This window comes from Prionailurus viverrinus, chromosome D3 (assembly GCF_022837055.1).
Source record: "Prionailurus viverrinus isolate Anna chromosome D3, UM_Priviv_1.0, whole genome shotgun sequence".
Lineage (NCBI taxonomy): Eukaryota > Metazoa > Chordata > Mammalia > Carnivora > Felidae > Prionailurus > Prionailurus viverrinus.
The window spans coordinates 7,698,419-7,810,713 of NC_062572.1; the positions used below are offsets into that span (position 1 = coordinate 7,698,419).

Genomic DNA, 112,295 nt, shown 5'->3' on the forward strand with positions numbered 1-112,295 from the left:
AGGCAAAGGGCCTCCTGGTGCTGAAAGGCGCACAGGTCCTCTCCGTGTGGGTCAAACGGGTTGAGAGACACCCAAACAAAAGCACTTGCAGAAAGGGGCCCTGACGGTGAGAAGGGCGCCCCCTGGCCAAGCTGGGCTGGGAGCGGTTGGGAACACTATTGACATGAATGCTGCTGTCCCCTGGGGTTCTGGCCTTCCTGGGTGAACGTCAGAGCCAGGGCCTCACCCCCACCCCCACCCCGCCCCCCGTACTGACCTGGAGACGCAGGAAGCCGGATCGACACAGCGTGACGGTGGTTCCAGCTCACGGGTCCAGCCACAGTGGGTCCTCCTGGTCACTGGCCAGTTGTGGTCCAGACAGTGATTCCAGTACATGTAGTCGATCAGAACGAAATCAGTGTGCCGGATTTAATGAAAGAAGCCCTGGCTGGTGTCCGGACAGCATCCCATTCTGAGTAATTTTTTTGAAGAGAACAGTCATCTGAGAGTTTCCTGTTTCCTAAAATGTCCCCAGGAACTTTTTAACTGGCTTGGTAATATGTCTCCTAAGCCCTTAGCAGCTGCAAAATTGATTCATAAAGCATGTTTGGTTTTTTCTTCTGTCTTGTTTTATTTCGCCTTTTTTTTTTTTTTTTTTTTTTTTAAAAAGAACAAAATGTAAACCAGGTTGCAAAGCCCTGGCCACACAACCTGACGAGAAGGCGCCTGTGGGACCCTGGCCCACGCTGCCCGTCCCAAGGTCACGGTGACGCAGCCGGGTTTGGGGTAGATGGTTCTGTTCTATGTTCCCAGGCGTTCCAAAGACTCACTGAGGCCACGTCTCCAAGAGGACCCCACGCAGCAGGGAGGGCCCAGTGCATGAAGGACGAAGCTACTGCCATTTACTTCTCTTGCATACACTGTGGTCCTTAGCAAGAAGGGCCTTTAGGGGGTCAGAGATGTTATCTCACGTGCCAGCGCCTCTGGGGAAGGGCCCGGTTTGGGTGGGAGGGTGCGATGGGCTCAGCGTGCGTACAGAATAACACCTGGCACTTGTGTCTGAATGAGAACTCATAGCTGATAACAAATCTCTAAAATCAGACCATAACTTTCATCTGTTTGCACAATGATGATACTCTAGTCTCAAGGTCAGAACACTGCTGAAAACTTAGCAGCGTGTCCTAAATGTCCCCCGAGCTGGGGAGCTGGGCCCCGTTTGTGCCCACTACGTGCTTGGGAGCCCTGTGGAGGGGGCGTAAGGCGGCGGCCGATCACCCAGGCCTGTGGGAGGGGTGCGGGGGGGAGGGGAGGCTCACAGACTCCAGGTGGCGAGTTCTGCCCCCACCCCGCAGGCCTGGCCGGTGGTTTCTGGTCCAGGTGCTGCACACACACCGGGCCCCAGGGGTGCTTTTTTGCATTCTCTCTGGCAGTTGCCACCGGGGTTAGGCATGGCCGGTGAAGCTCTCCATAACGGCCGCACACAACTGCCTAGTTGTTTTGCTGATGAGAAGGCACGAGTGGGGACTCTCAGGAGCCCAGGACGCCCAGCAACCCCCCGCCGGTCAAACAGCAGGCAGGGGCGATCCCCATTAGACCGTATGATGCCAAGGGTCTGGGGAGGGGGAGGGAATAAGGCCGCACGTGTCCCTAGGAAGGCCTACGGCAGCTGGAACCCTTCTCTGCCCCCCAGGGACCAGCCACCTGCCTGTCCTGTTCAACCCCGCTCAGGCAGCACTGCCTTGGACAGAGCAGAGAGCCATCATTCTCCAGCCACCATTCACATCCAGCTGCCAGTGTGTTTTTTGCCTCCACCCACTCTTCTGTTTGAGAAACAGTGGAATGTCCAACTTCGTGAATTCCATTGCTTAACCGAAATTTCCTTTTAATGTCTAAATGTTCCAAAGATTAGGGTGGGGGCAGGGAAATACAGGGAAGCAGTGCCTCTGGGGGGGGGGGGGGACCCGCACACACAAAGTCCTTTGTGCCTCAAACATTCCTCACAACTTCACTGACCAGAGGATCTTGTGTGAAATCTTGTGAAATGGTTAGGCCAAGAATGTCAGTCGTGAATATTTCTGCAGTGATTTCGTCTGGAAGTTGTTCTTCAAAGCAGATTTCTGAACCTGGCCAAACAAGAAAACAAAACAAATGCCTTCATAATGATGAGGTTTCTAACTCAGAAGCACGTTCCAAAAATACAAGGAACCGATACTGAACAAAAGTGAGAGGCGCTTTGTGCCCCGGTTTGTCTGGGAGTCCTTCAAAAGCCCCGGGTCGGTTTGGAGCACTCTCACCGAATCTCTGCAAACTTCATGGGAAAGCCTTAAACCACACGGTGTGGTTGATTTACTGTTTGGAGACACCGAGGAACACAGCGAAAGTTACAGTCTGATGTCCTGAGAACACAGGGAATGGGGGAGGGGAGCTTGGAGGCTCGAAATGACCCCCTGGATACTGGAGTCTAGACCTGTCTGAGATCAGGAACTCTGTTTAATGTGACACTGGAATGGGCAATAACAGGAGAGGGAGAAGGAAGCCTGGGAGGGGGGGGTCTTTGCTCGTGACCCCAGTCTCGGTACCGGTGACGGGCTTTGACCACCGAGGGGCTTCGGGCAGCATCCTGGGCCTGGCAGTGGAGACACCCCCGCGGGCCCGGGAGAGCTGTTTAGACTGGTTCCTCCAGAGCTTAAATTCCCAGCCTAACTTCGGGTCCATTTTCCTCCCTCCGGGGGACTAGAGAAGGAGGTGAGCAATCCTTAGGCAGGAAAGGAGGACGAGCTTTAAAAACTTCCAAGCACTAGCAGCTCGAAGCCGGGCTCGTGCCTGTTTGTAGCCCTGTCCTTCTCCAAGTCTCTGACAACACGTCTCCTGAAACACCTTCCTAGCTGTATCTTCTCCCAGCGGCCAGTAGGCACGCACCCAAGCCGAAAAGATGCAGACCGGTCGGGGGAATAAAGGGCGGAAATAAGGCCAGAAGACACAGGATGGACAGCGCACGGCAAACAAACGTGACCGCGCTCACTGGTCTTTCCTTGCTCACGCTGGGGCCCCGGCAGACTTGCTTCGTTGTGGGCACGGTATGAAGGAGGATGGTTTGCACCAGTCAGGAGAGAGAAATACACTTAAGTCTACGACAAATTAGTGAGCTCCGGCTGCAAGCCCGGGCAGGGTCAGGAACGGTACCTTTGATGGAGGAGGCTGCGGGCTCGGATTTCCACCCCTCGGGATTCAGTCCAAACAGCGTAGCAAAGCAGTCACACATCTCCTCCTCAGTCATGTGCTCACCTGAGTATCGTAAAACGAAAGAGCGTCCGCTCCCACCCTTGGGGCTCCGCATAATGTCAGAGCTTAGCATCGTCATTCTGAGGTCTTAAAAGAGAATTATTCCACGATTTCCTTTCCTTGAGACACAAAAACAATCTACAGAGTCCCGTGTTAGACATATCCTTCCTTACACGGTGTTAAGACTGGTGTTGCTCATACAGAGAATAAGACAACTCTCTTTTTATTTTTAAGTTTATTTATTTATTTTGAGAGAGACAAGACAGCATGAGTGGGGGAGGGGCAGAGAGAGAGAGAGAGAGAGAGAGAGAGAGAGAGAGATTCCTAAGCAGGCTCCACATTGCCAACACAGAGCCCAATGCAGGACTCGAACTCATGAAACCACAAGATCATGACCTGAGCCGAAACCAAGAGTCAGACACTTAACCGAAACCGACTGAGCCACCCAGGCGCCCCAAAGACAACTTTATGATCAAGACTGTGCTCTGCTTCGTTCCATGTTCCCTCACACTAGAACCACCAGTTTGATGAAGAGGAAACTGTCACCCGAAGAGAAAGCCTACTTGACTTCCTCACATGAAATATTGAGGAAAACAGCAGGTAACGAGGAAAAATCTTACACTGGTGTGGTTTTTATCTCACGATCACATCCCAGTGTCATAATAGCCCTGTGACATTGGTGGCTAGCACTTTCATTCATAAGTGAGGACACCGACTCAAGAGGTTCAGCAAGTTGGAACACAAATCAGAGTCTTAGGGGACCCAGGATGGCGCCCTTCCCATCACCCCGCGTTTGCCAGCTCTGTGGGTCAGCAGGTGGCATCCCTCATGGTTGAAGCCCCCGTCCGATTAAAGATGCCAGAGGGTCCAGGCACCTGGGTGGCTCAGACAGTTAAGCATCGGACTTCAGCTCAGGTCATGATCTCACGGCCCGTGGGTTCGAGCCCCACGTGGGGCTCTGTGCTGACAGCTCAGAGCCTGGAGCCTGCTTCAGATTCCATGTCTCCCTCACTCTCTACACCTCCCCCACTCACACACTGTCTCTCTCTCTCTCTTAAAAATAAATAAACATTAAAAAAAAAAAAAAAGAGGGGCACCTGGGTGGCGCAGTCAGTTAAGCATCTGACTTCAGCTCAGGTCATGATCTCACAGTTCATGGGTGCGAGCCCCGCATCGGGCTCTGTGTTGACAGCTCAGAGCCTGGAGCCTGCTTCAGATTCTGTGTATCCCTCTCTCTCTGCCCCTCCCCAACTAGTGCTCTGTCTCTGTCTCTAAAAATAAACAAACAAATAAATAAATAAACGTTAAAAAAAAAAAAAAAAAAAGATGCCAGGGGTCTGCCTCCCCAAATACAGTTCTCTCCAGTGGAAATGGCCCAAGAATGTGACAAGATATTCCCTATTTATGGATTTACCTTTCGTTAGAAGCAGTTTTAGGAAATCTTCTCTTCGTATAACCTTCTCTCCTTTTGAATTGGTAAAACCAAGGATGTCAAAGCTATGCTGAATGCCACGCATGGTGTTCCCAAAAGGTGGTCTGTGATTAAGGTAAACTTTGAAGAAATCTGGTAAGTTGATTTTGTCAATTAGCTTTCCAGTGTCCACATACTCACTAAATCTGATTTCGTTAAACATATCTTCAATCTAGGGAAGAGATTGGAAAAAAAAAAAAAAAGACCATGGTTAGCAGAAAAGACACTTTGACATACTTCTAAAAATTGAACAGTAACAGACAAATGTTTACAGTTAGCTGAAAACATATCTGTTAAGGGTTGATTATACCCCCAAGAAAGAGATGTTGAAGTCCTAACTCCCAGGACCTCAGACTGTGACCTCATTTAGAAAAAGGGCCGTGGCAGATGCAGTTAGTTAAGATGAGATCATACTGGAGTGGGACGGGTCTTTAGTCCATTGTGAATGGTGTCCTTATAAGAAGAGGAGAGAGACACACAGGGAGGGGATGGCCATGTGATGATGGAAACAGAGAGTGGAAAGATGTGGTTCAAGCCCAGGGCTGCTGGTAACCACCAGAAGCCAGAAGAAGTGAGGGAGGAAGGGTTCTCCCCTAAAGGTTTCACAGAGAATGTGGCCCTGCTGACAGCTGGCTTTATTCTGTGGGAGAATAAATTTCTGTTGGTTTAAGCCACCCAGTTGGTGATGTTTTGTTGCAGCAACACTAATACAGTGGTCAGTTTTTCAATACTATTAGCACGGCTACATTATTATCACCTCTTTCTCGCTTTGTGAGACAGATGTTAGTTTCGTTTAGAAGGTAGAATCCTCACGGATTTGGAAATTAGCTCATAAGAATAAACAGGGGCGCCTGGGTGGCTCAGTTAGTTAAGCGTACGACTCTTGATTTTGGCTCAGGTCATGATCTCAGTTTGCGGGATTGAGCCCAGCCTGGGGCTCCACACTGACAGCACACAGCCTGCTTGGGATTTTCGGTCTCTCTCTCTCTCTGCCCCTCCCCAGCTTTCTCTCTCTCTCTCTCTCTCTCTCTCTCTCAAAATACATAAACCTTAAAAAAAGGAATAAGCAAATAATTCAACATGAAACTCAAATATAGGACCAATGGCCCTAATAAATTTCTTAAGACAAGTAGCTGCACCATGATTTCAGTTTTTCACCATGTTTTTCCTTTTTCTCTTTTCCATTTTTATATATACAAAAGACTGTGTGTAACTTATGGGGTATAATTAAAAAGTGAATACCTAACAAGCAACCATTCATTGAAAAGATCAACAAAACTGATCAATCTTTAGCTAGAATAACCAAGAAAAAAAGAGAAAAGACTCAAGTTACTAATATCAGAACTGAGAGAACACTAGTACCAACCTCTCAGAAATAAAAAGTATGAACAGCATGTTCAAGTATAGCTCATTTCTATATATCTGTAACTGATGATGTTATAATGAGATAACTTAGATGAAATGAACACATTTGTAGAAAGACACAAATGACCAAAACTGACTCAAGAGGAAATAGAAACTCTGAAACAGACCTATAACAAGTAAAGAGATTTAAAACTTCCACAAAGAAAAATCAAGGACCAGAAGGCTTCCCTGGTGAATTCTACCAAATATTTTTTTTTAAATACCAATTTTCCACAAACTCTCCCCCCCCCCAAAAAAAAACAGGAGAAAAGGGAACACGTCCCAATTCATTCCATGAGGACTGCTTTCTGATTTGGAAATTCATTGTGTTTTTTCCAAATTTTCTAGGATGACAAAGAGTGCTGTCATGTCTGTGGATTCAAACAGAAATGTGGTGACCATTAATGTGGTCTCCACATGGGTCTCCTTATGTAACTGCCAGAACAAAAGACAGGGAGAAATATAAAAACAAATAAAACCACTCCTCACTGCCATCCATCTCTCTCTGTGCAGTATTTTTGTACCATGCACATTGCAGGTGGCTGAAATTCAGAAACCCAAATTATACCTGGCAAAGGGCTAGAAATGAGTAATTTATTTTAATATCTACATTAAAAAAATTTTTAACGTTTATTTATTTTTGAGAGAGACAGAGACAGAGCACGAGCAGAGGAGGGGCAGAGAGAAAGAGGGAGACACAGAATCCAAAGCAGGCTCCAGGCTCTGAGTTGTCAGCACAGAGCGTGACTTGGGGCTTGAGCCCATGGACTTCGAGATCATGACCTGAGCTGAAGTTGGATGCTTAACCAACTGAGCCACACAGGTGCCCCTTTAATATCTACATTTTATTAAAAAAAATTTTTTTTAACGTTTATTTATTTTTGAGACAGAGACAGACAGAGCATGAACAGGGGAGGGGCAGAGAGAGAGGGAGACACAGAATCTGAAATGGGCACCAGGCTCCGAGCTGTCAGCACAGAGCCCGACGCGGGACTCGAATTCACAGACTGTGAGATCATGACCTGAGCCAAAGTCGGACGCTTAACCCACTGAGCCACCCAGGTGCCCCTATCTACATTTTAAACTAATATGTATCCTAACAAGTTGTAGGGCTTGGGATTTTACAAAGAGAGAGAATAAGAGCCACAGAAAAGTAGGAAATAATTTTTTTTTTCCAGAACATGAACTCTGCTTTCGTCTGTAGGAATGAATCAGGAATTAAATCTATACTTGTACACAATATTTATCAATAGGTAACCAATTTCTCCCTGTCCAATAAATTACATAGAAAAAAATCAGAAGAGCACCAGTTTGAAGAAACACCAAATATCAGACTGTCTGGGGCACCCTCATGTCTTGGTCTGGCCCCAACTATCAATAAGAAAATAAAAATCTTTTGCAGTCCAACCATCCAACCATAATTTCTGTGAAAGATCTGAGGCACTTTCCATTTTTCCCCCATGGGTATAAAATATATATGTATATGTTTTGCAAAATTCTTATCATATATGTATATAATTTTGTATCCTGCTTTTTCCCCCCCTTTAACACTGTATCTGAGTAATCACCTAGTATTTCCAAAGAAGCCATGTATTTTCAATGCAACATTCCAGGAATGATCCTTAGACATAATATCATTGGTTACAGATACACATGAATTACAATCGATACTATGTAAGTAGCTTTAAATTGTAACATCTTTCTATGGAATATTTATTGAGTTTATATTACGTACAGTTGCAAGTTAAATTATGTATAATTTTAGTTATAAATAAAACATTATCCACTATCATATTATTTATACTTTGTACTATGTAATTTTAGTAGTATTATTATAAACATGTGCTACTATTTACTATGAGTCTCTACTATGAGTAGAGACTAGGGCTAGAAGTATGACCTTTGATGATAGACCTAGGTTCCTAAATTCTGGTGCTCCCATTTTCTATGTGACCTTCTCAACTTCCTTATCTTGGAAAAGGGGGTAATGGAGTTTTGAAGTTTATTGCAACAATATATTTAAGGTGCTAAACATAATGCCTAATACACAGTAAGCTCTCAACAGGCAGTAACTATTCTTATGATTATTATACTTTCTATGCCTTTGCTAATTACAATACATATAATTATAATATAAATTATAATTTATAGCTATAAATTATAAATTATATGTATACTTTATAATCACATAAATAATATAAACGATATATACAAATTATAAACGTAACATAATGATTTAACTCAATTCAGAACTATAAGGCTAACCCAAAGATACCAAAAAGGAACTCAAAAGTGGGAGTTACTCATACCCAGAGCGTTCCAAAGATCTCAGGGAACATTCTCAGCACAAACCATTGAGTAGGTGATTCACTTCTTACTCTCTTTTCCCATATGACTGATCAAGAATCATAGCTCGATGGGGCGCCTGGGTGGCTCAGTTGGGCACCTGACTGTGGCTCAGGTCATGGTCTTACAGTTCGTGGGTTCAAACCCCCCGTCGGGCTCTGTGCTGCCAGCTCAGAGCCTGGAGCCTGCTTCGGATTCTGTGTCTCCCTCTCTCTCTGCCCCTCCCGCACTCTCTCTCTCTCCCTCTCAAAAATAAACATTGAAAAGAAGAAGAAGAAAGAAAGAATCACAACTCGAAAAACAAAGTTGGCAGCTTCGGCATCATTGACATTTCTTTCCTGAGCCTCCTTTGCAAGTGTTGGTTGAAAAGGCATGTCTAAACGAAGTTCACGCTTGGGAGAGGAGCCTTGGAGATGGACTAGAACGCCGAGAGCCTTCCCTACGCTCCAGTGTGAAGCCGACCCCGCTGCCCTGCCTCTGCTTGGCTTCAGCCAGCCCTTTGTTGGCATTCTCACGCCGGCCCTCCCTCCACTGAGGCAGTGTTTCATTTGGGTCACTCGGGGACCTTTAAACATTCTGAGCCCCAGGCCCTGTTCCCAGAGATCCTAAATGAATTCGTCTGGGGTAGAGTATGAGCAGTCATATTTTATAAAAGCTCCTCAGGGGATCTGAATGTATGGCCAGGGTTGAGAAGCATGGCTTTAAGGCAGGGGTTCTCAACTTTGTCAGGGGTCAAAATGACCAGGAGGGCTTATTAAAACAGATGGCTGGTCCCGCCCCCAGACTGATTCAGTGGGTCTGGGATGGAGGGGGAGGGGGGCAGCTGAGAACGTGCATTTCTTATAGGTCTCCAGGTGATGCCAATGCCCCTGGTCTGGGGGCCACATCATGGAGAACCACTGCTCTTAGACCACATCGCTTCTGCAGAGGTGATACTCGTGCCAAAAAGCCTTGTGATTTTCACTGGAGAGGAGTGGTGGCGGGTAGCTGTGAACTTGTTCTTGCTTTGGGCCCACACCTGTCTCCTCCATTAAGCTGTAGCGATCACTTTCGTGTCTATTTCCTCAGCAGCTTCAGAGCCTGGCAGTTGTAGGGACCAGAGAAATAAGAAAGAAAACAAAACAAAACAAACAAAACAAACAATGCAGGCACAAGTGAGATCATGGGAAAATTTTTCTTAAAATATACCAAAGGCTGGGGCGCCTGGGTGGCTCAGTCGGTTCAGCGTCTTGACTTCAACTCAGGTCATGATCTCTTGCGGTTTGTAAGTTCGAGCCCCACGCTGGGCTCTGTGCTGACAGCTCAGAGCCTGGAGCCTGCTTCGGATTCCGTCTCCCTCTCTCTCTCTCTCTGCCCTTCCCCTGCTTGCATGCTTGCTCTCCCTCTCTCTGTCTCTCTCAAAAATAAACATTAAAAAAATTAAAATATACAAAAGGCTTATTTAGAATAACCACTTTTACTGCTCTTGTTAGTGCAATTTACTAGAAGTTACCGAGCATTTGGTTTAGTGCTAGGTGAATGAAAGCAAGACACTTAGTGATTCCAGGATAGCCCTACACTCTAGGACTTTATGGTCAGCAAATATCTATTAAGCACCTGCTAGGTGCCAAGCACCGGTCTGGGCCCTGTGAAGAGACACGCAAGAGATCTTAGAATCTTGTTTCAGCATCGTGCTTTATAAATTATGCTTTCTAACCTCCCTGTTAGGCGGTGAGGAACGTAAGATATTAGAACCGAGGCCTTCCTCACTGTACAAGCGGGCTCCCGGTGTGGGTCAGTGTCTTTTGTGCTGGTTTTATAGGCTCGCAGGCTGGGAGGACTCTCCCTGCTCCACGCGCCTGCCTCCCGACGCAGGGTGCTCTCTAGAACCTCCTCTGCAGGTGAGGAGCCTGTCTCATCACAGCGCACGTCTTCTCCTCTCCCGGGACCCCTTCGAGTGCTTCCACACTGCCCTGGGCAGGGAAGGAGGGGCGCAGAGGAGTAGGGTTCAGGGCTGGGCAGCCTCACTGCACAGTCACATCTGGAGACACTCCTGCTATTTATGAATTGCTCCGTGACTCACAGCTGCCCCCCGCTTCCTCCAGGAACTATATTTGGACGACAGCTGCCTTTCTCCAGGAGTAGGACATGCCACACCCACTGGATGCAGTCCCAGGCCAGCCCTTGGTGCGCGGCCACCACGCTTTCTCCCTGCTGTCTGGGGTGAGGTGACCCAGAAATGAGAACACCACCCATTCCAGGGCCCTTTATGGTGGTGACCTTCACTCAGCCCCTCATCGGAGCCCAGGTGTCAAACACTTCCAGGCACTGACTCCAGGAAATGGTTTTAAAGGCTTTCCAATCTACATGACACTTTCTCCAGCTCATCCCAAACCTACAGTGAGGGCTTGTCAGTTAAGCGCTCACAGCTCTTCAAAGTCCTGCGTCCTTGTAGCTGTGCCCAGAAACAGGGGATAGGTCCTGGTTCCAGTCAAGAAATAGCATAGATGGAAACCAACCTGGCAGTCCTCAAACATAGGGTTATTGGCACAGCAATTCTACTCCTAGGGACGTACGCGAGAGAAAATAAAACATAGCTCTACACAAAACCTTGTGCACAAATATTCACAGCAGTATTATGCGTAACAGCCAAAATGTGGAAACAACCAAATGCCCATCATTTGATGAGTGCAAAAATAAAATGTGGCACATCCATACGAACGAACAGAATATTAATCAGTTATAAAAAGGAGTGAAATGCGGACACCTGTTACCACATGGGTGAACCCTGAAAACATGATGCTCGGTGAAAGAAGCCAGTCACAGAAGACCACATAGTATGATTCCACTGATATGAAACATCCAGAACAGACAAACCCATAGAGACAGGAAGGAGATTGGTGGGTGCCAGGAGCTGAGGATGGGGGGGGGGGTGGGGGTGGGGGCGGAGTGACTATTCACGGGTCACTGCATTAAGTGTGCTGATGGGTATGAGGTTTCTTTCTAGGGTGATAACCATGCTGTGGGATTAGATGGTGGTGATGGTTGCACAACTCTGTGAACAAACGAAAAGCCCCTGAACTGTACACTTTAAATGCATGAATTGTATGGTATGTGACATATCTCAATAAAGTTGTTAAAAGGAAAGAAAAATACGGGCGCCTAGGTGGCTCAGTTGGTTGGGTGTCTGACTCTTGATTTCAGCTCGGACCATGATCTCACAGTCTGTGGGACCGAGCCCCATGTTGGGCTCTGAGCTGATGGCGCGGAGCCTGCTTGGGATTCCTCTTCTCCTCTCTCTGCCCCTCCCCTACTCTCTCTCTCTCTCTCTCTCTCAAAATAAATAAACATTTTTAAAAATCTTAAAAAAAAAGAAAGAAAAATAATACGAGGTGAAGCCATGGCAAAGGCAAGTAACAAAGTAAGTATTTTTTTTTAATATATTTTCTACCATCACTATGTTCTAACCTGTTCTAATCAGAAAACCAGTAAAGATAGAATATGCTTGTTATAAAAAATTTAAGCAATGGAGATAGGGAAACGAAGTGCCCTATAATTCCCCATCTCTCAGCAATAGCCAGTGTTTGATGTCCCAGCTTTTAGGGTTTCTTCCTTGTTTGCACTACAGCACATGTGTAGAAACAGAACATGGGGTCTGGGCCCAGCCAGCTGGGGCGCAGACGCAGCTCCACCCTCAGGGGCTGTGACTGGGAAAGCTTCCTCACCTCCCTAAGCCTCACTTCCCCATCTGTGACACTGAGACAATAAAAGCATCTCCCTGCTGTGGGAGGGAGGACTGAAGGAGGATGGGGTTAGCCCAGAACCTGGCACAGGGTGAGAGCCCCAGAGAGAAGAGCCTGGTTGGTGCTGTTGCTGGTGTTATTACGGTATTATGGTCACCTTCATTCTTTCTTGGTGGCTGCGTGGCATTTCAGGATGTCTTTCTTTAAATGCATTAAAGTGTGAACAATAGAAATCATTTTGTCTCGCCCTCATCTCTCTGAAGGGGAGACACCCTGCTCACTGGTGTAGGGACTCAGCTGACCGGGAAGGCCTCCCCACAACAGTGGGCCACGGGAAACAGCTCCTGACATTCCGGCTTCAGAGCAAATCCAACACAGTGACGGCTTCTTTTCAAAGTGCAAATCACCAAATTCCCACTGGGGTCTTTATCAGAGCAGAAATTGTGCCTATGACCACTGGCTCAGATTTCTCCTCCTTGTATGGGGAAGGCTGTGCTGCTTGGCCACAGTCCCTCCATCCCAGCTGGGACCATGGTTTAGCCACAAGATTAGCACAAACGGCTTTGGGAGGATTTGTTTGTTTATCTTTCTGGGTTTTGTTCTAGATACAAAAGCAACACAAGCTACATGCTTGCAGCTAAGAAAAATTAGAATAAATTAGAATACTACAGAAGTGTATGTATGAGTCCCCGCCCCCACCCCATATATAACCACAACTGTCTTCTGAGGAGGATACAAGCCACTAAATGGGAAGTTTCTTCATTTATAGACCCTTGAGATGGGCTTATATTGCAGGTTTGGAAACCAGCTAAGAGCCCAACTGCCACGGCTGGCAGAGGGAGAACGTGGAGTTCCTGGGGGCGCACCAGGAAAGAGGGGGAACAGAGCACGGAATTCAGCATGGGGTAAAGGCCAGCAAGGAAGCCCCTGTCCGGGTCCTCGTCAGGACTGGGAAGAAGGTCTCAAAGCAGTTTCAGGTAAATTGCTGTGAAATGTGCTTACGTGTGACTCTTTCTGACGATGCCCAAATTTTCAAGAAAGTTGTCTTGTGTGTGTGGGCTTTGTGTTTTTGTGGAAACCAAGGAAAGAGCTGAGAGTATCAGGTCTGGAATGATGTGGGCTATACAGAGTCCGCACACACACACGTGGACGCCCCCCCACCCCCAGGGTAGCCCCAAAACTCTGGAACCAGAGCCAGGTTCCAGCTGGTACCAGGGGCCTCTGTGGACATGGGGTTACGTGTACAGAGTGGAAAGTAAAAGTTCTCCCAGATCCCAGCCCTCAGAAATCAATGTCATTGAGCGTTTGGAGCATGTTCTTTCAGAGTTTTGCTAGGAGTGTACGAATATATAAATTATCATTAATGAGATGAGATTATGCTTTACATACTGTTTTGCCCTTTTCCGTTTAAAATTTTTTAATGTTTATTTATTTTTGAGAGAGAGAGACAGAGAGAGAGAGAAAGTGTGTGTACATGAGCGGGGGAGGGGCAGAGAGAGAGGGAGACACAGACTCAGAAGCAGGCTCCAGGCCCTGAAACGTCAGCACAGATCCCGACGCGGGGCTCGAACCCACAGACCATGAGATCATGACCTGAGCCAAAGTCAGACGCTTAATGCTTAACAAGGCCACCCCAGTGCCGCTGCCCTTTTCCATTTAAATAACAAAACCTGAACATTCTTTGAGTCAAGAAATGTAGGTCAGTTTCACTTTTTAAGGACTGCTAAGCGTAGGTCTGCCTAGTTTATTTATCCCATCTCTTATCAAGGGACATTAGGGTTGTTTTAACATTTCATCGTCAGGAAAATAAACGACAATTGTCCTTTCATATGCACATCACTCACATTTGTGTGAGTTTTTCTGGAGGACACGCTCGTAAGAGTAGATTAGGTGGGTCCAAAGACACGTAAAAAGTTAAACAATTGTCGGGGCGCCTGGATGGCTCAGTCGGTTAAGCGTCCGACTCTTGGTTTCGGCTCAGGTCATGGTCTCGCGGTTCGTGGGTTCGGGCTCCACATCGGGCTCTGTGCTGACAGTGTGGAGCCTGCTTGGGGTTCTCTCTCTTTCCTTCTCTCTCTGCCCCTCCCCTACTCATACTATCTCTGTCTCTCTCAAAATAAATAAATTAAACCTTTAAAAAAGGAAATAAAAAATCAAAAGTTAAACGATTATTTATTTCTTCTCTAGACACTCCTAAACAACACTTAAGTGCTGTTGTTGAATATACCGAATACTTCAGGGCTACTATTAACTACTCTGAGATCAAATAATAATGGCCAGGATTCTATTTTCCTTGTTGTCTTTGCAGCCACATATGACCAAAGAGCGTCCGTCACTCATTCATTCATTCACTCACTCATCTGACCAATATTCTCTGAGTGTCTATTTATCATGTCAGCACTTGCCAGTCACAAACAGACGTCTCTGCCAGGGTTGGCCTTACATTTATCGAACTAAGTGGTTACACTACTGTTAATTCACTGCGAAAACCCACCAGGGTTAAACACCGCTCTGCAAGCTAAATAGAAACGTAGCCACCAGTAACCAGGGAACACATGTGACAGGTGAGCCCTGCCCCAACATGATACTCCAAAGTCCTGGAGGAAAAGAAAACTTCTACAGATAGAAGATGAAACTCTGTCTTATGTGAGCTCAACTATAGGAAACAATGACACATAAGTTTTGGTTCCGTCTGTAACACTATGAACAGTGTAAATCTTTCATTTAAAAAATGAAGATGTGTGGGGCTCCTGGGCGGCTCAGTCGGTTGGGTGTCCGACTTCGGCTCAGATCACGATCTCACGGTTTGTGGGTTCGAGCCCCGGAGCTTGCTTCAGATTCTGTGTCTCCCTCTCTGTCTGCCCCTCCCCCACTTGTGCTCTGTCTGTCTCTCTCTGTCTCTCTCAAAAAAAAAAAAAAAAAATCTGTAAGAGCAGCCCAGCCCAATGACTTTGGCTGTGTTATGCCCAGGTACAGTGATCTGCAAAGGATGGGAGTGGTTAGGGATTCTTTGGGGAGGGTTATATTCTTGTGTAATTTGGCTTCAATTTACCACACTGACTAGAGTGAAATCCCCAAGCCAGTTAAAATGACGTAAGAAAAATATAAATAATGTATAGCTTTGGTTGGGTCGGGAAGGCTGAATCTCTGTGACTGAGTCTTTTATGTAACCAAGTTTAGCCGGGCAGACTTCTTCTTCGTGCAACTTCTCGGGGGAGGGGGAGCAGCTGCATCTCAATAGGAAATGTTTCATTAACCACGACAAAGCCTGGATTTAAAAGTTTCAAAGCCCTGAAAACATTTTTATTAAAACCGCTATAAATCCAATGTGAAAACAAGAGACCAAAAAGCTCTCCCTGTGCAGCTTCAGACATGAACTGACTCATCAGCTAGCAAAGTTTGCACACTCATATGGCCACATCTGGATCGGGGGTCTTCAGAGAACATCGCCAAAGAGTGAGTGTATTTTTCTTTTAGGTGGATTAAAAACCCTGGAGTCCAAGGGATTAATGAAGGCATTCGAGCAGGGCACTGAAAGCCTCCTTTTTAACAGCGGGAGAGATGTATACAACAGCCATTGAAAACCTTGCAATCACCATTTTTATTTCTATTTATGTTTGTAACTAATGCTCGATGTCACTTTATGACATTTGTTGAAGACTGACATTTTTTTTCTGGGTACCTTTTGCTCATCAACGAGACATGGAGAGGCTGTTAGGCTCTATTACATCTTGCCAATGACCGGGTAACTGAGTATGCCTTAGTGACTGCCCGTCCTTGCTTCTGCAGGAAGCAGGGAGAGGCTGGTCACTCTGTGTCCACCCTCCGTCTGTAGCAGTTCATGTGGCCGGTGAGTGATGGTCACTAAGGCTAAACGCCCAGAATTCCCTCACTAACCAGGCACGACTGCAGAGGAGGAGGACACGCTTATATAAGCTCAGGGCTGAAAATGGAGAATCCTGAAAGGAGTGCCTGGCTGGTTCAGTCGGTAGAGCCTGCAACTCTTGATCTCCGGGTCGTGAGTTCAAGCCCCACAGTGGGTGAAGAGGAAAGCAAGAAAGCAAGAAAGAAAGAAAGCAAGGAGGGAGGGAGGGAGGGAGGGAGGGAGGAAGGAAGGAAAGAAAGAAAGAAAGAAAGAAAGAAAGAAAGAAAGAAAGAAAGAGAAGGAAAGAAAAGAAAAAGAAAGCCCTTAAAAAAAAAAAAAGAAAAGAAAAAGAAAGTCCTGAATGAGAAGCCTGCCATCAGTTTGATGACTTTCAGTCACTTAGCAAAGTGCCCTTACCAGATGAGTCAAGGAAACAATGAACTGGTTTCAGAAAGGAAACTGCGAGCAAAGAACCACACGGTCGGAGGAGTGTTCGTCTACAGGCCTTTCACAATCACACATCCAGAGATGAGGACTTGAGGATGAAGACAGTAATACTGGATGGTATTTTCCGAAGACTTAACACGTGCCACGTCCTGCGCTACATAGATGCTCATTTAATCGTCCGTCATTCTGGGAGGTGGGCGCCACTACTATCCCAGTTTTACACTCGAGACAGAGACTCGGGAGAGATCCAGGAACTCGAACCAACGCTTTGCCCCAGAGCCCCTGACATGGGAGCCTGGGCTCCCAGCAGCTATCGGGTGCTACGTCCCAAGTAGGAAGGCTTGGATCTGCGACCTTCAGAGAGGCACCGGAATGCTTGCCCACAGGACATAAGTGACCGTGAGCTGGAGACACCCACTGGGGGTGGGGGAGTGGGAGAGGAAGGACCCTCTCCCCAGCTGGACGACTGAGTAAGGGGCACCTCAGTTCCAGAGGCCTCTCTGTGAGGTAGGAGTGCCTGGAACCTACTTCAGAATAGGCCACAGGTGGAGAGGAAGTTGGGGGGTCTGAATGTAATAGGAGTTGATAATTGTTGAAGGTGACTGATGGGTACACAACAGTTTATTACACTATTTTGTCTGCTTTTGTCCATGCTTGGAATTTTCCAAAATAAAGAGTTAAAAATAAGTAAAGAGGGGGCAATCACATCAACCTCTTAAAAAGAGCACACCGTTTCAGGGCGCCCGGCTCAGTTGAGCGTCTGACTTCCGCTCAGGTCATGATCTCACAGTTTGTGAGTTGGAGCCCCGTGTCACCCTCTGTGCTGACAGCTCGGAGCCTGGAGCCTGCTTCAGATTCTGTGACTCCCTCTCTCTGTCCTTCCCCTGCTCATGGTCTGTCTCTCTCTCAAGAATAAATAAACATTAAAAAAAAAAAAAGAATACACCATTTTGACAGGAAATACTGAAGTAAGAAGAGGGTCTGAGCAAGCACCTATTCTGTGTCACACTGGATTGGGGGGGGGGCGCTCCTTGGACTCCTGTCCTCGGGTCCTCGTGATGACATACGAGGTCAGAGCTGCTTCCAGCCTCATCTGACAGATGGGGACGCAGGAACTCAGACTATAGTGGAAATGACTTGCCAAGGGAGCCAGTAGGTCAGCCAGGTTCTGCGTCCCTGCCCTTCCTACAACATGTGCTTTTCCCTCCTCCTCAGTCTGGAAGTACTAGGCATTATGCCAGCCAATCCCTCGAGAAGATGGGTATTAGCTTAAGATAAATGTTTGGCTAAAAAAAGAAGATGAACCATAGATACAATAGAGAAGATGAAACGCAGAGGGAGTAGAGCCTGAGTGAGAAGTCAAAGGCAATATTTCCAGACTGAACTGAGACAGGTTTCCACAATCAGTCCATTTGGGGGGTGCTATCCTGCATGTATACACCTCACTTCAAGACTCCCAATGTCCAATAAACTTTTATTTTTTATTGTCCTTTAAAGTTTATTTATTTATTTTGAGAGAGAGAGAGAGAGCCAGCTCACGCACAAGTGGGGGAGGGACAGAGAGGAGGAGAGAGACAATCCAAAGCAGGCTCCACGCTGTCAGCACGGAGCCCAATATGGGGCTCGAACTCGTGAACCGTGAGATCTCAACCTGAGCCAAGATCAAGAGTCGGACGCTTAACTGACTGAGCCACCCAGGTGCCCCTTCAGTAAACTTTTAGCGCCTCAGAATAATGGACCCATTTTTTTTTTCTATGCAGAATTCCATTTGGAGACCACTCCTCTGCCCCAGAATCCTCATGCTCAAGGTGGCTGACCCTGCCTCTGATTCCAGGTGCAGGAAGTATACAGGCCTGGCCAACCTGAGCAGCACCTGCCCAAGGACAGTGGCCAGGAGGCTGGGGGTAGCCACCAGGGCTCTGGGTTTGTGCATGCTGAACATGGGCCAAGGGACTCCCTGAGAAGAAAGGCAACACGGAGGCAAGTGAGGCCCCGGAAGAAGGACACCCTCTGGAGGCAGTGTGAGTGCCCGGATGAGGTTACACTGGGTGTTACCGCTGCCTCTAGAGTTGGAGTGTGGCAACCCAAAAACTAGTTCGCCTTAGGTTTCTATAACCCGTAACCAAAGGAGAGTCCTGACCAATAATCCTGTTTCACTGTGCTGAATCGTCCTTCCTCCAGCGTAAGTGGCCTCGGTAAACACCTCAGGGGCCAGTGTGCTAAGGCAGGGGTTTGAAACCTGGTGGGGGGCGGGGGGAATGCAGATTGCCAGGCCGCATACCTGGAGATTCTGATTGGCTAGACCCAGGATGGGCCCAGGAATCTGTCTCCTTAGCAAGTGCTCCATGTAATTCTGATGCAGCCTGCCAGTTTGGGAACCAATAGTCCAAGGAGCGTGCTTTGGAGCTACAGCTCCCAGGAACACTTTCATGTGGGTCGCGTCAGCCTCAACTTTCTCCCTACCTGCTTCCATTTCCGGGCATGTACTTTTACCAAAACGTACATTGGTCAAAAGACCTTTTGATGGGGCGCCTGGGTGGCTCAGTCGGTTGAGCTTCCGACTTCGGCTCAGGTCACGATCTCACCGTCTGTGAGTTCAAGCCCTGCGTCCGGCTCTGTGCTGACGGCTCAGAGCCTGGAGCCTGCTTCGGATTCTGTGTCTCCCTCTCTCTCTAACCCTCCCCCGCTCATGCTGTGTCTCTCTCTGTCTCAAAAATAAAATAAAACATTAAAAAAAAAAAAAAGACCTTTTGAGGAGCTTGTTAGAATACCTGTTGAGCTTAAGGTGCTCTCCCTGGTCTCTGCATGGGTCTGTGGGCTCGCAAAGCTCATCTTTCCAGATGCCATCTGGAGAATGAAGGTCATCTTCCCGTCACACCCAGAGCACACAAAACAGGTGGTTCTAGGTGGGCCACCAAAGCTAGGAGAAATACCAGGGACCACAGCTTACACCCCTAAAACGCACCAAGCCACCAGGGTGGGCACCACATCTCAGCTGGGTCTCAGGCCTTCTGTATGCCTGATGGCGGGCCGTGAAATGCTACATTTTTGGAAAGCTGTTTGGCAGCACAGCCTTGAAGTTCCTATTCTCTGACCCAGTGATTCCATTTCTAGGACGCTGAGACTGGAAAATAATCAGAGGAGTATGCAAAAACTGCACACAGAGATGCTCATCACAACCATGTCTCTGACAGCCAAACACTTCAAGACAATCTACATGGCTGTCAGCTGGGGACCGGCTCAACCAAGTACCCAGCCTGTAAAAAGCATGTTGTCTACATCAAACGAAAAAGCTCCCGCCCGGTGGGGTGTCTGGGTGGCTCAGTTGATTGAGTGAGCACCCAACTCTTGATTTGGGCTCAGGTCATGATCTCATAGTTCAGGGGATCGAGCCCAACACTGGGCTCCGTGCGGGCAGCATGGAGCCTGCTTGGGATTCCCTCTCCCCCCCCCCCGCCCCTCCCTTGCTTGTGTGTGTACACATGTTCTTTCTTGCTCTTGCTCTCTAAATAAATAAATATTTCTTTTTAAATTATTTTTTAACGTTTTATTTATTTTTGAGACAGAGAGAGACAGAGCATGAACGGGGGAGGGGCAGAGAGAGAGAGGGAGACACAGAATCGGAAGCAGGCTCCAGGCTCTGGGCCATCAGCCCAGAGCCCGACGCGGGGCTTGAACTCACGGACCGTGAGATCGTGACCTGAGCTGAAGTCGGACGCTTAACCGACTGAGCCACCCAGGCGCCCCAAATAAACATTTTTAAAAAGCTTCTGGGGGCGCCTGGGTCGCTCAGGCGCCTGAGTGTCCAACTTCAGCTCAGGTCACGATCTCACAGTTTGTGGGGTTGGGCTCTGTGCTGACAGCTCAGAGCCTGGAGCCTGCTTGGGATTCTGTGTTTCCCTCTCTCTTTGCCCCTCCCCTGCTCGTGCTCTCTTTCTCTCTCTCTCTCTCAAAAATAAATAAACATTAAAAAAAATTAGGGGCGCCTGGGTGGCGCAGTCGGTTAAGCGTCCGACTTCAGCCAGGTCACGATCTCGCGGTCCGTGAATTCGAGCCCCGCGTCGGGCTCTGGGCTGATGGCTCAGAGCCTGGAGCCTGTTTCCGATTCTGTGTCTCCCTCTCTCTCTGCCCCTCCCCCGTTCATGCTCTGTCTCTCTCTGTCCCAAAAATAAATAAACGTTGAAAAAAAAAATTAAACAGAACATTAAAAAAAAAACTTCTGCACAACAAAAAGAAATTAGTAAAATGAAAAGGTGACCTATGGAATGAGAGAAAATATTTGCAAACCACATATCTGATAAGAGGCTACTCTCTAAAACATATAAGGAAAACATATAACCCAATAGCAAAAAAATAAATAACCCAATTTAAAAATGGGCCAAAGAGGGGCGCCTGGGTGGCGCAGTCAGTTAAGCGTCCGACTTCAGCCAGGTCACGATCTCGCGGTCCGTGAGTTCGAGCCCCGCGTCAGGCTCTGGGCTGATGGCTCGGAGCCGGGAGCCTGTTTCCGATTCTGTGTCTCCCTCTCTCTCTGCCCCTACCCCGTTCATGCTCTGTCTCTCTCTGTCCCAAAAATAAATAAACATTAAAAAAAAAAAAAAAGGGCCAAAGACCTGAACAACCATTTTTCCAAAAAAGATATTCAAACGTGAAAAGGTGCACAATGTCACTAATCATCAGGAAAACACAGATCAAAGCCATAATGAGCTGTCACTTCACACCTGTTAGAATGGCAAAAGGTAACTGGTGACGAGGATGTGGAGAAAAGGGATCCCTTATGCACTGTTGGTGGGAATAAAGAAAGAAAATGTGATTTCTGTATACATCGTGGAACACTATTCAACCATAAAAAAGAAGGAAATCCTGCCATTTACGACAACATGGATGAAACTTGAGAGCTTTATGCTAAGTGAAATAAGTCAAAGAAAGACAAATGCATGTATGTGGAATCTAAAAAAACAAAACAAAAAAACCACAACACCAAACTCATAGAAATAGAAAATAGAGAGTGGTTGCCAGGGTACAAACTTCCAGTTATAAGATGAAAAAGTCCCAGGGAGGTAATGTACAGCATGACGACTATAGATTTTGAAAGTTCTCACCACACCAAAAAATTGTAGCTACATGAGGTGGTGGATCTGTTAACTGACCTTACTGTGGTGATCGTTTTTGCAACAATACATATATAAAATTACTAAACTGTATGCCTTAAACTATATAGGTTGTATGTCAATTTTGTCTCAATAAAGCTGGGGGGAAAAGTATATTGTCAAGGAATTTTTGCCACCATGCTTACAAAACAACAGTTACTGAGAATGTTGATACACGGGTGCCTGGGTGGCTCAGTCGGTTAAGCATCCGACTTCGGCTCAGGTCATCATCTCGCGGTTCGTGAGTTCGAGCCCCGTTCGGGCTCTGTGCTGACAGTTCAGAGCCCGAAGCCTGCTTCAGATTCTGTGTCTCCCCCTCTCTCTGCCCCGTCTCTGTCCGTCTCTCAATAATAAAGTAACGTTTAAAAAAATGTAAAAGAATGTTGATACAAATATATACATATATATACACATACACAGATATGCCTATATACTCATACAAATCTGTACATGTGTACATGTATATGTACACATCCTCTGTAAACTGTTGATATATATTGTCACAGACACATATAAGCCATATAATGCCAATTCCTTATTTAAAAATATAGATGTATCTATATCCATGCATAAAACAATAGAAGGAAGTCCACTGAAATGTTAACAGTGATTATCTCTGAGTAATTTCTATTTTCTTCTTTATAGTTCTATTTTCTAAATCAGGGTAAGTTACAAAATTAAGGCATATCCTTTAAAAATCATGTTTTCAGAGAATTACTAATACATGGAAAATGCTTGTGAAATGACATCAAGAGGAAATATAGGATAAAAATATATATTCAACACAATACCAATTAGGTTTTTAAATTATATATATATATATATATATATATATATATATATATATATGAAATATATATACAAAATTTTATATAGATATCCCGGAAAATACTAAAAACTGTTAAGTCTGTGTAGTGGGATTATTAGTATTTTCTTCATTTCATTTGTGTACCGTTTCCAAGCTTTCTTTCCTTTTTTTTTTAAGATTTTTTTTTTTAATGTTTATTTACTTTAGAGAGAGAGAAGGGGGGAGGATCCAAAGCTGGCTCTGTGCAGGGCTCGAATTCACAAACTGCGAGATCATGACCTGAGCCGGGGTCGGAGGCTTAACCGACTGAGCCGCCCAGGTGCCCCAAACTTTCTACAATGAGAATGTGTTAATACCTCAAGTCTGAGAGAAAACCCAGTCAGTTGCATCGTCACCACGGTTTCTAAGGGGAGCACTCTCCCTCGAGAGCTTCTGGTCCCCTGCGGCCGGGCGTGTTGTGTGAGGTCATGAGGAATGACTGTGTCTCCTGAGCCCACAGCACAGGATGAGCACCCACCTCCCAGAGGCGCCCCATTCACACAGGCCAGGTTAACAGCAACTACAAAGTGAAGGTCATCCCAATAACGACCATTTACGGAGCTTTTCCTATGCGCCTGGCCCTGTGCTGAGTGCTTTGTGGGCATTTCTCGGGCATCATCTCCTTGAACTCATCAGGGGCCAGTCTAATTCCAAACCCAGGCTCTTACTGGCATCAAACTCTGGTAAGGAAGAAGTCTTTAAGGAATATCTTTATGGTAAGTCTGTTTCTAAGGAGAGTGTCTGGGATGCCCACAACCTTCTTTTTGATCCATTTACGTAAGAATAATGTTAAATTTTTACTTTTGACCTATAATTGTTGCTCCCAGAGGTCATTTTCATGAATAACATGTCCCACTGCTGCTCTTGTTTTCGTTCCGCCTACCTTTTCTTCCGAGGGGTAAAAGCCAACTGCTCTCATGACAAAAGGAAGCTCCGACAGGCAAATGTGTTCCGACACCTTTCTGGTCTCCATTGTATCAATTCCTTGACTACGGAGCTGAGAATAGTAAAAATAGTCTTCCAGCTCCTATGTGCAAATACAATGAAACACAACACACATTTTGGCTCAAGTCTGCAGCATCCATTAGGACTTCAAGGGCATTTTCTAGAAAGTACGTTCTGAGCTCAGTGGGGAAAAGAGCTTTGGGAAAAAGGCAAGAAGGTTCATCCCGGGCTCATTTGTTTCACAAACTTAACTAGATGTTACCAGGAAGTGTTTACTCTGAGGACAATTACCCTGTAGAATTTTCCTTCCCTGCCACCAGCCACCAGACCGTAGAATGGGGTCAAGTCTTCGCCCCCGAGAGAAACTGCAGCCTCCAGAGCACTAGAACGGTGACAGAAACATCGCTGTTAGGGAGCGCTCGCGCCTGAGCACTGGCCAGGCCCGAGTCCCGCTGGCACTGCGGACCTCGGCAGGGTGTCACGATGCCCATACATGTAGGGTCTCCGTAAACTTGTCGGGAAAATTCCTTCTGAAATGAAGCCAAAAACGGAAAATTCAATTTCAATGTGGAACCTGGTGGTACAGGGTACCTGCCTTAACGGTAGTGATATTCTCTCGCCGATGACAGGGCAGGCGTTTGGCAATTTGTGGGCAATCTTCGGGGAGCATGGCTCCTCCCCTGAGGGAGGCAGGGAGGGGGGGAGGGAGGGAGGGAGGACCCCTGTGCACTGAAACCACAGTGCTCCCCAGTGGAGCCGCGTCCCTCGTGAGATCTGCGTATGACCAGAGCCAAAAACCGGGGTAAGTGCAGGTACACTGCCAACACTAATTGCTTCCATAAAAACTCGGGAGGCCACAAGGGACCCATGCCAGTCAGATAAAAATAACCCTCTGCTCTCTAACATGGGGTCAGGTTTTCTAAAAATAGGCACCGTAAATGGTAAGAAAACCTACTTTTTTGTATGAGACTGACTCTGCCTCGCACGAAATACACGTAATAGGAAATCATTGTAATAGTCCACTAACTGGATTTCTGCTAATCAGGCCATTAGCCTCTTTGTGGAGTTATTAAAACACACTTCGGTGCAGACCACAGCAGGGAAGTGGTTAAGTATCCAGAATCTGGAGTCAGAGGGACACGCGTTGAGTCCTGGCTCTGCCACTCGCAAGCAGTGTGGTCACGGGTCAGCGACAGCCTCCCTGGGCCCCAGTTTCCTCATCTATGAAATGGGAATAGTCACAGGTCTGCCTCACAGGGTTGTTTCGAAAATAAAGTGAAGGCACATAAAAGGTTTGACACGAAGCCCTTTGTTTTCCTCCGTGATGAGTGTTTGTTAGGTGTGGTGTTGAATCAGAAAGACTGGATGTGAATCCCAGCCCCACCACTTACTCCAGTGCTTGGGGGGGGGGAGGGGGGGCGGTCATTTAGCACCCTGGAGCTAGTTTCCAGATATATGGGGGTACCACCGTGGGGACACTGCCAGTCCCTGCCTCCCGGGATGGCTGTGAGCATGAAATCAGACAATGGGTGGAGAGCAGTCAGCACAGGGCCCGGCCCAGCGAAGGCTCAGTACGAGGAGCGATTATTACTGTTGAACTGGGCATCACTATACACCTGCATGGCTCTCCTCTTCAAAGAGTCAGCCACAAAAGTGTGCTGGTCCTCTGTCGGGGGAGCCCGCATAAGCAGGCTGCCTTCGGGTCTGGGGGAGCTGGTGTATTCTCCAGGGGGCCTGAGGCCCCTCCCTGGCAGGGCCCAGGCTTCACCCAGCTCTCAGCTCTGGTATTAGCCATCGAGGCAGGTATCCAGCAGACAGGGCTCCTTCTCTGTGGCCTCCAGGCTTTGTCCAGGCCCAATCCCGACAGGCTCTGTGGGAGACCACTTTTAGCCATGTGGCTCTGGAACAGGGCCAGGTAAAGGCCAGAGGCGACACAGAGGAGCCTGTCACTACCAGGAGTATCTGGGAAAGGCTCACAAGAGCTCCGGATTCTCTGGAAACAGCACTCTGGTGGTCAGGACCGTACTATGCACCCTACTTCCTGCCCGCCGCTGACTGACCGCAGAGAGCGAGAGGGACAGGACTGGCCTGTCCAAGCAGAGCTGGAGAAGGAAACCCACTCCCTCTGCGGTGAGAGCTCCAGTTGTGAAATCTGAGGACTGTCAGTGGCCATGTTCACTCCGGGTGACAAAATCCACTTGTGCAGAGAATGAAGCCAGTAGCAGAGCCCCACAGAGAGCAAGTGGCGAGGGCACCGCGTGCACACACAGTCCCTGCACCTCGTGCAGCATGGTTACCTGAGATGCCCATGACCTTCTCATTAATTCCCCTTTGTGCTTCAGTTGGGTTTCGAATACTTGCAATAAAAAAGGGGGGTCATTAGGGCACAAAGGGCAAGGATGCTTATTGCAAACCTACTGTGTGCCGAGCCATACTTCTGGGACATGAGCTCAGTGAGGAGAAGCAGTGAACACTGTAATCAGCACATGGTAAGTTTCAGCAAATGCTCCCTAGGGGAGGAGGCAGGAGAGGAACAGCAGCTGTGGTAATCTCTACCCTCAAAACACTGATGGTATTCCCATTTAACAGATGGAGAAACTGAGACTCAGAAGTTAAGGGACTAGCCTGAGGTCATACAGCAAGCAGGCAGGAAAAGTGGTATGTGAATCTGGGTCTTTCTGCTCTTGTCTGAGCACAGCAGCAGGACCCCAGGTGGCTATGAGGTGAAGCAGAAAAGAGCAATGGGGGATTTAAAAACGGGTGCCAGGGGCGCCTGGGTGGCTCAGTCAGTTGAGCGTCCCACTCTTGATTTTGGCTCAGCTCATGATCCCAGGGTCGTGGGATCGAGCTCTGAGTCAGGCTCCACACTGAACATGGAGCCTGGCTTAAGTCTCTCTCTCTCTCCCTCTGCCCCACTTCTCCGCTCGCTCTATCTAAACAAACAAACAAACAAACAAACAAAACCATAAAAACCAAATAGGTGCCAAACAAGGGGAGGAAAAAGGCAGCATGCCGGCAAAGTCGGGGCAAAGGCACAGCACAGTACGCGTGGAATGAACCCTAGGAGAAGATGAAGGGAAGGGGTCTGCCCAGGAGAAGGTCAATGTGCTGCAGAGATCGTATTTGGGCCCAGAAGCACCCTGATTACAATCATGGGAACGTGAGCGGACTTAACATCTGTACTTCACCCTACGACTCAACATCTGTACTTCACCCTACGACTCACCGTGGTTAGACCAGCAGGGAATTTTGTTTGTTTATTTGTTTAGGGTTGTTACATTTCTTCCCATTAGTGGAGCACTGAACATATTAAGACACCAGAAACAGCAATGAAGTGCTAATTAGCTTATAATGATCCTTTGTCCCCACAACAGATTAAATTGAAATTCTCGGAAGCCTGGACTCTGGCCAGGCACCGGGAAGCCATTGGAAAGCGGGTGCCGTTTTTCACCCTTTAATCTCTACCATGATTATCGAGAAGAAGACAAAAATGAAAAGCTGTGTGTTGGGGGGGATTCTGTTCTCTCAGCAGGGTGTGGCTCGCCTCCACTGTTCCAGGGACTGGCCACACACTCAGGAAGTGCTTTTCAATGTGAGAGCTCACCTCTAGCTTCGGAATTCCCAAATTCCCACCATCTGCTCTTAGGTGAAGGCAGAGGTGAAGGTCAGAGTGACAACCGCAGTCTGAAGCCAGCGAGGATCCAGAGCAGACTTACCTGGCGAGTTTTGCTTATATTCAGGTTAAGGGAAGAAGCTTCGATGTCTGCCATAAAAGAAAGATGTACGCTTGGCAGATGACAGGGGGTACACTTTCACTGGGAGCCAGGAATCGAAGGAAGGTAGGATTCTTTAAGAGGGAAGGTGCCGCTGAGCTGTCTATACCCAGCTCTTCAATGGGACGCTGCTGGGCAGGAGGCCATCTGAGAGGCAGGGGCTGGGAGAAGGTGTTGAGGGACGGGCACTGGCTCTGCCCTGTGGCAGCTCAGTGAATCGGGGTAGATGAGAGGGTTACTGTAGTACTTGCCCCCCTTTTCGGGAAAGCTCTTTAATAAGACCTTCGCAAGGAAGAACAGAGGAGAGGAAATAACGTACCGAGCCCTTAGCTCTGTGCTAGATGCCTTCCCTATATTAACCTACTCAATCCTTCTTACAAGGATCCTATTAAAGTCCCTATCATTACCCTTCTTCCTCCCACCGTTTCACAGACAAGGAATCTGAAGGTCAGAGATGGTAAGAAGCGTGCCCTGGGTGTCACAGCCAGCAGAAAGGAGGCTCCACATCCAAACCCATGTCTCTTGGGCCTCCAGGTGCGGGTACTGTCTGATCCTCAACCTGGACTTTTCCAGCCTCGCCCAAGGTAGAGCGTCTCAGCTCAGGGCAGGCGGGTGGGAAGAGCAGAGTGGACACACATGTTTCAAATAAGACTCCTACTATTTCTGTTACACGCGCTTGGGAGATTTGGGCAAGATCTTTGTAGCTGGTGCGAGTTTGCAGATGACAGAGTGGGAAGTATTTCAGGGGCCGCACCGAACAAAGTGGAATCACACTGCCTTCGCTGCAAATAGTAGTGAATAGTAACCTTTTATCCGCACATCGGTATGGACAGATGTCATGGGGAGGAACCTGAACGCCAGGCTGTAGGGGGTTAACACCCGTCTGCCGTTACTAGTTAAGAAAAGAGGGTCTGGGGGCACCTGGGTGGCTCAGTCGGTTGAGTATCCGACTTCGGCTCAGGTCGTGATCTCGTGGTTCATGAGTTCGAGCCCTGCGTCAGGCTCTGTGCTAACAGATCCTGGAGGCTGCTTCAGATTCTGTGTCTCCCTCTCTCTCTCTGTCCCTCCCATGCTCTCTCTCTCTCTCTCTCTCTCTGTCTCTCTCAAAAATTAATAAACATTAAGGAAAAGGCGTCTACACTTGACACCTTCTTTGTGGGGGTAGGGTTCTTGCCTCAACACATACCTTAAGTTGATTTCCCATTGTACCACCGATCGATCATGTCCTCCTGCCGTGAAGGCATAGCAGCCGTCATAGGAAACGGTCATTCCAGCCACCCCGCTTGGGTGGCATATAATAGCAGATGTCTTATGTGGATTGCCATCAACAGGTAAGATCTGAAGTCCAACCTAGGGAGGAATATGTAATTGGAAATTCAGATTCAGACAACTGCGGCCTGGGCTAGGACCTCGCACATTCATGTGTTACCTCCGGTTCTGTTTACTGGAAGGACGTGTGCATCTGGAGCTACCCCACACATTTCATGTGGCCAGGAGCTCACATACACTGACCCCTGTGGGGCGTTCCCTTAGGAGAGAGATGCCAGGTCCCGGTAGAGACACAGGAAGGATTTCACTGGTCTTCAGAGTCAGATATCCAAGGTTTTCCAGAATAATTCTGGAATCCCATGATTTTACGCTTTTCAATAGATTATTTAAGAAAAATTTTTTGAAATATTTATTTATTTCTGAGAGAGACAGAGACAGAATGCGAGTGGGTTAGGGGCAGAGAGAGGGAGACACAGAATCTGAAGCAGGCTCCTGGCCCTGAGCTGTCAGCACAGAGCCCGACGCAGGGCTCGAACCCACAGGCCGTGAGATCATGACCTGAGCCGAAGCCAGACGCTCAACTGACTGAGCTACCCAGGCACCCCTAGATTATTTATTAAATGTAGGACTGAGTGCAACGAGTTTGCATGTCTTTATAAGTTTTTTTCCATGTAAATAAATCAGAGAGAAAACATCCTTTGGTGACAATGTGTCTTCACGCGAGTACAGAAAATATAGTTAACTCCGCTCAAAAATGCCTCCTAAGACCCATTTCCACTCATTTATGGCAAATTTCAGTATCACTGTGGACAGGGACAGAAGTCAGGGGCTGGGCCATGATACCCAGCATCCTAGAGTCTGATCCTACTTGGGGCTGACTGCCACTCAAAACCCACAGAGTCATCTCACAGAGGCAGAGAGCAGAGGCTCATACCTTGTCTCTGTTAATAAACACCATGTAGCGTTTCTGCAGTTCCAAGGTGCTCTTCACTGGGAGGATTTGTACCTGTTCAATGGAAGAACCGTAAACTGGCCCAAGAAGCGTCTTTCTGCATGAGAAAAAAAAAAAGAAACATTTTTAATTCCACAAATCTGAATGCAGTTTTCCTGACTAGCTACGTTTCATGATGCTGTATACATTTTAAATTCTGAATTTCCTGACCTGTCACTTGGCTAAGAACCTCGCTCTCAACTGCGGCTAACAGCTGCCATAAATAAGGGGCACAGCCTCAAACGGTAAATGCTCCAGGAAAGTCAGACTGTGAAGGATGCTTTCTGCGTGGAGGTTCTGACTTTCCTTCCTGACGGCTGAGTGAAGGGAACATTATGCCTCGAGGATGTGTATGGGAACAGGGGATGTGAAAAAGGCGGTGAACAAGAGGCACGCGTGGGCAGGAAGCAGGAAAACACCCCTTCCTCAGTGGTCGGCCAAGAGATTAGATGACGTGATACCTGTTGCTACAGACGCCTGATGCGCGGGTCCAAGTGCAACACACAGACTTCCGAAAAAACTGTCTGTGACTCAGACTGTAATGAATTGTACCTCCACAATGGTCAGACTTCTTTAACTCAGACTCTGTTAGGAATCTGATCTGAGGCGAGGAATTGACGGGATGTTACCCTGAGCCCGGAGCAGGACATTTCCTGAAGCTGGAAAATGGTAGCTTCAGGACTCTGGCTCACACAGGCATCTTCTGAGGCCTAGGAGGAGTCCTGGTGTGTTTTAGTCTTAATTATATACCCCCCTTTTTTTTTTTTTAACAGTGCCCACAAATCCGAACACACTTCATACCCCACAAAACCTGGATCTGTCCCTGTGAGGCGAGTAGCTATTACAATCTTATTATAAGTCCCTTGTTGTTTGGATGTGTTTTCTCCCTGTGTCCCCTGTCCCCACCCCATGTCTAGTGGGGACAGTACATACTCCATGTATGTGCACTGAACAAAGTACAAATCCATTAAACGGCCTTTTTTTTTTTTTTTTTTAATGTTTATTTATTTTTGGGACAGAGAGAGACAGAGCATGAACGGGGGAGGGGCAGAGAGAGAGGGAGACACAGAATCGGAAACAGGCTCCAGGCTCCGAGCCATCAGCCCAGAGCCTGACGCGGGGCTCGAACTCACGGACCACGAGATCGTGACCTGGCTGAAGTCGGACGCTCAACCGACTGTGCCACCCAGGCGCCCCTAAACGGCCTTTTTTAAGGGCCTTCTGTGCCAGGCACTGTGCGAGGTGCTCGGACCCAGACATGAGCTCACAGCCTGGCAGGGACGACAGACACGGGAGCACCGTGAGGGCAGAGGCATGGGAACAGGCAGGTTCAGGGCTCAGAGACAGCTCTGAGGAAGGAGACCTGTGAGCTGGGTGTGCAATGGTGAGTTGGAAAGGTGGAGAAGAATATGGAGGTGACAGAACAGGCAGTGAAAACAGGGGGTGCAAGTGCATGGAAGATGGACTGTTGGTGGAAAACTGCGGAAGGAAAATTTAAGGGGGAAGGAGTGGGAGGTGGAGGGCGGTGAGCTGAGCAGGGGAGCAGGGCCCAGTTGTGAGGGCAGATGCTGGCCGGGCTGCAGGATGCTGCAGGGGGCCGGGGGCGGAGGGGATCAGGTTGGATGATCCATGGTCAGGTTCATACACATGGAGACTTAGGTGAAATGTCAGAAATGCTAAACAGCCACCTGAGGGACCACACGTTGGTTAGCCACAAGTCACCCTGTGTGGGGATGTCCGAGGACCTTCCCCAAGTATCCCTGAGTGGACAGAGGCGGGGAGACCATGGCTAAGAGACGACTGATTTGAATCCCACGTGGAGGCTGTCACACACCGCTGGTGGGAACGTGAGCGGGTGGCACTGTTTGGTAACCAGTCTGGCAGCTCCTCATCATGGTTAAACAGTTACTATGTGATCTGGTAATTCTACTCCCAGGTCTCTACCCAAGAGAAACGGGACATGTATCTGCATGGAAACCTACACACAAATGTTCATAAGAGCCCAACACAGAGACAACACCAATGTCCACCAACAGGTGAATGAATAGATGAGGTAGACGTTTTTTTTTATGTTTATTTATTTTTGAAAGAGAGACAGAGTGTGAGCAGGGGAGGGTCAGAGAGAGATGGAGACAGAATTGGAAACAGGCTCCAGGCTCTGAGCTGTCAGCACAGAGCCCAATGCAGGGCTCGAGCTCACGAACTAACTGTGAGATCATGACCTGAGCCGGAGTCAGCCACTTAACCGACTGAGCCACCCAGGTGCCCCCAAATGGGATACATCTATAAAATGGAGTATTATTCAGCCATAAAAATGAACACTGAAACATGCCACACCACAGATGAACCCTGAAAACAGGATGCTGAGTGAAAGAAGCCAGACACAAAACGTCACACAGGCATAATTCCATACACACGAAATATCCATAATAGATAAATGCACAGAGACAGATGCAGATTGGTGGCTGTCAGGAGTGGGGCAGGAGTTGGGGAAGGAAGGAAGGAGGGTATGGGGGGTGGCTGCTAATGGGTGCAGGGTTTGTTTTTGGGGTGATGAAAATGCTCTTGGATTAGACAGTGGTGATGATTGCACAACTTTGTAAATACAGTAAAAACCACTGAAAAGGGGTAAATTTTATGATATGTAAAACGTATCTTGATTTAAATTATAAGTAAGCAAAAAAAAAAAAAAAGGTCGAACTATTCAGCCTCCCGATGCTTCCACTTCCTCAACAGTAAATGGGGACAATGACAATGACAGCACCTGCCCCAGGAGTCGGTGGTAAACATTAAGTAGGTTAATATACATAAAGCACTTGGAACAATTTCTGGCACATAGTAGGAGCCAGACAATGTAACTGTCACCATTGTTAAGCATATCTGACAATTTCATAAAGTTAGCATCTTTTGCTTCTAATTAAAAAAGTATTACATATTCATTGTAAACAATTTCACACACTTAGACATGCATAAGATAGACAGTCTACCTAGACCCCCACACTGCTGCACTCTTTCATCCCGAGATAATTGTGGGTAACAGTCTGGTGTCTGAGACTTGAGAATTTCTTTTATGTATTCTAACCTATGTAATTATAATTTTATGTGAAAATTATATAAATTATGGAAACAGCATTGTATATGAAAATATAGTATGTCATAGGGATAGTTGCATGATACTATACAGAAAGCTGATTTTTTTTCTTTCTTTTTTTTAAGTAGGCTTCATACCTAGCACAGAGCTCAGTGTGGGGCTTGAACTCACGACCCTGAGCTCAAGACCTGAGCTGATCAAGACAAATGCTTAACCCAGCCACCCAGATGCCCCTCTTTTTTTCTTTTCTACAAGCAGTATCATGTTTCAGCGTAGTAACAAGCCATCATTTAACCAATCCCCTATTAATGGACATCTGGATTGTTTCCACTTTTGAAAATATTTTCAAACAAGACATCCTTTTACTTATGTCTTGGCATACTGGGTGAGGACGTCTGTGGGCTACATTCCTAGACATCAGACAACATGATGCAAATTAACAGCGGGCAACAATTGCTCTCCCAAAGGATGCCCAGTTTCCACATCTCCCCAGCAGGCAGAGAGTGCCCACCCCCCTACACCTTTGCCAACACTGTGCACTGTTGGTCAACTTTATCTTTGCTAATCTGGTTCATGAAAAATGATGTCTTGCTTTCATTTACATCTTTGATACACTAGTGAACATCTGCTCATAGGTTTATTGGCCTTTTTCTGCGAACTGCCTTTTTAAGGTCTAGATATTTTTTAATGCATTTTAACTTGTTTTGGATATATCATGAAAAGGCACTTCTTACCCAAGTAAGTGTGGTTATGAGGCCTTATTATTCCTACAACTTAAAAGATGCTTTATGCAAAGGGCTTTACTTTGGAGTGATGGAGATGTTTTGGAATTAGATACAGGTGGTTGTTGCATGACATTGTGAATGCATTAAATGCCAGTGAATTGTTCACATTAAAATGGTTAGTTTTGGGGTGCCTAGGTGGCTCAGTCAGTTAAGCATCTGACTTTGGCTCATGCCATGATCTCACAGTTCGTGAGTTCAAGCCCCATGTTGGGCTCCGCGTTGATGGCTCGGAACCTGGAGTCTGCTTTGGATTCTCTGTCTCCCTTTCTCTCTCTGCCCCTCCCCGGCTTGTGCTCACTCTCTCTCTCTCTCTCTCTTTCAAAAATAAACAAACATTAACAAAATTAAAAAATAAAATGGTTAGTTTTTATGTTTTTTTAAATGTTTATTTTTTTGAGAGAGACAGAGCTGAAGTCAGACACTTAACTGATTGAGCCACCCAGGTGACCCTAGTTTTTATGTTTTGTGTTATTGAATTTCACTTCGATAAATTATTTTTTAAGGGACACCTGGGTGGCTCAGTTGGTTAAATGTCCAACTCTTGATTTCAGGTCAGGTCGTGGTCTTGGGGTCATGAGATCAAGCCCCACTTTGGACTCCACGCTCAGCATGGAGCCTGCCTGACATTCTCTCTCTCTCTCCTCTCCCCCTCCCCTGTTCAGGCTGTCCTCTGAAAAAAATAGTAAAAGATGTTTTATGAAAAGAAATTTTTAAATAAAAATAAAAAGATGCCTTATGCTAATTTCCAATTGATTATCAAAGGCAGAAACTCCTCTAACTGTGTGGCTCTAAGTCTCTGCTTAGTAACTGTTAGCAGGAACTTCGAGCCTGGAGGCCCTCCATGCCCAATCTATCTGCTTGGCAAAGTCAGATTTTCTCAGGACTTGCATATCTATGGGATAGTCCATGTCCAAAAGGTTTGTTTCCATTAAAGATGATGGACGAAGATTCCAGGATCGCCTAAAATTCTTTTGCCATGTATCTGTCAAATGTCTCCTTCCCAGTGTTTTAACATTAAAAAAAAGTTGTGCTGGATTTCTCTCCTATTCATGCCACATGACATAGCATTTCTCAGTCATTTTTCCTTGTACCCTTCTGGAAACAAATGTTTAAAAAAGGAAGAAGAAGAAGAATATTATGATGGTGATCCTTTGAGGACCTATCTTACTGAGAAACATTTCAAAACGATGATCTTCCTCAAGCATAGGACCAGCTGCTATTGGCCAGTTTTCTCACTTCTTTCTCCCAGGTGAGGTCACTAATGAGTTCTCACCTCTGTGTTTCTCCAGCCTCCACGCCTCTGATCTTGCCAGCCATACCACAAGGCAGCCAAACCACAGGCAGAGAGGGGATGCACCCAAAGCAAGGGCTGCACCAGCACTCAGTGGTGTGAAGTAGAGGACAGAGTCAGAACTAGGTTCAAGGATTAAGTCTCATCCTTTCCTGAGCAGCAATTTCTGTTGCATGTCAGAACCTCAGTGGGATAATACTTGGGAGCGTTGTTGAAGAAGAGTGCAGAGCCCTGGTGCAGGGACGGTGCACCATAATCTGTATCTATCAGGAGGAGCAAACCCTGGGGGCCGGGCCTAGCAGCACAAGCGCCAAGCACAGATGTAGACCTACTTCAGGATGGAGAGGCTGCTGCTCTGAAAGGCTCAGCTTTGAAGATGCCCTGGGCTTGGTCCTTTGGCCGCTCCTCTATACACTTTTCCCTTCTGGAATCTTCTCTCATCTCATGGCTTTAAAGCACCATGTGCTCCTGACCTCAAACATGGACCTGGCCCAGAACTCCCATGAACTCCACTCCCCCTCCAAGATGCAAATTCCATGGTGGCAGGAACAATGCTGTTTGCATCTCCACCTTCAGCACCTCGGACAGAACCTGGCTCAGGTAGGGGCTGGGTGAATACTGCGGGAACACACGAATGCCTTCAGGTAAACTGAAAAACTCCTTTAGGAACCAAGAGTAAGAAAAATTGCACAATTAGGGGCATCTGGCTGGCTCAGTCGGTAGAACATGTGATTCTCGATCTCGGGGTTGTGAGTTTGAGCCCTACGTTGGGTGCAGAGATTACTTAAAAAATAATAATAAAATCTTTTTTTAAAAATCACACAATTGGTAGTATTCAAGTGAAAATATCTGTTGTTATCCACGAGGGAAGGATAGGAGAGTTTATAAAGCATCAGCAACTTCTCGGGTTCCTTCACAGGGTCTCAGGCACTGAGCTCTGGGTCCCTCATCTCTGTGCAGGGCTGGGCTCAGAAGAGGGCTCTGGATTTGCATCCTGCCTCTGGCAACTTCCCAACCACGTGACCCTGAATGAGAATGTCTCAACTTTTCCATGCCTTTCTTTCCTCCTCTGCAAAGTGAGTGTGAGTAAAGGTAGCCAAGCTGCTCATGGGTCCATGAGCTGAGACGTGAAATAAGCTGGGGGCTGAGGAACTGATTTCTGCATCAGTGGGAGGCTCCTGCTGCTTACCTGCACATTTTCGTGGTGGAATTAAAAAGTTTCACTTTGTAGCCACTGTTGCAAATGAGCAGGAAGAGTTCCCTGGTGAGTGGTGGGTACCAGACCATACAGGTAGGGTAGTTGCCCTGATCGGTTCGGTGAATGTCCAGGACTTCCAGGTGGTCTTTGGAGCTCTTAAGAAGATTATACTCGATCTGCAGAGGAGCCCAGATGTTCACACATGAGGACTGAGCCAAATGAAGTCAACTCACAGTCTTATTCTGGGGGAAACAACGTTGGGCCTCTTAAGAGAAGACTTGCTTAGACCCTTGCTCCTAATAAGCTGCCATTATGGAGCATTCCTTATGAGCAAAGACAGTGAGCTAAGCACCTTAAAAACATGTTGCCATTTAACACTCATGACTCCCCTGTCAAGTCGTACCATTGTGCCCATTTTACAGATTAGAAAACCTGTTCAGAGTGGTTCAGTGGCTTGCCCAAGGTCACACAGCTAAGAACTGGTAGGGTGAGAATTCAAATTTAGGTTCCAACTGACTCCAAAACCTGAACTCTCACAGTTATGTTATACTGTCTCCCTTAACATTATCTTGGGAACTCTTTGAGGGTGGGAACTAATTCATATCTAAATCTCAACACTTGACCATGATAAATTAGCAGCTTGCTGAATTTCACCCATAGGTAGATTTTGGTGGCCAGGCCAGGATGAATGAATGGATGGGCGGCCATAATAAAGGAGACAAAGGGATGGAGGAAAGGGAGGGAGCGCGGAAGGAAGTTAAGATGGATAGAAACAGAACTTCTTTGACTCATGATGGGGTTACATCCCAATAAACCTATCGTAAGTCAAAAATGCATTTAACACACCTACCCTAGGGAACACCGCAGCCTAGCCTGGCCCACCTTAGACGTGCTCAGAACACGGACATGAGCCTCCAGTTGGGCACAGTCATCCACCACAAAGCCTGTTTTATAATGAGGTGTTGACTATTGCATGTAATTTTCTGAATCCTGTACTAAAAGTGACAAATGTAACAGCCGTGTGGGTGCAGGTGGCTGTCCGTGTACCACCCGTTGACCCTCCCGACCGTGTGGCTGCCTGGGAGCTGCTGCGGCCTCTGTCCAGCATCTCGGGAGAGGGTGGGGCCACAGGTCGCTAGCCTGGGACAGGATCCAGATTCAACCTTTCCAACACAGCTTCTACTGAAGGAGCATTGCTTTTGCACATCCTTGAGACCAAGCATCGACCCAGAGATGTTTATGCTACTATGTTATGCTGTACACTCATTTTCTCCAACATGCACTGTGGGCCCAGTGCTATACCAGATGCCAGGGACACAACAAGACTGAAATACACACAGTCCCAGTGGTGAGATAAACGGACACTGAACGGCTTACCAAGAGCCTGTCTTTCCCGAGGCTCAGCAGTCTCGGCTCATTGCTGTCCAGATGAACCCCAAACAGGAGACTGCAAATGCTCTTGCGATGAGAACGAAGTCTTGCCAGATATTCCCAGACCCTGTGTCCATTTCTGACTACCACCACATAAACAGACACGGTAAAACGTACATCCTGAATAGGAGCAAAAAGTACAAGTCATTCCTTGCTAGGTTTTGTAACTTGAAAATCATCATCATGTTTTTCATACTAATGTTGCCGTTAGAATATTTTATCCAAGAGGCACCCGGGTGGCTCAGTCGGTTGAGCATTCAACTCTTGATTTGAGCTCAGGTCATGATCGTAGGGTTGTGAGATCAAGCCCTATGTCAGGCTCTGTGATGACAGCATGGAACCTGCTTGAGATTCTCTCTTTCTCTCTCCCTCTGCCCACCCCCCACTCTTGTCTGTGCTGTATCTCTAAAACAATAAAAAGAATAATAAAGAAGACTACTTTATCCAAAAATAAATTTTAGTCTATCAGAGCAAGTAATAAAATAACACCCATCTGGGGTGCCTGGGTGGCTCAGTCAGTTGAACGTCCAACTTCAGCTCAGGTCATGATCTCTCAGTTCGTGAGTTCAAGCCCCGTGTCAGGCTCTGTGCTGACAGCTCGGAGCCTGGAGCCTGCTTCAGATTCTGTGTCTCCCTCTCTCTGCCCCTTCCCCACTCATGCTCTGTCCCTCTCTATCTCTCAAAAATGAATAAACGTTAAATTAAAAAAAAATACCCATTTTACAGAGGAACATATTAAGGTTAACAGTAGATAACCCACGAAGGTAATTGTCGGGGGAGAGAGACACTGACACTGTGGCCTTACCCTTCTTTCTGGTCCCCACCTCTTTCTGTGTGGAAAAATGAAACCCTGACTCTTTTGCCTTTGTCCTCCCTTCTCTGTATCCAGCTACACAAAACTTAAAACATGTAAGTTCTAAATAGTATCATGGCTGAGAGTGAACTGGGTAGGAGAGTGTGTGAGAGCAGCCTGAGGGAAGGGGGCGCCAAAGTCAGGTGCTGCAGGGGTGCGGAGGCTCAGCTTTGGGCCCGTACAGGCAGGACCAGAGGAGGGGCCGGGCACAGAGGCAGGGGTGGGAGAGCATCGGGGACATGGTGGCTCTTACTCCTCACCCCACATCAAGGCAAGACTTGCGCACTGCAGACCAGGAGAGCTGGCAGGAAGGGAGAGGTTAAAGGTCTCGGAAAATCTTTACTGAGCTTAAGAGCCCTATTCACAGAGGGAAGGAACAGAATCCAAAACACCAGGGAAGACTGTGCTTTGAGATGAATGAGAATGTCATCTTGTCAAAAATCAAAGAGAAAGATGAAAGGATGGATGCCAAGAAAGGGGTCCAGAAACCAACACACCAAAATGAGCTGTCAGGATGGCCAAATCCCAGTCCGCAGGTCCTGAGGCCTGGTCTCGTTTTCGAGCGAGAGTCTCCCCCACCCCTTTACAGCGGCTTTGTGGAGATACAGTTCACACTCCACACAATTCACACCTTTAAAGTGTGCAACTCCATGGTTTTTAGTGTACTCACAGAGCTCTGCCCCATGCCACAATTTTAGAGCATTTACATGACCCCTCAAAGAACCCCGAACCCATCAGCAGTCACTCGCCAGCGATCCCCGCCCCACCCCCCAGTCCTCTCTCCCTTTTGGTCGTAAACAAGGCTGCTAGACCACTGGATGGCACACAGTGGAAACACTTACAGCAGTTGCCATGTACTGGGAGTCATGCGAGAAGCTGACGTGAGTCACGCTGGCTCTGGAATATTTGAAAGGCTCCGGGATTTGGTTTTCTAAGGACATTGCATCGAGGATGTAAACTGTCCCTTCGGTGAAGCCGGCTCCAAGAAGGACTCCTGAAATCACAGGCCAGAGAACAATGCTGGAAAAGGACTTCATTCGTTGAAGAAACATAGACTCCGGGCCAGGCCTTGTTCTAGGTGCTGAGGAGACAGCAATGAACATGACGGACAAGGACCCTGGATGGAGAAATAGACTGAAAAGCAGGAGTCTCTGGGATGAGTGCTCAGAGACTACTAGGCACCGAACGCTGCAGGGTCCAGAGGGACAAGGTGCGTCCTCTGGCCTGCTGGGGGGAGTGCGGTCAAGGTGAACTTCCTGGAGCTGTTACAGCCAAGGGCTGCAGCCATTTGGGTCTGTTTTTGATTTGGAGACTAAGACAGGCTGATGAAATGAAAATACCTTCAGGGTTATAGGTTAGACTCTGGATGCCGAGCCCCTTCTCAAAGACCCTGCTGAAAAGGTATTTTTTCTTTTCATAATCCCACACTTTGATCATCCCACAGAGACTCCCAATGGCGAGGAGGGGTTGATACGGGTGGCAGGAGATGGCACAAATGGCATCCTTGGGCTCCACGAATAACTTCTCAAGTTTGGTCCCGTCTGTCGTTAAGTGGTACACTGTAGCGTCAGATGTTCCGATGATAAGATTCCTGTTTGCCAGGGAGAGACCAGACACTATCAGCGTTTGCAGGGAACGGGGCACGCCAGCTATTCTGCTTCTAATTGCACATGAAACGCCTCTGTCGTCTGTAATTTAGTGACATTATTAACCCACCATCTCCAAAAATATACTACCAATACCCAACAGCTTCCATTTGCAAGTGAAAAAGCCCACATTTCTACATGTAAATTGAGTCATTAAGTATGCAGATGGACAGTCAGTTGTACAATTAGCTAATCTGCACATGCAAATATTCATTTGTGTATGCAAATATGGAGTTTGGTGCACACATACAGATGTGCCTGCAAATACGGCAAGGGTAATTAAGCAGACTCGCACATAATTCAGTCTCGAAATGTTATGGCTATTAATTATCAAATGCCTTTAACCGCAGCGCTAGGGCAAACTCGGCCTGGAGAAGAGACACCAAGCTACAGCGAGGGACTCCAAACACAACAGAGATTAGAACTCAGGGATAAGCCCTTTCCAGCTTCCAGTCGCTGAAGAGTCTTAATACGAAAATAATGCCTCATTTAAAAAAATGATTAAATAGGGATGATGATCAGCCTTGGAGATCCATCTTCGAGCCCTGCAAAGGACTGAGCGATCCTGTTCTATCACATATGCTAGGAACAAGGTGAACATTCCACCGCATGCCAACTATAAGACATCAATCATTTTTTTGGCCACTCAAATGACTAGATTCATTAACAACTTACCTTATGATAAAAAGGTCACCTTTTAAAGTGCAGTCTGGAGGATAGTTTGATTTTTCGGTAGGCGGAGCTGCTGGGGTCTTTGAAAAGGACAGGGTCCTTATGGAGCTCAGTTTGAAGTGGCTGTACCAGTTAACAATGGACAGGGTGCGATCGTAGAACTTAATGTTACCTCTAATATCACCTGTGACAATATAGCTGAAATGGAGAAAAACATGAGTTTGTTAGCTAACTGTAGTAAGGACCAGATATCTATTGAACAGCTAATCATATGTCAGGCTCTAGACTCTGGGAATTGTCAAAACTTGACTTCATTCTACCATCCAAGGCTGATTTTACTGTTATTCCACTTTACATCTAGGAAACTCAGGCTCAGAGAAGTTGAGAAATTTGCTCAAGGCCTGGGTTTGCCAGATTTAGCAAATAGAAATGGAGGTTGCCCAATTAAATTTGAATTTCAGTTAAACAATGAGTAATCTTCTAGCTTAAGTATGTCCCAAATAACGTACGGGATATACTTATACAAGGCAACCCTATCAGGCCCTGTGGCTAGACTATGCAGGTGTACCTAATGCAAAATCTGTGCTCTTGCTTTGCTCTCCCTGCCTTCCCAGATCAGCCATGTGCAGTGGCAATGGGCAGTGATTTACATTCTCTGCTGTGAAACCGTCTACCAGCCCTCCGATATCACCCAGCCTGGCAATAGGACACAAGCTGCTTTACAAGAAGGCACTGTTGTTAGAGCCATCGTAAAACCCTGTCCAGTCATCACAGCCAAAGGCAATGCCGCGTGACAAGATGGCTTTTATTTCCAGTCCTCAGACCCATTCCAAATGGGCTTTTTTAAAAAAAAAGCCTCTAACGTAATTCTAATTGTGGGGGGAGGGGGAGGGCAGGGGGATGAATTTCCTCTCATATATGCAAAGTGATTAAATGAGGTTTCTGATTAATAAGCGAGGCAGGTGGGCAGAGTAATTGGCTAGAACACCTTTCACTGCCCTCTGCTGGACAGAAAAGGCAAAACAAGCCAAGTATTTTCAAGACCTTTCCCTTCATGGGCTCCCTGGTCCCGTCTGGGTTTTATTTAACACGGAGAGAGGGGAACAGAGGGCTGGTCTTCACTGGCCCTAACCCCCAAGTAATTAAAGGTTGGTTCATCAGCAGCAGCAATTCCATCACTGTCTTCTCCACACCACTACGTGAAGACGGCAATTCACATTTCTCTTTGAAAAGCCATGCCAGACCCTCACTGCTCCCTTTATTAAAAGAAATGAAAATGAAAGCAGAGCTTTTGGAAAGCAGATGGCACAGTGGCTCCAATTATATGGTCATGGTCCTTGTCATTTGGCAATTTTCTCCATCACTTTTGGGAACTTCTCTAGCATACTAACTTTTTCACCTAGGGCTCCCTTGTGCCAGACGATGTGTTACAAGTTTTACATGCCTTGTCTCACAAAATCCTCATAAAATCACTCTGAGAGAGATAGTATTGTTATGCCCATTTTACAGATGGAAAAATGGAGGCTCAGCAAAGTCCCTTGCCCAGGGTCCCTCAGCAGGGAACAGATGCACCTAGAATGTGAACCCCTTTCTATCTGAGACTAAGGCTTTTAATGATCCTCTCTGAGCCCCCACAACCTCTCAAGTCAGTGAACTTCATAAAGGTTTGTTGTATTTCATCTTTTCATAATGGGTAAGTGTTATTTATTTATTTACTTATTTACTTACTTACTTACTTACTTATTTACTTATTTATTTATTCTGAGAGGGGTGGGGGCAAGAGAACCAGTGGGGAAGGGGCAGAAAGAGGGAGACAGAGGATCTGAAGCAGGCTCTGTGTTGACAAGAGAGAGCCATACACGGGACTTGAATTCACAGACCGTGAGATCATGACCTGAGTCAAAGTCAGGGTCCCTGAGTGGCTCAACCAACTGAGCCACTCAGGGACCCTGGTAAGTGTTACTTTGTAATCAGAAAAAAACCCCAACATAGTTATTCACGTTATTTTCTTAAAATTAAAGTATGTAAAATTTAGGGTGCAAAATAAAGTCTAATTAGTGTGGAAGAAAAAACAAGTTACTTTTTGTTTCACCAACACAAAGGGATTTTTAAAAGTAATATATGCCCATGATTAAAAAAAAATAATAAAAGCAAACCAATTAGTACAAATGAGACTATAAAAAGAGGTGAATCTAACCCCCACCCTAACCCTACTTCTCCATTCTTTTCCTCAGAGGCAACAAACATTCCCAGTTAATAACGAATTTCCCCAGAAATATTCTATGCATATACAAAATACATGTATACATCCAAAAGGGTTTTAAAATACTTTTGTAATCCTTGATAGCTACTTTTTAATTAAGTTAATTACCTATCAACTGTAGTAAGCACAGTGATGCCCTCTTTCTGCAAATGAACCAATTTACAAGGTTTGATATGAGGAAAGTCCAGAGAGGCGGAGGCAGACGATGGGGGGCGGTATATGTCCCAGACAACCAGCTTCCCTTCCATTGTTGCTGAGAGTATTTGTGTTAAATTCAAATGAAAGACTGACTGGGTTAATTTTCCCACGAGCTTGTTGAACGTCTGCATTTCAAAAGACAGATTACAAGTTACCGTTGGTAATAAATATAAAACAAAACATTTATCAATATGACATTTTATAATATTACACTGAAATACAGCAGGAAAAAGATAAAATTTAAACAAAACAATCACTAACAAATCTCTCCCTCGTGGATTGCCGGGGTGCAGGCAGTTCTGAGCCTCTGAAGGTTTGCTCAGAGCCAAGTGAAGGGTTATGTACTGTGCTAATTAAACTGTTTGCTTAAATCAAATGAAAGAGTGGTTAATCACTTGTTTATACCTGTTCAACTTCTCTTACTTTCAGAGTAAGGGGTTTCAGAGACTGATAAAGAGACTAATGTCTGTCGTGAGCATGCTCCAGTTGTAAGGTATCATAAAGTAATTATCCCAGTCTCATAATTATAGCCTTTTTTCCCATCAGTAGAAATTAAGTACCATACAGTACAGAAATGCCCCTGACTCCTTATGAAATGTGTGCTACAAAAAATAAGGCACTAGGCCATCTCTCTTAGGCAACATCTTAGAGATGAAGTATAGAAAGAACCCAGAGCAGTGAGTGGAGCCCCACAGTGAATATTTAACAAATGAGTAAATCAAAGAAACTCCACATTTTGTCATGCAAGACAGCATGTCTGCTGCCCAATTCTCCCAACTACACAGACAAGACTCTACGGTTTACCTCTATTGCCCTGAACACAAGAGGGTCAGGAAAACAATAGCTGGTTAAGCAAGGGCGTCAAGTTCTTTCTAAGAGCAGCTCTGATTCAATACAAGGCATTTTCATCATTTCAAACTACAGACAATCCTCATTGTGGGTTCTGTATCTGCAAATTCACCTCCTCGCTGAAATTTATTTATAACCCAAATCAATCCTTGTGGGACTTTCAATGATCATTTGCGGACGTGCACATGTGCAGAGAGGCAAAAAAACTGGACTCTCCCTAGGCGCACGTTCTTAGCTGAGGTCAAGCAAGGATGCGCTCTGCCTTACTTCAGCTCTCAAATTGTAAACAAGTGTCCTTTTCGTGGTCTGTTTAGTGCCATGTTGTTTGCAGTTATGAGGTGCTTTTTGTTGGCAATTTCAGTACTTAAACTGGCCTCAAACAAGATACTGAAATGCTGTGTAGCGTTCCTGAGTGCAGGAAGGCTACGATGTGCCTTCCAGGGGACAGACCTGAGTTAGATAAACTTCATTCAGGCATATGTTCCAGAGTTGTTGGTTGTGAGTCAAAGTTAATGAATCAACATTACATATTAAATATGGTGTCTTTAAACAAAAACATACATAAAATGAGGTTATGCATCTATCTGTTGATGAAAATGTTAATGACCAGAAGCCAGCAGGAACCTAATCGTGTATTTCACCTAGGAGCAATGACTTCGTATTCACTATCTGAGGTCTGCAGAGACTTGATCCAATGTAACTGCCACGAACAATGAGAACTGACTTTATTTTGCGAAAACTTTGATTTATGAAAAAGAGCTTGCAGACAGAATATTCTCTCCTTGTATTCATCCATCTCCTATTTTTTTTTTGGCATGCCCTCTTAAAAAATAAGTTCCTATAAATCATAACAAGAGTGAAGAATGAAAGAAGAAACATCATAAGATGCTCGCTGGGGGCAGGTGACATGGGTGTCAAATGCAGAAAATGCTGTAGGAGACAGGACCCCAGTTCCACCTTGGACGGGACAGCTGGAGGTGAGCAGGCAAGACTAACAGTTTCCTCCAACCCCTGCTGCACTGCCTTCCGCCTGGTTCTTAAACCTCCCAATACCCCACATCAGGTTTTATTGCTCTGAAAACTGGGTGGCTTAAAAAGGATCCACTCATGTTCAACTATTATATCACTCCAAATTAATTTTCATTCTGTGTCTCACACACACACACACACACACACACACACACACACACACACACTCACATTAGTAAATCTATCACTCTTTTGGATATTTTCTCAGGGTAGTCAACTATCATTTCCATAATATTTTATTTTGAACAAAAGTCCATTATTTTCAGCTGGCAATTCAATATGGTGAAGGACCCAAGTAAAAAATTCAAATGATTTCCCAGTGGTTTAATATCAAGACACCAAGAGTAGCCCAAAGCGACTAAGCTCACACATACATATTTACTCTGCACAAACTCTGACATATAAAAGTGGAACAGGCATACTCACTTTTTCTGTTAAATGTGGGGCACTGTGAGCAAGTATATCTCTCTCTTCACACTGTTAAGTACAGAAAAAATAATCACTACTAAAAAAAAAGACCTGGTTTCCAAAAGAAGAATATAACCACAAAATCAAAACAAATGCATCTAAACAGGCCCAGAGATTTGCAATCTCTATAGATAAGGGAGCCTGCTGCCTCCAGGAACATCTGAAAACATTCTGAAAGAAAGGCAAATACATAAAAAAAAAAAATGCCACAAATGGTTGTGACTTTAAATGGGAATGAATGCAAATCTGAATTCTACATTTGTAAGGCATTAAAGCTACAATAAATACTGGAAGTAATGACTACCACTGAAAAATCAGTGATTCATTCAATCAGTGTTTTCGTTTTGCATTTTTGACTGAGGTAAAACCCACATAACATAAAATTAACCATTTACCATTTTAAAGTGTGTAATCCAGTGACATTTAGTACATTAATAATGCTGTGCAGCCATCACCTCTCCTAGTCCCAGAACACTTTTATCACCCTGAAAGAAAGCCCCCTCTCCATGAAGCAGTCCCACGTGCGGCTCCCGGAGCCCCCAACAACCACCATTCTGCACTTTGTCCCCTGGATTCTCCTGGTCTGGACATTTCATATCAGTGCAATCATACAGCATGTGGTTTGCTGTGTCTGGCTTCCTTCATTTAGCACCATCACCATGCTTTCGAGAGTCACCCACATTGCAGCAGGTGTCAGTGCCTCGTTCTTTTTTTATCGCTGAATCATATTCCATTGTATGGATCTGCCACATTGTGTCTGCATTCATGAGCTGATGGACAGTTGGCTTGCTTCTACCTCTTGGTTATTGCAAATCATGCTGCCCTATGAACATCTGTATGTGAGTATTTGTTGGCTTGCCTGTTTTACATTCTCTTGCATTTAGGAATTCCTGAGTCCTGTGGTAAGTTTATATTTAACTTTCGATGTTTTTTTTAATCTCATGATTCCACCCTGTATCAGTATACATATTGCTGATCTGTTTGCTAATTCCTATCTATAAAAACCAAGGTCTTGAAAAACCCTGCATTTTAAACCTGTTAAGTACGTTTAAATAAATATTTGACACATTACTTTAAAAAATTAAATGAGGGGCGCCTGGGTGGCACAGTCGGTTAAGCGTCCGACTTCAGCCAGGTCACGATCTCGCGGTCCGTGAGTTCGAGCCCCGCGTCGGGCTCTGGGCTGATGGCTCGGAGCCTGGAGCCTGTTTCCGATTCTGTGTCTCCCTCTCTCTCTGCCCCTCGCCCGTTCATGCTCTGTCTCTCTCTGTCCCAAAAATAAATAAACGCTGAAAAAAAAAATTAAAAAAAAAAAAAAAATTAAATGAGGGGCGCCTGGGTGGCTCAGTCGGTTGGGCGTCCGACTTCGGCTCAGGTCGTGATCTCGCGGTTCGTGGGTTCGAGCCCCGTGTCAGGCTCTGTGCTGACAGCTCAGAGCCTGGAGCCTGTTTCGGATTCCCTGTCTCCCTCTCTCTGCCCCTTCTCCGCTCATGCTCTGTCTCTGTCTCTCAAAGATGAATAAACGTTAAAAAAAAAAAATTTTTTTTTAATTAATTAAATTAAATTTAAATTATCTGCTTCTGACTTAATACACTAATTTCCAGTGGGGCTAAAATAAAAACTGTAATTATATAAAAAACATTTCAATACATATTTATTGCTTCCTAAGTAGATACTATATTGTTACATTACCAATATATCTGTACTCAGAGAATGAACACATACTTGTCCCCATATTTAAGACAAACAAAAATATTTCTACTTACCCACAAATAATATATTGCCTGTGTTTTACTATTGCTCACCAATTCTTTATTATTTGTTGGATTAAAAATAAGGTAGTTCTGAAATATAAAGTATGGAAATATATTACATTACAATAAATTTTCTGTTTCTCTCTGGCTAAACTGTTAAAATTAAATAATATTTTTATTATAATAAATAGCTGGATAGGAATATAAAACAGAAAAGACATGGCATTTTGTAAACAACAGGAATATAATCTAAACATCGAGTGTTAAAATTAATGGTCCCAAATGTGTTCCCTTTCTCATTTAGTCTTATTTATTATAACTCATCATCTGTAAATTGGAACGAGCAAAAGTCGAACAATATTCACTAATAACCTTTACTCTGTGTCCTTTTGGACAAAAACTGCTGCATACACATTTCTAAATTTGACAAGGCCACAAGGTAACTTGGAATGAATGCCAAATACTGGAAGGAGTTTCTGATTCCTGCCAAGGCAGCGAATAGCACGGGTTGCCTGGCTCTCTTCCCAAAGAGCCCTGCAGCAACTATGGAAGCGAGGAAACCATGAAATGCAGGAACTAAATCAAACAGCAACAACACGGCAGAAATCCCCCGGGAGACTTAGGCACATGTCCTGCCAGGGTATGTATGTGGAGGGGGGAGGGGCTGGCTGCAACCTGGGGTGAAGGGCTGCAGCCTGTAGCCCTGGAAAACAGGTTCCAGAAACACATCTTAGGGGCACCTGAGCGGGTGGCTCAGTCGGTTGAGCGTCCGACTTCGGCTGAGGTCACGATCTTGCGGTCCGTGAGTTCAAGCCCCACGTTGGGCTCTGTGCTGACAGCTCAGAGCCTGGAGCCTGCTTTGGATTCTGTCTCCCTCTCTGTCTGCCCTTCCCCCCTCACTCACACACACTCTCTCTCTCTCTCTTTCTCTCTCTCTTAAAAATAAACATTAATGGGGCGCCTGGGTGGCGCAGTCGGTTAAGCGTCCGACTTCAGCCAGGTCACGATCTCGCGGTCCGTGGGTTCGAGCCCCGCGTCAGGCTCTGGGCTGATGGCTCAGAGCCTGGAGCCTGTTTCCGATTCTGTGTCTCCCTCTCTCTCTGCCCCTCCCCCGTTCATGCTCTGTCTCTCTCTGTCCCAAAAATAAATAAACGTTGAAAAAAAAAATAAACATTAAAAAAATTTTTAATATATTTTCTAAAAATGACAAAAAACAAAAAAAAAGCCAAATGTTGAAAACTAACAGAAAATCAAAAAAGCATCCAGAGTGGGGCAGGAGGGGAAGGAAAGACACATAACTTTCAAAAGCAGGAACAATAAGATTGATAGCTGACTTCTCAACAGAAATGGTGTAAGTCTGAAGACAGTGGAATAATATCCTGAAAGTGTTGAAAGAAGATAACTACCAGCCTAAAATCCTATAGTTAGGGAGAACAACCTTCAAAAACAAAGATAATTACCAGAAGAAACGGAAGCATATATCCCTACAAAGACTCGTGCATGAAAGTTCATGCAGCTTTGTTTTCAACAGCCAGAGATGGAAAACAATGCAAGTGTCTTTCAACAGTGAATAGATAAACAAATTGTGTCATATCCGCTCAATACACAACTACCATTCAGCATTAACTCAATAAAGGACACAAAGAATAATATAAAGGAATAAACATGTAACAACATGGATGAATCTCAAAAATTAAATTGAGTGAAAGAAGCCAGAGTCCTCCACAAAGAGTCCATTCCTGTACAATTCTAGGCTATGGAAACTAATGAAACATTAATAAACAGGAGGATAGATGTTGGGAGACAGGTGGAGAGGGAGTTTAAGTTTATTCCCATGCCAATGGGAAGTCACTGAAAGATTTTAAGAGAGGGATATAATTTGTTTGGCTTAAGAACTACTGCTCTGGGGGTGCCTGGATGGCTCAGTGGGCTAAGTGTCCAGCTTTGGCTCAGGTCATGATCTCAGGGTTGGTGAGTTCAAGCCCCTCATCAGGCTCTGTGCTGACAGCTCAGAGCCCGGAGCCTGCTTCAGATTCTGTATCTCCCTCTCTCTGCCCCTTCCCCGCTCGTGCTCTGTCTCTGTCTCTCAAAAACAAGTAAATGGAAAAGAAAAGAAAAGAAAAGAAAAGAAAAGAAAAGAAAAGAAAAGAAAAGAAAAGAAAAGAAAGGAAAAGAAAAGAAAAGAAAAGAAAAGAAAAGAAAAGAAAAGAAAAGAAAAACAAAAACTGCCTGCTCTGGCTGCCACAGGAAGGCTGGTAGGAGTGCGTCAAAACTGAACCCAGATCAGATGGGAGGATGTTGTAGTCATGCAGGTGGATGTGATGGCTGTAGAAACAGAGACGGGAGGCAGGATTTCGGTATGTATCTGGGGGGTACACAGTACTTAAAAGCCATGGCAATGGATGAGAACAGCCAGGAAGAAGGTGTAGCAAGAGGAGGAGCTCCCACAACTAAACCCTGATGACCGCCAACACGTAGAAGGTAGGCAGTGAACGAGGAAGAGCCCACAGAAGAGCCTGGGAAAGAAGGCCAGTGAGAGAGCCGGAAATGCCCACAGGCAGGGATGCACCTGAGGACTTAATAGTGCTCATCTGACTTGGAAGTACCAGCGACTGTGATAAGGACAGTTTCGGTAGATCCGTGGGTGGGCGGAAGACAGATGAAAAACAGCAAAATCTTCATCGACTGTACGATAAATGAGCTGTATTGTACTCAAACGAGGAGAAACTACACAGCAGTGAGAACTGATGAATTACAGCTCAATAATCAACATGGATGAATCTCAGAAACAAGGCGGAGAGAATGAAGCAGTTATGAACTCCAAATATGTACAGATTAAAACAGGTGAAACAAAATAGGATAGTACGGAGGGCTACGTACATTGCTGGGGAAAAGTGTAAAGGCAAGCAAGGGAATGTGTAACACAAAACCTGGGACACTGGTTAAGTTGGGAAGCAAGGCTGGAGATGAGATTGGGGAAGGGGGACAAAGGGACTCAGGGTTTGGATGATGTCCTCTTACTTGACCCATCAGTGAGCACACAGGTACATTTCGTTCTCTTCCTTAAAATGTACACATTTTACACGGACACCTTATTTAGCAATGAAAACATAAAGAGACCAAATGTTTGGGGCACAAAAAAGATGAAGGAAGAAAGCAAGTGCGGACAGTCATTCTCAGACGTTTTACTGTGAAGAGGCGCAGCGGGCGAGAGCTGGAGGGACATGAACCGTCAGAGGCGGCTTCTTCTCCAAAGAAGAGTGACACTGAAGCCCGTGCGTTTGTGGAGGGGGTAACCACCCAGCAGAGGGAGAGCTGATCACTGCAGGCGAGGGCCGCGTGAGTGGGGAGGGATCCAGTGCACCCGGCTCTCAAGCAGAGAGACGGATAAGAGAAGGTGGTAAGTTGAAGGCAGGTTGTAGGCCTGGGGGTGAGAGCAGGCCAGTGTTTGTATCCAATGGCTCTCAGTTTCTCAATGAAAAATGAGAGAAACCATCAGCTGAGAGTAAAGAGAAAGGAACGAAGAGGAAGGAGGAGACGATGTGAGACTGTTGTCTCTAGAAACCAAAAAGACAGCCTACTAGAATGGCCAGGCAGTGCTGAGAGCTCCCTCCACATTCGTGACTCGATGCCAAGTAAAAGGAATCGGCTTAGTTGGGTGGTTCTCTCCAGCCACGTCCAGCCTGCTCAGTCGGGACGCAGAGCAGGCTGTCGGGGGAGTCCATCCAGGCCTAGGGCTATCTGCAATGCTGTCCGATAGCACTTTACCTTAAAATGGAGACATTCGATAATCTTCGCCGTCGAAAGCGGCGGCCACTAGCCACATGTGGCTAATGAGTACTTGGAATGTAGTGACACTGAGGAAATGAATTTGTAGTTTTCTTTCATTTCATTTGACTTAAACTTAAGTAGCCGCACGTATTCAGCAAAGTTTCAGGACACAAAATAAGCTGAGTTTCTATACACAGGACTAGCAATGAGGAATCCGAGAAGGAGATTAAGAAAATAAATGGATCCACGTGGGCGCCCGGCGGGGGCTAAGTCAGCTGAGCATCCAACTTCAGCTCTGGTCACAATCTCATGGTTCGTGGGTTCAAACCCCACATCAGGCTCTGTGCCGACAGCTCAGAGCCTCGAGCCTGCTTCGGGTTCTGTGTCTCACTCTCTCTCTGCCCCTCCCCTGCTCATGTTCTACCTCTCAAAAATAAATAAACATTTAAAAAAAATTTTTTTAAAGAAAAAGAAAATGGACCCACTTACAATAGCATAAAAATACTCCGGAATAAATTGAGGTAAAAGATTTGTACACTGCAAACTATAAAACACTGCTGAAGGAAATTCAAGAAGACGTAAGTAAATGGAAACACATCTCGTGCCCGTGGACTGTTCCGAGAACAGTAACTACCCAAAGCGATCTACAGATTCTCTGCAGTCTCTATCAAAATCTCAGAGGCATTTTTTGCCCCAATTGAGAAACCCACATAGGGGTGGCGGTTACCCTATCAGCTCAGCTTAGAAAACATGTAAGGAAGTTTTTTCACATAAGGGAAGGGAATCAAAAATAATATAAAAACAGGGAAGGGGAAAAACCAGAAGAGACTGGTAACTATGGAGAACAAACTGAGGGTTGCTGGAAGGGGTGTGGGAGGGGGGATGGGCGGAATGGGGAAGGGGCATTAAGGAACCTACTCCTGAAGTCATTGTTGCACTATATGCTATATGCTAACTAATTTGGACGTAAATTTTAAAAATTAAAAAATAAAAAATAAATTTAAAAAAAAAGGAAGTTTTTTCCAGGGAAGCGGAGGAAAGTTGGGGGGGTGGGCAGAAGGAGAGAAATGGACATAAGGCTGCGGTATGGTGTGTGCCTGGCTGAGCCTAGTCACCCAGACCCTCTGACTGGGTTCCAGGTCCTGCAAGCCAGGTAGGCGGCTTGCACGGTGTCTGGTGCATAGTAGGCCCTCAGCAAGCGTGCAATGAATGAAGGATGCAACGTGAGTAAGACAATGCAGCACAGCAGGGTAAACTTTGTGGGTGCCCTTGGCAAGTGACTTCAAGCAAACCGAGATTAATAACAACTCCCGGATATGAAGAGCAGCTAAGAGCATGCCTCTAGAGTAAGAACGGCTGCTAGCTGGTGACTTCAGACAAATTATCTAACAATAGTAGCATTCCACAGGCGTTACTAAAGTAACAACTCTGACCCAGCACGTTTGCATGGATTGTATGTAAAGAACTTGGCAGAATCTGGCACATAACAAGTGCTCAGAAAAATACCGCCACTAGCCTCAAAAATAAAACGAGATCATGGAGATGAAAGTGTTTTGTTTTGTTTCTTTACGACCTCTAGTGCACCGTAACAAAACTAGTAAAACAGAAAGTAGGTTTTGACCTGGGCTCAGCGTCACTGCGGGCAGAGCTTTACAGACTTTGATTGAGCTCACCTGAAACCCATACTCTTTGGGAAGGTCAAGAGTACACGCTGGCGTTTCCACTGCTAACGTCCACCTCCAGATGCAAACTTTCTGTAACAGCAGATAGAGGAGAATGAGAAAGGTCCTGAAGGCTGCTGAAGTACTCCACACCTGCCGTGGTAACCCTGTAACTTCGGTGAACTGAGGACGGCACTGTGAGCCGAGCCACAGGCAGAGAGCCCCTGACAAGGGGCCACGGAGTCTGGTCACAAGAGCATCACACACGGCGTGTGGCCTGAGCAGAGCTGCCCACCGGGACGCACGACAGGCCAGCCAGCCCTCCGAGGCCGACCGGAAGGGCCTTGTACCTGGATTTCAGCATCTGAGATGGTTGCCAGGTACTTGGCGTCCCGAGTGATGGCTATGGCCCCGATGCCGTTGCCTTCCGGGCAGCTGTCAAATATCGTGTGCACAGGAATGCTGCAAAACAGGACCGGGGAACGAGCATTTGCTGAGGTCTGCCTTGCTTCCCAGACGGACTCATTTCAAGAGCATAACAGCTATGGAGAAACGAAATGTGGTCCAGGCATACAATGGACGGTGACTCGGCCCTAAAAAGGCCTGGTGCACTGACGCAAGTGTACCATGAGTGAGCCCCGAAAGCATCCTGCGACGTGAGAGAAGCCGGTCACAAAGACCATATATTGTATGAGTCCATTAGTATGAAATGTCCACAATTAGAAAATCCATAGGGACAGAAAGCAGATCGGTGGCTGCTGGGGCGTGGGGAGGGGGGAACGGGCTTCCCTTTGTTGGGGGATGGAAATATTTTGCAGCCAGATACAGGTGGTGGTAGCACAACACTGTAAATGTGCTAAGTGCCAGTGGATTGCACACTTAAAATTTTTTTTTAATGTTTGTTTATTTTTGAGAGAGAGAGAGACAGAGAGAGACGGAGAGAGAGAGTGAGCAAAGGAGGGGCAGAGAGAGAGGGAGACACAGAATCCAAAGCAGGCTCCGGGCTCTGAGCTGTCAGCACAGAGCCGGACGCGGGGCTCAAACTCATAAGCTGTGAGATCATGACCTGAGCTGAAGTCAGACACTTAACTGACTGCGCCACCCAGGCGCCCCTGGATTTGCACTTTAAAATGGTTAATTTTAGGTGTGCCTAAGTGACTCAGTTGAGCATTCAACTCTTGATTTTGGCTCAAGTCACGATCCTAGGGTTGTGGGATCGAGCCCCGTATCGGGCTCCAAGCTGAGCATGGAGCCTGCTCAAGATTCTCTCTCTCTCTCTCTCTCTCTCTCTCTCTCTCTGCCCCTCCCCCCTGCATGTGCATTCTCTAAAATAAAATAATAAAAAATAACAAAATAAAATGGCTAATTTTACATTATGTGAATTTTACCTCAAGTAAAAAAAATGAAGAAATAAAACTAACTCATCATCACGTAAATGTGCTATTTGCTGTTTTCATGAAGTTATTGAGCGCTGATTCTGTGCCAGGCACAAAGGATGAAAATATGGGGAAAGATGCCTATGACAATCCCAGGCTCCCAGGAAAACGCGTGTCCTCCTACCTAAGTGGGAATGTAAATCAGCAAGCTTTTGGGATGGCAGTTTCACTGCATCTATCAAAATTTTAAATGTATATGCACTAGGACCCAACAATTTCCCTGCTATGGCTTTTTCCCAGAAAAATAATAAGCAAAAGTAAACAGAGATAAATATACACTCATGTTCACTGTGGCATGGCTTTAATGGCAAAAAAAAAAAAAAAAAAATCTGGAAACAACACCAATATCCATGGATGTAGAAATTGTTTAAAAATATTATGACAGGTGGGGCAGGGGGCGCCTGGGTGACTCAGTCGGTTAAGCTTCTGACTCTTGATTTTGGCTCCGGTCATGATCTCACTCTACGTGAGCTAGAGCCCCGCATCGGGCTCTGCACTGACAGTGCAGAGCCTGCCTGGGATTCTCTCTCTCTGCTTCTCTGCCCTTCCCCTGCTCGTGCTCTCTCTCTCTCTCTTTCAAAATAAGTAAATAAATAAAATACAAAAATAAAATAAATTAAAAAGTACATTATGACATAACCGCATAATGAAAAACTATGCTACTTTTAAAAAGAATGAGGTAGGGGCGCCTGGGTGGCTCAGTCGGTTAAGCGTCTGACTTCAGCCAGGTCACGATCTCGCAGTCTGTGAGTTCGAGCCCCGCGTCGGGCTCTGGGCTGATGGCTCGGAGCCTGGAGCCTGTTTCCGATTCTGTGTCTCCCTCTCTCTCTGCCCCTCCCCCGTTCATGCTCTGTCTCTCTCTGTCCCAAAAATAAATAAAAACGTTGAAAAAAAATTTTTTAAATAAATAAATAAATAAAAAGAATGAGGTAGATGTGGGAAGGTGTCCAGGTTTTGCAAAAAAAAAAAAAAAAAAAAGCTAATTGTGAAACAGCATACGGAGCATCATCCTAAGTGAGGGAGGGAGAGTGTGTGTGCATTTATGTGCACAGAAAAGTCTGGAGGAATGGACTCCCAACTACACATGGGTGACTCTGAAGGTGTGTTTGGGTGAGGAGGGACTTCGTCTGTTTTTCCTCACTCACTTCCGCACTGTGTCACTGGCAAGACCGCAGAAGTGTAGGCAGTAGGCAAAGGCCTGTCACAAGCGGAATTTAATTAGATACTTAAATATGAGAGAGAGCCAAAGAAATGCAGGAGACAGCAGAAGCAAGGATGGGAGTGATGTAAGTGAGGGGCAGTCGGGGGGGGGGGGTCCCTGACTTGCCCTAGAGGTGAAGAGCAGGCGGTAGGGACAGGGACTGATGGTTCCCCATTGTTTTTCATTATAGAGCCCTTGTCACCCAACTGGCTGGGACCAAGCGTCTGCCCCCGCTGAGGACCTGGCCGCTTCCCTGTCACTCAAGAAGATTTCCTCACCCTGGGAAGTACCCCCCAAATTCACTTGGGAGGCAGCCCTGTTATTACTACAAATGGCACGGCGGTGCCCTTGGTGGGGAAAAGCGTCTTGTCCCTGTGGATATTCAGAGTTCACCCTAGGGACGATGATGTCGGTAGGGCCTGTACCACAAACGTATCGGTGGTAAGAGAGTTTGGTCATTTTGTTTAGGAATGGGTGATGTTTAGGAGAACTTAACATCTCAGAGTCTCTGATGGATTAGATTTGTGATTCTAATTTAAGGTCTGTAGTTGATTTAGACTTACGATTTCAAATTCAAATCGCACTGGGTTTATAAACAATATTAGACTACTTATGAGAACTTAAAATTTGCCATAGTTATGTCTAATTTATTAGACTTATAAGAATTACTTAAGTACGGGTGAAGGGTTTATTTTTTAGTCAGACTACTAAAGAACTTAAAGATAAAACCAAATATATTCAATTTCTAAGCGCAGTTTAAAAATGCTTAAAAGGAGTTAATAACCAAATTTGTGAGTGGGGCCAAACATTAATCAAAACCCCCTTAAAGGCAATTGCAAAAATGTGCTAGATTTATAAAAAGAGTAAGATTTATAAGTTGAGCAAAAGGCTTAAGGAAAAACTGTGGTTTTTAGTTTATAACTTTAATAAAGTGAACATTAACTCTAAAACCAAATCATCTTTTCTGGGCCCCAAAGTCATCATTTCCTATATCATAAACTCATATCGACATACTGAATTGCTAAGCACAGACGCACTTTACTTTGTAACTGGGAAAAAATATTGCTGCCAGAGCCGCCCCCAGTCTGGTGGGGGAGACAGCTTTACAAGCAAGAGAGAAGCAAAGAATAAACACTGTCTAAGGGGCCAGCGGTGCCTGGGGAAGGGGAGCCGTGAGCAACGGCTTCAGAGAAGAGACACACACGAGGGGCCCCCCTCCTACCTGCGGACTCTCTCTCACGGGTTATAATAACGCTCCCTCGTGTGTTAAGGCAGATGTCCCAGTACTTGCAGCTGAAAGTATGTGACAGCCACAGATGACAGCCAGTCATATAGACGGGGAATTTCACTTTCTGGGGGACCTGTTCCCATGGCTATGAGTCAAGGTGCGTATTCCCTGTGACACAGGCTGGGCCGGCGATGGCCGGCCTCTGAATGGTTTTAAGCAGGCGAGAAACACAATCAGATTCTGTGTTTGGGAAAAGATCACACTCAAAATGCTATGGAGCCGGGGCACCTGGGTGGCTCAGTTGGTTGAGCATCCGACTCTTGATTTTGGCTCGGATATGACCCCAGGGTCGTGGGATTGAGCCCCACATCAGGCTCCACACTGAGCTTAGAGCCTGCTTAAGACTCTCTCTCTCTCTTTCTTTCTCTCTCTCTCTCCCTCTGCCATTCTCCCCAGCTCATGCTCTCTCTTTAAAAAAAAAAAAAAAAAAAAAAAGGAGGAGGTGCCTGGGAGGCTCAGTGGGTTAAGCATCTGACTCTTGACTTTGGCTCGGTCATGATCTTGCGGTTCATGAGTTCAAGCCCCGTGTCAGACTCTGTGCTGACAGCGCAGAGCCTGCTTGGGATTCTGTCTCCTCATTTTCTGCCCCTCCCCCACTCGTGTTTGCTCTCTCTCTCTCAAAATAAATAAACAAACAAACTTTTTTTAAAAAAGGAAAAAAAAGGGGTGCCTGGGTGGCTCAGTCGGTTAAGCGTCCGACTTTGGCTCAGGTCATGATCTCACAGCTCGTGAGTTCGAGCCCCGTGTCGGGCTCTGTGCTGACAGCTCAGAGTCTGCAGCCTGCTTCACATTCTGTGTCTCCCTCTCTCTCTGCCCCTTCCCTGCTCATGCTGTGTCTCTCTCTGTCTCAAAAATAAATAAACATTAAAAAAAATTAAAAATAAATAAATAAAATAAAAAAAATAAAAAAGGAAAAAAAATGCTGTGAAGAAAAACCACATGATGATACATGATGATATCTGTATATGTGTATTTAAGACAACGGCAAATGTTCTGGAAGGAAACACACCAAACTGACTACCTCTAAGAAGAGGACTAAGATTGGAGATGTAGCCAAAGGAGATGTTAGCTTTCAATTAAAATGATTTTTAGGGGGGTGCCTGGGTGGCTCAGTTGGGTGTCTGACTTCAGCTCAGATCATGATCTCATCGTTCGTGAGTTTGAGCCCCACATCGGGCTGTGTGCTGACAGCTCAGAGCCTGGAGCCTGCTTCACATTCTGTGTCTCCCTCTCTCTTCTCCACTCCTCCACTCCACTCCTCCTCCACTCATGCTCTGTCTCTGTCTCTCTCTCTCTCTCAAAAATAAATAAACATTAAAAAATGTTTTTTTTAATAAAATGATTTTTAAGAGTGCCAGGGTAGCTCAGTCACTGGCTGTGTCTGACTCTTGATTTGGGCTCAGGTCATGACCTCATGGTCCATGAGCTCCAGCCTCGCATTGGGCTCTGTGCTGACAGTGTGGAGCCTGCTTGAGATTCTCTTGCTCTTTCTCTTTCTGCCCCTCCCCTGCTCACTCTCTTTCTAAAAAATAAATAAACATCTAAAAAATATAAATAAAGTGATTTTTAAAAATCAACAGGTGAACAAATAAACAAAACTGGTATGTCCATGCAACAGAATCTTGAGCAGCTAGAAAAAGAAAGGAAGCATTGGGTCAAGCTACCACACAGCAGAACTCTGGAAACATGCTGAGAGAGAGAAGGCAGATGCAAAAAGCCACGGACAAGTCCACTGACACGAACTAGCAACAGGCAAATCTATGGAGACAGGAAGCAGATCAGGGGCTGTTGGGAGGGAGAAGGGGGAGCTCACTGGCACAGAGTTTCTGTTTGCGGGGGGTGATGAAAATGTTCTGGAAATGGTGGTGATGGGTGCATAACACTGTGAATGCAATTAATGTCACTGAATTATACATTTAAAAATCATTAAGATGGTCAATGTTCTGTTATGTATTTTTACTACAATAAGACAAAATCAGTGTCCCGGAGGCTGGACTGCAGAGTGAAGCTAGAGAGAAGGAGGTCGGCCGGGCCAGAGAGGGTGGGCAGGGGCACCCGGGGAAGAGATACAACAGGGCTTGGGGACATTCTAGCAGGAGATACCCATGGGACATCCAGGTGAAATGTTCTCCGGCAGCTTCCTCATCAGTGAAAACAGGAAGTATTGAGGTGGTTATTTTTTAATGCTTATTCATTTTTGAGAGAGAGAGGTGGTGGGGGAAGTTCAGAGAGAGAGGGGTACAGAGGATCTGAAGTGGGCTCTGCGTGGATAGCAGACAGCCCGACGCGAGGCTCGAACTCACGAATCCTGAGATCATGACATGAGCCGAAGTCAGACGCTTATCTGACGGAGCCACCCAGGTGCCCCAATATTGAGGTGGCATTGAGATGAAGACAGTGTGGTTTCAAGTCCCAGGTCTGCTGCTTCCTGGCTGGGGAACAATACCAAAGCATCCTCAGGCCGTGGCCAAGGAAAGGCCAGAGGAAGTGAGACTCAGAAGAGTCTGAGAAGGAAGAGGCAGTAAGTCGGATGAGAACCAGAGGACGTGGTATCAGAGAAGCCAAGGAAATGAAGAGTGTCAAATGCCACTGAGATGTCCAGTAAGATGAGGACCAGGGTTAGGTAACATGGCCCTATCCAGGTCACCAGTCACCTGGGGACCTGTGTCTTAGAAGATCCAATATAACTTTCCAGAACACTCCAGAGCATTAAACACACCTTCTTCCTAATCTAGCCCAACTGGACTCGTCCACTCCCAACCAGAGCCTTACAATCTTGTCAACCAATCCCACACTGCTCTCTGCCTCTAGGACCAGGAATTAAGAAAGAAAACTCACATATAAGCATCCGTCATGGGCCAGGTACCGTGCTCTACTGGTCTCTATGACAGTCCTGTAAGGTAAGTGTAATGGGTTGAAGGGCCCCCTTCAAAAGTCATGTCCAGGGGCGCCTGGGTGGCTCAGTCAGTTGGGCGGCCGACTTCGGCTCAGGTCATGATCTCGCGGTCCGTGAGTTCGAGCCCCGCGTCGGGCTCTGTGCTGACAGCTCAGAGCCTGGAGCCTGTTTCCGATTCTGTGTCTCCCTCTCTCTGACCCTCCCCTGTTCATGCTCTGTCTCTCTCTGTCTCAAAAATAAATAAACGTTAAAAAAAATAATAATAATTAAAAAAAACAAAAACAAAAACAAAAGTCATGTCCACCCAGAACCTCAGAATGTGAGCGTTATGTGGGATAGGGTCTTAGCAGGGGTAGTTTGTTAAGATGAAGTCCTACTGGATTAGGATGAGCCCTAAATTCAATGACTGCTGAACTCACAGAAGAGAAGACACAAAGAGATACACCAGGGAAAATGCCATGTGAAGACAGAGGCAGAGACTAGAGGGATCAGTCTACCAGCCAAGGACTGCCAAGGGCTGCCAGCCACCACCAGCAGCTGGGAGAGAGGCCTGGAACAGATTCTCCTTCGGAGGCCCAGAAGGGACCACCCTTGCAGGCACCCTGGTTTCAGACTTCCAGCCTCATGAACTGTGAGGGAGTAACTTGCTGTTATTTTAGGCCCCTCAGTGTGTGGTAATTTCTTAGAGCATCCCAAGAAAACTAAAACAGTAGGTATGATTAGCCTCTTCCTTTTGCAGGTGGGGAAAGTCACTTCACTTCTCTGGGCCTCCAAGCTGGGTTTGTGTGAGTTAACCTCCCTCAGCCCCGTCTACTCTGGGACACCGCCAAACCAAGTTTCTGGGCCTCGGGAGCCAAGAATCGTAAACGGGAAATTCACCAAGGTAATGTCACTCAAGGCAACAAGATGGCCAGCCTCCCCCAGGTCCCCTAGCCCCTCACCCTGCATCCCATCACTGGTTTCTGCACGCCCAGGCCGGATTGCTCGTCCGTCTTGCCCACAGTGGCAGACACAGGACACTAAGTAGGAGAAAGCATGGTGGCACCAAGCCTACCCTGTGAAGGAGTCCCATATAATTATCAGGCAGTTGGGCCCTTTGTCGGCCGTGGCAATCCACCGCCTATCTTCACTGATGCAGAGGCAGGAGATCACATTGGGGTGGCCCTGTAGAAATGGAGAGAAAATGTTTTGAAACCTCAAGGACACGGCCCAGGCTTGGCACTGGTAGGAGTGACTAGGGCCCCAGAGAGAACGGAGCTCCCCTTCCAGGTTCATCTGGCTGAAAATTCCATGCCCACTGGCTTTCCCTGGCATTTCTCCATAGCCAGCGGTGTTCAAATTTGCTCCCCCTCAAAACACCTGGATAAGCCCCACTGCCCACAAGAACAGGGGTGTCCTACAGGTATAGGCATGTCCCCCACTCTGAACCCAGGTTGAGAATAAATGTTGGGGTTCTGCCTAGTCCCCTGGAAGCTCCCTGCCGGCCTCATCGCCCTAAAACAGTGTCCACATCAGGTCACTGAGCAGCTCTGGAGCAAAAGGTTCCTCGCTGGTCTATCTGCTTTCATCCCCAGCCCCCTATAATCCTTTCCCAGTAACTCAGGAATCTTCTGGAAACACAGAAAAAACGGTAGTGCTCCCTGCCAGGAAATAGCCTCTTTCCACCCTTCTTCATCTTCCCTCGCTCACTCTGCACCAGCCATACTGGCCTCCTGTCTGGGCCCCACGCACAGGCCTGCAAACTCAGTCTAGAATGCTCCTCCCCAACCTGTCCCTGGTTGATTCATTTTCATCAGTCAGATCTCGGCACGAAGGGCATGTCTGCATTCCCAGGCAACCCAATCTGAGGTCCGGCTCTCACTCTTGACCTCTCCCCTATAGCATTCCCACATTTCCTTTGGAGTGCTTGTTATAATTCATAGTTATGTATTTACGAGACTATAAGCTCCATGAGGTAGGGGGGACTGGATCTGTTTTGTTCATGACTACAGACCCAGAATCTGCAACAGATGTTATGAGAAATATCTGTGAAATGAATGAATGAATGAATGAATGGTCAAGGCCTTTCCCAGCCAGCTCACTCTGACCTGCCTGGCATTGTCCCCATTTCTCAGCCCCTCTGCCCACTCCTGCTTCTTCCTGACTCTGCAGATACCAGCTCTCCCTTCTCCCTGTGCCATTACCACTGGGCACAGTCCCACACACTCAACTGAGCTCCACAGAGTGGTGCTGGCTGGTTTCGTGTGTATTCCTGGCCTTCTAGAGAGCAACTTTTTCCAGCTGCACCCACATGGCTTGGATCCCTGGCACAATGGAATATGGGAAAATCTTTTGTGATGTTTTTGACCTAGGTATTGATTAAAGAAAGTCCTTATTAAAATATATGTCCGTTGAAAAGGGTGACATGGAACTGTTCATCGGGTTAACGAGTGGAAAGTCAGAGAAGTCCAAGAAAGGAGGACATTTGGTCAGGTAAATGATGAAAATGTCAGGAACGGAGGAAGCAGAGTGGTGTGGGGAAGGCAGGCATGTGGGACACTTGGGGAGGCACAGAGGGCGCTGAAAACAAATAAAGGTGTTCAAGGTGGGGAGGGGGGACAGGATAGGACAAAACCAACCTACTCAATACTTTCAAGTCAGGGGACCTGGATTCAAGACCTGGCTTCATGTGCAGGCTCAGGCAAGTCAGTTAACCTGCCCTGAGCCTTTGTTTTTTCTTCTGTACAATGGGAATATTAACACCCACTTCTCAGCATGATTATAAGGATCAACGAATGCCCTTTTAAACCTGCAAAGGGTTCGAATCCCTGCTGAAGCCTTTTGTGTTCCCCCCCCCCCCCCTTGTGTGGAGACAACATGATCTATCCTGACCACATTTTTAGGGAAATGCAGAAAAAAAAATACAAATGCTTTAAATTCTTGTTGCTATAAAATTAAAATCAATTGCTATTTGTTAATTGATTCTGATTAGGATCAGACAGTGAGTAATAAAATGGGTTTCTAAAGACAAGATTTGCTATAGTTCAGAAGAGAGGTAGGAAAACACGATGGTGATATAATGAAGTCAGCCCTTGCAACAAAAAACAAAATGCTGTAGTCTAGTGAAAAACAACCTCTTTTACTTGTGGTAAAAACAAAACAAAACGAAAAACAAAAAACGAAAACCTTGCGTACCTGAAGATGGTGCTGATTATTATTGAAAACGTTGTAGATGACCGCGGTGTGAGCGCAGACATACAGAAGAACTCTCTGGTTTTCATCTCGAATATAGTAAACAGGAAGAGAACTGTTCCAGCCGAAAGACCAGGTCAAGGTCTGGAAGACAAAGGTAAAACCAGCAAGACACTAAGTGTGCCGAGGCCAGAGCTAGGATGCTAGGCGCTCCTGGCACAGTTTCTGGAGGAGAAAGATTTCACATCATCAGTCCAAAGAGGAGAAAGCACTTCAAGAAAGTCCTCAGCCACGTGCTACAGTGTGGATGACCCTTGAAGCCATGACTCTGAAAGAGGCCAGACACACAGGTCCGCAGAGTGTGTGACTCCATCCACAGAGACAGAAGGTAGATGAGCGGCTGCGGGGCGGCTGGAAGAGGGGGTGGGGAGTGACTGCTAAGGGGGATGGATTTCTCTTGGGGGGGATGAAAACGTTCTGGAATTGCATAGTGGTAATGGTTGCACACCCTTGTGAACAGGCTAAAGACCAACGAACTGTATACTTAAAAGGTGAATTCTGGGGTGCCTGAGTGGCTCAGTCGGTTAAGCATCCGACTCTTGGTTTTGGCTCAAGTCATGATCTCACAGCTCGTGGGTTTGAGTGCTGATGGTGCAAAGCCTGCTTGGGATTCTCTCTCTCTCTAACCCTACCCTGCTTGTTCTCTCTCTCAAAATAAATAAAAAAAAAACTTAACAAAAAATGCTTGAGGGTAAATTTCATGAGGATGTAGAGGAATCGGAACCATGGTGCACTCCTGGTGGGAACGTGAAATGGTGCAGCTGCTATGGACACACCAAGGGGACTCCTCAAAAACTTGAAAACAGAATTACCACATAATGCAGCAATCACACTTCTGGGCATGCACCTAAAAGAACTGAAAGCAGGGTCTCAAAGAGACATTCATACACCCAGGTTCATAGCAGCATCTTTCACAAAAGCCAAAAGGTAGGTCTGCCTGGGTGGCTCAGTTGGTTAAGCAACCGACTTTGGCTCAGGTCATGATCTCATGGTTTGTGGGATTGAGCCCCGGGTCTGGCTCTGCGCTGACAGCTCGGAGTCTTTGGGATTCTCTCTCTCTGTCTCTCTCTCTGCCCCTCCCCAGCTCACATGCGCTCTCTCAAAATAAGTAAGCTTAAAAAAAATTAACTAAGGCCAATTAATCGAATGTGGTGTCATCTAAAGCAATGGCTAAGTGATTAGAGATTTTTAGTAACTCGTTCATTCGGTATTAACAGAACTTCCTTGTCAAGCAGTGATCACATTAATTGAAACCACACAATATTCATTGCATTTTGCACTCATGGTGACCAATCACGCAGATAGCCATCTCTCATGGCAATCTTTTCCTGTAAAACATGAAAACAAAACGTTATTGTCAAAACCAGATTTCACTACATTTGACAGTCACAAGATACCCTCTCATAAATGCAGGATACCCTTCTTTCTTGGCTGGAGACAGTGTCCATGAGCCCCATGAGCCACTCCAAGCCTTTGGGGTGAGGCAGGGGACCCCAAAGAAACGGAGGGTGCCACGGGCACAGAGAGAGATTCAGAAGCACGCTCACTGAAGCACCTCTAGTGAGAACACGAAATCAGAAGGAACATAAATGGCCATCAATAATAGGGAAATGCCTGAATTTAAAATGAAGAAATGGGGGCAGGCACCTGGGCGGCTCAGTTGGTTAAGCGTTCAACTTCGGCTCAGGACATGATCTCACATTTCTTGAGTTCCAGCCTCTGTGCTGACAGCTCAGAGCCTGGAGCCTGCTTCGGATTCTGTGTCTCCCTCTCAATCTGTCCCTCACCCAATCACGCTCTGTCTCTCTCTCTCTCTCTCAAAAATAAATAGACATTAAAAAACATTTTTTTAGGGGCACCTGGGTGGCTCAGTCGGTGGAGTGTCCGACTTCAGCTCAGGTCATGATCTCACCATTCATGAGTTCAAGCCCTGTGTCTGGCTCTGTGCTGACAGCTCGGAGCCTGGGGCCTGTTTCAGATTCTGTGTCTCCCTCTCTCCCTGCCCTTCACCCACTGTCTCTCCCTGTCTCTCAAAAATGAATAAACATTTAAAAAAATTAAAACAAATTTTTAACGAGGAAATGGATCTACATTCACTGATATAAAACAAAATCCTCCAAGATATATGAAGTAGAAAAATACTCTGCAGACATGCAGAATCTGTCACTGGTAAAGAGAACAAAAACTAATGGGTGTCACGGTGTGTGTGTGCACACACTTATGGGAGTACACAGCTAACAGGTCTGTAGATGCACAGAACAAGGTCTGGAAAGATCTACAGTTATACCAAACCGTAACAGTGGTCACCCCAGGGAACTGGGATGGGCGTGGTCAGTGTAAGAAGGGGAATCTGCTTTGTTTAATTTTTTTTTTTTTTTTTACTATATGGAGCACCTAGTAATTTTAACAGAAAGGAAAAACAATACAGGAACGGGAAAAGAAAGAAGGTATACTCAAAGCGCTAAACAAGTTTGTAGAGAGAGGTCTGGTTCTGCAGTGAGCCCAAGGTTAACAGGAGACCCAAACCCCTGGCACAAAGGTCACCTGGTCTCATTAGTGATATTACATGATGTCTTATTAGCTGGCTAAACAAGACAAAAGTCTTCAAGGGCTCTAAAACTTACTTATTCTTTCTTTTGGACAGAATAATCGCAAGCTTTGACCTTGAACTCCACTGCTCAAAGTAAGCCAAATGTACAGAAAGGAGGCTGTCAGTTGTCTGCCCTTCTCACTAGACATTTTCCATCATCCTCATCGGCATTATCACCACCACTGCCATCTAGCTGTTGACGCTCAAGTGCACCCTATATGTTCTGAACTACATTAAACGCTTTATATACATTCAGTTGCTTACAAATCTTCCAAAGGCCAACTCTGCAGGGAAAAAAGAAAAACAGGAGATGAATCCTAGGAGGCAATTGTCAGAAGCAGATGGAGGAAGAAGGGGGAAAAAAAACTTTCCTCTCCCTTCTCTTGTTAAATGATAATATTTTTATTCCTCGCAGATGGTGCCTCCCTGGAATACTGTCAGTGGCAGCAAAGGCAGATTCCTTTGGACTGCCTGGTGCTTTTCACAGTGGCTTTCACTTTTTTTCCATACCTTTCACTTTTTCTTAATTTTTTTTAACGTTTATTTTTGAGAGAGAGAGAGAGAAGAAGGGCAGAGAGAGAGGGAGACACAGAATCTGAAGTAGGATCCAGGCTCCGAGCTGTCAGCACAGAGCCTGACGCGGGGCTTAGACTCACAGACCTGGAGATTGAGACCTGAGGCCACCCAGGTGCCCCAGTCCACACCCTTCACTTTCTGACCCATCTTGGTAATGGATAGTTTTAGGAGCCTGTAATGGTTTTAGGAGCTTGTAAAGCTATCAAGCAAACTAAGGCAGAAGAGGTGGGGAGAGGGGGGAGAGGGGGAAGGAATGGAGAAGGAGGAGCACAAAGTGAGAAAATGGAGAGGGGAAGGGGAGGGGGGGGAGGAGGAGAGATGGAGCTTGAGTCTCCCACCAAAACCAGCACCCTATGCAACAGACAAACCACGTCCGGAATTTCCTGCCTGCGGAGCAACACTATTGGACCCAGATGCGGCGTTCCTGTCCGTAGTCTGTCATGCGTGTCCAGCTGGAGCGCTGAACTGAACTTTAAAACACACAAGTCTATTGTTAGTTTCAAAAGGATATTTCTGGTGGTATTTTTTTTTCCATGTGCATAAAACTCCCCTGTTTCACAATGCTCTCCGAGCGTTGGAGGAAATCAAAAAGCACATGACACTCACCAAAGGGTACACATTGGCTCTGTCATCCTTTTGAAACAAAATGTCCTCACTGGTGGCCACCAGTGAATCCTCTGGGATCTCTGTTTTGGGCTGGAATTCTTTTCCTTTTTCTTCACTTAAGTTTGATAGTCTTTTGTCTTGTATCCTTTCTCCCTTTTCTGCTTCCAAATCTGTCCCTTCTTGTCCCGATTCATCTTGGGGCATCTGGTGGGTTTTCTGCCCAAGCTTGCTAGAGGGCTGTGAGTCAGGGGAACTAATCTGTAGTTCCTCAGAACTGATTTGCTCCAAATCAAGAAATCTTCGTTGTGAGCTCAAGTCTCTAAAAAGCTCATTTGTTTCTGAATGCTCTGATGCACGCTTTGACTCATCACCACTATGGGTTTTCTTAAAAAAGAAAGAAAAGAAGATTGTGATTCCAGTTACAGTATGTGCTGCCGTATTCCCTCATAAATTTTCCTTTCTATTCCTAATCAGCCAGTCAGCGTTAGCCTCACATGGGAACCATGAAGCACTTTAAAAAGGAGCCTGGGACGTTTTGTACTTAAATGAGTCATGGGTGTGCCAGGTTTATTCCTGGCCTACCAGCAGAACCACACAGCAGAACCATTCTTCTAAGTGGCACTGGTCCTCTCCGAGGACAGACTCGGCACAGAGTCACTTCTCCTTGGACCACAGCTGAGTTCTCTTCCAGGATGAGTCTGTGGAAAGCCTCCATTACTATAATCACACTGACTCTGTTCTAAAACAAGCACACTCCAGCTAATCCCTACCCCTCTTTACATCAGCTCTGGTGCACACCTCCTCCAGGAAGCTTCCCCTGACCATCCTCCTAGCTGGGTTAAGTGTCCCTGTTTTTCTTGTTTTGTTTTTTAAATGTCTCCCTTGCATCTTTCAATCACTGCATTTAGCATATTGGTTTATAGAGTTCAGGTCTGCCTCCTGATACTCCCTAGAATTCCTTAAGAGAATGGATTGTATCTTATTTGTATCTCCATAGCCTGGTATATAGTAAGCAGTCATTTAATGATTATGAATGAATGAATGAATGAATGATTTACAATTACTACTTACTAGAAAAGTTCCCGACATGATTGACTGGGAATCAGTCACTGTAAGTTTCTCCAAACTGATCTTGGACTTGGTGATTTCTTGGGGCTTCACTGTGGTTTCTTCCTGTACTCCTGCAGCTACCTCCTCCCGTGCTGCTGCAGCCTTTTCCTCCGTTTTTTCTCTCACAGCCTCCTCCTTCCCACCTTCTCCCCCTTCTTCCTCTTCCTCCCCTTTCTCCTCCACTCCTTCCTCCTTCTCCCATTCTTCCTCCCCCTCCTCTCCTTTCTTCTCTTTCTCTCCCACTCCTCCCCCCTCCTCCCCCTGCTCCTCTTCCTCTTCCTCCACTCTTTCCTCCTCCTCCCAGTCCTTTCCCCCTTCCTCCCCCTTCTCCCATTTCTCCTCCACCCCGCCCTTCTCTTCCCCTTCCTCCTCTCCTTCCTTTTCCTCCTCCTCCTGCTCCCCCTCCTCCTGAGGCTGTCTCCATACTAATATATCATCTTCCTTCAATTTCTGTGGCATACTTTCTACCTCTCTATAATATGAATTATAATCTTCTTCTTCTTCTTCCATTTCTGTTTCTCCATCTTCTTCTGTTTCTTCTAGTGGGTCTTCCCCTGCGTCTGACATTCCTCTGTGTGGAGTTTTCTCTAGAGAAATTTTGACCATAACAATCAGCAGTTCCCATTTTAATTTCCTGGTGCACTAACCTATCGATGAAATGTGCAATGCTGGCCCTGGTTCCTTTCCACGGCAATAAAAATAATTTCATACTCCTGGGAAAGCCTGTCCCAAATCTTCAACATATTGATCCCAGGGCCTCTCGGCTTTCTAGGAATAACTTTAGAGCCCTTTAGCTCACTTTATATATATTCATATTCCCTCAGGCAGCAAAATGATAACCCCGACGTTAACGAAAATACTAATAATGTAAATAAGGGCAGAAGCAATGTGCTTAGTGGTTAAAAGCCGGCTTTGCAACCGGCCTCTCCTAGCACTGAACCCTACCTGGTTCCACCACTCACTTGCTCTGTGACCTTGGGCAAGTCCCTATACCCCTCAGAGTCCAAATTTGCTCACAGGCAAAATAAAAATGAGAGCCCTAAATTCTGGGGTTGAGATGCCATGTCAAATGCTCAACGCAGCTGCAGCAGAGTGGCTGAGAAAGGTGGCAACTGTTTACAAAGTTTAAACGCTTTCTAGCATAGTCTCTGGTTTATTCCTTCCGCCAAACTTGAGTGTGAGGCTCTGGGAGTTGAAGGGACTTACTTACTCAGATCACACCGCTAGAAAGAGGCAGACCTCCCTGACGCTTGGTTCCTGCATCTCAAAAATCATTACTATGATTTCCAGCAAGGGGCCCTCAGCACGAGGCCTGCGCCCACTGCAAACTTTGCCAGCGCATCTTGATGCGCGGCTTCGGGGGAGGGGCGGAAGGAAGGTGTGGGGGCCTGTTGGGGGCACAACGCGCAGCTCAGGTCTCTCCGAGGCCGCCCCAGGCCCGGCCGGGGTGCGGCGAGCGCCCCCCGCGGGGCACCGGGCCCTCCCGCGCCAGGGCCCCCGCCCCCGACTCACAGAGCGCGCCCTCCGTGGGCCTCAGTGGCCGGGCCGTCCCGCCGCCTGGACCCCTCTGTCACCTCCCCGCCTCCAGCGGCCCTGGCTTTCTCCACCGCGAGCTCCTTAGTTACCGTTGCCACGCAAGCCCCGTCCCCAAGGTAACCGCCGCCTCGGCGACGGGCCGTAAAGCGGGAGGGCTGGACGGTGGTCACGTGCCCAAGGCTCTGCCGTAAGCGGGCCGGCACGCCCCCTGGCGGTCCCCGGGGAACGGGCGCGGCCGCCACTCGGGCCGCGAAATTGGCCTCCTTCCTGGCCGCTTCTTTCCTCCTGTTCCTCCCCCACCTTTTTCCCCCAGGCGCCGAAGCCTAAGAAGCCGCAGCGGTGGATGCTTGCACTTTTGACTTTCTGAAGGCTTGACGAGATGAAGTGAAGAAGTATGAGCTGTTTGGCAAAATTCTCTTTGCCAAAAGCAAACTAAATTTCCCGGTTTCACAGACGCAGCACACAGATCTGCCCTCCACACTTTCTCTACGTGTTGTGTGCAGTGTTTTAGCTGGCTGGGATTACACGTTATATAGGTTACATGATCTTGCTGTTCTGATCACAAAATGTTTCTGCAAAACCAGCTTCGTTGAATCTACTGGGATCACTTCAAAGTGACTCTCAGAATCTCAAAGAGACGGCACACGTGGCCATCCTGAGGTTTCTAAAGGGAGACTTGGCAGGAAACCAGCCAAAGGCACTGAGGCAGAAAACTCTTTGGTCCTCTCATTTTAGGACAGTGTGAATGATGCTCCCTATCCCCCACCCCCAGGCCCCACCCAATGCTGGTTGATTAATAATCATACATCTCAAAAAAAAAAAAAAAAGGATCAAACTGATGGTACAAGCTGTGTTTATTATAAACGAGGATTTATAAAAAAGAGATTGGAAAACACACTTGAAACCAGAACACACAATTTAAACAGCAAACACTGGTAAGCATGGCATGTTCTGTGCCTACAAGGGGGGAACACATGTGGAGGTACAGCTAGAATACAGTTTGGGGCAAGAACTCAACAGGAAGGCTTTCCAGTTGAGCGATGAGAATCCATGCCTCGAAGTACTGCCCCAGTACTGACTCCTGTCAAGGCAAGCTGGTTTCTGTATCCAACCCAAGCAAATCCACTCCCAAGGAACACAGGCATGCCAACAGAATGGGCCACACCTGACCTCTGAAACAAAGTGGTCTGCAAGAACTATGGAGATAAACGTGGTGATAAGGCGAAGAAAGAAAGACACAGGGTCACTAAGAATCACCGAAACCCGTGCTGTCACGTGGAAGAGAGAAAATATAAGGAAGGAGGCTGATTCAAGAAGTCAGATTGGCACACACTGCTGGTTCCCCTTAGCCATCGAGCACACCTTGGCAGTTTACAAGCTACTCTTGATCTGAGCAGATGACCAGGAGGTTCAATTATAAAAAGTCAAATCAGAAGATAATTTGCAAGGTTTTTTTTATTCAAGAAACAAAGGGAGCTTGCTGCCCTCTGGTGGGTTACAGAAAAGGAAGCCGACACCATGGTGGGCTACCTGGGGAGCCTCCTGGCTTTCCCTGTTCTTCCAGGGAGCAATTTTGGCCCCGGATGTCCAACTGCTGGTCCATCTGCCAAGGATGCAATTTCTGTATCCAGAGCAGCAATGCCACAATGCAAATGCAGATGGTGCAGCCTGAGTGTTTGGAAACCTCAGTCACTAAGGATGACATTGCTGAAGTACTGTTGGCCTAATCTTGACTTCAGCACCACTGTTGGTTTGTTTTGTCCAACCCCGGTTTTTGTTTTGTCTTAAAGCAAGCCGTGTGCCCTATGTGGGGCTTAAACTCAGAACCCCAAGATCAAGAGTCGCATGTTCTACCGACCTAGCCAGCCACGTGCCCCTGTTCTGTCCACTTTTTTTTTTTTTTTTAAGTAATCTCTATACCCAACGTGGGGCTTGAACCTACAACCCTGTGATCAAGAACTGCAAGCTCCACTGACTGAGCCAGCCAGGCGCTCCTGCCTGACTTTCTAAAATAATGTTCTAATTTCTGTCTGAGCTTTGGTTTGGGAGGTTCATAAGAAATTCAGTTAGGGTGATAACATGGGTCATATCAGCACTGTAAACCTGTGTTTATTTGGGGGAAAAAATCCTAAAAGAATAAAGACATATTGGCACCTGCCAGAATAATTCCAGCCCACTTGCCCACAATCCAGATGGCTCCCACTTAGGGCCATGGCCTAATATGCAAAAGATGCCAACTACAAACCAAGTTAACAATGTCTTAATCCCAAGAGATTACACTGGGCGGCCATAGTATTTCCACTACCCAGAAGTTCAGGCTTCCAGCCTCTTCCAGATGCTTACGCTTCAGGGAGAGAAAAGAAGGAAGAAATCCCCACCAGACCCACGTCCAGGGCAAGGGAAGATGTTTTCTTATTACGGTTCCCCAGAGGCAATCATCTTTGCAAAGGAATAATGTTGCAGCTGGAAGAAAAGAAAAAGGAACAACGTAAGTTTGGCAACTCCATTTAGCAAGACCAGAAAGTGAGCCGTCTGAGTGTTTCATCCACATTCTTTAATTCTTTTATTTAAAAAAAAAATTTTTTTTTTAAATGCTTATTTATTTTTGAGACAGAGGGAGACAGAACATGAATTGGGGAGGGGCATAGAGAGAGGGAGACACAGAATCTGAAACAGGCTCCGGGCTCTGAGCTGTTAGCACAGAGCCCGATGCGGGGCTCGAACCCACGAACTGTGAGATCATGACCTGAGCCAAAGTCGGACGCTTAACCGACTGAGCCACCCAGGCGCCCCTCTTTAATTCTTTTAAAGCACATGCCCAGTTCTCTGCACCGACAGCACAGAGCCTGCTTCAGAGTCTCTGTCTCCCCCTCTCTCTGCCCCTCAACTCCTCACACTCTCTCTCTCAAAAATAAATACATAAATATTTAAAAAATAAAATAAAGCAAATGCCCAGTTAATGAAAGAACCTGAGAGACCAGGGTTCCCTCTGCCTCCAGATCTGCAATCTCATTCCTGCCACAAGCATTTATCAAGAGCTTCTGCAGGCAATCTGGGGAATGCCATCATTTCCCAGTGGCCCCCACCTCCTCCCCACAGCTTTATATCCAGCAAACACCCAGGTGACAACCGACAGTTGCCTTATGAATAAACAGAAATGATACTTTACCCCAGCAGTCCTTTTCCTGCCCAGCGGGTTGGGACAAGTCTAAGCTGGTGTTTCTCCCCTCTGCGGACCACGGTCACATTCAGAGGCTTCTGAAAGGACAATAAGCTCATATATTCAACCTGTTCAGAATCCAAAGAGATGCAGACTAAAATGCGGAGATACTGATTCTTGCACATCAGGCTGGTACGGTGCTTATATGAAGTATAACCCGGCAGTTGTCAAGAGTGTGGGGGACGTGGTGCTCTTGGGGCGGCTAATGGGGCTGCAGATTGGCACCATCTTCCTGGACAAACACGTCTCCCCACGAAAAAAAAAAAAAAACCTTTAAAAGGTGCCTACAAGATACATTTTGCAAAAGTACGAGATGATATATGAACAAAGTGTTCATTCTAGGACTGTTTATAAATTCAAAACCTGAAAACACCCAAAATGTCCCTCAATAAGGTATTATTCAAATACAGCAGAGTGAATTAAGCAGTTTTGGTAAAAAACAAAACAAAACGAGCAAAACACGAACCCATGTGAATACATGTTTTTTATTTTTTTACTTTTATTTATTTTTTTTTTTGTAATTTTTTTTTTCAACGTTTATTTATTTTTGGGACAGAGAGAGACAGAGCATGAACAGGGGAGGGGCAGAGAGAGAGGGAGACAAAGAATCGGAAGCAGGCTCCAGGCTCTGAGCCATCAGCCCAGAGCCTGACGCGGGGCTCGAACTCACGGACCACGAGATCGTGACCTGGCTGAAGTCGGACGTTTAACCGACTGCGCCACCCAGGCGCCCCGATTACTTTTATTTTTTTCAAGGAGGCTCCATTCCCAATCTGGGGCTCGAACTCACGACCCTGAGATCAAGAGTCACATGCTTTATGGACTGAGCCAGCCAGGCGCCCCTCAATATACGTTCTAAAAGGACATAAAGATTGCTTCATGCATACAAAGGTTTCTGGAAGATATACGAAAAAACTGTTAACAGTAATTACTTGCAGAAGAAGCACTAGGAGTTTGGAGTGAAAGACGACATTTGCTTTTATATCTTTCCATTCAATTAATTTGTTTTTACTATGTGTATGTATTACTTTAGTGTGAAAAATTAAAATAGCATACCAAGGAAACTTATGAATTACAACAAAGTGCATCAAAATCTAGAACTTTTGTGCATCAAAGGACACTACTGACAGAGTCAAAAGTAACTCAGAGAATGGGAGAAAATACTGGCACATCATATATCTGATAAGGGATTAATATCCAGAATAAACAAAGGACTCCTACAACTCACAATAACAGCAAACAACCTGATTAAAAATTAAGCAAAAAAACCTGAGTAGACATTTCTCCAAAAAAAGATAAACAAATGGCCAAAAAGCACATGAAAAGATGCTCCACGTCACTAATCATTAAACAAATGCAAATCAAAACCACAATGAGGTGTCACTGCACCTCCGTTAGGATGGCTACTATCCAAAAGCAGAAAATGACAAGAGTCGGTGAGGATGTGGAAAAATTGAAACCCGTGTGCACAGCTGCAAGAGAATGCAAAATGGTGTCGCTGCCGTGGAAAACAGGGTGACTGTTCCTCAAAAAACTAAAAATAGAACTACCCTACGACCCAGCAATTGCACTACTAGGCATTTGCTTTTGTGCATCAAAGCACCACGAGATACAGGTGTTGAAGGAATAAAGAAAACGTGGTCTGTCCATACAATGGAGTATCATTCAGCCTTAAAGAGTAAGGAAACTCTGACACACACAACAATACGGGTGGACCATGAAGACATGATGCTAAGTGAAATCCACCAGCCACAAAAGAAGAAATATTGTCTGATTCCACTGATAGCAGAGGCATAGAGACAGAAAGCAGATTAGTGATCACCAGAGGCTTGGGGAGAGGAGAATGCAAAGTTAGTGTTTAACAGGTATAGAGTTTCAGTTTGGAAAGATGAAAAAGTTCTGGAGATGGATGGAGGGGATGGTTGCAGAACAACACGGATGTACTTAAATGCCAGAGAGCTGCGCACTTAGAAATGGTTAAAATGGGTTGAGTGTCCGACTTCGGCTCAGGTCATGATCTCACGGTTCCTGAGTTAGAGCCCCACATCGGGCTCACTGCTGTCAGCCTGTCAGCACAGAGTCTGCTTCAGATCCTCTGTCCCCCTCCCTCTGTCTCTCCCCCGCTTGCACTCTCCCCAAAAATAATATTAAAAAAAAAAAAAAAGAAATGGTTAAAATGGTAAATTTTATGGTATGTATATTTTACCACAATTTTTTTTAATTAGGGCAGATCTATCAATGTAATCTCTGAAATGTGACAAAATAGAGCATGAAGACAAAAACCAAAAAGATGCCATTTTTCACTCAGATGGTCAAAGAATGAGACTGCCAATAAATAACACAGGGGAGAGGGGTCAAGAAGCAAGCCCTCACAAACACTATTACAAGAAAATGTGAACTAATCCAAGCTTTTTGGAGGACACTGTGACATCTATGAAATCTATAAATGGGCATTGCCTTCGACCCAGTAATTCCACTTCTAGAAATCTCTCGGACAGAAACCCTCCCACAAGACAAGAATATTCACGACACCATTGTTGCTGATGGTCAAACCCTGGGAACAACCTAAATGTTCTGTGTGGAGGGATGGTCAAATAAAAGGTGGTAGACCAAGCAATGGAATATGGTGAAGGTAGGTACGTACCCACACGGAAATCCCCTCAAAGGGTAGGGGGAAATCCAGAACAGTATGTACGGTAGGTCTTGTTTGTCTTCTTTTTCTAAATCTTTTTTTCATGTTTATTTTTGAGAGGGGAGGGGAAGGAGAGGGGCAGAGAGAGGGAGACACAGAATCCAGAGCAGGCTCCAGGCTCCAAGCTGTCAGCACAAAGCCCGACACGGGGCTCAAACCCATGAGCCGCCAGATCATGACCCGAGCCGAAGTCGGACACGTAACCGACTGAGCCACCCAGGTGCCCGTCTTCTTTTTCAAAAAGCAATCACTATGGACATATTCATTCGCACTTAGGAAATATATGAGAGATACACTGAGTGCTTTGTTTCTAGAAACAATACCCCTAGACAAACTAGAAACCCAGAGGTCATCCTTGACATGGGCTAGGTGTCATATTAAAGCCTATGTACTTCCATCCTAAAGGTCTCCTAGATTTATCCACTTCCTTCCACCTCCAGCCCATTCACCAAAGCCACCATCACCTCTTGACCAGGCTGCTAAGACTGTCAGCCCTCCAATCAGCTCTCTACCTACCATCTGGAGAAATCTTTCCAAGACACAAAGCTGCTTACATCTGTTCCTCTCAGCTTGCAAATGTACGTATGGCTCTCTACTGCTCCTCAGGAAAAAAGAACTACATCTTGACTAGGGACCACAGGGCCTCATGCATTCTGGCCCCTGCCAACCTCCCGGACCTGCCTCCTCCTCCCTTCCTCTCTCCCCCTTGCTCTGGTCTCCAACCATCTCCTCCAGTCCTCCCACCTCAGGGCCATGACCCTGCTGGAAAACTCCTCTCCCCGCCAGTCTCCAGCCTTGAACAACTTCTAACACTCACAGGTCACGTCCTCGGGAACCTTATCCTAACCCCCGTCGTTGCTCTCCTAGCCTCCTCAATCTTTTCCTTCATAATACTCATAACAGTATAGAATTACCTTGGATTAATGCTGGTCTCTCCCACCAAAGCATCCCCGAGGCAAGGGCCTTCTGTTTACCTTTGTTGTTCCCACTTTAGCACCCACACCTTGTCCAGCACTCAAACAGAGCAGGGAGGGTCCTCCGGAGGGAGAGACTCAGGACTTTTATCCTTTCCTCAAAACCTTTTGCATTAAAAGTGCATTATTTTTGGGGCGCCTGGGTGGCTCAGTCGGTTAAGTGTCCGACTTTGGCCCAGGTCATGATCTCACGGTTCGTGGGTTCGGGCCCCACGTCGGGCTCTGTGCTGACAGTTTGGCGCCTGGAGCCTGCTTCAGATTCGTGTCTCCCTCTCTCTCCGCCCCTCCCTAGCTCACACTCGCTCTCTCTGTCAAAAATAAATAAACTTTAAAAAAAAAAATTTTTTTTAAGTGCATTATTTTTATTTATGTGAGATATAATTCACATACCATAAAATGCATTTCAAAGTATACAATACAGTGCATTTTAGTATATTCAGAGATTCGTACAACCACTCCCACTATCAATTCCAAGACATTTTCATCCCTCAAAAGGACCCCAGTACCTATTAGCAGTCACTCCCGATGCCCTCCTCCACTCAGCCTCTGGCAACTACCAACCGGCTTCCTGTCTCCGTCCATCTGTCTGTTCTGGACACTTCACATAAATGGAATTCTCAGATATGCAGCCCTCTGTGCCTGGCTTCTTTCACTTACCACAAATCCTTTCAAGGTTCATCCATATTACAGCAGGCCAGCACTCCATTCCTTTCCACAGCTCAATAAAATAAACGTTGTTTATACTAAAGATGACTTTTTTTAAAATTTCAGATTTGTTTTCCTTTGAAAATACATGCATTTGACCCAGAAAGGCAGCTTTAGGAAGTTATCAAAAGAAACAGAGATAGAGATTGGTCTACAAGAGTGTTCATTTCCAGGTTTCCCTAAAATTGGAAACCACCTAAATGTCTAATAACAGAATATAGTGTTTTTTTGGTTTCTTCATCATTTTTCTTTTTTTTTTTAATTTTTTTTTTCAACGTTTTTATTTTTTATTTTTGGGACAGAGAGAGACAGAGCATGAACGGGGTAGGGGCAGAGAGAGAGGGAGACACAGAATCGGAAACAGGCTCCCGGTTCTGAGCCATCAGCCCAGAGCCTGACGCGGGGCTCGAACTCGCGGACCGCGAGATCGTGGCCTGGCTGAAGTCGGACGCTTAACCGACTGCGCCACCCAGGCACCCCCTCTTCATCATTTTTCTACGGTCACAGAGTGGACCCTTGATTCTCAAGTCGGGATTCTGGTTCCAGGAGGATCCAGGGCCCTGAGGGGGGTGAGGTGTTCCAACCCCAGCAGCTCAGCTTTTTTTATCTATTTGATATATTGGAATTCCCCGAGAAATTTCATTTGAAGAAAAGGTTCTGTCGCTTAAAAATGTTCAATGACTACTTTTGTAAGGAAGGATTTATAGCGTTATTAACTATAGTCACCATGCTGTGCATTACAGTATATAGTAATGTACAGCATATTTGAAAGTTGCTATGAGAGTAAATCTTAAAAGTTCTCATCACAAGAAAAAAATATATAACCATGGTGATGGATGTTAACTAGACTTATGATGATCATTTTGAAACATATACAAAAATGGAATCATTACGCTGTATACCCAAAACTAATATAATGTTATATGTCGATTATACCTCAGTAAAGAAGAAAAAAGGGGGGGGGGGGCTCACAGATCTATGAAGAGCTTAAGAATATATTTAACTAGAAAAGACAGACTCAAAACCAGTAGCTGTTATCACTAATCACCAAAACTGGAAACAACCTAAATGTCCCTCACTGGTAAATGGGTAGGCAATCTGGCGTTCACCTACACAGTGCAGCACTACTGAGCAACAAACAGGAGTGACTACACGCACGCACGACGTATGAATGAATGAATCGCAGACGCATGATGCAGAGTGAAAAGAAGCCAGACTTAAAGGGCCCTATATACTGGGCAGTTCCATTGACAAGCCATTCTAGAAAGGGTGAAATTACAGGGCTGGAGCACAGCTGAGCGGTTGCGTGGGGTGGGGGCTGGGGGAGGGGTTCGCCACCAAAGGACATGGGGCCGTTTCGGGGAGGATGACAGAATTGCTCTGTATCTTCATTACGGCGGCAGTTACCAAACTAGGTACGTGTGTCAAAACTCACAGCACCGCACAATAAAAAGGGTAAATTTGGCTGTAGGTAAATTACACCTTAATCAAGATAACCAGGAGCTCTATATGCTGGTATATGAACAGACTGACCCTGGAAGGACACACAGCTGGAAAGTGGCTACTTCCGGAGGAGAGGGAGATTCTCCATCATGTGTTCTTTGGTTCTGCCTTAAACTCAGGTTATGTATTACCTCTTCGAGAAAAAAAAAGTCATATTTACAAAACGAACCAGTAACAATGATCCCAGACACCTGCAAGTTTTGAAGTACGTGCACCAAGGTGTGCAAGAGACATGAGTAAACCATAACACGAGGAAACTCCAGGGAAAAGGAGTGAAAGATCAAGAGAGACGCTGGGTAAACATAACAGAATGAAACTACACCTGCACCACTTCCAGGAGCCTCACTGGCAAGACAGGACAACAAAGGGACAGCAGAGGGACACGACCACAGGACAAATAGAACGGAAGGAGACGGTACGGAAAGAGACGGCACCAAAATGAAAAGCTAACAAACTAGACAAGTGGTCACTGAGCAAGTACAGAAAACACAAACCCTGTTTAATTTACCCCTGTAAATTAAAGAAAAAAAAACACTTCCCAGTAATCAAAATCACCATAAACTAAGTTAAAAGACCAGGAGCTAACAGGAGAAACATATGTAATGTGAAAACAGGCAAAGGTTTAATATCTGTTATGTTAAAAAAATTCCTGGGGCGCCTGGGTGGCTCAGTCGGTTAAGCATCCGACTTCGGCTCAGGTCACGATCTCACTGTCCATGAGTTCGAGCCCCACGTCGGGCTCTGTGCTGACTGCTCAGAGCCCGGAGCCTGTTTCAGATTCTGTGTCCCCCTCTCTCTCTGACCCTCCCCGTTCATGCTCTGTCTCTATCTCAAAAATAAATAAACGTTAAAAAAAAAAATTAAAAAAAAAAATTTCCTACAAATCACTTTTTTAAAAGGACGAATACCCCAGTGAGAAAAAAATATATAAACAATCCACAGAAATCAAAATATGACCATTAATGCACGTAAAAAATAAGGACACTCAACCTCACTGGTAACCAGGAAAATACAAATGAAAATAAGATGCCACTTTCGCAAAAACGTTAAAAGTAATAGAGAGTTCTGTTGATGACGTGATGCTCTCAGGCACTGCTGGTCAGGGTACAAATTAGTAAAGCTTCTTCAGATTATCTACTGTAACTGTGTATAATACACTGAGAGCCTGTAAGTACTTTCCGGTATCAATGTCAAGAAACAGCACATGAACAAGAATGTATGACCGTTCGTGCTGGTAAAAAACCGGCAATCACCAAAACATCCACTGATAAGGCAGGGGATGGACAAACTGGGGTCCACTCACACAACGGACTGCTGTGCAACAGTGTAAAACAGCAAGGTGTGTGGAAATGAAAAGACTTCCAAGAAACACTGCTGAATGAAAGTAGGGATAGGAAGGAGGAAGGGGTATTTACATAGGGTGGCTGCAAAGGTCTTATACAGGTGTCATCTGTACAAGATGAGGGATGGGCCTAAGGGAGAAAAAAAACACTCCAGCAGGTGCAAAGGCGCTGGGCCTGAGCAACATCTCTCTGAAGGCAGTAAAGACCCCAGCGACGATTCCTGGCCCTAGCGATTCCAGGGTTACTGACCGGATGTGACTTCCAACTCACCCCCTCACTGTGTTGCACCACGTTGCCAATGTTATGCAGAGACTGGAAGTTTTGGGTGTTCACAGAGCCAAACTCCACAATCTCATCATCCACTTGCAGACCCTAGACAGAGAAGAGAAAATAGAAAACGAGGGTAGAGGTTAAATGTGCTTCTGGTTTCTTCACCCTTCCACATCCAACTTTTAACATCCAGGCCAAGAACGTGTTTTCTACAGGGGAGAATGGCAGGCACAAAGCAAAGAGGTCAGGGGTTTAGCGACTGCACACGGGAGAGGGTGGTGGATAACTGGGCCACCTCCCCCTGCAGGTTCCTTCTGGGACAGATCCAGTGAAAGGGGGCCACATCTGCCCAATGTCTGATAAAAGCTGGGGTTGTACAGGCCTTCAAGAATGAGGGGAAAAACCAAATGCTGCCTTCTGGGGTCCCGACCCAGGTTCAGGGGCAAGAAGAGGCAGAGCAATCTGAGCTTATTTTGTTCAGGGGTCAGAATTTAGACCAGTTTGCCCTAAAGGTCCCCAGACAAGCAGCCACAGGCGCAAGGCTGACCCAGGGCTAGTGTGACCCTTTCATTCCAAGAACACAGACCAGGATTCATTCACTCCTTCAACTTATATTTGTCGCGGGCCAACTACAGCCTGTGCTCGATGCTGTAGAAGTAATGAGTAACGGGTACAACGAAGCTTCTGTGTAACTTAACGTCTTGTGACCATTAAAGATGGTTGGCAGGCCCTGGCTCCAGGACCCGGTTCCATAACTGAGGAGCAATGTGTCCTGGCACAAGTTACTTCAGAGCTCAGGGGCTTTTTTTCATGGGCAAAATGGGGGTAAAGATTACTGCCTATCCCAGAAGGTGGCTGTGGGATTAAAGATTAAATATGCAACCACATAAAAACTTGAACATGATGTTCAGAGTAGCATTCTTAATAATTGCCAAAAAAAAAAAAGGAAAAAAAACAAATGTTAACTGGTGAATGGATAAAAACAATGTGATGCAGCCATACAATAGAATATTAATCAGCCATAAAAAGGAAAGAAGGGGGTGCCCGGGGGGCTCAGTTGGTTGAACATCCGACTTTGCTCAGGTCGTGATCTCAGTTTGTGGGTTCGAGCCCACATCGGGGTCTGTGCTGGCAGCTCAGAGCCTGGAACCTGCTTCGGAGTCTGTGTCTCCCTCTCTCTCTGCCCCTCCCCTGCTCATGCTGTCTCTCTCAAAAACAAATAAACATTAAAAAAATTTTAATAAATAAATAAATAAGGAAACAAATAGGGATACATGTCCCATCAGGGATGAACCTTGAAAACATGATACTAAGTGGACAAAGCCAGTCATAAAGCATCATACATTATATGATTCCATTTACATAAAGTATTCAAAATAGGCAAATTCATAGAGACAGAAAGCAGACTTGTGGTTCCAAGGGGCTAAGGGAGATGGGGCTAGGGGGTACAGGGTTTCTTTCTAGAATAATGAAAATATTCTAAAATTGATTGCAGTGATAGATACATAGCTCTGTGAATACACTAAAAGCCATGGAATTGCATACTTTTTTTTTTGTTTTTTAGTTTATTTATTTTTGAAAGAGAATACAAGCGGAGGAGGGGCATGGAGAGAGGGAGACACAGAATGTGAAGCAGGATCCAGGCTCTGAGCTGTCATCACAGAGCCTGATGTGGGGCTTGAACTCAACAAAGTGCAAGATCATGAGCTAAGCCACAGTCGGACGTTTAACCGACTAAGCCACCCAGGTGCCCCGGGAAATCATATACTTTAAGTGAGTAAATTTTACAGTGTGTGAACTGTATCCCAGTAAAGCTATTTAAAACTTTTAAAAATACACCAGGTAAGATCTGTAACTCATTCGGCAGGACAGCCAGTGCCCAGCAAGGATTCAGTAAATGGTGGCTACCGTTGCCATTCTCGTGTCTATTACTCACAGCCCAGCTAAAATACACCCAACAAGAGATCCTCTTTCCCTCTCTAGCAATATTTATCACCTTCTGCCTTGTGTCCCAGGCCTCTCCCTGACCAGTCTGGTGGGAAGCTGGGACTGACTCCTCTCGAAACCCTGGCCCCGGCACAGGGCCGGGCCCCCAGGCCTTGGCCAGTGCTTGCCAAGTGAGTGGGTAAAGTGAAGCCGCAGCATGGAGAGATGACAAGTCTGTGTCCACAGTCCCACCCGGCCCGCACCCCACCCCAAGGCTACCTGACCCACGGCGCTCTCTGGCTATGGATTTCCGTGGCCAGGTTCTGGCTTACCGCGATGCTGGCCGGGGAGCCAGGGCTGATGCTGTTCACTTTGGCGAAGGCCTGAGGGGGGCTGAGGCCCTCGCTCTGGTCCAGGTTGCGGCTCATGGCCTCTTTGTGGGCCTCAGCCATGTCCCGGGCCTGCTTCTCCTTGTCCCGAGCATGCAGCTGGTGCAGGGCTTCCTCCACCTGCTTCATGACCGCCTTGTGATCATTCTGCAGGCCTGGGAGGAGAATGCCGTATCAGGGGACAAGGAAGACAGCGGAGGACATGAGACTCCCACATTCATTCCCTGAATATTCAACAAGCACCTCCTACATGCCAGACACTGGACTAGGGGCTGAGGACAAACGTGTGGCCGAGACAGGGGACTACCCTCACGAAGCTCAGTCTAGCAAGGGAGGCAGCCACAGAACAAGTAAATTACAGTCACATCTGATGACTGTGATGAGGGCTGGCCAGCCAGGACCTGACCTTTTTAGTCTAGGAGATGAGGGGAGACTTCCCCAAGGCAGCGCCGTTTCAACTGAGACTTGAAAGGTGAGCAGAGGAATCGTCCCGCTTTACTTCTCACCTAATTCCTCCGGAACGAAAAATGATGCCTAAGTCTACTCATACACGGCAAGTGATGTTCGGTCTGAGACCTAACAGGACAAAAGCTGGAAATGAGGAACCGTGGGGTAAAACCCTCTGATTTTTTTCAGTACTGATGGGTAATTCAAAATGTTGCAAAATAGGGCGCCTGGCTGGTTCAGCCAGAAGAGGCTCTTGATCTCTGGGGTTGTGAATTCAAGCCCCACGTTGGGTGTAGAGATTACCAAAAAAAAAAGACGTTGTGAACCACGATGCCAGTGAGTAAGTCACCGCAGCAGGCCAGTGCAGCACTGGCCTGGTTGGCAGCATTTTGATAACTTTCTAAACCTAAAAACAATTTCCTCTATTTCCTTCATTCAAGCCAGGTCACTCCCAAGGTTCCCTTTGAGGAGTTTCAGAGGCCAGAGCCGCCAACCAGCACTGCCCGCCAATCCACGTCCAGCATCTGCGGGTCACGGACTTTCAGGCTTTCCAGATGCCCTCGACTGGAAGCACACATGGCCACCTGACCTGGTTCCTCTGCCTCTGTCACTTCGAGGGAAGGGGAGGCCCTCAGGCATAATGGGACTCTGGGACCCAACCCACAGGAGCAGACACAAGAAAAGAACCCAGATTTGAATAAGTAGAGACATATGCGTGGGCAGGAAGACTTAAAACGGTGTCAACATATAATATGTGGTCACTGTCTGACTAGAAAAGACCCCCTGGACAGTAAGCTCCACAAGGACCCCCAGAACCTTCAGCAGTGCCTGGCACATGGTAAGTACTCCATATATAGCTGCCGGGTGATGGAATGGATAACTTCACTTATAATCTATTGCAATTCTAATCAGAATTCCAAAAAAAGTTATTCTCTTGGACAAAATGTTTCCAAGGCCTAGTTCAAAAAAATAAATTTGCAACTATAACAAATTCAGTATAGTAAGATGTTAATAATAGGGAAAGCTGGGGACTGCATGGGACCTCTGTTAATATGTTTCCAATCTTTCTGTAAATCTAAAACTGTTCTAAAAAATAGAATCCATTTTTATTTTTTCTTTTTTTTAATGTTCATTTAGAGAAAGAGAGAGAGGGCAAGCATGCATGAGCAGGGAAGGTGCAGAGAGAGAGTGAAAGGGAGAATCCCAAGCAGGCTCCACGCTGTCAGGGCAGAGCCCTTCTCGGGACTTTATCTCACAAACCATGAGATCATGACTTGAGCCAAAATCAAGAGTCCGACACTTAACCGACTAAGCCGTACATACAGCCCCCACCTCCCCTCCCCAAATCCATTTTTAAAAATACAAGAGGAGCACATGACTGGTTCAGTTGGTGGAGCATGTGACCTGATCTCAGGGTTGTGAGTTCAAGCCCCATGTTGGGTATAGAGTTTAGAGTTTACACACACACACACACACACACACACACACACACACACACAAAACAAGAAACTTCTGAGAATAATTTTTCAAAAGATTGATCAGCACTGCTCAACTAGATTCCTTTTTTTTTTTTTTTTTAATGTTTATTCAGTTTTTGAGAGACAGAGTGCAAGCAAGGGAGGGACAGAGAAAGAGGGAGACACAGAATCTGAAGCAGGCTCCAGGCTCTGAGCTGTCAGCACAGAGCCCAACACGGGGTTTGAACTCATGAACTGCGAGATCATGACCTGAGCCGAAGTCTGACGCTTAACCAACTGAGCCACCCAGGCGCCCCACAACCAGATTCTTAAATACAATAAAGTCATTAAGACAGTGTGACACCGGGGTGCTTGGCTGGCTCAGTCAGAAGAGCATGTGACTCTTGATCTCAGAGTCATGAGTTCAAGCCCCAAGTTGGGTGTAGAGATTACTAAAGAAATAAACTTAAAAAGACAGTGTGATATTAGCAAAGAGATATATCCACAGAACAGTGCAAAAAACTTGAGACCTAAATATGTCTAAAAATTCTCTATGTAATACTGCTAGCATTTCAAATGAATGGAGAAAGAATAGGCTATTTAATAAATGGCGTTGGAACATCCGGGTAACCACCCGGAAACAAGTAAGTCAGTGCCCTCTCTCGCACCGTAGGCTCCGCTTCTCAAATTTCCCCCAGAATCCTAAGTGCCGAGGAAAGCAGGCCACATCCCTGGGGAGTCTGAGGGTTTAGCCAAAAGCCCCAAATTTCCCTCAGTCTGATCGTCTTAATATGGCTTTTCCCTACCCTGTATCTTCCCTTTGTTTCAGTACAAAGATGGCGTGCTTCTTTCCCCCAAATCTTCGAGGCAAAGTGACACTCTAAGAAGCTGTTCTGGAATCACACTGCAGCTTTGAGGAATGGTCGGCACCTTGAGCGGTGTCTCCTGCGGTTACTCGCGACCCCAGTGAGCAGCTCAGCTTTATACCACGACGTGCTGAGGACGGAGTTGAGGTTCACGCACATAAAACGGAGGTCCCTGAGTGAAAAATGTGCACGACAAGTTCCCCTCTAACAGGACTTTGTGGCAGAGGCTGCTGGTTGCCCGCCTGTGACGGGGTGAATAATGGCCCCCAAAGGTGCTCTCGTCCTTGTCCCCAGAAGCTGCCCAATGTTACTTTCCGTGCCCAAGGGGGCTTTTTCCAGAGGTGGTTAAGTTCAGGACACTGAATGGGGAGATCATCCTGGACTACCCAGATGGGGGGCCCAGTGTGACCACGAGGGTCATAAGTGAAAGAGGAAGGCAGAGAGTGACAGGAGGAGGTGGGACGGTGGGACCAGAAGCTGGGGGATGACCTTGCTGGCTTTGACGATGGAAGGAGCTATGAGCCACAGGACACAGGCACCTCCAGAAGCTGGAGAAGATAAGGAAGTGGGCTCTTCCCAAGAGCCTCCAGAAGGAACACAGCCCTGCCAACACCTCCACCTTAGACCAGTGACACCCATTTGGACACCTTATTATTGTAAGAGTAAATCTGTGCCATTTGAAGCCACTAAGTCTGAGAATTTATTCCAGCAGAAAACAGAGAACTGATACGCTATCCAAACACTTCTCTCCACTTGTTCCTCAACCACGAACAAATACATGATTTTATTTAGGATCGTGAGATGCCCACCGCGGGGTACATCCCCCAACATGTCTTGCCGGCAGAGGGGCCTAGGAGGCGAAATGGAAGTCACTGCAGCAAGGCGGGGGTGGGCCCCCAGGACAGATCTTTGAGGGGAGGGTGCTGGCTGACTAAGGACCTTTCGTCCTCCTTACTTTCCTCCTTCCCTCCCTTCCTGCTTGGCGCACGGACATGGTGACCCTAAAGCTAGACATGTCCTAAGGATGGCAGAACCAGGGACGTGGCGGCCAGCCCTGCACTGCCGACCTCCAAACGTCCGTTCCGAGGGACTGAGCGCTTCTGTGTGAGTGACCACAGCCAGGTCACTATCCTTACCAGCTCATACATAACTGCTTTGATTAGGATGGTGAGCAATATTTGACTTGGGCTTCCATTATCATTTCAAAAAAGTTTCCAGAGTGAAGCAAAGTCCTTAAAAACGAAATGAAAAACGAAACCATAAATTTAGAACCCTAGAGGCCAAACCATTTCCTCCGTTCTGAGTCCTTCGATGGGGGGGGGGGGGGGGGGGGATGGTAAGAGAATCGCATCAGGGCAGAAGAGGGGGAAGCAGATTACTATGGAAGAAGGAGATTTCACTTGTGTGCCTTCAGCCTCGGGAAGGGCCCTGCACGCGCACCACTCACAGACGATGTTGTGCCTTGCGGTCCGGACTTGGTACAGGTCCACATCTGAGCGGGGGTACCCCTCGCAGTCCACCAGCGGCTCACTCATGCCAACGCCTTTTTGCTGGAGGGAAGACACATGGTTAAGGTTTCACAGGTGTGAAGTCCTCCAGACCTCCTTCCCTGTGCAGCCATCATAAAGGCGACAGTAACAAAAGCCGCCACACGCTGATCGCTTAGCACAGGCCACGTACTTTCCCCACATGCTCCCTCAACCACCCTCAAAGTGGGGGGGGGGGGGCGGGGGAGGGGGCACTATATTTTTTTATTGATTTCTAGTAACACAAGAAATGCAGGAATCCAGTCTCCTCTTTTGAAGTCAGAACAGTGCAGATTAAAGCTTTGCAGCTCATCCCCAAGGCCAGCCTCTTGGACTCCTCCAAACACTCCTTCCTACAGCAGCTGATACCTGGCTGGTGGCCTTGGAAGCTGGAGGGGAGTGAAAACCCCAAAGGACATCCAGCTGTGGCAGGCCCTTGGTTCTTTCTGAAAGTAAAAAGAGATCTGAAAGGGATTTCAAAAGGTTTTTCATCCCTCAAGGACACACTGACATCAATTGCCTCTGGGGAAAGGAATTGGGTGGGTGGCTGGGGGACAGGGAGGGAAGAGGGACTTTTCATTTTATACCCTTTGGTAGACTCTGAGTTTTGACCATGGACGTATATTCCCTATTCAAAACAATACATTTTAACATTTTAAAGACTTTTCCTGCGTAAATCAGAGCATAGCGCACAAAGGCAATGCAAAGTGTCGTGTTGTGTGATAGAGGGTAGAGATTTTGCAGTCAGACTTTGATTTTTTTTACTTTTTTTTTTTAATGTTTATTTATTTTTGAGAGAGACAGAGACAGAGTGTGAGTCGGGGAGGGGCAGAGAGAGAGGGAGACACAGAATCCAAAGCAGGCTCCAGGCTCTGAGCTGTCAGCACAGAGCCTGATGTGGGGCTCGAACCCACAAACCGTGAAAGCATGACCTGAGCTGAAGTCAGATGCTTAAACGACTGAGCCACTCAGGTGTCCCAGTCAGACTTTGATCTGAATCCCAGTTTTGCCGCGTACAATCTGGGTGCCCTTGGTTAAGACTCCTCTCCAAGCCTCAGCCTCCTCGATTATCAAATGGGAATAATGGCACTCACCTCCCTTCCCACTCGCGATGAGAATTAATGAGTTGACCTGTGTGGACAGCTTAGCACAGTGCTAGGCGCACCCGCAGTGGGGTGAATAGTGGCCCCCAAAAGATATGCCCCAAGTCCTAAACCCCCAGAACCTGTATGTGTGACTTTATTTGGAAAAAGGATTTGGAGGTGTAATTAAGGCTCTTGAGATGAGACTCTCTTAGATTCAGGGTGGGCTCCAAATCCAATGACAGGTATCCTTGTAGAAAAGGAAGGGAGATCCAGGACAGGGGATCGTGTGACCAGGGGCAGAGACTGGCGTTATCCAACTGTAAGCCGGGGATGGCTGGCAGCCACCAGGAAGTAGGACAGGGACATGACATGGAACAGATCCTCCCTCCGAGCCCCCAGAAGAAACCAACCCTGCTGACATCTTGACTTTAGACTTCTGGCCTCCACAACTGTGAAAGACTAAATGTGTCATTTTAAGTCACCCTGTTTGTGGTAATTTGTTACTGCAGCCCTAGGAAATTACTACGCATAAAAGTAACAAGTGTCACGGCTGTAATTATGGCAGCAGCAGAAAAGGTGCCCAGGATACATATATGCAGGACGAAAGATTCCATTCACTTCTCTATCTGGAAGCCACTGGGTTACACCTACTGTTTCTTGTTATTAACTGAAGTCCATAGTTTACCTCAGCCTTCACTCTTTGTGTCTTACATTCTATGAGTTTGGACCAATGTTTAATGAATGTACCCATCATCACAGTGTTACACAGGGTATTTTCACTGCCCTAAAAATCCTCTGTCCTCCACCTATTCATCCCCACCACTACCCCTGATCCCTGGCAACCCCTGATCTTTTTACTGTCTCCACAGTTTTGCTTTTTCCAGATTCTGGTTGGAATCCTACAGATGTAGTCTTTTCAGACCGGCTTCTTCCAGTCGGTAATATGCAATTAGGGCTCCTACACATCTTTTCAGAGCTTGCTAGCTTATTTAGTTTTAGCACTAACATTCCATTGTTTTGAGATACCACAATTTATTTATCTATTCACCTACTTAAAGACCTCTTGGTTGGGACTCCTGGGTGGCTCAGTCGGTGAAGCATCCGACTCTTGGTTTTGGCTCAGGTCATGATCTTGAGGTTGGTGGGATCAAACCCTGCGTCAGGCTCTGTGCTGACAGCATGGAGCCTGCTTGGGATTCTCTCTCTTTCTCTATGTTCTCTGCCCCTCCTCCACTTGTGCTCACTCGCTCGCTCTCTCTCAAAATAAATAAATAAACTTAAAAAACAACAACACCTCTTGGTTGCTTCAAGTTTTGGCAACGGTGAAAAAAGCAGCTATGAACATCAGGAAGGTTTTCGTGTCAACATGTCTTCAACCCCTTTGGGCAAACAGCATGGAGCACAACTGCTGGATGGGTGGTAAGAGAATGTGGAGCTTTGTAAGAAACTGCCCTACTTTTGCATCCCTATCAGCACGGGATGAGAGTTCCTCCACACCCTCACCAGCATCTGAAGGTGGAAATTCTGACACATACATAGTACATAGTAGCACCTCGCGGGTGTTTTAATTTGTATTCTCTGATGACTTAGGACGTGATGCGTCTTTCTATATGCTTCTTTGCCATCTGTAGATCTTCTGTGGTGAGGAGTCTGTTAAGGTCTTTGGCCAATTTTTTTTTTAATGTTTTTCACTTATTTTCCAGAGACAGACAGAGCACGAGCTAGGGTGGAGCAGAGAGAGAGAGAGAGAGACAGACAGACAGACAGACAGACCGAATCCAAAGCAGGCTCCAGGCTCTGAGCTGTCAGCACAGAGCCCGATATGGGGCTCGAAACCACAAACTGTGAGACCATGACCTGAGCCAAAGTTGGATGCTTAACCGACTGAGCCACCCAGGTGCCCCCTTTGGCTGATTTTTTAATCAAGTTATTGTCTTTTTAGTATTGAGTTGGAAGAGTTCTTCATATTTTCTGGATCCCTTGTTAGGTAACTGCAAATATTTTCTCCCATTTGGTGAACTGCCTTTTCCCTTTCTTGACTGTGTCTTTGGAAACACACATTTTAAATCCTGATAAAGTCCAATTTATCTACTTTTTCTTTTGTTGCTGGTGCTTTTGGCATCACATCTGAGAAAGCTTTGCCTGATCCAAGGTCACAAAAGTTTATTCCTAGGCTTTATTCTAAGAGATTTATAGTTTCTGCTGTCCCCTCTTTTTGAAAACAAACATAGAGCAGGGCTTCAAGCTTCAAGCTTTTAGCCAGTGATGGTAGCTAATGACAAGGAACGAACATATTATAGCACCCTGATACGTATTTTTATTTTATATTAAAGGGAAGAAAATCCCATTTTTCCCCATATGCTGTAGAGCTATAAAATTTTCATTTAGGGGCGCCTGGGTGGCGCAGTCGGTTAAGCGTCCGACTTCAGCCAGGTCACGATCTCGCGGTCCGTGAGTTCAAGCCCCGCGTCAGGCTCTGGGCTGATGGCTCGGAGCCTGGAGCCTGTTTCCGATTCTGTGTCTCCCTCTCTCTCTGCCCCTCCCCCGTTCATGCTCTGTCTCTCTCTGTCCCAAAAATAAATAAAAAACGTTGAAAAAAAATTTTTTTTTAATTTTCATTTAAACTAAATCAAGTAAAAAAGTGGATCAACTTAAAGAAAAATACCAAGGGAACAACAGTACAGGAGGTATATGGAGACAGCATCTGCTTGAGGTAGAAAGTAACTAAAGTTTGGGAAACTGTTAGCATAATGTTGAAAACACAAGTTCTGGATTGAACAGGCTTGATATCTGAATCTCACTTTGAGACTTTAAGTAAGTGACTTCCCCTTTCTGAGCTTCAGGGTAACATCCTAACTTCACAGGGTGGTTGTGTGGATTTCATGATCTAACACACAAGTAAACCAACACTCTTCAGGCATACAATCAGCACCAATAAAATGGTACCCTGGCCTCCGTATGATGCCTCTATCTTACTCCCATCACCTAAAATGCATTCCATCCACCCTACATAAGATGTCTTTTATTCTTCCTCTGCAAATTGATTTGTGGCTTTACACTAAGTGACATAAGAAAAACTATCAGTTTGGTAGCCAGACGACCAGGGAACTAGACCCACCACTGCCACTTCCCAGCTACATGACCCTAGACTAGGGTTCGCCTCACCCTGGGCCTCAGTTCCCTCCCTATACAATAATGATAAAGAGCCTTACCTGTCACTCAAAGCTCGGTCTTTAGACCAGCAGCATCAGCAGCGCTGGGAATTTGCTAGAAACACAGCATCTGCACCTGCGCTCCCGAGCTCATCAGAAACTGAAATTTTAACAAGATCCCCAGTGCTTGCCAAACACACGAAAGCTTAGGAAGCTCTCACGTGAGCGGGTTAGCAAAGCACAGATCTTCGGTACACGGTCAACAAGGACTGACGATGCTGGTGACATCTGAAAATTTATTAGCTCTGTGACCCGAGGCACGTTTAAGTAACGCCTCTGTTTCCTCATCGCTAAAATGGGGAGAGTAACAGCCTCAAAAGGTTGCTGTGACGGTTAAATGAGCTCATCAACGTAAAGCAATTAAAACAGCGCCCGGCACACGGTAAGCGCTCCATAAACCCATGCTACAGCACCAACACCGATTATTCTTAATTGCTAATATTACTTGCCTCCTGCCGACAGAGGCCGCAGTTGCCGCGCCTTGGGCTTCCCAGGGAGGGAGAGACACACAGTTGAGAGCTCAAGCACAGGCCTCCCCTGCCTCCCAGTCCTCCCAGAACCTGGTGCCAGGTCAAGAGGCCCCGGGCTCCTCCTACTCCCGCCAGGGAACCCCGAGCCCACACTCACGCTCTCCAGCACGTCATAATTGGCTTTGATCTGCGCCTCGATCTCCTCCTTGCGCCGTATCAGCTCCTGGATGTCGCTGACAGTCACTCCACCAGCCTGAGAGGAGCCTTCGCTCTGCCCGGTTTGCTCCTCCGACATCCTGGATCTCCGCGAGGTGTCCTGGACTCCAGGCTTCCCGGCTTCCTGACTGCGGACGCCTGAGGGGACTACGGCTACGGATCCGCCCGCGGGCCAAACTTCCTCGGACATCAGCAAGCGCGAGGATGGGCAAGGGGCGTGGTTTGCGGGCGGGCGGGGTCGCCGGAAGCCACACCCCTCTGGAAAAAAAATTGGTCTGGTGACTAGCAAGGACCACTACGGGGAGAAAAGGATTCCAGGTCATTCACACGCGATGTCACCAGCCGGAACAGGATGATCTCTTTCTAGGTGACTCATTTGCTTTCTACATTCATTCAACAGACATCTATTGAGCGCCTACCACGTGTTTGTGCTAGAGCACTGGACAAGGCTATCTTCAGTTCAGCTCTTCACATCTACCCAGCCCTGAGCTTTTGCAAAACACCTTCAAGCTTTATCCCCCATTTTAAAAAAAGATTTTATTTTGGGGGTGCCTGGGTGGCTCAATCGGTTTAGCGTCTGACTCTTGACTTCGGTTCAGGGCATTATCTCACTGAGTTCAAGCCCCACGTGGGGCTCTGCAATGACAGCATGGAACCTGCTTGGGAATCTCTCCCTCCCTCTGCCCCGCCCCCGGTGGTGCACATGCGCTCTCTGTCTCAAAAGAAGCTTTTTAAATTTTTTTTTTTTTGAGACAGAGAAGGACAGAGCATAAGCAGGGGAGGGGCAGAGAGAGAGGGAGACACAGAATCTGAAGCAGGTTCCAGGCTCTGAGCTGTCAGCACAGAGCCCAGTGGCGGGGCTCAAACTCACAGACTGTGAGATCATGACCTGAGCTGAAGTCAGTCGCCCAACCCACTGAGCCACCTAGGTGCCCCTCTCAAAATAAACTTTAATAAAAAAAAAAAAGGAAAAAAGATTTTATTTTTAAGTAATCTCTACACCCAATGTAGGGCTCAAATTTGCCACCCCGAGATCAAGAGTTGCACACTCCACCAGCTGAGCCAGCCAACTGTTCCCCACCTTATCCCACATTTTACAAACCCTACAAGCTTAGGTTCACATCCGGTTCTTGCCACTCACTGTAATGTGCATGACCTTAGGTAAATTACTTCACTGCTCTGAGCCTGTTTGCTCATCTCTAAAATGGTTGCATAGTGACAGTAATATATCTCAGAGAGCTGCCATTTGCCAACAAATATTTAGTAAATGTCATCTATATGTCATACACTGTCCCAGGAGCTAGAAAAGTAAAGAATTGAGTTACAACTCAGTACCTCTTACATATTAAGGCCTCTATTGGGGTGCATGGGTGGCTCAGTCAGTTAAGCCTCTGACTTCGGCTCAGATCATGATCTCACAGTTTGAGTTTGAGCCCCGCGTTGGGCTCTGTGCTGGCAGCTCAAAGCCTGGAGCCTGCTTCCGATTCTGTGTTTACCTCTCTCCCTCTGCCCCTCCCCCATTCATGCACGCACGTGCGCGCGCACTCTCTGTCTCTCAAAAATAAATACATTTTTTAAAGAATTTTAAAAAGGCCTCTATAAACTTTGATAAAAATAGTGATGATAATAATAATTTATCAAATACTTACAATGTGCCAGGCACTGTTCTAAGTGCTTTACATGTATCAATTCAACAACCTTGTGAAACCTGGGTCGTTATTGTCCTCATTTGACAACTGAGAAAACCCTTTCAATAACCAACTTGTCCAAACAGCAGAATAAATTTCCAAATTTTCAACCTGGCTTAACCAAATGATAAAACTTAACATCTAAACATGTGCCCCCTAATATTTTGCACTCAAAAGGCCATACCATTACTTATGTAGCATTCAAACATTTTCCCCTGAATCTAATCCTGGCAAATAAACACAAATCCAAATTAAAGAACATTCTTCAAAACAAGTGGCCTGAACTCTTCAAAAAAGGTCAATGTTGTGAAATACACATACACAAGCTAAGCAATCTTGGAGCTTAAACAGACACAATAATTAAATTCAATGTGTGATCCTGGATTGGATCCCAGTTCTCTTTAAAAAAAAAACAAAAAACAAAAAACTATAAATGGCATTCTTGCAACAATTAGAGAAGTTTAAATATGGATAGTATAGTATCAATGTGAAATTTCCTGATTTTGGTACTAGTACTGTGGTTACATAAGACAATGTCCTTAGAAATTGTACCCCGTGGTATTTAGGGGCAAGAGAGGCAATTTACTTTCAAATTGTTCACAAAAAAAGTACAAACATATATTTGTAGACAAGAGAATGGTAAGGTAAATGTGATAAAGTAAATAATTGGTGATTCTGAGTAAAACACATACTAACAGTCTTCTTACCATCTTTGCAACTTTTCTGTAAGTTTGAAATTCTTTCAAAATAAAAAGTTATAAAAATAATCTTTATAGAGAAAAAAGTAGGATTGATTGCATTCGGACTCCTTTATTTTGTTCAATTATCTTCTTTAAACAAACTAACATTTCGGGGCACCTGGGTGGCTCAATTGGTTAAGTGTCCGACTTCAGCTCAGGTCAGGATCTCGTGGTTCGTGAGTTTCAGCCCACGTGGGGCTCTGTGCTGACAGCTCGGAGCCTGGAGCCTGCTTCGGATTCTGTGTCTCCCTCTCTCTTTGTCCCTCCCCTGCTCATGTTCTGTCTCTCTCTCTCCTTCAAAAATAAACATTTAAATAAATAAATAAGTAAACTAACATTTCTAACCCTGACCCCTCCCACCAAAAAAAAAAAAAAAAAAAAGAAGAAGAAGAAGAAGAAAAGAAAGAAAAAAAAAAACAAAGGAAGGAAGAAAAGAGACACCTGATAACTAAATACAATGCATAATCTCCAATTGGATATGAGATTTTTTTTTTAAATACTAAGCAGCAGCTTTAAAAGATATTATTGGGAAAACTTGAAAATTTTAATATGAACTTTATATTAGATTATAGTATTGCATCAATGTTCTATTTCTCTTGCTAAAATACTGGTGTTCTAGGGGCACCTGGGTGGCTCAGTTGGTTAAGCGTCTTGAGTTCATCTCAGGTCATGATCTCCCAGTTCATGGGTTTGAGCCCTGTGTTGGGCTCTGTGCTGATGGCTCAGAGCCTGGAGCCTGCTTCGGATTCTGTGTCTCCCTCTCTCTCTCTGCCCTTCTCCCGCTGCTGCTCTGTCTCTGTCTCTCTCAAAAATGAATAAACATTTTAAAAAAAAATTTTTAAAGGGGCACCTGGGTGGTTCAGTCGGTTAAGCATCTGACTTCGGCTCAGGTCATGATTTCTTTCTTTTTTTTTTTTTATTTTTTTTTTAACGTTTATTTATTTATTTATTTATTTATTTTAAAATTTTTTTTTTTAACATTTATTTATTTTTGAGACAGAGAGAGACAGAGCATGAATGGGGGAGGGGCAGAGAGAGAGGGAGACACAGAATCGGAAACAGGCTCCAGGCTCTGAGCCATCAGCCCAGAGCCTGACGCGGGGCTCGAACTCACGGACCATGAGATTGTGACCTGGCTGAAGTCGGACGCTTAACCGACTGCGCCACCCAGGCGCCCCAACGTTTATTTATTTTTGAGACAGAGAGAGACAGAGCATGAACAGGGGAGGGGCAGAGAGAGAGGGAGACACAGAATCCGAAACAGGCTCCAGGCTCTGAGCTGTCAGCACAGAGCCCGACGCGGGGCTTGAACTCATGGACCGAGAGATCATGACCTGAGCCAAAGTCGGCCGCTTAACCAACTGAGCCACCCAGGCGCCCCCGATAGGTCATGATTTCATGGTTTGAGCCCCGGATCAAGCTCTGTGCTGACAGCTCAGAGCCTGGAAGCTGATTCAGATTCTGTGTCTCCCTCTCTCTTTGCCCCTCCCTCCTTTGCTCTCTTTCTCAAATACTAAACATTAAAATTTTTTTTTAATTTTTTTAAAGGTATTGGTATTCTAATTATCTAAGAGAATCCTCTTATTCAAGGAGGTGAGTGCTGAAGTATTTAGAGATATGGTATCATAATTTCTACAACTAACTTGTAAGTGGTTTAGGAAAAAAGCTGTACATAAACATGCCTAAATATTAAAGGCATGGTGGGGGGGCGTTGGAGAATAGAGAGGGAGAGAGAGAGATTAAGGGAAAGGCAAAATGTAACAACAGGTAAGTGAAGGATATATGGGTGTTGGCAGAAACTATCTTGGAATTCCTGAGGTTTGAAATTTTTTCAAATAAAAAGGGCAGAGTGGAGATTCCTACCCATGCCTCTTGTGCTGCCTGTGTGGGAAGATTTCCACTCATCTGAAACCAGAGCTATTTTTTTTGTTGTTGTCGAAACCAGAGCTATTGTTTAAGTCACTGTATGATGTTATTGTCCATATTATCATTATAATAAACCTAGATCCAGTACCTTCCACTGCCTCCATAGCTCTCAAATCCATCCGTTAACTCCTCCTTCACCCACATCCCAATACCCCAATCTTTTTCCGGATCACAGCGGCTTCTGACCTGCTCTCAGCTTCTAGGTTGCCCCTTCCATCCATTCTCCACGTAACAGCCAGAAGAACCCTACCCTAAGAATAACACTGTCATTCAGCTGCTTAAAAGCTTTCAATGGCTTTCCAGTGCTCTTCTCTCGGCTTTCATGACCCTTCTAACCCCTGCTTGCCTTTGGATACACACACACACACACACACACACACACACACCACTTATTTTCCAGCCACACTGAACATCTAGCAGTTTCTGACACATTCATTGCTCAGTCTCTCTCAGCACTGGGTGTTAGCACCCTCCTCTGGAACACCATGTCAGGCCAGGCTGATTCCAACTCCTCCTTCAAGATCCAACTCAAACACTACCTCCCTTGGAAATCCTTCTGTGACCCACCCCAAAGCTAGGGTTGATGTTTACTGTACTTTCCACATGTATTATAAATGCATATTTACCTGTGTGTCCCATGCACTAAGGATTCTTAGAGGATGTGGGCTGAAGCTTGTTTGTCTTCAAATGTTTGTAAGTGAGTGTTTAATAGAGGACGCAAAGGAGACAGGCTGAGAGAACAGTCTGCTCCTCCCCCATTCCTGTTGTTCTGGTTCTTCTTACCTGCAGTGGCCTCAGACAGCCAGCAGATCCTTTGTTTTAGAAAGCTGCCACGATCTAGGAGAACCTAAACCGGTTACCTCTTTTTATTCCACAACAAGAAGGAAGCCAAGAGATAAGGAATGGGGAAACGGAGGCAGGAAGCTAGAGCCACACCAGGAAGACATGGTCGGACATACTTCATATGGCCTGGCTGCAAATTTTCCTTGTTTTCCCTCCTGCCCCCAGGAGTCAGACCTACTGGCAAGACAATTACCTTTAGTCCTGTGGCTATAAACCAAGGGGCTGGCCTCCAAGGCCCAAATAGTGTGAGTTGGTTCACTAAGTGTTTGAGAGAGAGAGAGAGAGAGAGAATATATATATATATATATATATATATATATATATGTATATATATACATTCCACACGTAATATAATCTCCACACATAATGTAGGACTTGAACTCACAACTCCAAGATCAAGAGCCACGTACACTATTGACTGGGCCAGCCAGACACCCCGGTACACTAAGAGTTGTAAAGAATTTTATTTTATTTTATTTGTTAAAGTTTATTTATTTATTTGGAAAGAGATAGAGAGAGAGTAAGCGTTCAAGGGGCAGAGATGGGGGGTGGAGTGGGGTTGGACAGAGGATCTGATCCCAAGCGGGCTCTGTGCTGACAGCAGAGAGATAGGGGGCTCGAACTCACAAACCGTGAGATCATGACCTGAGCCAGAAACCAAGAGTCGGACGCTGAGGATTTTAAGTTAGTTACTGGAACAGCTGCCATACTCAGAAGGCTATTTAAGAGGCATTTAATGGAAGGCCTACTTACAGAGTCACGGACAAACTCAAGGGAGCAAATAAGGGATAATGAAACTCTCTGGGACCAGCAACATGGGGTCAGTTACCACCCCAGACCCGAAGGGGCAAGGAGAGGGAACAGTTTCCAAAGCTAGAGAGGGTGTAGCCACCCAGCGGGAGTGTGGTGGTCAGCAGAACACAGCTGCACTAGAACATCTAGGGTAAATACGTCTCCTCTCCCTCCTGCTGCCTCCTGCAGGAGCCTCTGGGAAGCTGAGGACAAAGGGGTTAGGGATAAAGAGTTACGGAGGGAAGAGACTTAGAGGGGCAAAGGAGTATCCAGCACAATTGCCAAATTTTAAACATTTGGGAAAGAAAGATGCAGAGCCCCACATAGTGTACGATCCTAGTTTTACACAACAAAGTCAACTCTCCCATATATGTATATATAATTGCTTATGATTGCATGAGAAGGGAGAAAGGTGTGGGATTATACCTGTGAGCGTGTTAGGATTTAGTACCTGGACAGGGTTGGGGCAGGGGAGAAGACAATAGAAAAAATAGGATATTTATTAATATGAATTCAGAGTCATTTAACAAAGAAAATCATTGCTAAAGAAACTGCACATTCAAGTAAGATAGATCATTGTAGATGCTGTTTCTAATGACAAGATTTTGTTTCTAGGGGTTGGGTAAAGTAATTATGATACAGCCTTTCAGTGAAACACACACACACACACACACACACACACACACAATGAACATAGGTGTTTACAATCATGAAAAGTGTTTACAAAGCATATATTCAAGAAATCGTTACAGGGGTGCCTGGGTGGCTCAGTCGGTTGAGCTTCCGACTTCGGCTCAGGTCATGATCTCACGGTCTGTGAGTTCAAGCCCCATGTCGGGCTCTTTGCTGACAGCTTGGAGCCTGGAGCCTGCTTCCGATTCTGTGTCTTCCTCTCTCTCTGCCCCTCCCCCGTTCATGCTCTGTCTCTCTCTGTCTCAAAAATAAACATTAAAAATAAATTAAAAATAAATAAATAAAGGGGCGCCTGGGTGGTTCAGTCGGTTAAGCGGCCGACTTCAGCTCAGGTCATGATCTCACGGTCCGTGAGTTCGAGCCCCGCGTCGGGCTCTGTGCTGACAGCTCAGAGCCTGGAGCCTGTTTCGGATTCTGTGTCTCCCTCTCTCTGACCCTCCCCCGTTCATGCTCTACCTCTCTCTGTCTCAAAAATAAATAAACGTTAAAAAAAAATTAAAATAAAAAAATAAAAATAAATAAAAATAAAAATTGTTACAGGAAAGTATATCTATACTCATATCCACACCTATCTATGTATCTATGTATATTTCAGTGGTTGTGTCTAAATCAGTCATGGTGGTTGTGTATTGTCTGTAGATGAAGGAGGATAACTGGTGGGTTTGTCTTCTGTATTTCTTTCTCTCTCTCTCTTTTTTTCTTCTTCTTTGAGAGAACAAGTGGAGAGAGTGGAAGAAGGGCAGAGAAAGAGAAGGAATCTCAAGCAGGCTCCATGCTCAGCATGGAGCCTGACACAGGGCTCGATCCCACAACCCTGGATCATGACCTGAGTCAAAATCAAGAGTTGGATGCTCAACTGACTGAGCCACCCAGGCGCCCCTTTCTTTACTTTTAATTAGATGTATTTTCTCCTTTTTTCCCTAAATTAACTTGCATTAATTCTGTTATAAAGAATAAAATACGTGGTGCCTGGGTGGCTCAGTCAGTTAAGCGTCTGACTTCAGCTCAGGTCATGATCTCACCGTTCATGAGTTCGAGCTCAGCATCAGGCTCTGGGTTGACAGCTCAGAGCCTGGAGCCTGATTTGGATGCTGTGCCTCCCTTTCTCTCTGCCCCACCTCTCTCTCTCTCTCTCTCTCAAATAAACATTAAAAATTTTTTTAAGAATAAAATAAAACACACCTCTGAGCCGGTTAAACATGTATTCAGTTTGTGAAAATTCAGAGAGCTTTATACTTTTTCACTTTTCCATGTATATTAGTCTTCAATAAAAATACTACTTTTCAGTATCAAAACAATGCACAAAATCAAAAAGAAAATTCGAGAACCACCACAATGTTTTAATTGAGGTGAGAGTCACATAACAAAATTTTGGAAGTGAACAGTTCAGTGGCATTTAGAACATTTAGGATGTTGTGTAACCACTCCCTAACAGAATACTAGACACAGAATCACGCCTATCCCTGTAGGTATTAGAGACTCATAACACCTCTTCCTACCATTCAGAAATGGGAAAAGAGGGTTCAAAGAGGTTAAGCAGCAACTCGTAAGCCAAAGCTGACTCACCCATCGCCCCTGTGAAGAATGAGAGTCTATAATAGTCTGAACCGAAGGGTGGGCCATGTTCAAAAGCTTGGGGACTTTGGATGATGAGGACACAGGTTCAGTACGGAAGGGACCAATGGTTGACCTTGAGTAATCGGGACCTCCGATTATGCAATGATCAAGCTACTGACGTGATGGCGGTTTCACCTGAGAGGAAAGAGAACCCCCCCCCCCCTTTGACGTGCCCTTGGCCTCAATCCCATACATAGCAGATGCTCCCTGTGCAGGCCAAGGCTCTCTTTGCCACTCCCCAGTCGTGACCTCTGGCAATCAGAGCAGTGGAGGAACTCCTACAGGCTCAGGAAACCCATTTGTGGACCCTTCAGGAAGTTTGCAAACCATTTTTTTTTAAACACCAGCATCACTTAAATTGTACTAAAAATTAAATTTTAAAACTGCAAACATTTAGGGGCGCCTGGGTGATTCATTCGGTTAAGCGTCCGACTTTGGCTCAGGTCATGATCTCACAGTTCGTGGGTTCGAGCCCCGCGTCGGGCTCTGTGCTGACAGCTCGGAGCCTGAAGCCTGTTTCGGATTCTGTGTGTGTCTCTCTCTCTCCGCTCCTCCCCTGTTCACGCTCTGTCTCAAAAATAAACGTTAAAAAAAATTTTTTTTTTTTAATTTTTTTTTCAACGTTTATTTTTATTTTTGGGACAGAGAGAGACAGAGCATGAACGGGGGAGGGGCAGAGAGAGAGGGAGACACAGAATCGGAAACAGGCTCCAGGCTCTGAGCCATCAGCCTGACGCGGAGCTCGAACTCACGGACCGCGAGATCGTGACCTGGCTGAAGTCGGACGCTTAACCGACTGCGCCACCCAGGCGCCCCAACATTAAAAAAATTTTTTAAAAACCCTGCAAACATTTAAATAATAAACTTACAACTAAAGCTGCATTTAAAACAAAGGTAACAAAAGCTCAGTTGTCACTACTTCCTAAATCTTTTACTATGTTTTAGTTTTACCTGTGCTTTTGAGGCTCTATTACAGCTGTGTGATGTGTTGTTGCACCTGCCCATTCTCAATTCCAGGTGTCTGTGACCTCACACTGGTAGTTTGAAATTGGCCACAGGATGTATATACGCCACAGAATGCAGCAACTGCTACAAATTAGGACTTGCTTTATTGTTTTATTGATTGGCAGGGCAGGAGTGAACAATCTACAGCCCCTGGTCCAAATCTGGACCACTGTTTTTTTTTTCCCCTCACTGCCTGTTTTTGTAATAAAGTTTCACTGGCACACAGAGGTACCAATTCATTTACAAACCATCTATGGCTGCTTTCACGTACAACAGCAGAGTTAAATAGCTACGGCAGAGGCCATATGGCCTGCAAAGCCTGAAATATATACTATCTAGCTGTTTACAGAAAATGCTTGCCAGGATCTACTCTAGACTTTTAAAAGAGCAAAAGAGGGGCGCCTGGGTGGCTCAGTCGGTTAAGTGTCCGACTTCGGCTCAGGTCATGATCTCAGGGTCCGTGAGTTTGAGCCCCGCATCGGGCTCTGTGCTGACAGCTCAGAGCCTGGAGCCTGTTTCAGATTCTGTGTCTCCCTCTTTCTCTGACCCTCCCCCGTTCATGCTCTCTCTCTGTCTCAAAAATAAATAAATGTTAAAAAAAATTTTTTTTTAAAAAGAGCAAAAGACTATTGCATATTTGAAAGTTGCTAAATGAGTAGATCATAAAAGTCCTCATCACAAGAAAGAAAATTATTTTTTTAATTTTTTAAAGTTTGCCTATTTATTTTGAGAGAGAGACGGAGGGAAAGAGAGAATCCCAAGCAGGCTCTGCACTGTCAGATGTGGGGCCCAGATGTGCGGCCTGAGCTGAAATCAAGAGCTAAATGCCCAACCAACTAACTGAGCCACCCAGGTGCCCCAAGAAAGAAAATTCTGTTAACTATCTATGTATGGTACAGATGTTAACTTGACTTAGTGTGGTGATCATTTCACATTGTATACACATATTGAGTTCGTTACATTGTACACCTGAAACTAATATAATGTTATTTGTCAATTATACCTCAATAAAAAGAATTTTTTATTGTTATTAAAAAAATGTTTTAATGTTTATTTATTTTTGAGAGAGAGAAAGACTGAGCAGGGGAGGGGCAGAAAGAGAGAGAGAGACATGGAATCCTAGGCAGGCTCCAGGCTCTGAGCTGTCAGCACAGAGCCCGATGCGGGACTCGAACCCACAAACCGTAAGATCACGACCTGAGCCGAAGTCAGACACTTTAACTGACTGAGCCACTCAGGTGCCCCAATAAAAACAAATTTTTCTTTTCTTTTTTTTTTTTTTAAGATTTTTTTTAATGTTTATTTTATTTTTGAGACAGAGACAGAGAGAGTGTGTGCAGGCTGGGGAGGGGCAGAGAGAGGAAGACAGAGGATCTGAAGTGGGCTCCACAATGGCAGCACAGAGTCTGATGCGGGGCTTGAACTCATGAACCGTGAAATCATGACCTGAGCCGAAGTCAGATGCTTAACCAACTGAACCACCCAGGTGCCCCAAAATTTTTTGAAAGAAATCTCTGCTCCCAATGTGGGACTCAAACTCATGCCCTTGAGACCAAGAGTGGCATACTCTACCCACTGAGCCAGCCAGAAGTCCCCTGGCTTGGCATTTTCTTTCTTTCTTTCTTTCTTTCTTTCTTTCTTTCTTTCTTTCTTTCAGGTTTATTTATTCTCAAGACAGAGACAGAGTTCGAGCAGGGGAGAGGCAGAGAGAGAGGGAGACACAGAATCCGAAGCAGGCTCCAGGCTCTGAGACATCAGCACAGAGCCCGACGGGGGGCTCGAACCCACGAACTGTGAGATCGTGTCCTGAGCTGAAGTCAGACGCTCAACCGACTGAGCTACCCAGGCGCCCCTTGGCATTTTCTAACCGAAGCAGACAAGTGATTTGTGCCAGCCTTCATCTTCCTGAGTCTCAATTTCCTTATCTGTAACACAGAAGAAATAACACCGAGAGGACAAGACAGGTACAATGCCCAGAAGCGCACACCAGGCGCGGTAGAGGGGCCGGTACAGTGGGGGTGTCACGGGATGGGTTCTCCAAAAGCAGGGGCTGAGACAGAGCTTGGGGTGCAAGAAGTTTTTAGGGCTCCACCTTGCTGAAAGGAGGGGTGAAACGAGATTGAGAAGAAGGAGTGGTCGGTGGGGGAGGAGTCCACAAGGCCTTGGCCAACCCCACCGGGGGCTCCGGAGACAGACTTACCCATCAGTTTTCCCCATTGGGCTGAAATGACCTGACCTTTCAACCGCTACTGTGCTCAGTCGCAGCCGCTTTGGGAAAAGTCTCTGCAGCAGCAGATCCTGTGGGAGTGTCCAGCCTGCCAGTGTCCCTGCACCTGGGCAGCAATTACTGCCTCGAAGGCAGATGGGGCAGCAGGTCGTTGTCCCTACCACAGGGGTGCACTGTCTTTAAAGCATTTAAAAATAATATGGGGCACCTGCATGGCTCAGGTGGTTAAGCATCCGACTTCAGCTCAGGTCACCATCTCACGGCTCATGGGTTCGAGCCCCAGGTCGGGCTCTGGGCTGACAGCTTGGAGCCTGGAGCCTGCTTCGGATTCTGTGTCTCCCTCTCTCTCTGCCCCCCTCTCACTCGCTTGTGCACATGCGCACTCTCTCTCTCTCTCAAAAATAAGTAAACATGAAAATAATTTTTAAAAAGAATTTAAAAAAATAATAAAAACTGCTGAAGTCCGTCAACGTTATTTTATCATTTTGTGCCAGCAACTTGAAACAACATCAATGCCAGTTGCTACAGCAGACAAGCCCCGCCCCCCCCCCCTCCACCACCACCTTGGCGCCTGACGTTGGATAAGTGCTCCTGGACAGCGTTGTTGCTGCTATGATTACGATTGTTCTCCTAGTGTGCCAGAATCAATGGTCGTAAAGGCCAGAAACCCATCTCAAACTAGCTGAAGCAGAAGAGGGACAATTCGGGCTCACCCAGAAGCATGCCTGGAACAAGATGCTCAGATATTAGGAATCTGTTTCTTTCCCGTCCCTGCTTTCCCTGTGCTGGCTTCATACACAGGCACATTTACCCCGCATGGAAGCAGACGTGGCCAGCAAAGCACCGTGCGGTCAGCTGAACAAATACAGAGCTCAGAGAGACGCTCTTTCTCAAGCAAAAGTCCCAGGGCAAACCCACATTGGCTGGCTCTGGGCCAGGCTCCCATCCCTGAAGCAATCACAGGGTTTTCTCACTGGCTGGTCCCGGCTCGCCTGCCCTTAAAACCACGTGGACAGGGAGGGGAAGGGATGGTTTCGCAAAGGAAAAGAGATGCTGTAACAACAGGGTAGGAGTGGATGCTGGCAGCAAATATTCAGGACATTCCTCTGTGCTCCCAGCAAATATCCAGGACATTCCTTAGTGCTCCCAGAGCCAAGCCGGGAGGACATCCTTCAGAACACATCAGAGGCAGGGCACTCATTGCTTGCACAGTTTGAAACACTGAGACTCAGAGAGGAGCTGGGAGTAGCCCAAGTTCACAGTCTCCAGAGCCCAGGGATCCTGTATCCCAGGCCAACAACTCTCTTGACCCTCCAGGCCATCACTGATGCCTGGTGATATGGTTGCCTGTCCCCTCAAAGCTCAGGCCTGTGGGCTCTGTGCCGGGAGAGATACAGAATAACCACGCCCCACTGGCCCCGCCCCACTGCACTACCCTGATAACAGCCCAGCCCCCTGGCCAGCCCACACCTTCTCCCTAACTTCAGTGTGCCCTTGTGGGGAAGGCTGTGGGGCGCAGGGCAGGGTGGGGGAAATTCTATCCCTGGGCTGGTGCCTTTGAATCCTCATCCCTTCTTTTTGGGGCTCTGTAGCTGTAGATTCTAGGAAGCAGAACACAAGACTGGCTGTTTTTAGGTCCAATTCTAAAAGGTAACTAAAGCCTTTGGTTTATTTATGTTCTCTGAATATAATGAAGAATCACAAATAGGCCACTGGGCCACTCCAGTCCCAGCACAGCACCTATGAACAGCTGGGTTTTCTGCTCAGCTCTCTTTCCTACGACCTTGAAGGGAGGAGCCTTTAAAGTCATGATGATGTTGCACTTATAAAACTCTGAACAGCCCCCCACTGCCTCAGAGATAAAACCCAAGTACCATAGCCCAATATTCGAGACCCTCCCACATTCCTTATAACAATCGACATAATTGGTAACCATTAACTGAGTCTTACTAAGGGCCAGACTTCAAGCAAAGCATCCTACCTTCATTAGATCAGATGACCCTCAGACGACCCTATGAAGGAGGTGCTATGATAATTCCCCATTTACAGAAGAGGAAACTGTAGAGGCTGCTTTTAGGGAACAGGCTTAAGCAATGGAAACTTGACCAAGGCGTGGGGCGCCTGGGTGTCTCAGTTGGTTAAGCGTCCGACTTTGGCTCAGGTCATGATCTCACGGTTCGTGGGTTCGAGCCCCGTGTTGGACTCTGTGCTGCCAGCTCAGAGCCTAGAGCCTGCTTTGGATTCTGTGACTCCTTCTCTCTCTGATCCCGCTCATGCTCTGTCTCTGTCAAAAAAATAAATAAATAAAAGAAGCTTGAGCAAAGCAGTGACCACCTGGCTGAATGCAAGCGGGCTCATTAAGCAACCCCCCTTTGAAATAGCCATAGGCCTTAACTAATCAATAGGCTACTTACAAACAGCCTGTTACCAAAAAAAAGGAAAATTCCGTACGTTCCCATACCTCCTCAACCACCCTACGCGTGTGGCCCCTCACCACCACTTTGTGGCAGACAGTCTGTGCTTTGCTGTCCTGCCCGCCGCCCCCTTGCAATGTATTCACTAATCTTCTGTGTTCTGCCTTGGGTGAGCTCTTGCACTGCCACGACCACTGCCCCCACCCCGGGACACCCCACATTTGGTGGCCCATGTGGGGAACCTCTGCTGGCCTGGGACGCTCCCTGGATTGTCGGGGAATTTCTCAGGACTTGCCCTTGGTGGACAGACTCTAGTTATTTCTTGGGGAACTGATGACCTCCAGTTCAGGTTAGTCCTCAGCAAGGATCCAGAGCCCCGCAGGGAACCTGCTAGATGGCCCTTGCCTGAAAGGGTGAGGAATTTACCCTCTTGCCCATCAGAGGGATCCTCTCCTCCCTCTCCTTTCTCTTTTTGGCCCTTTGGTGGCCTAACCTTGGTGTTGCTCAGCCAGCTGAAGGTCTCTGGCCAGGGTGGCTGCCCAGTGTGGTCTGAAGGTCTGAGGGCGAACAGGTCAGACTGTCCGCTCCTGTGAGGGCGAAGGACCCCTTCCTCTCCTTTCCCATTCCCTCTGCAGCTCATCCAGGGTAAATTTGCACGATACAGACTCAGTCGGGACCCTTTACTGACGCTGGCTGACTGTCAGCTGCCTAGCTGCTTTTAGGAACCCCCTCCTTTTCCTTTGTTTCCGAGGAAACAGCCACCATCTTGATCTATAGGCAAAACACATTCCCATGCATCTGAGTGGTGACCCCCCCACCTCCTTCTTCTGACCTGGTTTGGTCACCCGCTGTCTGGCTTTCCTGTCGTAGGGGATGCCCCAATAGGGATTGCTAGTGCCATTTGCCATGACCCTCTCCTTGGGGGGGCACATCCCAGTACACTCAGTCACCCCATATAAGGTCTGGCCCTTTTTTAGACCAGCGATGATGTGGGGCCGCGAGTAAATGGTCAAGGAGGAATTCTTGAGATGTTTTCGGTGCAAAAAGGTCCTTTTATTATAGCATGGGGACAGGACCCATGGGTAGAAAGAGCTGCCCTGGGATTATGAGGAGTGACTGATGATAGACTTTTTAGTGAATGGGGGTTAGGGATAGTGTAAATCTCTAAGGAATCTGTGCATGTTAAAAGCAAGGTCCCCAGGTTCTTGGAGGGCTGCTATTGTTAAAATAAAGTTGCTTTAATTGTTTAGTAAAACATTAGTCACGAAACCCTTCAAATGTATATCAGTGGGCCATACTGTTTGAAAGGCGATTGCTAAAGTATATCTTGGTGTGGAGGGGTTACCATTATCGGAAGAAAGTAACACTAACCAGAGCAAACATTAAAGAAGTCCTTGAGGGAGCCGTAGGAGTATTAGATCCGATCCGTATGCCTCAGGAATCCTGCTTAGAGACTAGGAGCTACAACAAAGTTCTTTTTCTCTGATCGGGTGGGGCACTTTGACTAAAATCAAGACCACTAGGCAAAGCTCCATTCCCCTTAGTGGGACGCCCCTTTGGAAACCAGCAGCCAGTCTTTATAATCCCCTCTATGCCTCCGGACTCACCCTGGGGCTGTATTTTTTTTTTTTTTTAATGGAACAAACGTGGGGGCGCCTGCGTGGCTCAGTTGGTTGAGCGTCCGACTTCGGCTCAGGTCATGATCTCACAGCTTGTGGGTTCGAGACCCGCGTCGGGCTCTGTGCTAACAGCTTGGAGCCTGGAGTCTGCTTCAGATTTTGTGTCTCCCTCTCTCTCTACCCCTAACCCACTCGAATTGTCTCAAAAATAAATAAACATTAAAAAATAGCAATAATTTAAAAATGGAACAAACATGATCCCCAAGGCCTGAGGAAAAACTTCTCATCTTTTTATGTAATGTTTCCCAGCCTCGGTACAAATTCCCAAATCAAGAGGTATGACCTCTCCATGGAACTCTTTCTTATAATACTGTTTTCCAGCTTGACCTCTTTTGCCAGAACTCCAAATGGTCAGAGGTCTCATGTGCAAGCCTTCATGGCACTGTCCCCAAGGTCCCAAGCTCCACAAAAACTGTAGAATCTGTCTTGCTGGGTCTCATGGCCCATCTGACCTTGTGGACATTCTAGATGACTGCTCTTTTGATCCAGCCCATCGTCTTTCCCTTTCCCCTGAAGGCCCGGGGGCTCCCTAGATTGAAATTCTGCTTTACCCTCTGTTAAAAAGACAGTTTTCTTGCATTGTTGGTCTGCTCTTGATAAGAAAGTGCAAATCAAGAGTCGGATGTTTAACTGACTGAGCCACCGAGGCCTCCCTTTAAAACTTTCTAAGTCTAGGGGCACCTGGGTGGCTCAGTCAGTTGAGTGTCTAACTCTTGATTTTGGCTCAGGTCACGGTCTCACGGTTTGAGCCCCACATCTGGCTCTGCGCTGTGCGTGAGCCTGCTTGGGATTCTCGCCACATACACACGCCCCCGCCGCCCTCAAAAAAAACGAATAAGTTTTGAAAAAAAATGTAAAAAACCCAAAACTTTCTGAATCTAAAACTGCCCACTTTAGATTTTCCCACAGGTACCTCAGATAAAAATTGACAATGGGGAACACACTGATTGACTTTTAATGGACATAGGTGGAATATACTCAGTATTAAAGCTAATTTAAGTTTGTTGGTTTAATTACATATATCTTCAGAGTTATCAGCATTAAGTATAAAACTCTTATTCTACCAAGGTTTACTAAAGTCGAATAAGCTCACATTATATCTGTGGCAATTGGTCAGCAAAAAGATGGCTTAAAATGATGGTTACTTTTATAAATAAATAAATAAACTTAAAAAGGGGGGTGACGCCTGGCTGGCTCAGTCAGTGGAGCATGTGACCCTTGATCTTGGGGTCGTGAGTTCCAGCCCCATATTGAGGGTCAAGATTACTAAAAATAAATAAACAAATAAACTTTAAAAAATTATGGTCCGGGGGCGCCTGGGTGGCGCAGTCGGTTAAGCGTCCGACTTCAGCCAGGTCACGATCTCGCGGTCCGTGAGTTCGAGCCCCGCGTCGGGCTCTGGGCTGATGGCTCAGAGCCTGGAGCCTGTTTCTGATTCTGTGTCTCCTTCTCTCTCTGCCCCTCCCCCGTTCATGCTCTGTCTCTCTCTGTCCCAAAAATAAATAAACGTTGAAAAAAAAAATTAAAAAAAAAAAAATTATGGTCGGGGCGCCTGGGTGGCGCAGTCGGTTAAGCGTCCGACTTCAGCTCAGGTCACGATCTCGCGGTCCGTGAGTTCGAGCCCCACGTCGGGCTCTGGGCTGATGGCTCAGAGCCTGGAGCCTGTTTCCGATTCTGTGTCTCCCCCTCTCTCTGCCCCTCCCCCATTCGTGCTCTGTCTCTCTCTGTCCCAAAAAGAAAATAAACGTTAAAAAAAAAATTTTTTTTTAAATTATGGTCAATTATGTCTGTCTCATAAAGTTCTCAAGGGTAATTCTTAAAATAGCTTTCAAAATCTTCGCTAACCTGAAACTTTAAAGTTTTGCTAAGCCAAATTCTAAATTAAGTTGAATTCATTGGCTATCTAAGTCTTTTCCAAATAAGATAAAATACTTCGACATTAATTACTAAACACAAGGTCTACCAGCTTTTGGCTTCTTTGCAGAGAAATTAAAGCTATTTGGGTCTGTTGGAAAACATGGCTTTGTGCCTTACTGAAAGATTATACAATGAAAAACTATGACATGTATTTATAAATTTGCCAACCTAAAGAATCCTGCTGTAATAGAGTTCACAATTGGTTACTAGTTTTCCCTAGAGACTAAGGTTTCTAAGAGTTAAAATTCTGCTAAATGTAATTAAGACTGATAGAAATGATAAGGAAAGCAACTCTGTATGTAGGACAGTAGGAGATGTGTAAGAAGAATATAAAAGGTGAGAATATATTTTGTTGAGGGAAAAAGAAAGTAACATTGTCCTAAAGTGAGACTAGCTATTTAGAGAAAAGGCGTAGGACAAAATCTGAATGCAAAAGAAAGCTGTAGGTTTGTGAAGGGAAAGCTTAGAGAAGAATTTTATGTGTGGTCAGGACAGACTAAGCTTGAAACTAATGAATTTTAAAAGTACACCTGGGGGCCGCCTGGGTGGCCCAGTCAGTTAAGCGTCAGACTTTGGCTTAGGTCATGATGTCACAGTTCCTGAGTTCAAGCCCAGTGTTGGGCTCTGTGCTGACAGCTCAGAGCCTGGAGCCTGCTTCGGATTCTGTCCCCCTCTCTCTGCCCCTCCCCCACTCACACTCTGTCTCCCTGTCTCTCTCTCTCAAAAATAAATAAACATATAAATAAATAAAGTATACCTAGTATAAGGTTGAAATTCTACCATACTCTGTTAAAAAGACAAAGTTTTCTTGGATTGTTGGTCTGCTCTTGATAAGAAAGTGTAAACAAAGGTGTTTTGTTTTTTTTTTTATCTGCCCAGAAAACAAAAGTTTCTATGTTTTGTCTTTATCAGGTCTTTGACTAAAGTTAAAACTTCTCAAAATTTATAATGATCTATAATCCTATTTAGATAGGTGTTTTAAAACTTTCTAAGGTTTCTAACAAACGTCCCTGAGATTTGAATTGTCAATGAAGCCTTTTTGACTCATTGGGCTTGTTGATTTGGTCTGTTAAATTACTTGGGAAGCACCATCAAACTCATAGTAATTAGCCTTAGGTTGTATTGTATGGGTAAATGCTATAACTGCTTTAGAAATTACATACAGTCCCTAGGGTTTTAATATGTTTTGATATAAGGTCATCACTTGACATTCTAATCATTAAAATGCTAGGTGTTGGGGCACCTGGGTGGCTCTGTGTTGACAACTCGGAGCCTGGAGCCTGCTTCGATTCTGTGTCTCCCTCTCTCTCTGCCCCTCCCCCGCTCACACTGTCTGTCTCTCTCTCTCTCTCAAAATAAAATTAAAAAAAAAAACATAAAATTTTAAAAAATAAAATAAAATAAAATGCTAGGTGTCACAGAAATAACTGGATTTCCTTGTCAGCTACATTATAATGAACTTTACTATCAGATCTTTAACCATGTCCATTTCTGAGGGTTTTTTGTGTTTTTTTTTGTCATTTATAGTTACTGTTCCGATGCTCTTGCAAAACGAGTTTTGTCTTCAAGGAGATTCATGAAAAGGACGGGTTTTTTTGTTTTTGTTTTTGTTTTTGACAAATACGGGTAATTGGTATCTTTAAGATCATAAAACTGAACCGGGTAAGAATTTCCAGAACTAATGGGAAAGCTTCGTTCAAACAGAACAAAAATTAATAATGTAGAACTGAATGAATTAAAGAAGATGACTATAGTTTTATGACTCTGGTTTGAAACATTGCTGGTTCTTTAATGTTTGCTTTTTCAGATTAAGGAAACTTTCTCTTAAGATATCCATGACTTACAGAAATATGATAAAGTATTCTTTTATGAGCAAATTGAAACATTTAACTTTTCTCCCTACCTGAACCCTCTAAAATTCAGAAAATCTCAGTGAGTATTCTTTCTTCCTTGGCAATTACAATTATTTGCATAAGTTCAACAAGAATCTGTCCTTGTTTTTTTTTTTTAAGTTTATATATTTATTTTGAGGCATGGAGGGGTAGAGAGAGAGGAGAGAGAATCCCAAGCCAGCTCCACAGTCAGCACAGAGCCCGACTCGTGGCTCGAACCCATGAACCATGAGACCATGCCCTAAGCCGAAATCAAGAGTCGGACACCCAACCAAATGAGCCACCCAGGCACCTCGAGAATCTGTTCTCCTTGTAACAGGACCCATTAGAAACTTTCATTACTTTACCAAGGCTTTGACTGGAACGTCCTATTTGAGAGAGACGTGCATAGACTCAGATGGGACCAGACAGCTCTAAGGAACTAAGGTTGACTTTATGGAGCCAATGAAGCTCCTTGGAAATGTTGGCCTGATACCTTGCTTACAGAGTTTCCAGCAGCCTTACCTGGTGAGTAAAGAACATCACTTCCTGGCAGGTGCAGAAACCTCAGGATATTTTGGGGATCCCGAGAAGAGAAATTCACCCGCATCTACAGGTATTGCAGGCAGGTCTAATGGCAGGTATTTGGATTGGCTTCTGGCCTCAAGAGGCTATTAAAAGTTCAATCTAGGAGGCACCTGGGTGGCTCCAGTGGCTGGGCATCTGACTCTTGAATTGGCTCAGGTCATGATCTCACAGTTCGTGAGTCGGAGCCGCCCCGCATCGGGCTCTGTGCTGATAGCGTGGAGCCTGCTTGAAATTATTGCCCTCTCTCTGCCTCTGCCCCTGCCGCTGCTCACGCTCTCTCCCTCTCTCTCAAAATAAACATAAACAAAGAAACATTAAAAAAGAATGAGTTAGTCTTGATTTGACTATCTCTGGAAGTTGAATTTAGAGAAAAATTATGTTTCAATAACACACCTTCGTGGATGTTAAATTCTAGTTGATTGTCTTTGAATGTTTGTTGTTTGCTTAGCTAGACAACTTGGAAACCAGAGAAATTGCCACAGTGGCTCATATGTAGACAATCTCTGTGCTTGTTACTCTGTGGAGAGAATAAGTGGACCCCATGGGCATATGATTATTTGAACAGCTGGAAAACAGGATGGACTCAACAATTGTATAACTCAACTATCACCTTGACCAATTCTGTGTGGCTGGGATGACACAGTCATTCCTAAAAGCCAGAGCCTACCCTCCTCCACAGGGTCAACTCTGGACTTGTGGAGATCATAGATGGCCCCACTTTCCTTCTGACTGCATAGAGGATGCCCTTGGGATGGCCCTATCCCCCAGAGGAGTCTTCCCCCATTTGCCAGCAATTTCTCATAATTAGGATATTGTTAAGGCTCGATACCAAACAAAGAGGGCTTCCTGATGGTTTTATCTCTTAACGGTATTTGTCCCAGGAGCTGCATCATTGATGTCAAATTGCAAGTAGAGGCTTTACCCAAGCATGTAGCCGCCACCTTTAATCAAGCCCAGCATGCAGTCACCCACAAATTTAAAGGGAGCCCTCCAAAACTCAATGGCCCCTGATATCCCGACTGCAGCTCAAGAAGGAAACTACGCTTTATTAAAATAGAATGTTACAGGGCTAC

The 112,295-nt window shown here is 46.0% G+C and overlaps 2 protein-coding genes across 3 annotated transcripts; both read right to left on the reverse strand.

The window, feature by feature from the left end:
* Positions 1-311: 311 nt before the first annotated feature.
* Positions 312-69,035, reverse strand: CFAP251 (cilia and flagella associated protein 251). Of its 2 annotated transcripts, XM_047828730.1 has the most exons (24): positions 68,898-69,035; positions 67,736-67,972; positions 67,347-67,555; positions 66,276-66,659; positions 62,447-62,587; positions 60,327-60,436; positions 52,802-52,913; positions 52,464-52,544; positions 47,032-47,109; positions 45,224-45,274; positions 42,830-43,044; positions 40,462-40,656; positions 39,481-39,731; positions 38,983-39,134; positions 37,234-37,407; positions 35,848-36,032; positions 29,435-29,549; positions 28,418-28,581; positions 23,750-23,840; positions 23,397-23,540; positions 4,676-4,904; positions 3,163-3,264; positions 1,993-2,102; positions 312-451 (listed from the first exon to the last, which is right to left on the reverse strand). In XM_047828730.1, the coding sequence occupies exons 2-24, from the start codon at positions 67,950-67,952 to the stop codon at positions 395-397; spliced, it is 3,567 nt and encodes a 1,188-aa protein (XP_047684686.1). In that variant the 5' UTR covers positions 67,953-67,972; positions 68,898-69,035; the 3' UTR covers positions 312-394. The 2 variants fall into 2 exon arrangements, with proteins under 2 accessions (XP_047684686.1, XP_047684685.1); XM_047828729.1 differs by lacking the exons at positions 67,347-67,555; positions 67,736-67,972 and having other exon boundaries at positions 313-451; positions 68,898-69,004.
* Positions 69,036-71,005: 1,970 nt separating this feature from the next.
* PSMD9 (proteasome 26S subunit, non-ATPase 9) lies at positions 71,006-91,403 on the reverse strand. The gene is made up of 6 exons (XM_047828337.1): positions 91,164-91,403; positions 86,161-86,263; positions 81,887-82,098; positions 79,629-79,730; positions 72,091-72,179; positions 71,006-71,384 (listed from the first exon to the last, which is right to left on the reverse strand). Exons 1-6 carry the CDS (start codon positions 91,299-91,301, stop codon positions 71,357-71,359), a joined length of 672 nt encoding a protein of 223 aa, XP_047684293.1. The 5' UTR covers positions 91,302-91,403; the 3' UTR covers positions 71,006-71,356.
* Positions 91,404-112,295: the final 20,892 nt, after the last annotated feature.

What these genes read in the sequence shown, in the direction of transcription:
- CFAP251 (XM_047828730.1), bottom strand. Translation starts at nt 67,952, where the DNA reads ATGTCAGACGCAGGGGAAGACCCACTAGAAGAAACAGAAGAAGATGGA. An exon ending in CAATGGGAAATCAACTTAAG is followed by an intron (nt 23,841 to 28,417) that starts GTATGTGTTGAG and finishes TCACCGTTCTAG; the next exon opens with TGCTCTGGAGGCTGCAGTTT. An exon ending in ATTTCACACAAGATCCTCTG is followed by an intron (nt 452 to 1,992) that starts GTCAGTGAAGTT and finishes AAAATTACTCAG; the next exon opens with AATGGGATGCTGTCCGGACA.
- PSMD9 (XM_047828337.1), bottom strand. Translation starts at nt 91,301, where the DNA reads ATGTCGGAGGAGCAAACCGGGCAGAGCGAAGGCTCCTCTCAGGCTGGT. An exon ending in GCTCCCCGGCCAGCATCGCG is followed by an intron (nt 79,731 to 81,886) that starts GTAAGCCAGAAC and finishes TTCTCTGTCTAG; the next exon opens with GGTCTGCAAGTGGATGATGA. An exon ending in GCAGGAAAAGGACTGCTGGG is followed by an intron (nt 71,385 to 72,090) that starts GTAAAGTATCAT and finishes CTTTTCTTCCAG; the next exon opens with CTGCAACATTATTCCTTTGC.